This window comes from Taudactylus pleione, unplaced genomic scaffold (genome assembly GCF_031769625.1).
Source record: "Taudactylus pleione unplaced genomic scaffold, aTauple2 ptg000632l, whole genome shotgun sequence".
NCBI classification, from domain to species: domain Eukaryota; kingdom Metazoa; phylum Chordata; class Amphibia; order Anura; family Myobatrachidae; genus Taudactylus; species Taudactylus pleione.
The window spans coordinates 216,055-360,233 of NW_028285034.1; the positions used below are offsets into that span (position 1 = coordinate 216,055).

The 144,179-nt window shown below is 49.2% G+C and overlaps 1 protein-coding gene across 1 annotated transcript; it reads right to left on the reverse strand.

The window, feature by feature from the left end:
- Positions 1–55,043: 55,043 nt before the first annotated feature.
- On the reverse strand, positions 55,044–87,748 carry ETNK1 (ethanolamine kinase 1). The gene is made up of 8 exons (XM_088454767.1): positions 87,128–87,748; positions 68,048–68,307; positions 66,994–67,134; positions 66,760–66,902; positions 61,303–61,386; positions 61,067–61,227; positions 57,790–57,863; positions 55,044–57,060 (listed from the first exon to the last, which is right to left on the reverse strand). The coding sequence occupies exons 1-8, from the start codon at positions 87,272–87,274 to the stop codon at positions 56,988–56,990; spliced, it is 1,083 nt and encodes a 360-aa protein (XP_088310893.1). The 5' UTR covers positions 87,275–87,748; the 3' UTR covers positions 55,044–56,987.
- Positions 87,749–144,179: the final 56,431 nt, after the last annotated feature.

Sequence of the window (144,179 nt, forward strand, 5' to 3'; positions counted from 1 at the left end):
CACAGGAGGATTACCTCTCACTAGAAGCCGGCATGGAGTGAAGGGCTGGCTGTAACTTATGCGATGCAGGATTCAATCAAAGGCATTTCCTGCATGGAGTCTTTCCTAATTACTGCTAGTTTACACCTGAGCTGTGCACACAGACAAGACATGATTAATTAGTGTGCAGCTGAATTCAGCACACAGACAGCTAAAGCTGTACACAGACAAGACAGGAATCCGGCTGCCTGCAATAGCCGGAACATGGATCAGGACAAGATGCAGTGTCCCAGTGACAACTATAGCTGGGACCTGCCACCAAGATGATCCGCTGTCTCGGATCCTAACCTATTAATAGCGTACAGAAAAGAGATCAGCATTTGGGTTGTATTTTTTAGGAGCTAAAGGGACATTAGTGAAATGCGTGAGTGCACAGGTCAGTCATGAGTCTGTTTTTGAAGGTCTCTAGAGTGGAGGCTTCTTGTACTGTGCAGGGAAGCGAGTTCCAGAGAGTCGGAGCCAATAAAGCTAAAAGCTATACCCCCAAATTAAGTAGGGGAGATTCTGGGTACTGTTAATAGTTCTTCATCTGCAGATAGAAGTGAGGGGGCAGTAAGGAATCAGAATCTGCATCAGGTACCTTGGGCCCTGGTTATGTCGGGCTATAAGAATTATAAAATATATTCTCCACCTTACAGGCATCCAGTTGGGGGAGTAGAGTAAGAGTGTAATGTGGCTGGAACTGGGCTGGTTAGGTAACAACCCGGATGCCACATTGTGTTCCAGCGGCAGGTGGTGCGATGCTGTTGCTGGGAGACCCAGGTAGAGGACACTGCAGTAGTACAAGCACAATGAGACAGATGCATGTATGAGTGTAGGCAGATCTGATGAAGGAACTAAGGGCTTGATGCCACTGGCTATGTTCCTCAGATGGAAGAATGAGCACCTGACCGTGGCTGACACTTTGGGCCTGATTCTGGGTGGGACACAAATGGAATGCAGATGGATTTTGCGGCTTTCAGCAAACTGCGTATGCGGCAAAGAAAGAAATCGGCAGCTATACAGTATATGCACTAGATCAGGCATACACACATGGATGGAGATCTACCATCGATGGACCACATCCGTTATGCTTAAGTGTCAGCCAACAATCCAGGACGCCACCTGGGTTCTGCATATGGCCAGTGTATTGCAGCTCTGAACCTCCCAGTATAAGCCCAGCGGTAGTCATATCCTGTGATGGTGAGCTCCTATCACCAGGGCCTCTGCTTATCAGGACTGGCATCATGCGCTCCCGGAGCTCAGCTAGACAGCCGTGTAAGATTGGTGGTGGGTTCTCCGTTCCCGGAGCTCAGCTAGACAGCCGTGTAAGATTGGTGGTGGGTTCTCCGTTCCCGGAGCAGGTACAGATGTGCAACCAGTGGTGTAAATACAATTTATATGCAGGGAACACCGCGCCTGATTTTGCATGTAGTGCACAAACGCTGCGCAGCTTTATTTTACAACACAACCCCCCCCCCCTTCCCCCTACTCCCTAAAATTGTCAGATTTGAAGGATCCAGTCAATCAGTGAATGGGTGACTACTTATAGGCTAACACAGGGCCTTAGCGGGGCGATAACGCACCCTGGGCCAGCCCCGTCCCTGCACATGTGACTTCATGATGTCACAATGATGGGCGGTGCCACCAGGACCAGGAAGCAGGGGCTCCGGGTGCATTCTGGCTCTGCGCTAGGCTCAGGGGCTCCGGGTGCATTCTGGCTCTGCGCTAGGCTCAGGGGCGCAGGGTGTTGTTTTAGGCACCCCGCAAGCCAGATACAGGGAGGCAGCAACAATCACACACCCCTAGTTATGGGCCAGGGGTTACAGGCAGATAAGAAGCATAAGACGCGCTGAGCCCGATTAAGAGGTGAGAGCAAAAGCAAGAGGAAGAACATTTGCACCTTGACAAAACCATGTTGCACTGCAGGTGGAGCAGACATAAAGACATACTCGCCAACTCTCCCTCATTGTCAGGCAGTCTCCCTGACACAGCAGCAATCTCCCCGTCTCCCTGACACAGCAGCAATCTCCCCGTCTCCCTGACACAGCAGCAATCTCCCCGTCTCCCTGACACAGCAGCAATCTCCCCGTCTCCCTGACACAGCAGCAATCTCCCCGTCTCCCTGACACAGCAGCAATCTCCCTAACTCCTTGAAGAAACCAATAATCTCCCTGAATGCACCTTACCCCCTTTATGTAGCTGTTATATATATATAAAAACAGAGATATATACATTAAAATGGGATAATTAGTATAATGTCACAGCATTGGGTATAAGGCACAATGATCCCTATGGCTACATGTATTATCTGATAAGTATCACTGTGTTTTCATCAACAAATAGATCTTACTAACTGCTTTGGGGCTCATTTACATTTGGATGTAAGTCAGTGTATGACACGCCCCCCTGATGTAGCAGTACACGCCTATCACATGTATGACATGCCTCTCAGATGTAGCAGTACACACCTATCACACGTATGATAAGTCTCTCAGATGTAGCAGTACATGCCTATCACATGTATGACACGCCTCTCAGATGTAGCAGTACACGCCTATCACATGTATGACACGCCTCCCAGATGTAGCAGTACCAGGGTTGCCTACCCTCCCGATTCCGGCGGGAGCCTCCCGATAAATTGGTGCAGCTACCGCCCCCCTCCCCCCCCCCCCGGAAAGGCAGGCAAGCCTCCCGCCTGCCGCCGATCCCCCGTCCCCCCCGCCAGTACCTGTTAATCCCCCGCAGCGGGGGGGCCGCTGACGCGATTCGCGTCATTTAGGCCCTGCCCCCTGCTTCACAATGCCTGTTTTTTCGGCATTATGTAGCGAGGGCTACACCCCCTGTCACACCCGCAAACTGCCTTCAGTCCACCCGGCCACGCCCCCTTTTGCCGGCCACGCCCCCTGTTCTGCCGATATGGCTGCTCCCTCCGGAAAGGAGCAACCAGATAGTCGGCAAGTATGAGCAGTACACACCTATCACACGTATGATAAGTCTCTCAGATGTAGCAGTACATGCCTATCACATGTATGACACGCCTCTCAGATGTAGCAGTACACACCAATCACATGTATGAAACGCCTCTCAGATGTAGCAGTACATGCCTATCACATGTATGACACGCCTCTCAGATGTAGCAGTACACACCAATCACATGTATGAAACGCCTCTCAGATGTAGCAGTACATGCCTATCACATGTATGATACGCCTTTCAGATGTAGCAGTACACACCTATCACATGTATGACACGCCTCTCAGATGTAGCAGTACATGCCTATCACATGTATGATACGCCTTTAAGAAGTAGCAGTACACACCTATCACATGTATGAAACGCCTCTCAGATGTAGCAGTACATGCCTATCACATGTATGATACGCCTTTCAGATGTAGCAGTACACACCTATCACATGTATGACACGCCTCTCAGATGTAGCAGTACATGCCTATCACATGTATGACACGCCTCTCAGATGTAGCAGTACACGCCTATCACATGTATGACACGCCTCTCAGATGTATCAGTACACGCCCACTTTACAGCATCGCTCATAGGTGCTGCTTTCACAATCTCCCTGACATGCTATTTCAAAAGTAAGCAAGTATGCACAAAGGGGCTGATTCTAGGTCAGACAGTTTTCTGTGCACAGGCGCAAACAGCAAGATTTTCCATACAGCGCACGCGCAGACACGAGATTATACATTGTTAGCGCATTTCTGTCCTATTCTGAGCCGTATGGAACTCGAGCGGATCAGTTTTCCTGTGACATTCTGGACAGCAACTGGGTGGCAACATTGAGAGCGCACGGTACCGTCCTCATGGGAGTGTATTAAGGGGAAGGGAAGCCTCAGACAGATCTGCTGCACTTGACATGGGGATGGTGCAGATACTGATGATGAAAGATCTCCTGCACCTGGCATGGGGCTGGTGCACATGCAGATACTAATGATTAAAGATCTCCTGCACCTGGCATGGGGCTGGTACTGGTGCAGATACTGATGATGACGGATCTCCTGCACCTGGCATGGGGCTGGTGCAGATACTGATGGTGACGGATCTCCTGCACCTGGCATGGGTCTGGTACTGGTGCAGATACTGGTGATGACGGATCTCCTGCACCTAGCATGGGGCTGGTGCACGTGCAGATACTGATGATGACGGATCTCCTGCACCTGGCATGGGGCTGGTGCACGTGCAGATACTGATGGTGACGGATCTCCTGCACCTAGCATGGGGCTGGTGCACGTGCAGATACTGGTGGTGACGGATCTCCTGCACCTGGCATGGGGCTGGTGCACATGCAGATACTGATGATGACGGATCTCCTGCACCTGGCATGGGTCTGGTGCACGTGCAGATACTGATGATGACGGATCTCCTGCACCTGGCATGGGGCTGGTACTGGTGCAGATACTGATGGTGACAGATCTCCTGCACCTGGCATGGGGCTGGTGCACATGCAGATACTGGTGGTGACAGATCTCTTGCACCTGGCATGGGGCTGGTGCACGTGCAGATACTGATGATGATGGATCTCCTGCACTTGGCATGGGGCTGGTGCACGTGCAGATACTGATGGTGACGGATCTCCTGCACCTGGCATGGGTCTGGTACTGGTGCAGATACTGATGATGACGGATCTCCTGCACCTGGCATGGGGCTGGTGTACATGCAGATACTGATGATGATGGATCTCCTGCACCTGGCATGGGGCTGGTGTACATGCAGATACTGATGATGACGGATCTCCTACACCTGGCATGGGGCTGGTGCACTTGCAGATACTGATGACAGATCTCCTGCACCTGGCATGGGGCTGGTGTACGTGCAGATACTGATGGTGACGGATCTCCTGCACTTGGCATGGGGCTGGTGTACATGCAGATACTGATGATGACGGATCTCCTGCACCTGGCATGGGGCTGGTGCACTTGCAGATACTGATGACAGATCTCCTGCACCTGGCATGGGGCTGGTGTACGTGCAGATACTGATGGTGACGGATCTCCTGCACTTGGCATGGGGCTGGTGCACTTGCAGATACTGATGACAGATCTCCTGCACCTGGCATGGGGCTGGTGTAAGTGCTGATACTGATGATGATGGATCTCCTGCACCTAGCATGGGGCTGGTGTAAGTGCTGATACATATGATGACGGATCTCCTGCACCTGGCATGGGGCTGGTGTAAGTGCTGATACATATGATGACGGATCTCCTGCACCTAGCATGGGGCTGGTGTAAGTGCTGATACTGATGATGATGGATCTCCTGCACCTGGCATGGGGCTGGTGTAAGTGCTGATACTGATGATGACGGATCTCCTGCACCTGGCATGGGGTTGGTGCACATGCAGATACTGATGGTGACAGATCTCCTGCACCTGGCATGGGGCCGGTGTACATGCAGATACTGATGATGACGATCTCCTGCACCTGGCATGGGGCTGGTGCACGTGCAGATACTAATGATGACAGATCTCCTGCACCTGGCATGGGGCTGGTGCACGTGCAGATACTGATGGTGACGGATCTCCTGCACCTGGCATGGGGCTTGTGTAAGTGCTGATACATATGATGACGGATCTCCTGCACCTGGCATGGGGCTGGTGTAAGTGCTGATACATATGATGACGGATCTCCTACACCTGGCATGGGGCTGGTGCACGTGCAGATACTGATGATGACGGATCTCCTGCACCAGGCATGGGTCTGGTACTGGTGCAGATACTGATGATGACGGATCTCCTGCACCTGGCATAGGGCTGGTGCACGTGCAGATACTGATGGTGACAGATCTCCTGCACCTGGCATGGGGCTGGTGCACATGCAGATAATGGTGGTGACAGATCTCCTGCACCTGGCATGGGGCTGGTGCACATGCAGATACTGATGGTGACGGATCTCCTGCACCTGGCATGGGGCTGGTGTACATGCAGATACTGATGATGACGGATCTCCTGCACCTAGCATGGGGGTGGTGCACATGCAGATACTGATGGTGACGGATCTCCTGCACCTAGCATGGGGCTGGTGCATGTGCTGATACTGATGGTGACGGATCTCCTGCACCAGGCATGGGGCTGGGGCATGTGCAGATACTGGTGGTGATGGATCTCCAGCACCTAGCATGGGGCTGGTGCACGTGCAGATACTGGTGGTGATGGATGCTGTGGCCACCTTATAATCAGCGCGTGGTGCAGCTTCCCGCACACAGATATGCAGACCCCGCATTAGCTGAATGAATACTCGCATTACATTACAAATCAGGTTCCGTGGGTGTCAGCAGCTACAGCCACAGTATCTGCATCTCAGAATCAGCCCCAGAATGTGCAGAGAGTTTTACACGTAAAGGTTATCTGTCCAACCATCCAACTAGTTGATTGGTTGGAATGAAAATCTGGTAATGTATGGGAGTGACTGACAATCAGCAATTTGCACCCAAATGCCGGAAAATGGACAAAAACTGTTGTATGAACAAATTGTTTAGATCAAACATTTAACAAACTTGTCTGACGCCATTTTCATCTGTTTTCTGGGATTTAGGAGCAAATTGCTGATCATCAGTTACTCCCATACGTTACCAGATTTTCATTCCAACCAATCAGCTAGTTGGATGGTTGGACAGAAAATCTTTACATGTGTATGCACTATGCAGCTTTAGATTTGGGAGGGGCATGTCCTAGCTGAAATATAAATTGCAGCATATAAATTGCAGCTGTTTAACATTTACCCTGCATTCAAACATAATAAATGTATTTGCCCACTTGTATTGCAGCATAGTTTGTCCAAGAGCAAAGTTACTTGTTTTATTGCACTTAAATCAGGATCAGACCCAACGTTCCTGCGACTTTTCTGCACAATTTAATTAACAAAAACCTTTCTCTTCCCGCTGCCGGCAAGTGTCCAGCGCTCGCTGCCTATTCCTCCTATAGGATGAGGGTTATCTCCAATGCTGACAATCAAGTGGCATCATAAAGTGGAATGTTAATAAGCAGGACTAACGATTAATGGAGCTCATTAAGAAAGCAGTTGTAGTGGAATTAATTAGCTGTTGGCTGTGACTCTTGTTAGCAGTTCCGCCACATTAATATCATGTAATTATAGCTTTGGATGAGTCAGATGACTGAGCTCCGTTCCCCACTTCACAACTTCCACTAACAAAGTTTCGGGGCCCCCGGGATAGCACGCAGCGCTCCCCATTATTCACACTCTTCCTGCTATTTATTGTGACCAACAGCGCGCAATGCCTTTACCTACTGCGCCCAAGAAGGGCTATCCGGAAATGTTGATTATTTACAGTCTCTTTTGTAGATATGGGATGTGCGCCGAACCATTTTTGCTGGATTTGGATTAGGTTCTGATTCATCGTCCGGATTTGGATTTGCCAAACCTGCTGTGACTGGCTTTGGATTTAGATTGTTTTACAAAAATGTACAAAAAAAAGCTAAAATCACATATTTTGGGCTTTTTTTGTTCCTAGAGTATTATTAACCCCAATAACATTAATTTCCTGTCATTTACAGTCAATTTAGACCACCTCAAAGCTCACAATATTGTTTTCACCATTATTGGCCAAAGGCTGTAGTGAGCTGGCTGGTTACTAAGCGACAGACACCACAGTTTAAAGCACATCTATGAAACATTGCCACTCACTACTGAGTCACAGTACTTGTATGTTATGGACACACAGAGGGCTAAGGCCCAAGGAGTCACAGTGCTTGTATACACAGAGGGCTAAGGCCCGAGGAGTCACAGTGCTTGTATACACAGAGGGCTAAGGCCCAAGGAGTCACAGTGCTTGTATACACAGAGGGCTATGGCCCAATGAGTCACAGTGCTTGTATACGCAGAGGGTTATGGCCCAAGTAGTCATGGTGCTTGTATACACAGAGGGCTAAGGCCCAAGGAGTCACAGTGCTTATACACACAGAGGGCCAGAGCTGGCTCCAGGGGTCGGGGCACCCTGTGCCAGCTCTTCACAGTGCGCCCCAACATCGCCGAAAATGGGGGCGTGGTCTAATTACCATAGGCCATGCCCCCTATGTGGCGTTATTTGGAGGCGTGCCCGCATAGCACGACTCCAAATAACATCAGGCTGGCTGGGGGGAGCCTCACTAGCTGGGCTTCCCCCAGTCCTTCTCCCATCACTGAATGGATGCCGCATGCATGCACGCAGCATCCATTCAGACTCCGGTGTCTGGCACTGCCACACTGCTGCAGCGGTGGAGGTCCCCAACCTCCTGATTTGACCACCCGTGGTCCACTTTGGCCCACGGGTGGAACAGCGGGACAGTACTGTCCCGCTGAAATCGGGATGTTGGGGAGGGGTGCGCCCTCTATGGGTGGTGCCCCTGTTCGACTGCACTGGTCAAACACCCCTAGAGCCGGCCCTGCAGAGGGCTATTGCTCAATTGAGTCACAGTGCCTGTATACACAGTGGGGTACAGCACCAAAATAATAAGGTTTTTTTAAAAAACTTTTAACTTTCTTAAAAGTTTTTTTACTTTTTAAAAAATGTTTTTGTACACACAGCCACTTGTTTAATCAGCAGAGTATAGCGCAGCATACATCAGTGTGCAGTGTGCCCCCTATACACAGTTACTTTGCCAGCACAGCCACTTGTGATGGTGCCTACCCACTATGCAATGTGCTCACGATGCGATATCCTGAGCAATTTCCCTTGAACTCTCCCCGGCAGCTCCACCGCACTCCAGGACACGATGTGCAGCAAAACTGAAAGATGTGTCCCAAGATCTATCGTGCACGATCTAAAGATTTGTCGATCTTTAGATTGTGCAGAATAGCAGGCAGATGCTTGCACGGATCAGGGATATCCGTGATGCATGCATCTGTCTGTAAAAAAATAAACACAGATGCACGGACGGGATCAATGAGACCCGTCCGTGCTGCTATGCTTAAAAAATTAAAATCGGTGCAAAAAATTTTAAAAAAAATGGCGTGACCCCTCCCCCAAAAAAGCGACAAGCCCCGGGCTTTAGGGACCATGTGCTAGTTGTGCAAAATACGGTTGACAAACAATGTAGGGATCCCCCGTACTTAAGCACAAACAGCACCGGGCCAGTCAGAACAAGCCCTGGTTGCCAAAATACAGGGCACAAATGACGTAGGGGTCCCCCTGTACTTTGAGCAACTAGCACTGGGCTCTGATCCGGTCCTGGAAATAAAAGGGGAAAAATGCGTAGGGCCCCCCTGTATTATCCAGAACCAGCACCAGACTTTTTCTAGCGGGGGCTAATGCCACAGCCAGGGGAGCCCTTTTACCAGGCCCCCCAGCCGAAACATTACCCTGACCGCTAGTCAGCCCAGGCCAGGGAGACAGGTCAGCCCCCGCCTCTCTCAGCCAATGAACAGCTCCCTCCATTGAAGTAAATGTTGGGAACTGCAGAATAAACTTTTGTAACCCTGCGGCCCTCCACTGACTTCAATGGAGGGAGCTGTTCATTGGCTGAGAGAGGCGGGGGCTGACCTCTGTCAGCCAATGAACACTCAGATACGGCTCTACAAAGGCAGAAGCCACATCTGAGCTCTTCATTCGGGAGGTAACAACCATCGTGGTTGTTGCCTGTGCGTGGATCACGTTTCTCTTTTTTAGTTTTACCAAGACCATAGATACCTACAGGGAGAAGGGGACCAGTCCAGGTAATGTAGGTGAGTATGTGTGAGTGTGTATGTATGTATGTATGTATGTATGTATTAAAACTTTACTATCACGGTGTGTGTGTGTGTGTATTGTGTTTATTTAATTTTAAACATTTCTTTACAGGTGAACTACAGGTACCAGTGGGCCCTTAATGCCCTGCATGCTGGTACTTGTGTACTTGTGTTTCTCCAAGTACCAGCATGTGGGGGAGGCTTGCTGGGACCTGCAGTTCTACTGTAAAGACAATGTTTATACTCTTATTTTACACTACACTTGCACTATCAACCCGCAACCCACCTCCCAGGGTGGCGGGGATAGCCCCGGGCTATCAGCCAAGGCCAGGGGTGCCCTGGAGAGGGGGATCCCTTTAGTTGGGGGGGGAAGGTCCCCAGGGATCCCCGGCCTGAGATTACTAGCGGTCAGGGTTAATGCTTCGGCTGGGGGCCTGGTGAAAGGGCTCCCCTGGCTGTGGCATTAGCCCCCCACTAGAAAATGTCTGGTGCTGGTTCTGGAGGGACCCTACACATTTTTTCCCCCTGTATTTCCAGAACCAGGACTGGATCAGAGCCCAGCCCCGATTTGCTCAAAGTACAGGGGACCCCTACATCATTTGTCCCCCGTATTTTGGCAACCAGGGCTGGTTCTGACTAGCCCAGTGCTGGTTGTGCTTAAGTACGGGGGATCCCTACATCGTTTGCCTCCCGTATTTTGTACAACCAGCACTGGGTGATAGATGTTTGTTGAGATATAATGCATTAAAGAGGAGCAGAATCGGATGAGGTGTGTAACCCATTATGGTCAGCATATAATAAAGATTCTTTAAACTCCAACCATGGAAACCAAGTGGCAGAAAAATCCGTAAGTTTACCCCTAGAAAAGGATATATGATATCTTCCATATCGATGTAGTAGTCGATCCTCTTAAACCAATCTTTTATGGAGGGCAGGGAGGTAGATCTCCATAACTCAGGAATGACAGCCTTAGCTGCAATATTTAAATATACAAAACAAGAACGGTCTTACAATTTTGCACTATAGGTTGTTCCAGCAGTTTCAAAATGTCAGAAACTCCAGATGTTTTCAGCAATATGGTCCATACATGAAAATAAACATGAAAGGAGAAACAGTAGTGTGATATCGTTTAGACACAAAAAAAGGTTTACACCCCTCATGTCCGTTTAAATAGAATATGGCGAGGAAGTCCACATCAGAAAAATCTTTAAGGTGTCCAACTCCCATCAAGAGCACCCAGAGTGTAATAGGTATGTCACTCAATAGGTGTGCTTACATGTATAAGTATGGTACATGCATGTAACGGTTTCTTTATGACCTCATCCCCACAGGGATCCTTAGACCGTTATATAATATAGCCAGAAATCCAAAGAAAAGGGGAGCGATCCAAAAAACTTAGCTAGTTCAATGAAAGTTTATTAAAAACAAAATGAGGCAAGAAAACATGCATACCTTATATGAACAACATGCAATCCACTGCAGAAGATGTAACCCGGGTATACCAATATGGGATGCCGTCGGTCTAAATGTCGACTGTCGGCATCCCGACTGTCTAATCCCGACAAGTGTCTAATGATCGGCATTGACGCTTGTCATTAGACCTACGACGGGAGCCCGACACCCGGCTTACCATCAAAGGTAAGCAGGGCATGGACAGCCGCGGGGGGTGGTTAGGTTAGGGTCTCCCAGGGGGATTTAGGATTAGGAAACCCCCCGGGAGGTTAGGGTTAGGCTAAAGGAAGGGGAGGTTAGGGTTAGGCACCCCCGGGGGAGGTTAGAGTTAGGCTGCGGGGAAGGGGGGTTAGGTTTAGGCACTTAGAGGGGGGTTAGGGTTAGGCACTTGGGGGGGAGGTTAGGGTTAGGCACTCCTGAGGGTGGGTTAGGGTTGGGGGTTTAGGTCAGTAAATAGAAAAAATACCTGTCAGGATCTTCAGTGCCGGGTTTCCGCTGTCGGGATTTGAACCATGCGGCTGGCGGTAAATCATACTAATTCCTATCAATACAATAGGTATGCAGTACTCATGGATAAAAGACACTATCGACACGCTTCGACGCACTGCGGCGTCTTTTTCAAGATGAGTGTCTAAAATAAAACTAAAATACAAATACATATAAATAAATAAGGAATATATGTTTCCATTAAAAATAACAATAAATCAATCAAAAAATACCTTTGTACTCACCACAAATGAAAACACGTTTTTACACGGTCGCCATATTGTGATGGTGGAATAAAGTTTGTTCAATGTTGACATCAATTACCATCATGCATTGCGGCTATTTATGAGCTCTCCGGTTGCTTAGCAATCCTGTTCAAGGTGGAGCAGCTAATATCACCTGGCTATTGTCATAATTCTTATTAGTACATGAGTCCACGTGACCCTTAATATCGTCACATGACATCCAATGGTCCGCACGCATCACCGGGAGCTGCTGTGTATACACACGGCGGATGTCTAAGGCTTCATTACGAAGTACCTCCACTTCCCAGGGTACAGCACGGTATATGACCGCGTCATACTCCCAACATGCCTTATCAGTTGCAAAGCAACCTCATACACGTACACGAAAGGTTAGAGATTTTAAAGGTGACCCCATATAATAGTCCTTAAAATTAATACGGATCAGTCTATATCTATATCAATATACTGTAACACGGGGTATTAAAATTAGGACTCCAGACAGGCAGGTGCTTGGTAAAGCAGTGGCTTTTTATTAGTAGCAAACACTGCACCTTAGCACACGTGAGGTTAGGCCTGGACACATACAGGCACATAACATAAAATAAACCAACAAACATAAAAGTCTCCGCACTCCATGTGCTAATCAGTCAGCAGTGTCTTACAGCCACAATTTGGGCATGTTCTCCCTGCACAGCCCATGGACCCTGGCACTACAACACTGTGGACCTCATTCAGAGTCGGTCGAAGCGGCTTCACGGGAAAAGGGGCCGGATATGCAAATGATTCCCTCACAAGTTGCGTCCCTAAGTTCGGATCAGTAGCTGACTGACCAAGGGGAGGAAGACAAAAAAATACGCCCCCTTCTCGTACGCTTTACACGTCATCTCCGGCCATATAAGGATTAATCGAGACCATCGGGAACCATTGGAACTGGTCGTAGAGCTTAAGGTTGACCATACCCTCTCTTAAGCACTACGATCATGTCAGTGTAAAAACCTCCCATGTCACATGTACCATGACGCTACTTTGTTAATTATGCACTCCCATAAAACGCTGTTCGCATAATTAGGCACGCCTGCGATCGGATCTCCACTCCCCCATTTTCAAGCACCTTCCCCTGTTACCACCCACAAACGCCTCATTCTGTCACTCAAACTACCGACCTGACTGTGTTCAAGGAGAGAGAAATTTCTGATCGTAGCGGCTAGTTTGCGCACGCGCATTGCGATCTTTACGCATGCGCAGTATAGCGAACATCGGTGGCGTACAACCGTGCGGCCGCTTTGACCGACTCTGAATGAGGTCCTGTATCCCTATTTCCTGGCTGCTACTCAGCATCAGGGCCACAAGCATCAGGTGTGTGAAAGTTTAAAAACCCGTCCTGTGCTCCAGTGATTATTCCAGCTGGGTCTGTGTAAGTGAAAACCTGGAATTCCACCCTTCTACTGCTAATGCAGAATGCACAGGTTTCACTCCAGTCTCCCTTGGAGGGAGCTGATTCACCAGAATGTGGGTAATTCAGGTGACAGACCACCCCTCTCACCACACTTCCCCCCCTTTCACTTTTCCAAGCTTGGGGAAGTGCACATTTTGTTTTTCTCAAACTTCCAAGACAATGCATCGGTATTTCTATGTTGAGCTCCCGGCCGATGCTGTGCGACAAACTTGTACTCCTGGATGGTCAAGAACAAGAGCATCACTCTGGGGTTAACTACTTTGTTGAGATGCATCCACCTCAGAGGTGCGTGATCCTTGACCAAGACAAATTCTCTTCCCAGAAGATAATACTTCAGGGCTTCTACTGCCCATTTTATCGCCAAGCATTCTAGCTAAACTATGGCGTATCTTGTCTCTCGTGATAACAGCTTTCTACTTAAGTAGAGGATCCGCTTTTCTTTGCCCGCAATGGACTGTGACAAAACAGCTCCTAAGCCTGTTGTGGAGGCCTCTGAAGTGCAGCGCTTGTAGAACCATTCTGGAACACAGAGCTGTCCTCATATCTTCCCAGGCTGCTTCAACTGTTTTGGTCCAGAGAACCTTTTCTGGTTGAGCCTTCTTAAGGGTCTCAGTCAGGGGTAAAGCTCTGGATGCAACATTTGAAATGCAATGGCAGCAATAGCCTAGCAGCCCAAGAAAAGTTCTCATTTGTTTCTTGGTGGAGGGTTTGGCCAGGACTGAATCACCTCCACTTTCTGCAGTTGGGGTTTCACTTGCCCATTGCCAATCACATACCCGAGGTAATTGGCCTCTGAAAGTCCAATGGCACACTTGGCTGGATTAGCCATAAACCCATGTTGTCATAAGCTGTCTAGCACATTCTGGACTTTAGACAAGTGTTCTTCCCAATTTTCTGTGTAGATGACAATTTAGTCTAGATAGGCTACAGTGTACCCCTGGTGTGGCCTCAGCAGGCGATCCATGGCAAGCTGAAATGTCGCTGGTGCCCCATGAAGGCCAAAAGGGAGCATTTTATATTGAAACAGGCCATCAGGGATCGAGAAGGCAGTGTTCTCCTTGGGAGTCTCACTTAGGGGAATTTTCCAGTATCCCTTTGTGAGGTCCAGGGTCGTAAGATACCGGCTACTCACCAAATTTTCCACTAATTTGTCCACCCGTGGTAGCGGGTATGCATCAAATCTGGAAACCTGATTCAGCTGCCTAAAGTCGTTGGCTCCTGATGGCATGGGGACCAATAAAATAGGACTTGACAAATTACTGCTGGACTCATCAAAGACCCCAAGTTGGAGCATCTCTTTCACCTTTTGCTGGACTTCCTGCTGCCATGCCTCAGGGATGTGATACAGTCGCTGCTTTACAACCACTCCTTCAGGTGTATTTATTTTATGCTCTACTAAGACAGTGTGCACTAGCAGTGAAGAAAACACATCCTGATTTTTGCGAACTTAGGCTTCCACTTCTTTTCACTCTTTTGTTGACAAGAAGTTCACCAGCAGAACTTCTTTAGTGTAAAGTGAACCAGAGCGGCCCCCAGGAACCTGAGGGGTGGCGGTTTCCAGCACATCCATGGCAACATCTGTATTGGGTATGACATCTCTCTTTATCTCATGGTAACCAAGCAAAGTGTTGCAGATTTCTTTCCTCAGACATTAATTGCACAGAGGTTCCCTCTCCAAAGAGGACTGGCCGTGTTTTTCCACTCTTCTCCCTTTTCGGAGGTAGGGCCTTGGAGACTTTACATTGGTGTTGTCTCTGTGGTTCCTTTAACAGTTCAATAAATCCTGGGAAATTGCGTCCCAATATGATTAGATAGGGGAGCTTAGGACAAACCGCGATGACCACGTCATAAGCGTGCCCCTTTATTGTGAGTTTTACTCGCACCCAGGAAAAGTTTTCTGTGGATCGATGAATGCAGAGTTACTTCAACTAACCCTGTCACCTTTTCCACTGGCCTGGGCAGGACAGCCTCTGAGATCAGGGTTAGCTCACTCCCTGAGTCTATAATAGCTGGGAGTTCTCGGCCATTCAGTAACACAGTTTCCCACATTAATGGGGGTCTGGAATCCAGGGATACCATCATACAAAAAGCCCATACTAGCAACCCCACACTCCATAGGCTCTGTTTTCCTGGGACAGTCCCGCTTACATGACCAGGCTCTCTGCACTCATAGCAAATGACCCTGGCATTTCCAGCGGTGTTTCCTTGAGGAGGGGTGACAGTCGGGGTCACAGGCCAATGGGGTGCCATCTTAATGGGTCACTCATTCCCTGGTGGCATTTTTGTCATATTTCTTGTGGTCTCATACCGCTCCGACACTGTAACTAATTCCTCTAGATTTTGAGGATCAGCGTATATTATTATTATTATTATTCTCCATTATTTATATGGCGCCACAAGGGTTCCAAAGCGCCTTACATAGTACACAAAGTACAGAAACAGTTGAACAGAACAAGAAAACAGTGACATACAGTACTAGACATTGCAAGACAAGTACATGGTATATAAACATTGCTGCAACAGTAGCAGGATGGCAAAAGTCACGGGTTAGGTGTTGTAAGGAGTAGATAACAATATAAGTAAAGGAAAGAAAAACACATGAGGGACAAGGGCCCTGCTCGTGATAGCTTACATACTAAAGGGGGGAGCAGACAGACAGGGGTGACACAGAAGGGGTAGACAGTGAGAATGGGACAGAGGGTCAGGATGACAGATGGGTGGATTCCTATTTTACAGTATGTGAGGAAGTCATTTGGAGTAACATTTACGCCATTGACATTGTTTGTCCCAGCGCTGCATATTCCGCCCTAGGGTTCTTATACACTGGTCAACAACCACCGTACAATCTGAGCGGCAGTGCAGGCTTCTGGCTGGAACCAACTCCACCCCTGTCTGGCAAGTTCTGCACCTGCTTCTGAATAGGGACCCCTGGTAATAGGGCCCATTCGTGGAAGCACTACGCAGTGAGACCTGACCTGGCCAGAATGGCACTTCTGACTAGGTCATATTTCCCCGCATAAGCAGAGGACAAATCAGCATAGGCTTTCTTAGCCTCACCAGTGATATAGGGAAAGTCTATCAGTCCAAGTGTCTGCTGGCCACTTTAAACGCTGTGCAACCCTCTCAAATATCAGCAAATACGCCTCTGGGTCATCTGAGGCAGACATTTTATTCAGATGCCCAGCACTTGTTGTGCCCATTGACTGGGTCACTAACTGTAACATTTGTTCCTCTGTCTTTTGGTGAGAGGCCAACAAATTTACTATAGTGCAAAAAACTTCATCCATTTTTATAGTGGGAGCGGTATGTACATGTGTAGGTGCTTTTAGATAACAAGCCAGTTTACACAAATAAATATATCTCTTTTTTTCAGCAATGCAGGGGTTAAACAGAACACAGAAAAAATGGCTTTTTCTCTTCCAGCACTGAAGTGCTTAATATGTGTCTTGCTCCTATTCAGTCAACAGGTGAACTTAACTAGACAGCATTCTAGCTGGTGAAGATACTAATCTGCATTTGTTATATCTCAAGCACCTTAGTAAAAATAAAAGCAAAGTAACTTTTTTTTCTCAGTACACATAATCAGCTTTTGCACAATGCATAGCAAGTTACAGTGTCTTTAATATAACTGCGTTTTTTCTGGTTCGCCAGCCATACTCACATATACCAAATGTTTTCCTTGTCAGTTCCTTTACTATGCCATAGGCATCCAGCGATTGCACTGTGACACAGCAGTGCAGAGGTCCCTGTACAAGCCACCACATGTAACACAGGGTTTTGAAATGAGGATTCCAGACAGGCAGGTATTTTTCCGCCCATGTGTTCTACCAGCCCGATGACCACTTCCACCTATGCGTTCCAACAGTCCAGCACTTCCAGCTGTACATGTATTCCACACTCTGCAAAGGGAGTTGGAGATGTGGATGTGAAATCTGAGCAAAATAACATACCACATAGATGAAAAGATGTATCGATATAAGGATATTCCAGAAATGTAAATAGGAATGCGGCTGGAGACAAATACCGGTATGATAGTCCAAGTCAATCCCCGAACTTAAACAGAGGACACAAGCGGAACATGGTTTGTATCTGGCTTTTTATCAGTTAAGGATGGAATGCATGTATGAAATGGTTTTTATGGAATTGTATAAACTATATGGAGTTTTAAATGTGTCCACTATGATTTTATTGATGTATATATACATATTTACAATATAGGAGCAATTTATATATCATTACTGAATGGATAGGTGTAATTGGTTATAAGTGGTATAAGAAGCAGTTCCTGTGTGATCCAAACCACATCCTGAGGAAGGACTATACTGTATGTCTGAAACGCGTCGATGGTGGTGGATATGACTACATTTCTCCTTTTTAATGGAAGTTAAAGAGTTTTTATCCATCTAAAATGCACCTTGCTATTTAAACATCAGGCAGGCGTTGGATCCTCACTTCCCGGGTATGTGAGGGCATACTCCAGTGCAATAATAGTGGGTATATAATACTTATAGCTTTTATTCTGGACCTTTTTTATTGTATGGACTATTGTTGATGACCTTATGTGAAATTAAAACATTTTTACAACACAGATGAGAGGAACTGGATGTCTCCTTGAATTCGAGGACTTTTGGTGTGAGATTGAATACTGAAAGTAACCTTTCTGTGAATGAAACAAGGTGGATAATTGGTGAGTACCTCACCATTAAGTGGGTGGTGAAGGGAAGAAGCCAGGTGGAGTTAATCCAAAGAGGGAGGTCGTTAAAGAAACCTTTCAGGGAACATCATATACTTACCTGTGGTGAGTCCTGTCAGTATTATTGGGAAGAGCCCAGGGAAGAATAAACTGTTGGACAATATTGCAGTGAAACTCCAAGGAAAAAAAAAGTGTAGACATATAGTTATCAACTGGACAGCGCTTATGGACTATTCTCAATTTTCTTCTAGGCTTAGTGTATAAGGTTTGGTGTACAGTACCTTTTGAATAGAACTAAGCTGCAGTCCTAGGGCGCAGGGTGCAACCATATATATTTCTTGTGTATAAGGTATTTTTGGTGAAGCAGTGGCTTTTTAATAGCAAACACTGCACATTAGCATATGTGAGTTTAGGCCTGCACGCATACAGGCACATAACATAAAATAAACAAACATAAAAGTCTACGCACTCCTTGTGGTAATCAGTCAGCAGTGTCTTGCAGCCACAATTTGGGCATGTTCTCCCAGCACAGCCCTTGGACCCTGGCACTACCACAATGTGTCCCTACATCCTGGCTGCTACTCAGCATCAGGGCAACGAACATCAGGTGTGTGAGAGTATTAAACCCGTCCTGTGCTCCAGTGATTATTGCAGCTGGGTCTGTGTAATATGACAACCTGGAATTCCACACCTCCACCGCTAATGCAGAACACACAGGTTTCACTCCAGCCTCTCTTGGAGGGAGCGGATTCCACCAGAATGTGGGCAATTCAGGTGAGAGACCATCATTCTCACCACAATACATACCTTCCATCTTGTACATAGTAACAGCAATGAATAAAGGCACTTGGTCAAACCATACTGACATTAATAAAATCACAATAAAATCAATACATCATACTAGTTTATAAAAACCACCTAATCTCAAAGTCACAGTGTAAACCAACAGGTTTAAGTGTATGCTAATCATATATGTATCACATTTCCGTTCTGGCGAGTCTAAGGTCTCTTTTCCTCATACGCCAGTTATCTTTCACCCATGCAATACCGCAAAGTTTTTTAACCCCTTAATAGAACTATCGTGTAAATCCTTAAAATGTAAAGAAAACAGATGGTTCTCACAGCCTTTGATGATGTTACGTACATGCTCCGCCCATCTAATTTTACCTGACGTTTGGTCTTACCACTGTATATTAGGTCACATGTACATATAATAGCATATATTACATAGCTGGCTTGACATGTAATAAATTCCCTAATTTCAACCTCTGCCCATTGATGACAAGTTCAGTCATTTTGGACTGTGGAGTTTTGCATGATTTACACATCTTACAGTCCCCATACTTAAAAAAAAACCCCTTGTTTCTTGGCAGAAAACGTCTTCCATCCATAGGAAGTGCACTAGACATTATTTTTGAACTTGGGTGCCTTTCTATACATGATGGTGGGTTTTGTGGGTAATATCTTATTTAGTATATCATCCTTAAGAAGGATACCCCAATTCTTTTTGATAATACCCTCAATATACTTGTATCTTTTATTCGGTCGAATTCAATTCAATGCGCTGTTTGCCTGGTCGGGAAGCATGTAAGTCTGAGAATGCCGGTTCTCTCGACTTAACCTGGGTGTTCAGGCTTGGTAACTGGCATTCTCAAACGAAAGTGCCGGCAAACAGCTGCGCGCCCGGCTATTTTGTCGAATTTCTCACATCCCCAGGGGGGTGCGAGAAGAAAGCCTTTAGCCGCCCAAACAGCACAGTGTATTGAATAGCTGCGGGAGCTCCCTTCCGCGGATATTCAACATCGCACTGAATTGAATTCGGCCCATTGAACTGTGTATTATTCTGGCGTTTGATTGTGGAGTTATCAAATAATATAGATGGGTGTGATGCGCTGGTTTAAAAAACCAAAAAACAATATAATTATTCACAAACTGATAATATAAATAGACCGTCAAACATTTAAAATATGACTATATAGAGAATAATATATGTAATCCAGTGCTTTAGTCTGATCAAGCTCTATATAGAGCCTCCAAAGTCTTTACTTGGATGGAAGACTCAGAAGGTATATCCAATTGCAAGCATGTAAGGATAGTAGATGGTTAGATGTTTCTCTATGGACGCTTTGCCAGCATATAAACCCCAATGTATAGTTTCAACCTTTAGTGTGAAATATATTGTAGAAAGTCTTCCACTTATGTTGTCAAAAGTTCAGGTACAGTATATAGAACACTGTGGATTGAGTACTGGAAATTATACTCACAGATGGGAGTCTAGTAGAAATGTGCTCTCAACCGCTCGTCAGTGGCAGTGCAGGCGGACCTCTGGACTCGTCTGAGTAGTCTGATATAGTCCGGTGCGGTCACTCGCACAGCGCTGGGCACTGCGATGGTGGTCAGGCTGCCGATGTCTCTAACAGAGCGGCACTGTGTAGTCAGTGTCAGCTGGTCTCCGTCTCCATCTTGGGCAATGCCGGGACAGAAGCACAGGTGGATCTGGGAGCGGGGTGAGCTGTAACGTTATAGCTAGATCAGAATCTCCTTTCCTTTACGCGTTTCTCCGGGAATAACAACCACGATTTCTTCAGAAGGCAAATGTCTCACTTTCATGGTAGCTTATTTAAATAGCCTTAATTGCCTGCTAATTAGTGTAGATTTTCAACAATAGGTTCAACATGATTCAGTGAGATTAAGTAGCACTGCTCTACAATTAGTATCTACAAAGAGTTTTTTGATATACAGTATATACACAAATTACATTAATAATAGTAAAAATAAAAATAAGTAGTCCTTGTGTTACTCAGTTCGCTACAATCACATGCAATACTAACAATATTTTTATTGTTTTTAAATTTTCTTTCACATATCAAGAAATGTTATTTAAAACCACAAAGGTCATTTATCTCATTTATTTATAAAGTAATAAACAGAAGGGAAAACATATTTATAGACGAACTAGAATATAAAGAAATAAAAATAAAAAGATGAGAAGATGAAAAAGAAAGAAAAGAACTTATAAACAAGAAACATTTTAAGTTACAAATATTGAATATACTATATCAGGTGCACATATTCTAAGGACATAGGGTGTGAAACCAAATTTCAGATGATACATTATTATATATCTGGAATTTTGAAAAGAGACCACTGAGAATATATAATCATTTAAATGATTTAAAATGATATAACCTAAGATTTAATTATCTAGTATATGATCCTATACAGAGAATCATAACTGAAGCTGGATAATAGCATATTATTCTAATGATGTCAAACCGAACGACCGAATACGAAGTTATGAATAATATTACCCAGAAATACATGTGATAACACAAGATATGTACAGTCAGGTCCATAAATATTGGGACATTGACAGAAGTTTCAGATTTTGGCCTCTAGTCACCACCACAATGGCTCTGAAATGAAACAAACAAGATGTGCTTTACCTGCAGACTTTCAGATTTCATTTGAGGGTAATTACATCCAAATCAGGTGAACGGTGTAGGAATTACAACGGTTTCTATATGTGCCTCCCACTTTTTAAGGGGCCAAAAGTAATGGAACAAACTAAACAATCCTAAATCTAACTTTCACTTTTTAATACTTTGTTGCAAATCCTTTGCAGGCAATTACAGCCTGAAGTCTGGAACGCATAGACATCACCAGATGCTGGGTTTCATCCCTGGTGATGCTCTGCCAGGCCTCTACTGCAAATGTCTTCAGTTCCTGCTTGTTCTTGGGGCATTTTCCCTTCACTTTTGTCTTCATCAAGTGAAATGCATGCTCAATCGGATTCAGGTCAGGGGATTGACTTGGCCATTGCATAACATTCCACTTTTTAGCCTTAAAAAACTCTTTGGTTGCTTTTGCAGTATGCTACGGGTCATTGTCCATCTGCACTGTGAAGCGCCGTCCAATGAGTTCTGAAGCATTTGACTGAATATGAGCATATAATATTGCCCGAAACACTTCAGAATTCATTCTGCAGCTTTTGTCAGCAGTCACATCATCAATAAATACAAGGGAACCAGTTCCATTGGCAGCCATACATGCCCACGCCATGACACTACCACCACCATGCTTCACCGATGAGGTAGTATGTTTTGGATCATGAGCAGTTCCTTTCCTTCTCCATACTCTTCTCTTCCCATCACTCTGGTACAAGTTGATCTTTGTCTCATCTGTCCATAGGATGTTGTTCCAGAACTGTAATGGCTTTTTTAGATGTTGTTTGGCAAACTCTAATCTGGTCTTCCTGTTTTTGTGGCTCACCAATGGTTTACATCTTGCGGTGAACCCTCTATATTCACTCTTGTGAAGTCTTCTCTTGATTGTTGACTTTGACACATATACACCTACCTCCTAGAGAGTGTTCTTGATTTGGCCAACTGTTGTGAAGGGGTTTTTCTTCACCAGGGAAATAATTCTTCTGTCATCCACCACAGTTGTTTTCCGTGGTCTTCCGGGTCTTTTGGTGTTGCTGAGCTCTCCGGTGCGTTCTTTCTTTTTAAGAATGTTCCAAACAGATGATTTGGCCACACCTAATGTTTTTGCTATCTCTCTGATGAGTTTGTTTTCATTTTTCAGCCTAATGATGGCTTCACTGATAGTGACAGCTCTTTGGATCTCATATTGAGAGTCTACAGCAACTGATTCCAAATGCAAATGTCACACCTAGAATCAACTCCAGACCTTTTACCTGCTTAATTGATAATGAAATAACGAGGGAATAGCCCACACCTGTCCATGAAGTAGCTTTTGAGTTGATAGTCCCATTACTTTTGGCCCCTTAAAAAGTGGGAGGCACATATAGAAACCGTTGTAATTCCTACACCGTTCACCTGATTTGGATGTAATTACTCTCAAATTAAATCTGAAAGTCTGCAGGTAAAGCACATCTTGTTTGTTTCATTTCAGAGCCATTGTGGTGGTGAATAGAGGCCAAAATATGAAAATTCTGTCAATGTCCCAATATTTATGGACCTGACTGTATATTAGGGATGTGCAGGCTCGGATAGGTTCGGGTTTGCACGTGGAGTTCAGATTTTTCCCTCCAAAAAAACGGAACTCAGAAAGAGGCAAAACGTCATCTTGCATGGATGAACATCATCATTCCTGGACTTTTGTCCAGGAATGATGATGTTCGTCCATGCAAGATGACGTTTTGCCTCTTTCTGAGTTCCGTTTTTTTGGAGGGAAAAATCCGAACTCCACGTGCAAACCCGAACCTATCCGAGCCTGCACATCCCTACTGTATATATAAATACACATGTACAGTTGTATACATACATATACACATCTACATACACAAATACATATACACATTGATTAGATGTTAATTCCCCTATATTCTAAAGAGATTTATCGTAGGTGATGTATGTGCATACTTCGATAGTGTAATGGGATGACTACTCCTGTCAGATATATACACACTAACCTCCTGATATTTCCATCTGGACAAAAAATAAATAAATAAAGGACAACAAGGGAGTCAATGGGCCCATGTATGTATTCAAAATACAAAGCCTAATAAAAATCTAATTCGATCGGTTCATTAAGTCCTTCTGGAAGCAGTGTGTGAAGTGAATGAATCCAAAAGGCTTCTCGCATACAAAGCCTTTTGTAACGATCCCCCAAAAACCGTGTTTTCAATTTTCTAATAGTCCGGCCTACATATTGTCTTTTACAGTGTAGTCCGACTCACAGGTTACATATGTATTTATTTCAAAGCAAAATCCAGTGGTGGTCCTATCTACCATTTCAACTTCTTCCATATCTCTTTGCAATCTAGATGGACTATATCCTTTCGTAATAAAATTATTCACCATTTATTCTGCCTGTTTTTTATATGTGGAATCCCTGGAACAATTCTGCCTTAATCTCAATAGTTCTCCCTTAGGGACAGTATTAAGCCAGAGTGGAAGATGGTTGTTTTTTTTTATCAATTTACAGTATGTATTGCAATCTGTGGGTTTAATAAAATTACTGGTTTCTATCTGTCCATCTACTATTTCAATCTGCAGATCAAGGAAATGTACAGATGTTTTGCTTATCGAGAAAGTCAGAAATATATTCAAGGGATTGTTGTTGAAATATATCCAAAAGTCCTTAAGGCTCTCTTCATCACCCTGCCGCACAAACAGAATATCATCTATATACCGCCACCACTGCACCAGGTTTGTGTTCCAGCAATGCCCTGACCAGACATGAGACTCCTCCCACCTGGACATAAAGAGATTGGCATAGCTGGACGCAAACCTGGTGCCCATGGCGGTACCGACAAGCTGCTTATAAAAATTGCCATCAAAATTAAAGTAATTGTTTTGCAATACAAACTTTATACCTTCAATTAGAAAATTACAAAACATCCCATCCATATTTTCATGTTCTAATGGAATCTTGATGGCTTCAATGCCACGGGTATGGGAAATTATTGTGTATAACGATGATGTCTGCAGTGACAATAAATAAATTTTCTTCCCATTCTACTCTCATTAATTTATTAAGAATGTCCTTTGTATCTCTTAGGTGCAATCTTTAGTGACCAGAGGCTGTAGGTGATGGTCGATATAAACTGAAAGGTTAGAAGTGATGGAATTTGTCCCTGCCACTATTGGCCTACCTGGTGGATCACTGGTACTCTTATGTATCTATGGTAATAGATATAATACAGGAACTGAAACATTTGCATATATCAGAGATTCAGATACATCGGTACTTATGGTCCCCAATTCTTTATAGTGGTTAATCAGTGTTTGATAAGATTTACAAATATTTGTAGATGGATTACTTATTAATTTTAAATAAGTTGTTCCATCTTTTAAGTGTTGCATACCCTCTTTAACATAAGCATCCTAACCCAATATAACTATATAGCCCCTCTTATCAGCTGGTCTAATTATAATATTGGTATTCACTTTAAAAGATTCGCACTCTTTCTTATTTAAATTATTTTTACGGTTAGGAGCACTATTTTTCATTTTCTCAAAATCGCCAAGTACGCTCTTGTAGAAAGTGTCTACAAAATACCCTCGGCTGTGGGTGGGGTAGAATATAGATTTTTTTCTTAAATGTTTTGTTATTATCTATTGCTTCAGGCTCAGAAAGTACACCAAAAATTATTTTTAAAGAAAGTTTATGAATGAATGTCTGAAGGTCAACATATAAATCAAAATGATTAACATCATTAGTGGGGGAAAATTTCAGACCTTTCTTAAGCACATACAAATGTGCTTAAATTAAAGATTGTAACGCCTCCATCATCAATCCCATACACACCATCTGACTGTATTTTATACATATTATTAATAGGGGTTATGGGTACCGTGCTGTTTCTACCTTGACGCTGTTTTCTTTTTCCTGCTCTAGATCCTCTTTTATGGTTTTAGTTTCTTTTGTTTTTTTTTCCAAGCGTGGAATTTACTTTATCTCTGATGGTTTTCAGTGGTACTTTCTTTGGAACTTCCCCATTCCTAAAAAATCATCCCCATGTATATAATTAGATTCCTCTGTCCTCAAGGTATCAAATCTACTTCAGGTCTTAAAGGGTGGTATATATCTATGTGGATTAGGTGAACCCAATTTTTAATCTCCCTCAGAAGATCGTTGTTTGTAGTTCACATTCCTCATATGTTGATTAGCCCATCTCTGCCTGTGGGACCACTGGTCAGAATTGGATCCTCTGTATACGGGAGTGTGTCCTACATGAGATTGATGTGCAATCCGATAGGGATCCTTAATTTTACAAAATGGATTTCTTTTTATGCCAAAATTCCCATATTGGTTTCCTATATTGCGTGGAGGGAAGGAATCATACTTATTTTTAGAATGTGAATGGGTAAGGTTCTCTTTGTGCTGTTCTCTATTGTCTATTTCCTGTTGATCTTTTTTGGTGATTTAGGATAAACATCTTATCCCTACTGAATTTCATTTTTGCAATAAGTTCCCTTTAGTTTTTCTTAATTTTATGGAAGGTGCAGGTTTCTAGTCATTTATAATCCTCCATATCTGTAAAGGCACTGATAAGTAATTCATACTGCGATATTTGTTCCTATAGATTTTTCATCTATTTTTTTTCTCTCATGCAAAATGAGGTCAATCCATGAGAAAGAACAGTTATTTACCGTAAGATCCCATTTGTTTTTAAAGGTTTCAGAAACATTACTAAAGGAGGCTTTTTTATTTTCATGTACTGACCATAATACTGAAAACTCTTATGTATAAGTATAAGTAGGTGACTTATTTTACGGTCTTTGTTGCTGCTTTTGGAGTGCGGCGCCAGGGGTTAGAATATTTTTTGTATATCTGCATTAGTGAAATGCCTTAATAGAGATTTCTTATATGAAGCTGTAGAAGTTGATGTAATGTTCATTAGCCGGAACCAAGGGTCTCTAGGGACTTCTCCTCAAAGGATTAATTCAGAGCACTCAAAAACATTCAACCAAAAAGAAGCTAGGGAGGGGCACTCCCACCATATATGGAGAAGACTACCGGGGGGGCAGAGTTACGTCTCCAGAATTTTTTTGTAACCAATCACAGGGTATCTATACCAACGGGAGAACACTTTGTATAGAGTTTCAAGTGTGGCCGTACGTGATGAGCTGGTAAAAGTGTTGTTGTAAACAATCTCCCAATCAATATCTTGTACTTTATCACGGAGTTCTTTCTCCCACACTTTGGTGAATGAAGGGGTTAGGATTAAACAAATATTCAATAATTAAAGAATATAATTTGGATATAGTGTGAAGAGGAGTTTGGGAAGCAGAACATATAGATTCATATAAGGAGGGGGTCCTAGTGAGGTCAGAGAGTGTACACGAGGACATAATGAAATGTTGTGTTTGGAGGTACTTCCAAATTCAGACTGGGGAAAGTCTCAGGATACTTGAAGCTCTGCAAAAGGGCGCACCCCTGACGAGCACACCAACCAACCTAGCCGCAAAAGACCCGTAGCCAACCAAATTTTAAATAAAGATACATGGAGACCAGGTACAAGGTCAGGATTACTAAAAAAAAGATGTGAGGGGGGGAAACAATAGATGAGATACGATGGAGTTGTCTTGATTTCTTCCAACATGGTAAAGTGGGAGTAACAGTGGGGTGGTGTACTTTTGGGAGCCTGGGAAGCCAAGGGACGATTTCTATAGCATGAGCCAGACCATGCTCGAGTCCACTCCAGAACACGATTAAGCATTAAAGCATGATAATAGCCAGTGATGTGTGGAAGCTGTAAACCACCATCATGTTTGCGACAGAGAAGGATATAATGTTTAAAGCGTGGTGCGGGAGCATTCCAAACAAACCTGCGGATGAGGCGATGAATTTCTGAGTACCAGGATGGAGGAATATTGATAGGGAACATTTTGCGTTAAATATTAAAGTTTGGATAGAGAATTAATTTTCACCACATTAATTCTGCCAATCCAGGATAAACGTTTGGTGCGTCACTTGTTGTAATCAGTGCGAATGGATTGTAATAAAAGCATAAAATTATTTGAAAACAAAGGAAAAGGACTGTTTCAGGATATCAACTAAGGATGGAGGAGCGGTCAAGCTCATGGCTACAGATTTGGAGTGGTTCATTTTAAAACTTGAGAGCGTGCTAAACCTCTGGAATTCCAGTAATAGGTTTGGGAGGGAAATAATCAGATTAGAGATCAGGGCAAGTAAATCATCGGCGAATAGGGCCAGCTTATGTTCCTGACTGCCAAATCGGATACCGGAGATGTTCGCATTGAGTCGAACAGCCGTCGCCAGGGCCTCCATAGAAAGGACACACAGAAGAAGAGAGAGTGGACGTCCCTGCCTTGTGCCATTGCATATATCAAATGATTCAGAGAGGGACCCATTAACCTGGATTCTCGCTGAGGGAGCATCATATAAGGCCAGTAGCCTATGAAGCCAGGTAGACCCCAAACCTAACGTAAAAGGCCCGACATAAACTCCCAAATGTCCCTGTCGAAGGCCTTCTCTGCATCAGTTTACAAAATAATAGAAATGTTGGATTTGCAGCCATGTTATCATGTCAGCACTAGGGGGAGCTCTAACACCCCATTTCTGCACCACTGACTTTCAATGTGTTACTTTCAGTATTTTGGAAATAAGAATGATTTATATTACCAACATGTATATAATGATAAACTGCTTGGCTGCAGGATACTGTACATGCTGTCATTTATATGGTAACATTATGTAAAGGTACAACAATCAACGTCTCATTCTACCTCTCACACAGTTTCACACAGTTTATGTAAAGAGTGGTACACACCTTAATTCACCTCGTTCATACACACTGAACAGCCATCATCTATCCGGCAGCCGCGGGTCCCGCTGGCAGGGAGGTGGGGCTGCCGCTGTGTGTATATGGGCGATTGGCTGGTCGCCCGTACACTATTGCCGATGGACAGATATGTTTGCAGACAATGTGATAGATCTGTGAATGACGCGGTTCACAGACATATATCCAGTACACACTGGCCGACGCCCATCAGATATATTGGCCGATCAATTGATCGCCCAATATATCTGCCAGTGTACCCAGCATTAGACATTATACACACTTACCAACACCACCACTGGCCAAAAAGTGCCAGACCTTCACATCGTGTCAAGAAAGGAAACCATCCAATCAAGGGAAGTTTTATTTATATCCTACTTTTTCTTCCTTCTTAACAACGTCATAATATATAACGGGAAAAGGGCCTACATTTCTAGTCATTTTCTATTGTGATGACTATAAGGAGCTCAGCTACATAAGGTAATCAGAGGAGTGACACGATCACAGAGTACTTCCTCCTACAGTCACTATGAGGAGCTCAGCTGCATAAGGTAATGAGGGGAGTGACATGATCACAGAGTACTTCCTCCTACAGTCACTATGAGGAGCTCAGCTACATAAGGTAATCAGAGGAGTGACACAATCACAGAGCACTTCCTCCTACAGTCACTGTGAGGTGCTCAGCTTCATAAGGTAATGAGGGGAGTGACACGATCACAGAGTACTTCCTCCTACAGTCACTATGAGGAGCTCAGCTCATAAGGTAATGAGGGGAGTGACATAATCACAGAGTACTTCCTCCTACAGTCACTATGAGGAGCTCAGCTACATAAGGTAATGAGGGGAGTGACATGATCACAGAGTACTTCCTCCTACAGTCACTATGAGGAGCTCAGCTGCATAAGGTAATGAGGGGAGTGACATGATCACAGAGTACTTCCTCCTACAGTCACTATGAGGAGCTCAGTTACATAAGGTAATGAGGGGAGTGACATGATCACAGAGTACTTCCTCCTACAGTCACTATGAGGAGCTCAGCTACATAAGGTAATCAGAGGAGTGACACGATCACAGAGCACTTCCTCCTACAGTCACTGTGAGGTGCTCAGCTTCATAAGGTAATGAGGGGAGTGACACGATCACAGAGTACTTCCTCCTACAGTCACTATGAGGAGCTCAGCTCATAAGGTAATGAGGGGAGTGACATGATCACAGAGTACTTCCTCCTACAGTCACTATGAGGAGCTCAGCTACATAAGGTAATGAGGGGAGTGACATGATCACAGAGTACTTCCTCCTACAGTCACTATGAGGAGCTCAGCTACATAAGGTAATCAGAGGAGTGACACGATCACAGAGTACTTCCTCCTACAGTCACTATGAGGAGCTCAGCTACATTAGGTAATGAGGGAGTGACACGATCACAGAGTACTTCCTCCTACAGTCACTATGAGGAGCTCAGCTACATAAGGTAATGAGGGGAGTGACACGATCACAGAGTACTTCCTCCTACAGTCACTATGAGGAGCTCAGCTACAAAAGGTAATCAGAGGAGTGATACGATCACAGAGTACTTCCTCCTACAGTCACTATGAGGAGCTCAGCTACATCAGGTAATCAGAGTGACACGATCACAGAGCACTTCCTCCTACAGTCACTGTGAGGTGCTCAGCTTCATAAGGTAATGAGGGGAGTGACACGATCACAGAGTACTTCCTCCTACAGTCACTATGAGGAGCTCAGCTCATAAGGTAATGAGGGGAGTGACATGATCACAGAGTACTTCCTCCTACAGTCACTATGAGGAGCTCAGCTACATAAGGTAATGAGGGGAGTGACATGATCACAGAGTACTTCCTCCTACAGTCACTATGAGGAGCTCAGCTACATAAGGTAATCAGAGGAGTGACACGATCACAGAGTACTTCCTCCTACAGTCACTATGAGGAGCTCAGCTACATTAGGTAATGAGGGAGTGACACGATCACAGAGTACTTCCTCCTACAGTCACTATGAGGAGCTCAGCTACATAAGGTAATGAGGGGAGTGACACGATCACAGAGTACTTCCTCCTACAGTCACTATGAGGAGCTCAGCTACATAAGGTAATCAGAGGAGTGATACGATCACAGAGTACTTCCTCCTACAGTCACTATGAGGAGCTCAGCTACATCAGGTAATCAGAGTGACACGATCACAGAGCACTTCCTCCTACAGTCACTGTGAGGTGCTCAGCTTCATAAGGTAATGAGGGGAGTGACACGATCACAGAGTACTTCCTCCTACAGTCACTATGAGGAGCTCAGCTACATAAGGTAATGAGGGGAGTGACACGATCACAGAGCACTTCCTCCTACAGTCACTGTGAGGTGCTCAGCTTCATAAGGTAATGAGGGGAGTGACACGATCACAGAGTACTTCCTCCTACAGTCACTATGAGGAGCTCAGCTACATAAGGTAATGAGGGGAGTGACACGATCACAGAGTACTTCCTCCTACAGTCACTATGAGGAGCACAGCTGCATAAGGTAAACAGGGGAGTGACATGATCACAGAGTACATCCTCCTACAGTCACTATGAGGAGCTCAGCTACATAAGGCAATGAGGGGAGTGACACGATCACAGACTACTTCCTCCTACAGTCACTATGAGCTCAGCTATATAAGGTAATGAGGGGAGTGACACGATCATAGAGTACTTGTTCCTACAGTCACTATGAGGAGCTCAGCTACATAAGGTAATGAGGGGAGAGACATGATCACAGAGCACTTCCTCCTACAGTCACTATGAGGAGCTCAGCTATATAAGGTAATGAGGGGAGTGACACGATCACAGAGTACTTCCTCCTACAGTCACTATGAGGAGCTCAGCTACATAAGGTAATGAGGGGAGTGACATGATCACAGAGTACTTCCTCCTACAGTCACTATGAGGAGCTCAGCTATATAAGGTAATGAGGGGAGTGACACGATCACAGAGTACTTCCTCCTACAGTCACTATGAGGAGCTCAGCCAGACACATAAGGTAATGAGGGGAGTGATATGATCACAGAGTACTTACTCCTACAGTTACTATGAGGAGCTCAGCTACAAAAGGTAATCAGGGGAGTGACACGATCACAGAGTACTTCCTCCTACAGTCACTATGAGGAGCTCAGCTACATAAGGTAATGAGGGGAGTGACATGATCACAGAGTACTTCCTCCTACAGTCACTATGAGGAGCTCAGCTACATAAGGTAATGAGGGGAGTGACACGATCACAGAGAACTTCCTCCTACAGTCACTATGAGGAGCTCAGCTACATAAGGTAATGAGGGGAGTGACATGATCACAGAGTACTTCCTCCTACAGTCACTATGAGCTCAGATAGATAAGGTCACGAGGGGAGTGACATGTTCACAGAGTACTTCCTCCTACAGTCAGTATGAGCTCAGCTACATAAGGTAATGAGGGGAGTGACACGATCAAAGAGTACTTCCTCCTACAGTCACTATGAGGAGCTCAGCTACATAAGGTAATGAGGGGAGTGACACGATCACAGAGTACTTCCTCCTACAGTCACAATGAGGAGATCAGATACATAAGGCAATGAGGGGAGTGACATGATCACAGAGCACTTCCTCCTACAGTCACTATGAGGAGCTCAGCTCATAAGGTAATGAGGGGAGTGACATGATCACTGAGTACTTCCTCCTGCAGTCACTATGAGGAGCTCAGCTACATAAGGTAATGAGGAGAGTGACACGATGATATACTTCCTCCTACAGTCACTATGAGGAGCTCAGCTACATAAAGTAAAGAGGGGAGTGACACGATCACAGAGTACTTCCTCATTCAGTTACTATGAGGAACTCAGATACATAAGGCAATGAGGGAAGTGACATGATCACAGAGTACTTCCTCCTAAATTCACTATGAGGAGCTCAGCCACATAAGGTAATGAGGGGAGTGACAAGATCACAGAGTACTTCCTGCTACAGTCACTATGAGGAGCTCAGATACATAAGGCAATGAGGGAAGTGTCATGATCACAGAGTACTTCCTCCTACAGTCACTATGAGGAGCTCAGCCACATAAAGTAATGAGGGAGTGACACAATCAAAGAGTACTTCCTCCAACAGTCACTATGAGGAGCTCAGCTACATAAGGTAATGAGGGGAGTGACAAGATCACAGAGTACTTCGGCATACATTCACTATGAGGAGCTCAGCTACATAAGGTAATGAGGGGAGTGACACAATCACAGAGTAGTTCCTCCTACAGTCACTATGAGGAGCTCAGCTACATAAGGTAATGAGGGGAGTGACACGATCACAGAGTACTTCCTCCAACAGTCACTATGAGGAGCTCAGCTACATAAAGTAATGAGGGGAGTGACACGATCACAGAGCACTTCCTCCTACAGTCACTATGAGTAGCTCACCGACATAAGGTAATAAGGGGAGTGACACGATCACAGAGTACTTCCTCCTACATTTACTATGAGTAGCTCAGCTACATAAAGAAATGAGGGGAGTGACATGATGACAGAGCACTTCCTCCTTCAGTCACTATGAGGAGCTCAGCTACATAAAGTAAGGAGGGAAGTGACACGATCAGAGTACTTCCTCCTACAGTCACTGTGAGGAGCTCAGCTACATAAGGTAATGAGGGGAGTGACATGATCACAGAGAACTTCCTCCTACAGTCACTATGAGGAGCTCAGCCACATAAGGTAATGAGTGGAGTGACACGATCACAGAGTACTTCCTCCTACAGTCTCTATGAGGAGCTCAGATACATAAGGTAATGAGGGGAGTGACATGATCACAGAGTACTTCCTCCTACAGTCACTATGAGGAGTTCAGCTACATAAGGTAATGAGGGAGTGACACAATCACAGAGTACATCCTCCTACAGTCACTATGAGATCAGCTACATAAGGTAATGAGGAGAGTGACATGATCACAGAGAACTTCCTCCTACAGTCACTATGAGGAGCTCAGCTACATAAGGTAATGAGGGGAGTGACACGATCACAGAGTACTTCCTCCTACAATCACTATGAGGAGCTCAGCTACATAAGGTAATGAGGGGAGTGACACGATCACAGAGTACTTCCTCCTACAGTCACTATGAGGAGCTCAGCTACATAAGGTAATGAGGGGAGTGACACGATCACAGAGTACTTCCTCCTACAGTCACTATGAGGAGCTCAGCTACATAAGGTAATGAGGGGAGTGACACGATCACAGAGTACTTCCTCCTACTGTCACTATGAGGAGCTCAGCTACATAAGGTAATGAGGGGAGTGACATGATCACAGATTACTTCCTCCTACAGTCACTAAGAGGAGCTCAAATACATAAAGTAATGAGGGGAGTGACATGATCACAGAGTATTTCCCCCTACAGTCACTATGAGGAGCTCAGCCACATACGGTAATGAGGGGATTGACAAGATGATATACAACCTTCTACAGTCACGATGAGAAGCTCAGCTACATAAAGTAATTAGGGGAGTGACATGATCACAGAGTACTTCCTCCTACTGTCACTATGAGGAGCTCAGCTGCATAAGGTAATGAGGGGAGTGACATGTTCACAGACTAATTCCTCCTACAGTCACTATGAGGAGCTCAGCTACATAAGGTAAAGAGGGAAGTGACATGATCACAGAGTACTTCCTCCTACAGTCACTAGAGGAGCTCAGCTACATAAGGTAATGAGGGGAGTGACACGATCACAGAGTATTTCCTCCTACAGTCACTATGAGGAGCTCAGCTACATAAAGTAATGAAGGAGTGACACAATCAAAGATTGCTTCCTCCAACAGTCACTATGAGGAGCTCAGAGACATAAGGTAATAAGGAGAGTGATACGATCACAGAGTACTTCCACCTACAATCACTATGAGGAGCACAGCTACATAGGGTAATGAGGGAAGTGACATGATCACAGAGTAATTCCTCCTACATTCACTATGAGGAGCTCAGATACATAAGGTAATGAGGGGAGTGACACAATCACAGAGTACTTCCTTCTACAGTCACTATGAGGAGCTCAGCTGCATAACGTAATGAGGGGAGTGACACGATCACAGAGAACTTCCTTCTACAGTCACTATGAGGAGATCAGATACATAAGGTAATGAGGGGAGTGACACGATCACAGAGTACTTCCTTCTACAGTCACTATGAGGAGCTCAGATACATAAGGTTACGAGGGGAGTGACACGATCACAGAGTACTTCCTCCTACAGTCACTATGAGGAGCTCAGCTGCATAAGGTAATGAGGGGAGTGACACGATCACAGAGTATTTCCTCCTACAGTCACTATGAGGAGCTCAGCTACATAAGGTAATGAGGGGATTGACACAATCACTCAGTACTTCCTCCCACTGTCACTATGAGGAGCTCAGCTACATAAGGTAATGAGGGGAGTGCAGTAGCGTAACTTCATCCCAGGTGTCCGGAGGCAAGATAAATGTTGGTGCCCCCCCCAAACTAAAATGTACCACCCCCCAGCACCTGTGCCAGCCCCAGATGCCGCAGCCCCCCTTATGCAGTTCCATTTATATAATGCCCCCAGTAGCGGTCCCCCTATGCAGTGCCCGCCTATGTAGTGCTCCCCAGTAGTGGTCCCCCTATGCAGGACCTCCAGTAGTGAGCCCCCGGTAGTTGCCCCCAGTAGTGAGCCCCCTGTAGTTGCCCCCAGTAGTGAGCCCCCGGTAGTTGCCCCCAGTAGTGATCCTCCAGTAGTTGCCTCCAGTAGTGAGACCTCTGTAGTTGCCCCCAGTAGTGAGACCCCTGTAGTGAGACCCCTGTAGTTGCCCCCTGTAGTGAGCCCCCAGAATTGAGGCCTCTGTAGTTGCCCCAGTAGTGAGCACCCTGTAGTTGCCCCCAGTAGTGAGCCCCTGTAGTTGACCCCTGTAATGAGGCCCCTGTACTTGCCCCCAGTAGTGAGCCACTGTAGTTGCCTCCAGTAGTTACCCCCAGTAGTGAGGCCCCTGTAGTTGCCCCCAGTAGTGAGCCTCCAGTAGTTGCCCCCAGTAGTGAGCCTCCAGTAGTTGCCCCCAGTAGTTGCCCCCTGTAGTGAGCCCCCAGCATTGAGGCCCCTGTAGTTGCCCCACTAGTGAGCACCCTGCAGTTGCCCCCAGAAGTGAGCCCCTGTAGTTGACCCCTGTAATGAGGCCCCTGTAGTTGACCCCAGTAGTGAGCACCCTGTAGTTGCCCCCAGTAGTGAGCCCCTGTAGTTGCCTCCAGTAGTGAGGCCCCAGTAGTTGCCCCCAGTAGTGATTGCCCCCACCGCACGCGCACACACACAAAAAAAAAACTAACACTAACCTTTATCCCCGCTCAAGTGCTGCTGCCGTCCATCCCCGGCGTCCGCTCCACGGCACTATGGGAGTGACGCCATTACGTCACTTCCATAGTGCACTGCGGGACCCGGAAGACGGAGCTCACTCCTGAGACCCCAGTAGTGAGACCCCTGTAGTGAGACCCCTGTAGTTGCCCCCTGTAGTGAGCCCCCAGCATTGAGGCCCCTGTAGTTGCCCCAGTAGTGAGCACCCTATAGTTGCCCCCAGTAGTGAGCCCCTGTAGTTGACTCCTGTAATGAGGCCCCTGTACTTGCCCCCAGTAGTGAGCCCCTGTAGTTGCCTCCAGTAGTTACACCCAGTAGTGAGGCCCCTGTAGTTGCCCCCAGTAGTGAGCCTCCAGTAGTTGCCCCCAGTAGTGAAACCCCTGTAGTTGCCCCCAGTAGTGAGACCCATGTAGTTGCCCCCTGTAGTGAGCCCCCAGCATTGAGGCCCCTGTAGTTGACCCCAGTAGTGAGCACCCTGTAGTTGCCCCCAGTAGTGATTGCCCCCACCGCACGCGCACACAAAAAAAAAAAAAACTAACACTTACCTTTATCCCTGCTCAAGTGCTGCTGCCGTCCATCCCTGGCGTCCGCTCCACGGCACTATGGGAGTGACGTCATTACGTCACTTCCATAGTGCACTGCGGGACCCGGAAGACGGAGCTTACTCCTGAGCTCCGTCCCCGGCGTCCGCTCCTCGGCACTATGGAAATGACGTTATGACGTCACTCCCATAATACACTGCGGGACCCGGAAGACGGAAGGAGCTCCATATTCCGGCTGCCGCCGTTAGTTTGAATATAGGCCGGGCGCCCGGTGGTAACACACTCAGCAGGCGCCAGGCAAATGGAGGGTACAGGGGGTGCGACCGCACCACTTGCACCCTCCGTAGTTACGCCAATGGAGGAGGAGCGCTGATCAGCGGCGCTCCCTCTCCATGCAGCTCCAGGGAACAATGGAGCCAGGTGCCCCCTTCAGGGAGGACGCCCGGCGGCAAATGACTCCATTGTCTCTGGGAGTTCCGCCACTTGGGTAGTGAAACGATCACAGATTACTTCCTCCCACAGTCACTATGAGGAGCTCAGCTACATAAGGAAATGAGGGGAGTGACATGATCACAGAGTACTTCCGCCTACAGTCACTATGAGGAGCTCAGCTACATAAGGTAATGAGGGGAGTGACACGATCACAGAGTACTTCCTCCTACAGTCACTATGAGGAGCTCAGTTACATAAGGTAATGAGGGGAGTGACAAGATCACAGAGTACTTCCTCCTACAGTCACTATGAGGAGCTCAGCTACATAAGGTAATGAGGGGAGTGACACGGTCACAGAGTACTTCCTCCTACAGTCACTATGAGGAGCTCAGCTACATAAGGTAATGAGGGGAGTGACACGATCACAGAGTACATCCTCCTACAGTCACTATGAGGAGCTCAGCTACATAAGGTAATGAGGGGAGTGACATAATCACAGAGTACTTCCTCCTACAGTCACTATGAGGAGCTCAGCTACATTAGGTAATGAGGGAGTGACACAATCACAGAGTACTTCCTCCTACAGTCACTATGAGCTCAGCTACATAAGGTAATGAGGTTAGTGACATGATCACAGAGTACTTCCTCCTACAGTCACGATGAGGAGCTCAGCTACATAAGGTAATCAGAGGAGTGACATGATCACAGAGTACTTCCTCCTACAGTCACTATGAGGAGCTCAGCTACATAAGGTAATGAGGGGAGTGACACGATCACAGAGTACTTCCTCCTACAGTCACTATGAGGAGCTCAGCTACATAAGGTAATGAGGGAGTGACACAATCACAGAGTACTTCCTCCTACAGTCACTATGAGCTCAGCTCCATAAGGTAATGAGGGGAGTGACATAATCACAGATTACTTCCTCCTACTGTCACTATGAGGAGCTCAGCTACATAAAGTAAAGAGCGGAGTGACATGATCACAGAGTACTTCCTCCTACAGTCACTATGAGGAGCTCAGCCATATAAGGTAATGAGGGGAGTGACACGATGATATACTTCCTCCTACAGTCACTATGAGGAGCTCAGCTATATAAGGTAAAGAGGGAAGTGACATGATCACAGAGTACTTCCTCCTACAGTCACTATGAGGAGCTCAGATACATAAGGCAATGAGGGGAGTGACACGATCACAGAGTACTTCCTCCTACAGTCACTATGAGGAGCTCAGCTACATAACGTAATGAGGGGAGTGACACGATCACAGAGTACTTCCTCCTACAGTCACTATGAGGAGCTCAGCTACATAAAGTAATGAGGGAAGTGACATGATCACAGAGTACTTCCTCCTACATTCACTATGAGGAGCTCAGATACATAAGGTAATGAGGGGAGTGACACGATCACAGAGAACTTCCTTCTACAGTCACTATGAGGAGATCAGATACATAAGGTAATGAGGGGAGTGACACGATCACAGAGTACTTCCTCCTACAGTCACTATGAGGAGCTCAGATACATAAGGTTACGAGGGGAGTGACATGATCACAGAGTACTTCCTTCTACAGTCACTATGAGGAGCTCAGCTGCATAAGGTAATGAGGGGAGTGACACGATCACAGAGTATTTCCTCCTACAGTCACTATGAGGAGCTCAGCTACATAAGGTAATGAGGGGATTGACACAATCACAGAGTACTTCCTCCCACAGTCACTATGAGGAGCTCAGCTACATAAGGTAATGAGGGGAGTGACATGATCACAGAGTACTTCCTCCTACATTCACTATGAGGAGCTCAGCTACATAAAGTAATGAGGGGAGTGACACGATCACAGAGTACTTCCTCCTACAGTCACTATGAGGAGCTCAGTTACATAAGGTAATGAGGGGAGTGACAAGTTCACAGAGTACTTCCTCCTACAGTCACTATGAGGAGCTCAGCTACATAAGGTAATGAGGGGAGTGACATGATCACAGAGTACTTCCTCCTACAGTCACTATGAGGAGCTCAGCTACATAAGGTAATGAGGGGAGTGACACGATCACAGAGTATTTCCTCCTACAGTCACTATGAGGAGCTCAGCTACATAAGGTAATGAGGGGAGTGACACGATCACAGAGTACATCCTCCTACAGTCACTATGAGGAGCTCAGCTACATAAGGTAATGAGGGGAGTGACATGATCACAGAGTACTTCCTCCTACAGTCACTATGAGGAGCTCAGCTACATTAGGTAATGAGGGAGTGACACAATCACAGAGTACTTCCTCCTACAGTCACTATGAGCTCAGCTACATAAGGTAATGAGGTTAGTGACATGATCACAGAGTACTTCCTCCTACAGTCACTATGAGGAGCTCAGCTACATAAGGTAATCAGAGGAGTGACATGATCACAGAGTACTTCCTCCTACAGTCACTATGAGGAGCTCAGCTACATAAGGTAATGAGGGGAGTGACACGATCACAGAGTACTTCCTCCTACTGTCTCTATGAGGAGCTCAGCTACATAAGGTAATGAGGGAGTGACACAATCACAGAGTACTTCCTCCTACAGTCACTATGAGCTCAGCTCCATAAGGTAATGAGGGGAGTGACATAATCACAGATTACTTCCTCCTACTGTCACTATGAGGAGCTCAGCTACATAAAGTAAAGAGCGGAGTGACATGATCACAGAGTACTTCCTCCTACAGTCACTATGAGGAGCTCAGCCATATAAGGTAATGAGGGGAGTGACACGATGATATACTTCCTCCTACAGTCACTATGAGGAGCTCAGCTACATAAGGTAAAGAGGGAAGTGACATGATCACAGAGTACTTCCTCCTACAGTCACTATGAGGAGCTCAGATACATAAGGCAATGAGGGGAGTGACACGATCACAGAGTACTTCCTCCTACAGTCACTATGAGGAGCTCAGCTACATAACGTAATGAGGGGAGTGACACGATCACAGAGTACTTCCTCCTACAGTCACTATGAGGAGCTCAGCTACATAAAGTAATGAGGGAAGTGACATGATCACAGAGTACTTCCTCCTACATTCACTATGAGGAGCTCAGATACATAAGGTAATGAGGGGAGTGACACGATCACAGAGAACTTCCTTCTACAGTCACTATGAGGAGATCAGATACATATGGTAATGAGGGGAGTGACACGATCACAGAGTACTTCCTCCTACAGTCACTATGAGGAGCTCAGATACATAAGGTTACGAGGGGAGTGACACGATCACAGAGTACTTCCTTCTACAGTCACTATGAGGAGCTCAGCTACATAAGGTAATGAGGGGATTGACACAATCACAGAGTACTTCCTCCCACAGTCACTATGAGCTCAGCTACATAAGGTAATGAGGGGAGTGCAGTAGCGTAACTTCATCCCAGGTGCCTGGAGGCAAGATAAATGTTGGTGCCCCCCCCCCCAGACAAAAATGTACCACCCCCCAGCACCTGTACCAGCCCCAGCTGCCGCCGCCCCCTTATGCAGTTCCTTTTATATAATGCCCCGAGTAGCGGTCCCCCTATGCAGTGCCCGCCTATGTAATGCTCCCCAGTAATGGTCCCCCTATGCAGTACCTCCAGTAGTGAGCCCCCGGTAGTTGCCCCCAGTAGTGAGCCCCCAGTAGTGAGCCTCCAGTAGTGAGACCCCTGTAGTTGCCCCCAGTAGTGAGCCCCTGTAGTTGACCCCAGTAATGAGGCCCCTGTAGTTTCCCCCAGTAGTGAGCACCCTGTAGTTGCCCCCAGTAGTCAGCACCCTGTAGTTGCCCCCAGTAGTGAGGGCCCTGTAGTTGCCCCCAGTAGTGATTGCCCCCACCGCGCGCGCACACAAATAAAAAAAACATTTACCTTTATCCCCGCTCCAGTGCTGCTGCCGTCCATCCCCGGCGTCTGCTCCACGGCACTATGGGAGTGACGTCATTACGTCACTTCCATAGTGCACTGCGGGCCCTGGAAGACGGTGCTCACTCCTGAGCTCCATCCCCGGCGTCTGCTCCTCGGCACTATGGCAGTGACGTTATGACGTCACTCCCATAATACACTGCGGGACCCGGAAGACAGAGGGAGCTCGTCCTCCGGCTGCCGCCGTTGGTTGCACCCTCCGTAGTTACGCCAATGGAGGTGGAGCGCTGATCAGCGGCGCTCCCTCTCCATGCAGCTCCCGGGAACAATGGAGCCAGGTGCCCCCTTCAGGGAGGACGCCCGGCGGCAAATGACTCCATTGTCTCTGGTAGTTCCGCCACTGGGGTAGTGACACGATCACAGAGTACTTCCTCCCACAGTCACTATGAGGAGCTCAGCTACATAAGGTAACGAGGGGAGTGACATGATCACAGAGTACTTCCTCCTACAGTCACTATGAGGAGCTCAGCCACATAAGGTAATGAGGGGAGTGACACGATCGGAGTAGTTCCTCCTACAGTCACTGTGAGGAGCTCAGCTACATAAGGTAATGAGGGGAGTGACACGATCACAGAGTACTTCCTCCTACAGTCACTATGAGGAGCTCAGCTACATAAAGTAATGAGGGGAGTGACATGATCACAGAGTACTTCCTCCTACAGTCACTATGAGGAGCTCAGCTACATAAGGTAATGAGGAGAGTGACACGATGATAGAGTACTTCCTCCTACAGTCACTATGAGGTGCTCAGCTACATAAGGTAATGAGGGGAGGGACATGATCACAGAGTACTTCCTCCTACAGTCACTATGAGGAGCTCAGCCACATAAGGCAATGAGGGGAGTGACACGATCATAGAGTACTTCCTCCTTCAGTCACTATGAGCTCAGCTACATAAGGTAATGAGGGGAGTGACACGATCACAGAGTACTTCTCCCTTCAGTCACTAAGAGGAGCTCAGCTACATAAGGTAATGAGGGGAGTGACATGATCACAGAGTACTTCCTCCTACAGTCACTATGAGGAGCTCAGATACATAAGGTAATGAGGGGAGTGACATGATCACAGAGTACTTCCTCCTACAGTCATTATGAGGAGCTCAGCTACATAAGGTAATGAGGGGAGTGACACGATCACAAAGTACTTCCTCCTACAGTCACTATGAGCTCAGTGTATATGGGGGTACTGTATGGATGGGATGGGTATATGGGTGTGCTGTATGGAAGGGACGTGTAATTGGGGGTACTGTATGGAAGGGATGGGTATATGGGGGTGCTGTATGGATGGTAAGGGTATATGGGGGAGTTGTATGGATGGGACTGGGTATATGGGGGTGCTGTATGGATGGGACTGGGTATATTGGGGTGCTTTATGGATAGAACAGGTATATGGGGGTTCTGTATGGATGGGATTGGGTATATTGAGGTGCTCTATGGATAGGACAGGTATATGGGGTGCTATATGGATGGGATGGCTATATATATATATATATGGGTGCTGTATAGATGGGACTGGGTATATGGGGGTGCTATATGGATGGGGTGGATATATGGGCGTTATGTATGGATGGGACAGTTATATTGGGTGCCAAATGGATGGGACAGGTATATGGGGGTGCTATATGGATGGGATGTATATATGGGGGTGCTATATGGAAGGGATGGATATATGGGGGTGCTATATGTATGGGACGGATATATTGGGGTGCTGTTGGATGGGGGTGCTATATGGATGGGATGGATATATGGGGGTGCTGTATGGATGGGATGGATATATGGGGGTGATGTATGGATGGGACAGGTATATGGGGGTGCTGTATGGATGGGACGGATATATGGGGGTGCTGTATGGATGGGACAGGTATATGGGGGTGCTATATGGATGGGACAGGTATATGGGGGTGCTGTATGGATCAGTCATGTAAAAGCTATTAAGAGCTCCAAATATTTTTCTATGGGACAGTAACAGATATCTATAATGTAAACCATATTGATGTGCCTGTTTTTATTGTGCAAACTGATTACCCCCTTTTTACATGTACCACAGGTTATTACATAAAAGTGTATCACACACGTTTTAACAATTGGCTAGCAGTACAATCGGGAGCACGCATAGCCGCGTTAAACAAAAATTGGGTGCGGATATGAGACCTGCGCACCTTTAGCACCGAGACCTTACATGACGGAACAGAAGTTTCAGCACCAAGAGAGTTGGAGGTGCTGCCGGACGCAGAGGAGGGTGTTATGTTTTATACGCACTTACAAACACCCATCGTGAAACAAAATGTTGCAATATACAGGGCGTCACCATTCATGAGGTGTCTCTGGCTGAGTAACACTTCTATGCAGTCAGCAGAAGGAACAGCTATACTAACCCCCCAATGAACCCCGAGTATTATACACCCCATAATAAGCCCATATAGTGGCGCAGATACTTGGTATTTCCCATTGCTGGTCTACCATACAATTCCCCGTGCTATTTGGGGCGACCCTTACAATATATAGCCACTATTATACTAATATATTGCAAGTCTGTGGGGCCTATTTACCAAGTGCATATTCAAAACCCCTCGCTTGTTTTGCATTAAATATTATTGCCCTTTTAAATCTGGCAGGCAAAAATATACATAAATCAAGGGTTCTGAAAATCCACTGTTTAGTAAATATGCTCCTGTGTTACCAAAATGAGCGTATACATGTGCAAGGGGTCACGGTCATAGCCCCCAGGATATACCACGTGGAAGAAGTAGGAGAGGCCACATTAGAACTTTTGAGGTCGAACTGCAAACCCCTTCCTTCAAAGATGGTGGTTAAGGCTTAGGGTGGGCACGGTTCCCCAATACCCTGCGAGTGGCATGGGGTGTTATTATCTACAAGGGTGGGATAGAGCAGCTGAGGAACAGAAGAGGTTATGAGTACAACTCTAGATCCTTACACCATTCCCAGCGGCCTGGAAGGCGAGACGCTACCGTAGGGAGAATGCAGGGTTACACATCATCTAAGGCTGGGGTGTCCAACCTTTCACCTTCCCTGGGCCACATTAGAAGATGGAAATTTGGTTTGGGCCGCACATAAAATAAAATAACAGTAACGATACCTGATCATCCAAAAAAACCATAGAAAACATAGTTAACATATTAAACTTACTTGAGAGTTCGGATGCCATGCCAGTGCCTCCTCCAGTATATATGCCATGCCAGTGCCCCCTCCAGTATATATGCCATGCCAGTGCCCCTCCAGTATATATGCCATGCCAGTGCCCCCTCCAGTATATATGCCATGCCAGTGCCCCGGCTCCTGTACCAAGCTCTCTCACCCATCCCCCACCCCCTGCATCAAGCTGAGTCCCCCACCCCCCCGGCTCCTGTACCAAGCTACCCCAACACCCCACAAATCCCCTGCATCAAGCTGAGTACCCCCAGTCAAACACCCCCACACAGCTACTGTACCAAGCTCTGCTTACCAGGCAGAAATCACCCAACGGAGCCGCGGCCACCACAGAGTACTGCTACGCCACTGTGACCGCCCAGCAGGCGCAATTACGCTGGCGGCACAGTGAGTGAAGGAGAGCGTGGGGGGCGTGGTCTGGGGGCGCCGGGACTACAGTGAGCAATCCCGGAACAGCAGGACATATCGTGAATGTCCCGCTGAATCCGGGACACTTGAGAGGTATGCGGGCCGCATTACGAGCTGACCTGGGCCGCGGGTTGGACAAGCCTGATCTAAGGGGAGTCGGGGCTCTGTTTGTACATAAGGGAAGGTAGAAACGCAGGTAGGTAATGATTTAGGAACGGGAGTTTTGTGCCTTAGGCGCATATAAATATTATATTCACAGCTAACAGCGACCTGTAGAAATGTGGTGGAGAGATGTGGAAAGAAGAGATTTTATCATCTGCCAGATTGCTGACAGGGGCTTTGCCTTCCTAGGCTTTAATGAAGCTGAATTTGCAGCACTAACCTGTCTAATTTACATCTATTCCTGGCTCCAAATTAAACATTGAAGCCTATTAAAGAAAAGCCCCCTTCTGCAACTGTGCTGAAATTGAAATCACTTCTCACTCCCCGCCCCCCTCCCCTAATGTACGTCACACTTATTTTCTATAAACAAACACTTACCTGCACCTGACACACACCACACACATTCCTGCACAGGGCTTAGGCACCACAATCCTATAAGGCAGAGGTGTAACATACAAATAACAAAGGATCTAGCGCTGACAAATAGTATCATTTATCAGGTAAGAACGCACTTTGGGCGCAGTGACTCAGATTCCAGCCAGACTGGTTTTTGGAGAAAATCAGAGATCTCCCCACAATCCCTCACTGGCTGCAGCAATCCAGGTGGAATTGGAGATGTGTTTTAGTCTGAGTACACACTGGAGTGAAGGTATTCGCTCCAACATCGGAACAAAATGCTCGTGAATGGTTATTGTGCGTCCTCACTGGATGACTTTAATGAACGACAGGACTATCACCGTTCCGTCATTCATTAATGCACTGGCCGCTAGCAAGTTCACTAGGTTTGATGTGCAGCACATCAAAACTGGCGACTGCAGGAGCACGTCATCGGCGGTACACACTGAGCGATGTAGTCTATATATCTTTACGAAACAGCATATTGTTCCGACATCGCTCCAGTGTGTACCCAGTTTAAGATCAGGGCTTCTCAACTTCAGTCTTCAAGTACCCCCAAGCAGGTCATGTTTTCTGTGTGTCTTTAATCATGCACAGGTGAGTTAATCTATTTTGCTGAGTCAGTAACTATCCCATCTGCTTCAACATATAGAGATGTTGAAAATATGACCAGTTGTGGGTACTTGAGGAGCGCTGGAATATCTGGAAATTGGACATGGGCAGACCAAGCATAGAGGCAGCGAGCAGAGGGCACAGGGAGGTTTGGCATGGTGTCTGGGACTGCCCAACATTGATGAATACTGTGAACCATAAGTGACCAGTCTCCAGTCTTACACTGGAAGTCATTATCACCTCCCAGCAAGAAGACGATGGGTGTACAAATGGCGTCCACCACCAAGGTACTGCAGGAATCAGTGCTCCAGTGAGCTGTGTGACACTGGTGGGATCATATGAAGTCAACGGGGTGATTCAATTGCTTTTCGGGCAGCGATAATTAATGAGTGCCAATTATTCTTTTTTATATGGCACCCATTAATGACCGTGCGAAAAAGCACCAGGTTTAGATGCACAAAGCAGATAAATCCATCGAAACTAAAGGGCGCGATGCGGGTATATATGGAAGACCCGAGGCATCCTGGGAGCTGAAGCTTTAACTGTTTGGTGTCTGGATCTCTCCAACCAGAATATCCCCACGGTATCCCTGTAGAATTTGATGGCAGATAAGAACCACTTGGCCCATCTAGTGTGCCCCATTTTTAAACATATTGTTACCTCAACCCTTATTGATCCTTACTTCTTCTGAAGGATATCCTTATGTCTATCCCATGTGTGTTTAAATTTATCTACTGTCTTAGCCTCTACCACCTCTGATGGGAGGCTATTCCACCTGTCCACTACCCTTTCTGTGATCTAATTTTTCCTCAAATTTCCCCTGAACCTACCACCCTCCAGTTTTAGAACATGTCCTCTTGTTCTAATATTTCTCTTTCTTTGAAGAATGTCTCCTTCCTTTACCATGTTAAAACCCTTTATATATTTGAACGTTTCTATCATGTCCCCCTTTCCCTTCTCTGCTCCAGACTATACATAATAAGATCTTTTAGTCTTTCCTGGTACGTTTTGTGGTGTAGACTTTGCACCATTTTAGTTGCCCTTCTTTGTACAGTCTCTAATGTATTAATATCCTTCTGGAGATATGGCCTCCAGAACTGAACACAGTATTGGAGATGAGGACGTCCCAATGACCTATACAGTGGTATTATCACTTTTCTTTCTGCTACTGATTCCTCTCCCTATGCACCAAGCATCTGACCTGCCTTCCTCATTGCTTTGTTACAATGTTTGCTTTGCCTTTAGGTCACCTGAAATAGTGACTCCTAGATCCCTTTCCTCTTCAGTAGTTTCTAGTATAGTGCCATTAATACTATATTTAGCCTTTGAATTTTTGAGGCCTAAGTGCATGATCTTGCAGTTTTTGGCATTAAACTGTAGTTGCCACGTTCTTGCCCATTCCTCTAGTCTACCTAGATCATCAATCATTTGTGTTACCCCTCCTGGTGTGTCTACCCTGTTGCATACCTTTGTGTCATCTGCAGAAAGCCATAGTTTCCCTTCAATACCATTTGCCAGGTCACAAATAAAGATATTAACAAGCACTGGTCCCAGTACAGATCCGAGGTACTCCACTGGTAACATTTCCCTCCTGAGACTGCTCTCCATTTACTACAACTCTTTGTTTCCTATCCTGCAGCCATGATCTTATCCATTCAACTATCTTTGTATCTAATCCCAGCTTTCCAACTTATTTAACAGCCTGCAATGTGGAACAATGTCAAAAACAAGAGATATGGTAAGAATTTGTCATCTGTTTCTACGAGGTCCATAGGATCTACAGGGTTGACCTTGGGGTATAGCTGGATCTGGATCCACGGGCACCACGCAGTTAAAGCTGTTGCTGCTCCCAGGATGCACTTGGGTCCATCCTCCACTACACCCCGCCCCCGAGCCACAGGCACCTCAGTTAGTAAGTAGCCAAGGGCAGAGGAGGAAAAAACAGAGAGACGGAAGACTGGAACACACAAGAACCAACTTCACAGAAAGAGAGACAGAAAACCGGAGACCAGCCACACAGCCCATATGAAACCAGGTGCATCAGGGCGGGCACCCTGTAGACCCTATGGACCTCATAGAAACAGAGATAACAAAGGTAAGTTCTTACCATATCTCTTGTTTTCTACTTCAGGTTCCATAAGGGGTTGACCTTGGGGATGTCCCAAAGCAGTACAACTAAGGGCAGGGACGCTCCTGCGCTGAAAGGAGAATCCAGCGCCTGAAGGATGGATCCTGAGAAGCGAAAGTGTCAAAGAAAGAGAACATTAGAAAAGTCTGTATGGAAGAGCAGGTGGCCGCCTTACACAGCTGAACAGCCGAGGTGCCACGGCCAGCAGCCCACGAGGGAGCCACAGACCGAGTGGAATGAGCCTTAACAGAGGCCGGAACAGGTAAACCCTCCTGTGAATAAGCCTCACAAATAACCAAACGAAGCCAACGGGCCAGTTTGTTTGGTTTCACAAGAGGGGTTGTCCTGCCAACAAAGAGGACGAACAAAGAATCAGACTTCCACATGGAACTAGTCCAGTCCACATAAACTTTGAGAGCACGGACAACATCTAAGGAAGCCTCACCAGCCGAGAGATCAGGTGACTGAAATGCAGGCACAACTATTTCCTGAATAATGTGAAACTTAGAGACCACCTTAGGAAGAAAACCCGGACGGGTGCGAAGCACTGCCCTGTCCTGGTGAAAAATCAGAAAAGGAGAACGGCAAGAAAGCGTGCCTAATTCTGACACTCTTCTGGCCGAAGCAATTGCCAGGAGAAAAACACACAGTCTTAACTGTCATCCACTTGAATTCCACCGACTCAAGAGGTTCAAATGGAGGACCCTGCAGGGGCCGACGCACCACTGCCAAATCCCAAGGAGCCACTGGTGGAACAAAGGGAGGCTAAATCCTGAGAACACGCTGGAAAAAGGTACGGACATCAGGCAGAGTAGCGATCCTATGCTGGAACCACACAGAAAGTGCAGACACATGAATTTTCAAAGAAGCGAGGCGTAAGCCTAGGTCCAACCCAGAATGAAGGAACGCCAAAATCCTAGACACACGAAATGCTTGAGGATCATAGTTTCAAACATACAGTTTAAAATAGTTTCAAACCTTTAAAAATACATATGCCACACTCTGTTGTAAATCCTGGCGGAAGCAGGCTTGCGCGCCTGTAGCATTGTGCTGATGACTGAGCTGGAAAAACCCTGGGACCTTAAGACGGATGTGTCAAGAGCCACGCCATCAAAGACAGATGACCCAAATCTGGGTAAAGGCAGGGCCCCTGAGACAACAGGTCCCGACGTTGAGGCAGAAGAAACTGAACGTCGATGGATAGGCCCCAAAGATCGGAGTACCAGGGACGCCTGGACCAAGCCGGAGCCACCAGCAGAAGCGTGCCGCTGTCCTGTTTGAATTTCCAAAGGACCCAAGGCAGCAGGGATATCGGAGGGAATAGATACGTCAGTTGAAATGTCCATTTCACTTGACAGCGCATCCACCAGGCTTGCGCCGGCGCCTCTTATCCTGGACCTGTACACAGGCAGTTTGCGATTGTGACGGGAGGCCATGAGGTCCACCTCCAGCAGTCCCCACCTGTCCACAAGTAGTTGAAATAACTATGGGTGAAGGGACCATTCCGCGGGAAGCACGTTGTGACGTCTGAGGAAGTCCGCTTCCCAGTTGAGAAAATCCTGGAATGAAGACTGCCGAGATGGGCGGAAGGTGGCACCTCCGACATTGCTGCTCAATTGCGAGTTCCCCCTTGACGGTTGAAGTACGCCACCGTGGTGGCATTTAACGTGCACTGCCCTTCCTTGAAGAGCGTGACGGGACAACTGGAAGGCCCTGTACACGGCCCAACATTCCAAAATATTGATGGGAAGAACAGCTCCCAACCCCGAAGACCGGCATCTGTCACGAGCAGAACCCAGTCCAGGATCCAAAAGGGGCGACCCTTTGTGAGAGGAGATGTCTGAAGCCACCAAGCCAGCGACAGGCACACCTCCGGAGACAACACCAGCATCTGAGTCCTGATCCGGTGTGGTAACCCATTCCATTTGGATAGAATCAGCCCCTGCAGGGGCCTGGAATGAAACTGTGCCTACTCCACCATGTCGAATGTCGACACCATGGACCCCAGAACTCATTGCTGAGTGAACCGACACCTGGGAACTCTTCAGACAACTGTTCATTCATAGTTGTAGGGAGGAAACCTTTTCTGAAGTCAGAAAGATCCTTTGCTGACGAGAGTCCAGAAGGGCTCCCAAATGAACCATCCTCTGTGACGGAATGAGGGAGGACTTCTTCCAGTTTATCAGCCACCCGTGCGCTTGCAGACAAGCGATCGTCAGGTGCAGATGTTGCAAAAGTACCTCTGGAGAGCCTGCCAGCAATAGGTCGTCCAGATACAGCAGAAGCCGTATACCCTGGCTGCGAAGATGGGCAGCCATAACTTTGGTGAACACCCTTGGAGCCGTGGAAAGACCAAAAGAGCAGAGCCTGAAACTAGAAGTGAAGCTGGCGTATAGCAAACCTCAGATACCGCTGGTGTTATAGGAACATGGAGGTAGGCATCCTGAATGTCCAGGAAGACCATATAATCCCCCGGTTCCATAGCCAGAATGATGGAACTCAAAGTTTCCATCCTGAAAGTGGGCACTCTGAGGAACTTGTTCAACGATTTCAGGTTGAGAATAGGCCGATGAGACCCATTGGGTTTCGGAACCAGAAATAGAGAATAGAGTAGTAACCGGTCCCGCATTGAGAAAGCTGAACGAGAAAAACAGTCCCTGCTTTCAGCAAAGACTCCTTCCTGAATCTGCAAGGCGTTGGTCTTGTCCTGAGAAAGACTCGTGCAGCCAAACTGTTGGGGGTGGGGGGGGGGTGGGTCTGTGACGGAAGGATAGGGCGTACCCCTGAGAGACCACTTCTCGTGCCCAAGCATCTGTGGTGATATTGCACCAGCACAGGGTGTATTTGAAGAAGTCAGCCCCCCACTCTGGGATCCCCCAGAGAGAGGCCTGTCCCATTAGGCTGAAGGCTTATCTTCTGGCTTGGGCGTCTAGTGCTCCAGGCCTGCTTCTTTGGTTTAGGGGCAGCCTTGGTTGACTACTGCCTCGGGAAGGACTGACCCTTGGACTTAGCCTTTCGGACTCAGGGTGAGGTCCTAGCCTTAGAAGGCGCAGCTGCTGATGGCAGAAACGCCAACTTAGACTTTGCCAAGGTATCAACAATTTTGTCCAGGTCAGAACAAACTCTCCCCTATAAAGGGTAAGGCCTCCAGGCCTTTCCTGGAATCCGCATACGCTCTGCAAGAACAAAGCCACAAAGACCGGCGAGCAGAGACCGCTGCCGTCGAAACCCTGGAAGTCAGAAGACTGGCATCCAAAGACACTTCTCCAATATAGGAAGCGGCATCCCTCAACTGTCCAACTAAAGCTATCAACCTCCGGAGCTTCCTCAGGAAAAGTATCTTCCAGTACATTGGCGCAGCTCTCACTGGCTTTAGCCACCCAAGAGTTGGCCATGGACGGACGGGCCACCGCCCCAGAGAGAGGGAGTAAATGGATTTTAAACAAGTCTCCACTTTCCTGCATGTGGGATCCTTTAGGGATGAAATGGAAGGCATAGGCAAGGTGGCACTCTTAATTAAGCGAGTAACGCGATAATCCACCGCAGGCTGGGTTTCCCACTTTTTGCAATGACCTGCAGGAAACGGATAACTAGATGCTAAACGTTTCTGCGGCTGGAACCTGTTACTAGGCGACTGCCAGGCCTCCGCCATATGATCAGGCAGCTGGTCAGAGAGGAAAAACAGCTGAAGTCACTTTTGCCTGTTTAAAATTTGGATACTTGGACTTAGGGGCCGGGGCATCATCCTCTATATCAAGAATGGACCGCACCGCCCGCATATTAATGGAAGATTTCGTCTCCACTTCCCGGGCAGGGGAATCCGAATCAGAGTCCTCAGGCAATTCCCCCTCATCCGAGGAGGCCTCAGAGTCTGATAACCACGCAGACTGGGATGACATAACAGGGCGTTTTGACGCCTTGTGAGGCTCGTCACTACGCAACATGGTTTGAAAAGCTGAATATAAGGCCGCCAAACTCTGGACTGAACTGGAGAACACATCCACCCAATGTGGTTGACCCTTTAAGGGAATGACGGACTGCTGCGTCATTGGAGGAGACTGAACATACATAGGGAACCCCGCATATGGATGAACAGTCTGAGGCCCAGGGGGGTTACTGCAATAATTGCGGTATACCTGGAGAAAGGGGGGGGGGGTGGCTGTTTGGGGTAACCCCCTATGGGGAAGAGAAGTGGGGACCACCAGAAGGTCCGCGATGGAAGCCAGCACCTGAGAAAATACCACCCAAGGGGGATCCTGTCCTGAAGATGGGGGGTTAGAGGGACCAGGTAACTGACGGCACCTTACACACAGCCAATCCCGTGATAAATCCTCCATATTTACCACTGCAGCGCATCGACTGCAGGAGAGCAGAGTGGGAGCCGTAGAGCGCCAACTTCCTCATCAGACATGATAAAATATATATACCCAAATATATATAGCAACACAACAGGGAAGCTCAAAATGTACTCTTGGCGCAACCACAAGTATGCAATACACAAGGCCACAAATATGGCACCGTGTAGCACACAACTGTATGTGACCGACCTCACAAATACATGAATTTATATAAGTGAGATCCAAGAAAAGCCCTTCCCACACACACCTGCCAGGGTTGGAGAAGGAAAGGGATAGGTATAGACTTACAGTAAGGAGATATAAAGCACAGTCAGCACTAGTAAAAGTCACATACAATGCAGAAAATACTCACTGCACTTTGTCACAACAATCACCCGCCCAGATCCAGTGTCTGGGAGGGCTATAGCGCTGTGTACACTGTCCTAGCAGGGGATAGGTACACAGGAGGACCGACTGCACACTGCCGGCGAGATCTGCGCTGCCACCAGAGAAAAGATGGCCGCCAGAGACCTCAGAGGAGGAGTGGCTGCAGGAGGAAGCAGCTCAGCGTCGCCAGACCTAAGCGGAAAGGCGAGCTGAACTGAGCCGCCGCTAAACAGGGAAGGCTGCCTCCACTGGCTAGCGATTAACCCCAGGGACACTGGCTCCCGCATAAAATCCTGGTGCTCTAGTGGTCCCACGGGGTATGCCTCCAGAGAGGGGGAGCCCGCCGCCACTGCTAGCGCCTCCAGTCCATCCCCAGAGACCGGAGGCATGCGACTGCATTTGTACACGCGGGTCACCGCAAGCAGTGACCCGCAGCTTACCTTGTCCCCGGCGCTCTGGCAGCAGTCATTGGAGAGCCCGTGCTAGTACAGATTCTGGAGTCCCGCCGCGATCCCCAGATCTGTACTGGCGTCGCGGTGCCAGTGGGGTGTAGGAGCGGGAGCTTGGACGTCCAATGGACAGTCTGATGCTGCCGCTCTGAAGAGTTACTAAAAAAGAAAGTAATAAACTCTTAAAAAAAAATAATAATAATAAAAAAAAGGCTATGGGGCCCCCTGAGCTAAGGTGACCCGACTCCAGCCGGGCACCAACTAAAAACTGAGGTGCCTGGGGCTGGGGTAGGGTATAGAGGAGGATGGTCCCAGTGCATCCTGGGAGCAGCAAGATTTAACTGCGTGGTGCCCGTGGATCCAGATATACCCCAAGGTCAACCCTGTGGACCCCATATGGAACCTGAAGTAGAAAGCCTTACGAAAGTCTAAAGAATTAGGAGACTAAAATGTATTCACCCAAGTCATGGATTTATTTAACATGATTCTTTAATCAACTAATTGAATTTCATAATATTACTGATAAATACAGCAATAAACCCTTTCACCCCTGATGTAATTGGAAAGTTATTACCTAAATATTGTGGAAGGAGAGTGGTGGATTTTTTGGCGGTTGTGACTGTGTATCCTGGATTTCGATTACTTCTTATAAGCATTGGGGCCCACATCCCTATCCCCTTGCCATATCATTCGGAGGTCCTAGGGCCCTCCCCATGTCAATATTTATGGTATTAACCTTTCCTATTTATATATTTATCCAGTGATCATTTGGTTCCGTCTGATTAGGGTAATTTTGTCACTTTTATACTGTTGATTTGTATTGTGTCTTTTATTCCCCTTTTCAAGGGTACTTTTAGGTTATTAAAATGTTATATCTTCTCTTTTTAGAGGGTATTTCTGCATATCAATAAGTTGCCTATATTTAGATCATTATAGTTGCTCTCTTATGGATAATAAATACATGGGATAAATATCCACTCACCTTCCACAATCTCCATTGATACTGGTCCTTTTGGTGAACGGACGGACCCCAGTGGTTTTAGGCTAGATACACCAATAACCTTCACCCCTAGGAGCGCCATATCAGAAACCTTCCCACATATTACTCGAAGATTATTACCCAAATATGTCCCAATATCACTGTCACCCCTCTGTAGCAGGCTCCCATGTCAGGAGCTTCTCTAACAGAGCAGAACCAGAGTGACTAACAGTTTGGCAGACTTGCCTTTAATAAATTCTCTAAGGGGACTGCTCGATTCCAACCACACACCGGGCCAGTGATCTCACAGGAGCCTCGGCTTACGCACCTGTATCAGAACAGTAGAACTGAGGACTGCTCGATTCCAACCATACACCGGGCCAGTGATCTCACAGGAGCCTCGGCTTACGCACCTGTATCAGAACCTATCAGGACAGTAGAACTGAGGACTGCTCTATTCCAACCATACACACGGCCAGTGATCTCACAGGAGCCTCGGCTTACGCACCTGTATCAGATCCTATCAGGACAGTAGAACTGAAGACTGCTCGATTCCAACCATACACAGGGCCAGTGATCTCACAGAAGCCTCGGCTTACGCACCTGTATCAGATCCTATCAGGACAGTAGAACTGAGGACTGCTCGATTCCAACCATACACCGGGCCAATGATCTCACAGGAGCCTCGGATTACGCACCTGTATCAGATCCTATCAGGACAGTAGAACTGAGGACTGCTCTATTCCAACCATACACCGGGCCAATGATCTCACAGGAGCCTCGGCTTACGCACCTGTATCAGATCCTATCAGGACAGTAGAACTGAGGACTGCTCTATTCCAACCACACACCGGGCCAGTGATCTCACAGGAGCCTCGGCTTACGCACCTGTATCAGATCCTATCAGGACAGTAGAACTGAGGACTGCTCTATTCCAACCATACACCGGGCCAATGATCTCACAGGAGCCTCGGCTTACGCACCTGTATCAGATCCTATCAGGACAGTAGAACTGAGGACTGCTCTATTCCAACCACACACCGGGCCAGTGATCTCACAGGAGCCTCGGCTTACGCACCTGTATTAGATCCTATCAGGACAGTAGAACATCAGGCAGCTAGGGCTTGGTAGGATTCTGTATAGGAGACATATTGCCACCTTAATTACCACAATGTCACTTTGTAACAAAGTCACATTGTGGTAAGTAAGGTGGCAATATGTCTCCTATACAGAAGGTTTAACTATTTTAATACAGGTTTATTTTCTTCTCTCTTTTATAATTTAACATTAAAAACTGTTGATAATATCCTTATGGTACACAAACAGATTTAATATTCTTAATTATTGCATAGACCGGACCGGCTAGCACCGTCTTTTTCTAGATTTGGAGATGACTAGAAGATTGCGGTCTCCTGCGACAGCCACTGACATTACGGCAATATAGAGGAACAATATAACAGAAACAGCGCTAGGACCAGTGATAATAGTAAAAAAGTACTAAACATCATTTAATGATGGCGACCCTATGCGCATCGCGGACAAAGATGAGGAACAAGAGACCACGCCAGGCCGGGAGAGTTAAAGTTCTCTCTTTATTGGGGGGGAACAGTCAGAAATGTACAGGTGTAGAGATTTCACAGTTTTCTGCGCCATTCTCCTGACCGCTACGAGCGTCGGACGAATGGTGCCGCCACTTACTGTCATAGGGAGAATAGAAAGTAAAGTGCTTTCATCTATTAATTTACATTATACAGTGATTCAAACTGACTTTATTTAGCTTTTGGTTGAGATGCGGTTCCGGCTGTAAGTGCTGACAATAAAACAGACCCCCCCCCCCCCCACACGCGTTACAGATCAGCCACGGAGAGAAAATCGCGCAAGAACCAGGTCTCCGGGAGACTCCGCAACAAATAATTCACTCTAATTTACAAATGTCATTTACACTGGCTGTGTATGTACAATATGCTACATGTGGGCCCTGCATTGTACACCACACCCCCACCCCAAAATGTCTTATTTACATCTTCATTGAAATACAGATGACAAGAGAAGGCAACAAACCCACCTAAAAGTAAACAGTCTTTCCCACCTGACTATGTAGAGGAGCGCAGCCGATTATCCACATGGCTTCCTCACCACGCATCGCGCCGATACATGAACGCTCATTACATTAACACCATAGAGTTACAAACATGTAAAAAACAGTTCATATAAAAGGTCCGTCAGGAAAACATTTGGCCCAGTGCGATCCCGCCTATTAAACCAGCATTCTCTGCTCTCCCACCTAGCAGACTTTAGAACATACACACGCGTTTCGCAAACCCTATCCAGAGGCAAAGCCAGGTCTTCTCCTGGCATCACCAGTGGTGAATCGGTGTCAGTGCAATCGTCAGACATACACACAATTGAGTGAAGGGCTGTAGGATAAAACATGGGTATTTTTGGTCTAGTCTGTGCACTGGATCAGCACCAACATCTGCTCCCTAGCTGGAAGGAGAAACCCAGCAATACACACACAGTTGTCAGATACCCCATCGGGTAACAAGCGCACACTCTCAGAGCAATCAAGAGACTTTTACTAGGATCCCTGCAGGTATATTACATATATACATTTCAAGGCAAATATCTCGCCGCTCACCTGGTGCCTGCCGTAGTCATCGTACAGGCTGCAATAGGACGAGCGGCTGTAAATCACTTGAGGAAACAAAAATAAAAAATAGGACTCTTGAATGAGAGTTTAAGGTACATTTGAAAAAAGGTGCTATTCACAGGCTGACCACGTCCACGCTTCCGCCTCCAACGAGCGTCCCGAATGTGCTGTAACTCGGCAGCCGGGGCTGCGCTACGCGTAAAGCGCCTTGAGGTTGCCTGTGCGAAATGGACTACTCACAGATATAATGAGGTATGGAATACTTCCAGTTACTACGAGAAGAGGTACCATCGTTCCCACAGAGATTCACATTTTACATCGTGTAGTGACCACGGGGGGCTCCCACAGCCCCAAATACACAATCCAGGAAGTGAAATGAACAGGAGGAGAACGCACATTGCACACGACAGATAACTGCTCTACCAATGTCAATGTTCAGTGAAATAAGAATAATAAAAAAAAAACGAAAACGAAAAACCACCACATGAATATGTTCTGATCTTTGTTACAAGTGAATGGTGACTTAAAAAAAAAAAAAAAACACACTGGAAGTAAAGCTATAAATAAATACACTTAAAATATTAAATTAGAAAACATAGAGCCTCTTGCAATTTGCATACAAGTTAGTTTCAGATTAAAGACCATCTAAAAAAAAAGCATTAAGATAACCAAAATAACGCGCTCTAGAACTTCAGACGATGGCGTGGTCCCGGGGAAGGTCCAGTCATATAACATTTGATGTGTAGTTTGCAGCGTTGAGTGGCGCCTCCTCTGCCTATTCAGGGAGAGCGAGCGCCATTACTTCCGGCTTTATTTTAAAGTACTGGTTGAGACGTACGACAGCGTACCTGCGGGAGATAACACGGGATAAAGAATCAGAGACGTGGGACAAACTTCCAAATCAATAACCCGAGGTTTTATTCAGGGCGATTCACTGCGTTGCGGCAGAGCTTGAGAGGTCTCAGGGAACAGCGTCCGACACTGGTGCAACTGGACACGCGGAATAATTCATATAATACGGGAAACCCGCTAATCCTCTGCATACAGCGCAGGAGGAGCAGCTTTTACTTGATGCACGGCTGACAATTTAGGGTGAACGAAATAACTTACAGCGCCAGAACGGCACGCTATATCACACTTATGCTGTATGAATAATATTAGGGACATTATTTCTCATACTAGTGATCCCCTCGACTAGCTTATTCCAAAATAGTATATTTACTAAGCAACATGCGATGGACACCCATATTCTCCCACGCCACGCCAGTGGCCACTGAATCTTGTACAGAAGGAGAGACGTTCACGGATCCCACACAACACAAGGTGCGGAATTAACCTCTAATGTTTGGAGAAGCTGCAGCCAGAATTTAAAGAGGCACAAAATTCGGCATTCGGCCCCCTGTATAGACGTGACCCTATGTGCAATAACCCCCCCCTTCCTTGTTTCACGAATGGCAAAGGCTGTTTAACCACTAACACCAATCACAAAGAGCATTCAGATGGCAGAGAGAGGATAATGACATTTAGCAGGAGATGTGGTGTAACACCGCACTCACTTCACAAGCATCAGTACTTACCCCAAAAAATCAAAGTCAATTTTGGAATATTTTGCTTGGATCAATGCCCAGAGTCCCCAAAAGAAGTGAGAAGCCTGCGGGGGAGAACCGTCAGAGATAGAATGATATATGTGTAACATATAGAGAGAGATAGACAGAAGATTAAATATACAGAGCATGGGATAGATTAGGGTGAAGTATTATGTGGTTACACAAATGATAAGTAAAACTAGGAAATGGATAAAGTTACAGCTGATCTCGGGGGTTTGGCGTCTGCAAGTCAGAAAACGGAGAACTAGGTAAACACACCACACCTACACTAATCCGAGCAAACACAAGTACAATACGTGGCATGTACAGTACAGTTTCTGCATTGCTAGAATATGAGCTATTGTACAACGGCAATAATAATAATAATACTGTGTCCAGGTAACTACAAAGGGTGGTGGAGAAAATATGGATAGGGGCCAATGAAGGATACAGTACAAGGAAGCTCTCAGGTGCAAAACTGTGTTCTTGTCACAGCACATGTCAGGAATACTAGCAGACTAGGACTATACAGTCAGATTGGGGGTAGTGCAGCCCCCCGTAGTGACTGCAGTACCAGCACTCCTAGCCTGGTCTGGTTACAGCGTGAGGTCCCCTGGTAACAGCACATGGCAGGATACTAGCAGACTAGGACTATACAGGCAGATTGGGGGTAATGCAGCCCCCCGTAGTGACTGCAGTACCAGCACTCCTCGCCTGGTCTGGTTACAGCGTGAGGTCCCCCGGTCACAGCACATGGCAGGATACTAGCAGACTAGGACTATACAGGCAGATTGGGGGTAATGCAGCCCCCCGTAGTGACTGCAGTACCAGCACTCCTAGCCTGGTCTGGTTACAGCGTGTGGTCCCCCGGTCACAGCACATGGCAGGATACTAGCAGACTAGGACTATACAGGCAGATTGGGGGTAATGCAGCCCCCCGTAGTGACTGCAGTACCAGCACTCTAGCCTGGTCTGGTCACAGCGTGAGGTCCCCCGGTCACAGCACATGGCAGGAATACTAGCAGACTAGGACTATACAGGCAGATTGGGGGTAGTACAGCCCCCCGTTGTGACTGCAGTACCAGCACTCCTAGCCTGGTCTGGTTACAGCGTGTGGTCCCCCGGTCACAGCACATGGCAGGAATACTAGCAGACTAGGACTATACAGGCAGATTGGGGGTAATACAGCCCCCCGTAGTGACTGCAGTACCAGCACTCCTCGCCTGGTCTGGTTACAGCGTGAGGTCCCCCGGTCACAGCACATGGCAGGAATACTAGCAGACTAGGACTATACAGGCAGAGTGGGGGTAATACAGCCCCCTGTAGTGACTGCAGTACCAGCACTCCTAGCCTGGTCTGGTTACAGCGTGAGGTCCCCCGGTCACAGCACATGGCAGGAATACTAGCAGACTAGGACTATACAGGCAGAGTGGGGGTAATACAGCCCCCCGTAGAGATTGCAGTACCAGCACTCCTAGCCTGGTCTGGTTACAGCGTGGGGTCCCCTGGTAACAGCACATGGCAGGATACTAGCAGACTAGGACTATACAGGCAGATTGGGGGTAATGCAGCCCCCCGTAGTGACTGCAGTACCAGCACTCCTAGCCTGGTCTGGTTACAGCGTGAGGTCCCCCGGTCACAGCACATGGCAGGAATACTAGCAGACTAGGACTATACAGGCAGAGTGGGGGTAATACAGCCCCCCGTAGTGACTGCAGTACCAGCACTCCTAGCCTGGTCTGGTTACAGCGTGAGGTCCCCCGGTCACAGCACATTGCAGGAATACTAGCAGACTAGGACTATACAGGCAGAGTGGGGGTAATACAGCCCCCTGTAGTGACTGCAGTACCAGCACTCCTAGCCTGGTCTGGTTACAGCGTGAGGTCCCCCGTTCACAGCACATTGCAGGAATACTAGCAGACTAGGACTATACAGGCAGATTGGGGGTAATACAGCCCCCTGTAGTGACTGCAGTACCAGCACTCCTAGCCTGGTCTGGTTACAGCGTGAGGTCCCCCGGTCACAGCACATTGCAGGAATACTAGCAGACTAGGACTATACAGGCAGATTGGGGGTAATGCAGCCCCCCGTAGTGACTGCAGTACCAGCACTCCTCGCCTGGTCTGGTTACAGCGTGAGGTCCCCCGGTCACAGCACATTGCAGGAATACTAGCAGACTAGGACTATACAGGCAGATTGGGGGGTAATGCACTGGTCGTTTCCGACATCAATCATCGCCCAAAAATGCCGGTCAATCTGCCGATAACGACAGATTGATCATGTTTGGGGATGAGGGAGGGTGCCTGCACTGAACGTATAATCGTACAGTGTAGGCCCTGCAGGCGATGGGGAACGACGGTACAGTTAGAATGTTGTAATCATACGGTCGTTACCCCATCGCCTAGTGGATGTGCGCCTTTAATTTATGAATCACTGATCCTTAAGATGAACCTCCGGTCAAAATGAACGTGTTCAAAAGCAGCAGTGGCGAAACGCGCCCGTCATCGACAGTGTCAGCAATGCACAGAGAATGCATTCAGTGTCCGACATTAAGGTCAGGGAAAATCCAGGGTCTGATTTGCCCAAACACAAGCCTTACAAAACATGGCGGCTCCTTGCGATTTGGCTCAGTAAACAGGAACACGGTACAATCTATTAGTGCAGATTCAGGCATTTACATTCAACAAAGACGACGGAGCAGCAGTGATTCATAGGGATCTCTAATCCCTAAACTGCTTATTCTGCACAGAATCACAATAGGCCTCTTCACCACGTCTAATGGGGCCTATTCATTAGCAGGTAAAATGAACGACTGAACGATATATCGTTTATTATATCTGCTGATGGATAGGCCCTGAACGATGACAGATGCGCACTCCCGCAACCGATAAATCGCATCCATCGTCTCTCCAACATGTTGGTCAATTACCGCATATAGCTGTACGATATTAGCAATATCGTGCAGTTTATATGCGGTAAACAACGTAAGATATTAGCAACAGCTACAGAGAACAAAAACCGCTCCCTGAATGACGTCATGCGATATCGTACATCGTTTGCCAAAATCTATCACGTACATGACCGATATCGTTCAGCACAGCACGGAATTTTTAAGGGACATCTTATGTCTTTCATCGCTCAGAAATACATCTGCTAATGGATAACAGGCCCCTTAAACACTTCCCGGTAAGAGTCCTTCCTATACTGAATGCGTTTGCGCCCTTACATTCTATCACATAAATACCGTTAGAGGGCACATTGCACTCACCAGAGCAAACTGATTAACCTGCACGTAAAGACGCTCCACCTCCTTCTCCGAGACGTCTGCTGTGAACCCCTTATATTCTTTGTAAGCCTCCAGATACGCCCGTAACCACTGTACCTGCAGAGCCCTCCCGGGATACAGGCTGTAATCCACCTCATTCACACCTGGGGGAGAAACGGGACGCGTTACTGAGGTCCACAGTCCACCTACGGAGAAACTCAAAGACGAGACCTTCCTACCTGCAAACTCATTGAAGTGATTGCCGATATCGTACGCCTGGTAATTGTAGCCAGAATACTCGTAGTCAATGAACTGTACATCACCTGTACAATGAGAAGAGGATGATCAGTGCTAAGGGTGGACACTATTATATCACACAACGTGTTCCCCATAACACATCGGGGGTTAAGCTGCGAGTGTTACAGGATTGGGTTACGTAATTAAAGCTAAAAACTTCAGCGCATTTTGCTTTTTTACCTTTATGATTAAACAAAAGAAAACACACGTGCGTTAATATACTACAACGACCATTATGGCCCACCCGGGACTGGACACTGTACAGATAAGTGCGGCTTTGCTTGTGTCTCATGTAAAGAGGAGTAAAATAAATAATAATAAAGATTAATAAAACAGACGTCATCTTCCCTAGGACCTGCCGGGTCGGTCACTAACATGACCAATAATCTGAGGACAGCTTCTCTATAGGGAATATTTACTCTACAACTTAAGCTCCCATCAACCCTTCCGCTATGCAGCGATTTAAACGACAAAGGGCCAGATTCAATTAGAGGTGAAAAGTGCAGTTTGGGGATAAGTTTCCGCGGATTCACACTTTCCGCCTGGTTTCAAAGTATCTCCATATTCAATTCCAGGACGATTTCGCCTAAGCGCAAACTCAATGCATTGTAATAGGCGGAAAAGTATCTCATATGAATATCAGGTGAAAAAAAAAAGTACAAAATAGTTATTTTGTGGGTGCAAACGTGGGGAAACGACTCAGAACCCTTGGGACAGCGGCACCCCAAAAAGAAAGAAAAAAAAATTACCTCAGAAAAACACCAAAAAGTACTTTTGTTTTGGGGGCGAAAAAGTTAAAACTAGCGAAAGACTTCTTGGGTTATTTTCACCAAAAAACACAGCTTTCTGCCGTTCTTCACCACAAGACGCTAATAAGAAGCAATTTAAAGTACTCAAGAACCCCAAACACTTTTATGAGCGCTATTAGTACGGGATCGGTATGAAATACCGCCGGCCGCATGGTTCGATTCCCAGCAGCGCCTGATGCAGAGTTCCCGGCAGCGGAAGCCCGACAGCGCTGGAATCCCGATCGTCCTAAGGTAAGTATCTTCTAACCCAACACCCTAACCTCCCCCCGTGCCTAACCCTAACCTCCCCCCCAAGTGCCTAACCCTAACCTCCCCCCCTGAGCCTAACCCTAACCTCCCCCCCTGAGCCTAACCCTAACCTCCCCCCCCAAGTGCCTAACCTCCCCCCCAAGTGCCTAACCCTAACCTCCCCCCCAAGTGCCTAACCTCCCCCCAAAGTGCCTAACCTCCCCCCCAAGTGCCTAACCCTAACCTCCCCCCCAAGTGCCTAACCCTAACCTCCCCCCCAAGTGCCTAACCCTAACCTCCCCCCCAAGTGCCTAACCCTAACCTCCCCCCCAAGTGCCTAACCCTAACCTCCCCCCCAAGTGCCTAACCCTAACCTCCCCCCCAAGTGCCTAACCCTAACCTCCCCCCCAAGTGCCTAACCCTAACCTCCCCCCCAAGTGCCTAACCCTAACCTCCCCCCCAAGTGCCTAACCCTAACCTCCCCCCCAAGTGCCTAACCCTAACCTCCCCCCCAAGTGCCTAACCCTAACCTCCCCCACTGTGCCTAACCCTAACCTCCCCCCCTGTGCCTAACCCTAACCTCCCCCCCTGTGCCTAACCCTAACCTCCCCCCCTGTGCCTAACCCTAACCTCCCCCCCTGTTCCTAACCCTAACCTCCCCCCCCTTCTCCGCTGCCTAAACCTAAGTCCCCCCCAGGTGGGTGCCTAACCCTAACCCTTCCGGGGGGTGGGTGCCTAAACCCTAAGTCCCCCCCGGGTGCCCTAAACCTAACCCCCCGCGGCTGTCCGCTCACGGCACCCGGCACCCCTTCGATCAGGATGCCGGGCGCCGGTCTCCCGGCGTCGAGGAAATGTTAGGCGTCTACATCTAGACGCCGGGCACTTCTTCCCTCGCCGGGATATGACAGTCGGGAAGCCGGCTGCCCGATTGTATACCATAAGTACACATCTACATTGATTCTCTATGTTACTGCATCTTTTTTTAGGGTACAGACTGATTTCCCCATTTCTGACAGTACTGTTCCACATTCGCCGTTTTCGTCTGTGTAGGAATTGAATAGGGAAGCACGCGTAAAGTTTCCGTCTCTTAAACAGGCGAAGAGGCGGAAAGTCGGACAGGCGAAACTGATCAGACTTTTCGCCTCTAATTGAATACGGGCCAAAGCATGTAATGTACTCGTAAGGTCTTTCATTGCATTCCCCACTTGTTCACACTGCCCCAGGGCGCCAAACGCTTGCCTAATGCTGCAAATTGCCCTGTTGTAGATCAGTAAGTCTACTATTGGGAGAATTATAGAACCTAATGTTGTGCCTATAATTATGTATGTACTATTCTCCTGGGTAATACATGTTCTGGGAACAGGACCCTGAAAGACCTTGACGACAATGTGAAAACTTCATATATGTCTATGAAAAAAAAAATTAAGACAAAATGTAAAAGAAAATTAAAAAAAGAATAAAAAGGGACACGGAACACGAGCACAAGTGTCCTGGGGGCCAGCGTTGGTGCCTCTGCGCCCTACAATGACACAGAAAGCACCAACACTACAATGGTCTCCCTGCACTGCAATACGCTGACCTGCATATAACGTAGGGTCACATTATATAGATTTCTGCACGGCTCAGTAAATATTATACATTATAAATAAAGTTTGTGCAGTTACAGACAATAAAAAAAAAATAAATAAAACAAAAACAAAACAAAAACAAAAACAAAACAAAAACAAAAAAAAAGGAAAAAAAAACAGATCTAAAAAGATACTGATGAGGCCGTTACCAGGATGCGTTCACTCCTATGCGGGAGGCGCAAGTGAACATGTGATCGACAAACCGCCAGTCAGTGCGTTTAAGAAGCAGGGAGAGCGCCGCCACAGGGCAGCGGCAAACCTAATCTGCGGCAGATGAAGAGAATTTGGCACTCACATTTTACAACACACAAACTTTAATGGTTAAAAGTTCTGAACGTTACTCTTCTTCCCAACAGTTTAAAAGTGGAATTTGAATTTTTTTGCACAAAACCTGCGCCAATTAGCCCGATTGTAGCTTTCACGTGACGGTACCAAGCCATATAATACAGCGTACATCATGTAACTGCTGTCATAGACAGAGGATCATCTCACAATCTGCCCCCCCCACCCCAATAACTAGTGCCAGGAGTACTGAGCAATGTGAGGATTAGCAGGTGCAGCCCTTTACAATATACCCTGCAGCCTAATGACAGCATTTACCAGAGAGGCTCCAAAGACCGGTCTCTGTATCATAGTGAAACGGAAGATTTGCTGCGCGAGTCCGTTGTTTTATAGTCAGAGCATTCGTCCATCTAAACTAAAGTCCCAACAGAACTACAAAGTTAGTGACGGAACCTTCCGCAGCGGATAAAGTAACACGGCGGACCTGATACAAGACGTGTAATGTAATCTGCTAGGAGGCTATGAGAGTGTAAGCTCTGCTGGTACTTACTATACAACAAGCTGGGAATAGCAGGTTTTACCACTTTAGGTATTTTATTGCATCAGGTAAAGCTACAAAGCTGCCCATGACCAGGACACGCGGTATCTACAGATTAATGCAGGTCATATGTTTGGGGTGTTGCACATAGTGTGTCAGTAGCTATAATCTAAAGATAATCTGCAAATCATTTTATTTGAGCAAACGGCACAACGGCTGGTAGTAACCGGCACAACGGCTGGTAGTAACCGGCACAACGGCTGGTAGTAACCGGCACAACGGCTGGTAGTAACCGGCACAACGGCTGGTAGTAACCGGCACAACGGCTGGTAGTAACCGGCACAACGGCTGGCACAACATGAACCTAAATATTTCCTTTGCGCAGGTTATTGGAGAAGAATTCCACTTTAAAACTGAAGAAAATTCCACCCAGACCCAGGAACTGGCCGAATACACTGTACGGAAACATGTTATACATATAATAACACTGCAAACGTAATCGGATGTCAGAAGCCATCTGCGCATATAACATCATTAACCCCAAATCTCTCTCCTCTACATGCGTCTGGCCCTTATATGTAACGGTTACGGTGCGCTAAACACGAGCCACAATGACGTATGGTACAGGAGAGTGAACGCAGATTACATACAGGGTGCAGTGACCGCAGACATGTCCCAACCAGCAAGGATCTGACAGATTCCATCACACTACTGAGATCACTAGGCACGGAGCTTCTGTACAGAGCTGGGGGTGTCTAGCAGTGTCGCCCAGGCTAATCTATAAGCTCTGATCAGAGAATCAGACAGAACCTTGCTCGGTCTCTACATTAAAATCGGTGTCATGAAGCCGATGGACTCCCTTACGGCCGTCACAAGAAGACATATTAGAGTGCAGCCTTGGACCTAGACAGTGGAGACAGCCATCTTGTGGGCGGGACGGCCGTGAGAAGGCAGCCTATCGATTCATTAGGCACTAGTGGCATGAGGCACCGTGTGCCTCATGCCGTCAATGAGGACCCCAGCACCTAGTGATCAGATAAGTCAAACTCCGCCCATAAAGTGGCTGCACCACTGTGTGTAGGGAACAGGGTTATATTAAGGGCTCGTTCACACCTACAGTATATTGCTCTCTTGTGCATTTTTCGCAATATAAAAAGCGCAACAACAAAACAAACAGAAAAAGTCAGCGACCCCGATCGTGCGTTATTATGTATAAGGTTGCACAACCTATTCCTCAGGACAATACCATGCATCAGTGACAGCACATGCAACATACATTAAGACTCAATGGGGGGAGGGGAATTTGTTTAGGACACCCCCCCAGCTGGCGTCTATACGATTCGGCGCACGACAGAGCAATTAAATTGTTGCTCCATTCAGACGCCTAAAGCTGGGGGACAGACGTACAGACACATTTCTCCTCACAGCCTCCTGAGGTGCGTAAAGAAATATGTGCAAATTCGGATGTTTTGGGCACCCAAACAGCTTTTTGGGGGGCCCCTGACCACTTCTTTAGAAGGGTTTATCAACTTTGCGTGGCTGAGCCCGATGCTTTTAGGCTTGGTAAATACTAATAGGCGTCCGAACGGAGAAACAATTGAATTGCTCCCGATCAGTAAAACAGGCTATAAAGCTTTCCTCCCAGCATGTGTGAACGAGCCCTAAAGGGAGGAACGTTAATGATAGTTTATAGGAAGAGGACAGAACACAGGAATTATATCGCTGTCAATTATAGAACCATCCCAAGTAACAGATGAAACAACCACATACAATTCCCAATGTGAGGTTTTCCCTACTTACCAAAGGAAATGAACAGTAAGAAAGCGGCAGGGGGCACATTTATAGGGTACTGTATGTTACGGCATGGAGCAGGAGGGAACAAGGAAAAGGTACTTACTGGTAGTGGACACCTACCTTTGCTTTCATTATAGATGATATTCTTACACAGCAGGTCATTGTGACACAGTACGACCGGCGAGGCCAGGCTGGACAAGATGCTCTTCATCCATGCCATCTCCTGCTCCAGGACCTGAGGGCTCGGGACGTCACGTACAAACCTGATGTAGAGACACAAACGGACCTCAGCGCTGTGGTACAGACGCGGCATCTTCCCTCTCACTACGCGGAATAAAAAGGGACGCGCCTTACCGGTCATGGGTGGGCTGGTCCGGGAACTCTCTGGGAATTAGGGAGAAGTACTTCTTCATTTTATACCACAGATTGGATTTGGGGATCCAGCCGTTGTGAGCGTGTATGGCGTGGATCTTGGCAAGTTGCCTCGCTATCAGTCTGGGCATAAAAAGCATATTTAACAATTATGTTGAGTTTATGTAGCCATAGAAGCATAGAAGTTACTGCCCATCCTGCCCGCCATTTCCTGAGTACATTCTGTTTCTGGTTCCCGTTTTATTTTCTATCTACGTCTAAAATAGAAAGCGGTCAATCGGTAACCTAACCCTGCCTGGATTCCGATGTCGGCATTCCAACCGCCCAGATCCAGAGTGTCGGCATCTCGTACCCAACCCGTCTAAAATAGCTGTCGGTTTGACCCATGCATTCCCATCTGAGCCCCCACCACAACTGGTACTCAGCCCTGGACACCTGTGGTCCCCAAGACATTAACTGGCGGCTGATACATGGAACTACTAATAGGGCCATCAATATTCATCTGCAACATTCACACTATGACATACACACAATTATTATACACAGGCAGCTGTATTGTGTCACACAGTTTCCTAACACTACTGAAAGCCGGGGCACCCTGCAGCCAAAAGTGCAGCAGATAATCCCATAGCTAATGTTCTACTTAATACTAATCAACGTATACCCGCGTAATAATACTATCACCCGCGCTATAATACTATCACCGGCGCTATAATACTATCACCCTAAAGTGAAGCATTACAGAGCACCAAAATCTTCTTAGTACTCATTTGTCTGTGTAAGCACTGGATGAATTACGTGACAGGATTAATGCTGTCACCTTCAGGAGGGAGCTAAACACAGACGGGAGGAGGGAGCACTATAGGTCACACAGGCATCCTATGCAGCTCTATAGGGTTACGTGCACTGCATGTGCGGAGCAGATTACACGCATGTAACACGGTTATACACAGAGCACATGACTGCGTCCTCAGCATCTGGAACTGCACTAGACAGAGATGTATGCACAGGAAGACTTGGCCCCTTGGACACGTACATGAATATGGTAGGGTTACAAACGTGTTCTGGGTCCAGGGCTGCTCCTTGCATGAACTCATAGCACAGGCCGTTGTTGAAGGTACAGTACAGTTTGGGGGCACAGCCGTGGGCCTGGAGCACCCGGAAGCTCTTCAGCTCCTCATCGCGATCAACAAGCAGCTCAGTCTTATTGCCGTAGACTCGGACCAGCACCACATCATCCATCGCGTCACCAACGTAGCAGCCAATCAGTTTATTAGTTATTCCATCCGTAAACATCTGAAAAACAAAGTGGACTTTAACATCCAAGTACTGAAAAGTAGAAACAGCCGTGGCCAAAAGTTCTGAGAGTGACACAAGTATTGGTATCACAAGGTTTCAATTACTACATCCGTCATTACTGGGGGTGGGGTACCAGAATTATTACTCCCGTCACTGTAACATACAGAGGATATCAGAATTATTCCTCCCGTCACTGTAACACAACATACAGGCAGTATTACAATTATTACTCCCGTCACAGTAACATAACATACAGGCAGTATTACAATTATTACTCCCGTCACTGTAACACAACATACAGGCAGTATTACAATTTTTACTCCCGTCACAGTAACATACAGAGGGTATCAGAAGTATTACTCCCGTCACTGTAACACAACATACAGGCAGTATTAGAATTATTCCTCCCGTCACTGTAACACAACATACAGGCAGTATTACAATTATTCCTCCCGTCACTGTAACACAACATACAGGCAGTATTACAATTATTCCTCCCGTCACTGTAACACAACATACAGGCAGTATTAGAATTATTCCTCCCGTCACTGTAACACAACATACAGGCAGTATTACAATTATTCCTCCCGTCACTGTAACACAACATACAGGCAGTATTACAATTATTCCTCCCGTCACTGTAACACAACATACAGGCAGTATTACAATTATTCCTCCCGTCACTGTAACACAACATACAGGCAGTATTACAATTATTCCTCCCGTCACTGTAACACAACATACAGGCAGTATTACAATTATTCCTCCCGTCACTGTAACACAACATACAGGCAGTATAAGAATTATTCCTCCCGTCACTGTAACACAACATACAGGCAGTATTACAATTATTCCTCCAGTCACTGTAACACAACATACAGGCAGTATTAGAATATATTACTCCCGTCACTGTAACACAACATACAGGCAGTATTACAATTATTCCTCCCGTCACTGTAACACAACATACAGGCAGTATTACAATTATTCCTCCCGTCACTGTAACACAACATACAGGCAGTATTACAATTATTACTCCGTCACTGTAACACAACATACAGGCAGTATTACAATTATTCCTCCCGTCACTGTAACACAACATACAGGCAGTATTACAATTATTACTCCAGTCACTGTAACACAACATACAGGCAGTATTACAATTATTCCTCCCGTCACTAATACAACATACAGGCAGTATTACAATTATTCCTCCCGTCACTGTAACACAACATACAGGCAGTATTACAATTATTCCTCCCGTCACTGTAACACAACACACAGGCAGTATTACAATTATTCCTCCCGTCACTGTAACACAACACACAGGCAGTATTACAATTATTCCTCCCGTCACTGTAACACAACATACAGGCAGTATTACAATTATTCCTCCCGTCACTGTACCACAACATACAGGCAATATTACAATTATTCCTCCCATCACTGTAACACAACATACAGGCAGTATTACAATTATTCCTCCCGTCACTGTAACATAACATACAGGCAGTATTACAATTATTCCTCCCGTCACTGTAACACAACATACAGGCAGTATTACAATTATTCCTCCCGTCACTGTAACACAACATACAGGCAGTATTAGAATTATTACACCCGTCACTGTAACACAACATACAGGCAGTATTACAATTATTACTCCAGTCACTGTAACACAACATACAGGCAGTATTACAATTATTCCTCCCGTCACTGTAACACAACATACAGGCAGTAATACAATTATTCCTCCCGTCACTGTAACACAACATACAGGCAGTATTACAATTATTACTCCCGTCACTAACACAACATACAGGCAGTATTAGATGTATTACTCCAGTCACTGTAACACAACATACAGGCAGTATTAGATGTATTACTCCCGTCACTGTAACACAACATACAGGCAGTATTACAATTATTCCTCCAGTCACTGTAACACAACATACAGGCAGTATTACAATTATTACTCCCGTCACTAACACAACATACAGGCAGTATTACAATTATTCCTCCAGTCACTGTAACACAACATACAGGCAGTATTACAATTATTACTCCCGTCACTAACACAACATACAGGCAGTATTAGATGTATTACTCCAGTCACTGTAACACAACATACAGGCAGTATTACAATTATTCCTCCCATCACTGTAACACAACATACAGGCAGTATTACAATTATTCCTCCCGTCACTGTAACACAACATACAGGCAGTATTACAATTATTACTCCGTCACTGTAACACAACATACAGGCAGTAATACAATTATTCCTCCCGTCACTGTAACACAACATACAGGCAGTATTACAATTATTCCTCCCGTCACTGTAACACAACATACAGGCAGTATTACAATTATTCCTCCCGTCACTGTAACACAACATACAGGCAGTATTACAATTATTCCTCCCGTCACTGTAACACAACATACAGGCAGTATTACAATTATTCCTCCCGTCACTGTAACACAACATACAGGCAGTATTACAATTATTCCTCCCGTCACTGTAACACAACATACAGGCAGTATTACAATTATTCCTCCCGTCACTGTAACACAACATACAATGGGCCTGAGTTACTGTTCCCTGAATACCCAGGTAACATTCCTCACAGCACGGTGTAAGGATCCTTACATAAGACTTATGGGTTAGTGAGGGCTCGGTGTCTTTGTTCACTAAATATTTGCAGTGTAAACACAACAGTTCCGGATGTAAGAAGCCCTCACTATGAGCCACCCCATCAGATCCCAGCACACATGTACAGTAAGTGTAGGCCATATATACGTTACTGTACATACCTACAGTACACAGTCACACAGGACACAATGCAGGCAGTCCCCACCCTGACAATACATAACCATGGGGCAGGGCAGGACTCACCTGCAATAGACCATGGGTGGGGGGGGGAATTAAATTCCGCACAGCGCACCACCTGATATCACCGCAATGTGGAAGGTTAGGCTAGCGGTCACGGAATGCCTTCACCAGACTGTTCCGCGGGCACTTTGTAGCCATCGCACTAAAATGAGTCGCCCCCATCGAGTCTGATGATAAACCCCACCACAATCTGACATTGAGCGCTAATTATTCCTCACCCACCACCAGTATTTCATGCCTCTGTGGTGACTTATCCAAAACAATTCTTTGTGCAGAACTAAAAGGTCATCACTACAGGCAGATACGGCAGCGACACTACAATGCTGAGGCCCAAAGAATGGGCGGAATTAGTATTTTATTTATAAGGCACCACGAGGCTTCCATAGGGTCATACAGGGGATACAATGGGAGAAAAGGGCAGAGACTGCGGAGATCGGAGAAGGGATGGAAAGTTACCCTGAGTTTAGGGGCCTGAGGCTGGGGGTGAGAAGCTAATGAAGTGATGGAGGGGATGCCTATACACGGGAGTACCGCCAGTTCTGTGTACGAGCTCCCAGCATCTCCCTACAAGTGAGACACAGCACAGCATACTGCAAGGAGAAAGCCTGGGTAACTGGTCAGCGTGGGGGCACACCATTGTGACATGCAGGAATGCGAAGGGGAACATCACCCCCCCACCCCCACCCCAGGAATGTGCACACGCCTACCATCAGCGAGAGGCTCATTCTAAATCCCCAGCTCACATTCCTGGTACAGCCACCATGAGCCAACATAAGGAAGCCTCAAACTTACAGACAGGCGGCAGCTTACATGGGAGAATGTGCCCAAATAGTGCTCTGTGCCAACACTGCTGGGCACGGGGGCCGCTACATGAACACAGGGGTACTCGGGTCTGTAACACTGTACTTACTGCTTAGCAAGCAGCTGGGAAAGGAGATCATTATAGATACACATGTAACAAGATGGGAGATATGCTAAACTATCCTTCCCTTTATCAACAACCACAGTATCACCGCGTCCTGGGGGCCACCTGGTAACAAAATACAGTATACAGCTAACGGAACAGAGAACACATAGTTATAGTATGTAATATATTACACTACAACACCACAGCCACCATACTAACATTACATAGCGAGTCACCAGGTAATAAATACAATAATCCCAGTGCGTATGGGCACGAAAAGTGTCATAATTAATTGGCGCCCAAAACAACTGTATTACTCTGTCGTGCGCCTATTGTCGCCACCCAAATTAACACTTGAATGGCCCCCACTGTGCCCTAAACTGTAACACTATGCATTAACAAGCTGCACAGCCGATCCCTCACCTGCTGGTGGCGCACTACCTGTACAACAGATCGTGCATTCTGATTACCAAACAAATCACTGGGGTCACTGCACCAGGTGGCACTGACAGCAGGCTCATGTTACACTACAAGAGACAGCAGAAACATACCAAGTTCCCAGTCACCACGGTCAGCAACAGGAAGAGCCTGAAACACTGGAATGCACCTTTCACTAAACAGCATGTTCAGAGCCAGGAAATTGGCCTCAGTGATCTCTGACACGTATCCTCAGAGCAGTTAATGGATAAATGTTGCAGGAACAGGTTCTAGGTAATATGTAATAAAGTGACCTGGAGATCGCCGAGGTTCCCCCAGGACAGTAATAAGGCATGCACCCACGCCGAGGTTCCCCCAGGACAGTAATAAGGCATGCACCCACGCCGAGGTTCCCCCAGGACAGTAATAAGGCATGCACCCACGCCGAGTTTCCCCCAGGACTGTAATAAGGCATGCACCCACGCCGAGGTTTCCCCAGGACAGTAATAAGCCATGCACCCACGCCAAGGTTTCCCCAGGACAGTAATAAGGCATGCACCCACGCCGAGGTTCCCCCAGGACAGTAATAAGGCATGCACCCACTGGCTTCAACTCCTTTATGGACGAAAACTGCTCTGAGCCACATCAGCCAGTCTGTGATTCGCGCTAATCTATTGCACGCTGGAAAGTAAGTGACTGGTTGATGGGAGTTACTGCTAATGTTCACCTAAAAGCAGTTATCGTAGTTTGTGAACGGACATGGATCCATATTACACCCCTCGCCACGGCCAGAGAGAAACGGGTCAGATTCTGGGATCTCTCACACGTGGTGTTTACAGGCCAACACAATCTGTGCCACCAGCTACGATAAATGAGAGAGAAGAATGGAGACCTGAGATGTGAGGGGATACGTTCAGTCACCCGACAAAAGGGATTCAGTCAGGGAGAATGCCGACACCAGAATACCTACCGCCGGCATCCTGAAGGTAAGGGGGTGGGTTAGGGGTTAGGCACTAGGGTGAGTGTTAGGGTTAGGTACTAAGGGGGTGGGTTAGGTTTAGGTACTGGGGAAGGAGCATAAGGTAGAGAGTTAAGATACCGACTGACAGATGTCGGTATCCAAACCCTGTCAGGAACCCGGCGTCTATATTTTGACCGCCAGGTTCCCGTGCGCTGGCATCCCGTACCCATCCTGATGTGAGATATCAAACACTCACAATTCTAGAACACAAGAGATTAGATATTAGAATTCTGGAGCCCTGGTATAGGCAGAAAGTGTCAATAGCTACAGAAGATAGTTGTACAGTGGCCAAATTCATGTCCTTAATCTGTAATAAATCAAATACACATGCATCTTTATCCATCCTGTCATTATGGGGTGATGCCGTCTCTAATTAGCCACTACGCCTGCGTGGGAACCTTGTTTAAAGGCTCCAGAGTATAAATCTCATGACTCGGATATGGTTACTGGGCACTTCCATTAGTTACAGATCATTATTTGTTTAGTGTGTAGGAAACAATTGGATCGGTCATCTCTAGCTGATGTGTGTTTGTTCTCTAACCTACTAAGTGTACGTCATACAAGCTGTACCTGGCCTCTACCTACCCATCCCCTCTCACATCAATTACTACAGCACCATAACATAAAGCGTTCTTACCGCAGGGCCGTTCAGCCTCACAGCAACTCCGAAAGCCGTATTATAAAGAAGGTCGCGTTCTACAATGGTTAGTGCTTAATATCTCATCAAGGGGCCTGGCACAAGCAACATCACCCACTAGACCACCGTAAACCGGCTGCAGGCACAGGCAAAACCACAGATTCGGCTGCAGCTGCAGGCAAAGCCACCCACTCTACTGTCGCCCCAGGCATAACAACCTACCCAGGCTGCCACCGCAGGCTAAACCACCCGTCCCGGCCCCCACCGCAGGCTATACCACCCGCCCCTGGCTATACCACCCGCCCCTGGCTATACCACCCGCCTTTGTCGCAGACAAAACCAGCTACATGAATGTACCCTAAGTATTTTATTGCCAACCTTCAATGACTATTAATCCGTGAAACGCTTGTGTGTGAAGATTTTGTTTTGAACGAGCTGAGAACTGAAGCATTTAGCAGTTTACCAGGAAAACCCTCAGTATGTTGGGGAAGTGGATGTCTGGAGGTAAGAAACGTCAGGCTTTTGGGTAAGAATTGTATAATACATATAGATTAAAAGGAGAAGTGAATATTTTGGACTCGAAACTAAAACTAAAATAAAAAATATGGCATTAGGGGAACAATCAAATAGAGAAACGTAAGTGGAATGGAAACCACCACTTAGTGGCAGAAATGACATCACCAGGGAATCATTAAGCAGATAACACTGGTAATATATCCTGCCACAGGATGTAGTTTGGAAGCCGATGGTCTAAACCTGACAACCGGCTTCCAGACGTTCTAATCTCGGCGTGATACTAATGACAGGCGTCTAAATCTAGACGCCTGTCATTAAGCAGATGCCGGAATACCGACACCTAGCATCCCGTTCGAAGTGACACCAAGCGCGGACAGGCGCGGTGGGGGTTAGGTTTAGGGCTTCCGGGGGAGGGGACCTAGGGTTAGGCACCCCCCCAGGAGGTTAGGGTTAGGCACCCTCCCAGGGTACTTAGGTTTAGGCGGCGGGGAAGGGGGGATTAGGGTTAGGCACCCCTAAGGGAGGGTTAGGGGGGGGGGGGGAACTAGGATAGCGATACTTACCTTAGGGACGATAAGGATTTTCACCCTTGCCGGGCTGCCGCTGTCGGGATTTGAAACACCGGACATGCGTCCGGCGGTAACACCTACTACACCCCCTGCCACCAGTGGTAAATAGTGTCACTGACATACACACTATAAACACCTGGGAGTACACAGACTGTAATGTCAGTAACACAGGAAGCAGATAACACTGGTAATATATCCTGTCACCAGTGCTAATACTGTCACTGACATACACACTATATACACCTGGGGGTACACAGACTGTAATGTCAGTAACACAGGAAGCAGATAACACTGGTAATATATCCTGTCACCAGTGCTAATAGTGTCACTGACATACACACTATATACACCTGGGGGTACACAGACTGTAATGTCAGTAACACAGGAAGCAGATAACACTGGTAATATATCCTGTCACCAGTGCTAATAGTGTCACTGACATACACACTATATACACCAGGGGGTACACAGACTGTAATGTCAGTAACACAGGAAGCAGATAACACTGGTAATATATCCTGTCACCAGTGCTAATACTGTCACTGACATACACACTATATACACCTGGGGGTACACAGACTGTAATGTCAGTAACACAGGAAGCAGATAACACTGGTAAAATATCCTGTCACCAGTGCTAATACTGTCACTGACATACACACTATATACACCTGGGGGTACACAGACTGTAATGTCAGTAACACAGGAAGCAGATAACACTGGTAATATATCCTGTCACCAGTGCTAATAGTGTCACTGACATACACACTATATACACCTGGGGGTACACAGACTGTAATGTCAGTAACACAGGAAGCAGATAACACTGGTAATATATCCTGTCACCAGTGCTAATAGTGTCACTGACATACACACTATATACACCAGGGGGTACACAGACTGTAATGTCAGTAACACAGGAAGCAGATAACACTGGTAATATATCCTGTCACCAGTGCTAATACTGTCACTGACATACACACTATATACACCTGGGGGTACACAGACTGTAATGTCAGTAACACAGGAAGCAGATAACACTGGTAAAATATCCTGTCACCAGTGCTAATACTGTCACTGACATACACACTATATACACCTGGGGGTACACAGACTGTAATGTCAGTAACACAGGAAGCAGATAACACTGGTAATATATCCTGTCACCAGTGCTAATAGTGTCACTGACATACACACTATATACACCAGGGGGTACACAGACTGTAATGTCAGTAACACAGGAAGCAGATAACACTGGTAATATATCCTGTCACCAGTGCTAATACTGTCACTGACATACACACTATATACACCTGGGAGTACACAGACTGTAATGTCAGTAACACAGGAAGCAGATAACACTGGTAATATATCCTGTCACCAGTGCTAATAGTGTCACTGACATACACACTATATACACCTGGGGGTACACAGACTGTAATGTCAGTAACACAGGAAGCAGATAACACTGGTAATATATCCTGTCACCAGTGCTAATAGTGTCACTGACATACACACTATATACACCTGGGGGTACACAGACTGTAATGTCAGTAACACAGGAAGCAGATAACACTGGTAATATATCCTGTCACCAGTGCTAATAGTGTCACTGACATACACACTATATACACCTGGGGGTACACAGACTGTAATGTCAGTAACACAGGAAGCAGATAACACTGGTAATATATCCTGTCACCAGTGCTAATACTGTCACTGACATACACACTATATACACCTGGGGGTACACAGACTGTAATGTCAGTAACACAGGAAGCAGATAACACTGGTAATATATCCTGTCACCAGTACTAATACTGTCACTGACATACACACTATATACACCTGGGGGTACACAGACTGTAATGTCAGTAACACAGGAAGCAGATAACACTGGTAATATATCCTGTCACCAGTACTAATACTGTCACTGACATACACACTATATACACCTGGGGGTACACAGACTGTAATGTCAGTAACACAGGAAGCAGATAACACTGGTAATATATCCTGTCACCAGTACTAATACTGTCACTGACATACACACTATATACACCTGGGGGTACACAGACTGTAATGTCAGTAACACAGGAAGCAGATAACACTGGTAATATATCCTGTCACCAGTGCTAATACTGTCACTGACATACACACTATATACACCTGGGGGTACACAGACTGTAATGTCAGTAACACAGGAAGCAGATAACACTGGTAATATATCCTGTCACCAGTGCTAATAGTGTCACTGACATACACACTATATACACCTGGGAGTACACAGACTGTAATGTCAGTAACACAGGAAGCAGATAACACTGGTAATATATCCTGTCACCAGTGCTAATACTGTCACTGACATACACACTATATACACCTGGGGGTACACAGACTGTAATGTCAGTAACACAGGAAGCAGATAACACTGGTAATATATCCTGTCACCAGTGCTAATACTGTCACTGACATACACACTATATACACCTGGGGGTACACAGACTGTAATGTCAGTAACACAGGAAGCAGATAACACTGGTAATATATCCTGTCACCAGTGCTAATACTGTCACTGACATACACACTATATACACCTGGGGGTACACAGACTGTAATGTCAGTAACACAGGAAGCAGATAACACTGGTAATATATCCTGTCACCAGTGCTAATAGTGTCACTGACATACACACTATATACACCTGGGGGTACACAGACTGTAATGTCAGTAACACAGGAAGCAGATAACACTGGTAATGTATCCTGTCACCAGTACTAATACTGTCACTGACATACACACTATATACACCTGGGGGTACACAGACTGTAATGTCAGTAACACAGGAAGCAGATAACACTGGTAATATATCCTGTCACCAGTACTAATACTGTCACTGACATACACACTATATACACCTGGGGGTACACAGACTGTAATGTCAGTAACACAGGAAGCAGATAACACTGGTAATATATCCTGTCACCAGTGCTAATACTGTCACTGACATACACACTATATACACCTGGGGGTACACAGACTGTAATGTCAGTAACACAGGAAGCAGATAACACTGGTAATATATCCTGTCACCAGTGCTAATACTGTCACTGACATACACACTATATACACCTGGGGGTACACAGACTGTAATGTCAGTAACACAGGAAGCAGATAACACAGGTAATATATCCTGTCACCAGTGCTAATACTGTCACTGACATACACACTATATACACCAGGGGGTACACAGACTGTAATGTCAGTAACACAGGAAGCAGATAACACTGGTAATATATCCTGTCACCAGTGCTAATACTGTCACTGACATACACACTATATACACCTGGGGGTACACAGACTGTAATGTCAGTAACACAGGAAGCAGATAACACTGGTAATATATCCTGTCACCAGTACTAATACTGTCACTGACATACACACTATATACACCTGGGGGTACACAGACTGTAATGTCAGTAACACAGGAAGCAGATAACACTGGTAATATATCCTGTCACCAGTGCTAATACTGTCACTGACATACACACTATATACACCTGGGGGTACACAGACTGTAATGTCAGTAACACAGGAAGCAGATAACACTGGTAATATATCCTGTCACCAGTGCTAATACTGTCACTGACATACACACTATATACACCTGGGGGTACACAGACTGTAATGTCAGTAACACAGGAAGCAGATAACACTGGTAATATATCCTGTCACCAGTGCTAATAGTGTCACTGACATACACACTATATACACCTGGGGGTACACAGACTGTAATGTCAGTAACACAGGAAGCAGATAACACTGGTAATATATCCTGTCACCAGTGCTAATAGTGTCACTGACATACACACTATATACACCTGGGGGTACACAGACTGTAATGTCAGTAACACAGGAAGCAGATAACACTGGTAATATATCCTGTCACCAGTGCTAATAGTGTCACTGACATACACACTATATACACCAGGGGGTACACAGACTGTAATGTCAGTAACACAGGAAGCAGATAACACTGGTAATATATCCTGTCACCAGTGCTAATACTGTCACTGACATACACACTATATACACCTGGGGGTACACAGACTGTAATGTCAGTAACACAGGAAGCAGATAACACTGGTAATATATCCTGTCACCAGTGCTAATACTGTCACTGACATACACACTATATACACCTGGGGGTACACAGACTGTAATGTCAGTAACACAGGAAGCAGATAACACTGGTAATATATCCTGTCACCAGTGCTAATAGTGTCACTGACATACACACTATATACACCTGGGGGTACACAGACTGTAATGTCAGTAACACAGGAAGCAGATAACACTGGTAATATATCCTGTCACCAGTGCTAATACTGTCACTGACATACACACTATATACACCTGGGGGTACACAGACTGTAATGTCAGTAACACAGGAAGCAGATAACACTGGTAATATATCCTGTCACCAGTGCTAATACTGTCACTGACATACACACTATATACACCTGGGGGTACACAGACTGTAATGTCAGTAACACAGGAAGCAGATAACACTGGTAATATATCCTGTCACCAGTGCTAATACTGTCACTGACATACACACTATATACACCTGGGGGTACACAGACTGTAATGTCAGTAACACAGGAAGCAGATAACACTGGTAATATATCCTGTCACCAGTGCTAATACGGTCACTGACATACACACTATATACACCTGGGGGTACACAGACTGTAATGTCAGTAACACAGGAAGCAGATAACACTGGTAATATATCCTGTCACCAGTGCTAATACTGTCACTGACATACACACTATATACACCTGGGGGTACACAGACTGTAATGTCAGTAACACAGGAAGCAGATAACACTGGTAATATATCCTGTCACCAGTGCTAATACTGTCACTGACATACACACTATATACACCTGGGAGTACACAGACTGTAATGTCAGTAACACAGGAAGCAGATAACACTGGTAATATATCCTGTCACCAGTGCTAATACTGTCACTGACATACACACTATATACACCTGGGGGTACACAGACTGTAATGTCAGTAACACAGGAAGCAGATAACACAGGTAATATATCCTGTCACCAGTGCTAATACTGTCACTGACATACACACTATATACACCTGGGGGTACACAGACTGTAATGTCAGTAACACAGGAAGCAGATAACACTGGTAATATATCCTGTCACCAGTGCTAATACGGTCACTGACATACACACTATATACACCTGGGGGTACACAGACTGTAATGTCAGTAACACAGGAAGCAGATAACACTGGTAATATATCCTGTCACCAGTGCTAATACTGTCACTGACATACACACTATATACACCTGGGGGTACACAGACTGTAATGTCAGTAACACAGGAAGCAGATAACACTGGTAATATATCCTGTCACCAGTGCTAATACTGTCACTGACATACACACTATATACACCTGGGGGTACACAGACTGTAATGTCAGTAACACAGGAAGCAGATAACACTGGTAATATATCCTGTCACCAGTGCTAATACTGTCACTGACATACACACTATATACAGGAGGTTTCTAAATAATTGCCAGCTGATTAAGGAGGCAATTTAATTCAGTGTGATGTTGAATAGCTCCGCTATTGAAGTGACTGCGTTGTTAAGTCAGACTAGAACCACTTAAGTCAGAGAACACCGGTTACCGCGCCTAAAGGCCCCCATACACGGGGCGATTTTTCACACGATCTGGCCATTTTCGACTGATCTTAACGACCAATCCTGTGTAAAATAGGGTTTCCATAGACGATTCCAAGGCGATGCGCGTTCCCGGCGTCGTAGATCGACATCGTAGATCAGACGGAAAAACCATTTGATCTACGATCCGTCATGCTGTAAATAGGTTAACGAAGCATCTTGTAAGACGCATCATATACCATTTACAGCATGCGGCGATGCATCGGACGAAATTTGAAAACGTAACGAGGTCCCGTGTATGGGGGCCATTAAGCTTGGTATTTAGTCATGGTAACTGGCATTCTCCGACTAAAGTGCCGGCAGCGGGGCTGTTAGCACCGCGCTAAGCCGGAAAACGGCATTGTGGCCGGCACTTAAGTCTGATTTCTGCGTGCGTCTCGGGAGGGTGTGAGCAGAAATCCTGTAGTCGCACTAAACAGCGGGGGCAATTGAATGGCTCCGGGATCTCCTTCCCAGGACTATTCAGCAACTCGCTGAAATGAATCGCCCCCTAAGAGAACACACGTGAAGCGTAGGAGAAAGGAACTGGCTACGACTTGCACCTGTTCATTTACCCCACGCCCTCTTACCACTTTATAAAGGTGATTCACGTATTCACATTGCTGATGGGGAGGACCTGTGCGGTGCCTGCACTGAGCTACACGTTACATGAAACCTATGGGGAAGTTTATTCCTGTAACTTGGAGAAATTATTTAAATACAAATGTATATTAATATTCATACATGGATTGAACCTCCGATGGGGAGGGGATGGGATTAAGTTATTAGCGGTGCAGTTACTGGTGTCACACTTCAAATCCTGCATTCCAGGAATCGGTGATTACAGCACAATGCAAAACAGAACATGAGGGGTTTGGGGTGACCCCCGCACTGGCACATGTAATAAATCCATACACTGGGGATTATTGTACACTTATTCTGTATACTGACATTCAGTGCTCATTGTTCAGGTCCATGAAAACACAGAATAGACCAGAATGTACACAGCAGAGGCTGCAGCAAGGATTGCATTTGCAGAGCGATGAGTCAGTCCTGAGGCCAAGGAAGGTGACAGAGGGGAAATGAATGGAGAGAAGCAGCGCACGGCACAGCCCAAAGCACGCTGCACCCTCCGGATCACCCACAGACACTGTATCCCGATAGAGCTCAGAGCCATCACTTACACCCCATGCTCTGGATTTGTGACACGTGTCCCCATCTACAGGCCCAGAGGCAGTCTCTGCCAGACAGGACGGACAGCGCCAGCTCTCGCTTCATTCAAGGCCTGCAAACCGTGCTCAGCCCAGGCTGCGAGACGATGAAAGGTGAATACTTCTAGGAGGAACCTTCACTGTCAGGTGTGGTCTGCACAGGACGTATAGGCTCCTGGTGGTACCAGACACATGCAGGCCCTGGCACCCCATCACGCAGGCCCTGGCACCCCATCATGTATGAGGTCTCAGAAAAAGCACACGTTACACGGAGCTTACCGACACCAGTCTGGCAGCTTCTCCTCATGCCCACTATCACCATGTAACAAGAGACTTTCTGGAGACCAGGGGGAACCTCATGTTTTACAGGGGAGATGAGACCCCCGCACACGTCACTGAGAGGCCTTTGTGTAGCCCCTAACCACAGAGATTGCTTGATAAGGGCCACAAAAGACCCTTGTTGTAAGACGTAGGGGCAACCTCTAGAAGCACCGCTATAAGGACTGTGGTGTCCTACAGGCAGGTAACACTGTGTAGTCTTCAGCTTACTATCAGAATATAGGGGGGCATTCCCCTTCCCTCCCCCATACTCACACCCCCCTGTATGCTGCCATTGCCTAGCTTCTTTTTGAATTCTGTTTTGGTACTCAATGAAAAGATGACATACAGCTGTGTCCTCATACATACATCCCTTCTAGCTGTGCCATGCCAGGGCGTGACTCGGTAGTGCCAACGTCTTTCCGTGCAACTTTTTCCCTTGAAACGCGTCTTATTCGCAATGCGATGTGAATAGGACGCACAGGCAGTTTCTCTTGATTAAAAAGATATGCGGCATGCCTATATTCTATGTGCGACTGCACGCAAACCGCTATGTTACAGTGTCACAGCCGATGACACCAACGTATCATGTCACAGGCAGACACACCCCCCCACACACAATATAGACATGCTGTATATTATAACCACAGGCCGCCTGTGCGTCAAATTCACATCACTGTGTATTAATCATTTGAAGGGTAAAAGCCGCACGAAAAGATGCTCTGCGCTAGAGTCACACGGCGCTCACACGTTATGTGTAACGCGACTTGTACCACAGGGAGATTAGATGTACGTGGACACAACTGTAAATTAAGAAATATTGGAGACATTGGCAGCAGATATTTATACAGGTTACTATTCTCCTTGCCAGTCACAGGACACAACTTGTCATCAGAGGGTAAACATGACGGACTGCGCAGGTGGCGCTGGTTATAAGGGTCCCTATGGAGACATTGGGGGGAATTCAACGCGATTTGAATAGCGCCAGGAGGGAGCTATTCAATTCAGTGTGCTGTAATGTCGGAGAATGCCTGTTTAGTGTTCCCTCTAGCTCCGGTGGGAAGCAGGGCGCCGGAGCTAGAAATGCATGCCCGTGCGCGCGCCAAAGGGGGCGTGGTCATCGGGAAAGGGGGCGTGTCTATAAGATGCGTCCCCTTTTCGTCACTCTTGGGGGCGTGCCAGGCACTTACGGACACGCCGGGCAGCCCCCAAGCCCTGCAGACAGGGAGAAGAGATGCCGGGCGGTGACCGGGTCTCCGCATGTTTCTCCACCCGCGGGACACTGCGTCCCGCGGGTGAGAGCGGCTCCCGCAGGCTGTGAGGGCAGGGCGCTTTTTGCCCTCCTCCTGGAGGGCAGGGTGCTTTTTGCCCTCCAGAAGGAGGGCAGGGCGCTGCGCCCCGCTAAAACAGCCTAGCGGGAACGCTACCTGTTCTCGCGACTTAACAAGTGTGTTAAGGCGCGAGAACCGGCATTCTCTGACTAAAGTGCCGGTCGCGTGGCTGTTAGCGCCGCGCTAAGCAGTGAAACAGCTGCACGCCCGGCACTTTTGTCAGATTTCTCCACGCATCCCCAGGGGGGTGCGAGAAGAAATCCTTTGCCCGCCCAAACAGCGCGGTGTATTGAATAGCTTCGGGAGCTCCCAGACGCGGCTATTCACCAACGCACTGAATGGAATTCCCCCCATTGTGTAGCCTCATAGTAGCATATGGGTGACAGAACATGGAAATGTTCTTTTATATGTCAAATGGAGCCACTATAAAGGGACTAAGTATTTGCCTTGAATGTGATAGTGGCCATTATCAGTCCTCCCGTTCCCTATTCTCCTCAGACTGGGGAAAGTTAATGAAGATAGGAGCTATGGAGATACTAAAGGCCCATGTAACGTGTATTGTATGAGCAGGAGGGGCAAATTGTACACAGAAAATAACATGTATAACCCTATAGAATATTAAAGTACAAAACTGGGCAGAGATACAACTCACATCCCTCCTCACACACACTGCAAATAAGGGCCTAAGCCGCAGTAACGCCCTGCAAACAATAACTCTCACCGGCTTACGTTCCCACGGGTGCGTGCAGTGTTAGTAAACACGCCGTAGAGCTGTGCGCCAATATGTCACATCAAAGCGCGTCACAGGGCAACGCTACACCGAGAGCAAACTCGTGTGGAGACTAGTTACCCCCCCCCCAATACCAGTCTTCTCCCAACAATGGCAACCACTCGCAATACCCGAGGCCTCCATCCTGCAGCACACGACAATCCCCATACACAACCTGTCCCCCCCCACCCCACATACATAGCCCCATACACAACCTTCCCCACCCCACTCACATACATAGCCCCATACACAACCTGTCCCCCCCATCCCACTCACATACATAGCCCCATACACAACCTGTCCCCCCCATCCCACTCACATACATAGCCCCATACACAACCTGTCCCCCCCATCCAACTCACATACATAGCCCCATACACAACCTGTCCCCCCCATCCCACTCACATACATAGCCCCATACACAACCTGTCCCCCCCATCCCACTCACATACATAGCCCCATACACAACCTGTCCCCCCATCCCACTCACATACATAGCCCCATACACAACCTGTACCCCCCACCCCACTCACATAGCCCCATACACAACCTGTACCCCCCACCCCACTCACATTGCCCCATACACAACCTGTCCCCCCCACCCCACTCACATACATAGCCCCATACACAACCTGTCCCCCCTCCACCCCACATACATAGCCCCATACACAACCTGTCCCCCCCACCCCACTCACATACATAGCCCCATACACAACCTGTCCCCCCTCCACCCCACATACATAGCCCCATACACAACCTGTCCCCCCTCCACCCCACATACATAGCCCCATACACAACCTGTCCCCCCTCCACCCCACATACATAGCCCCATACACCTGTCCCCCCTCCACCCCACATACATAGCCCCATACACCTGTCCCCCCCACGCCACTCACATACATAGCCCCATATACAACCTGTACCCCCCACCCCACTCACATACATAGCCCCATACACAACCTGTACCCCCCACCCCACTCACATACATAGCCCCATACACAACCTGTCCCCCCTCCACCCCACATACATAGCCCCATACACAACCTGTCCCCCCTCCACCCCACATACATAGCCCCATACACAACCTTCCCCACCCCACTCACATACATAGCCCCATACACAACCTGTCCCCCCCATCCCACTCACATACATAGCCCCATACACAACCTGTCCCCCCCATCCCACTCACATACATAGCCCCATACACAACCTGTCCCCCCCATCCAACTCACATACATAGCCCCATACACAACCTGTCCCCCCCATCCCACTCACATACATAGCCCCATACACAACCTGTCCCCCCCATCCCACTCACATACATAGCCCCATACACAACCTGTCCCCCCATCCCACTCACATACATAGCCCCATACACAACCTGTACCCCCCACCCCACTCACATAGCCCCATACACAACCTGTACCCCCCACCCCACTCACATTGCCCCATACACAACCTGTCCCCCCCACCCCACTCACATACATAGCCCCATACACAACCTGTCCCCCCTCCACCCCACATACATAGCCCCATACACAACCTGTCCCCCCCACCCCACTCACATACATAGCCCCATACACAACCTGTCCCCCCTCCACCCCACATACATAGCCCCATACACCTGTCCCCCCTCCACCCCACATACATAGCCCCATACACAACCTGTCCCCCCTCCACCCCACATACATAGCCCCATACACCTGTCCCCCCTCCACCCCACATACATAGCCCCATACACCTGTCCCCCCCACGCCACTCACATACATAGCCCCATATACAACCTGTACCCCCCACCCCACTCACATACATAGCCCCATACACAACCTGTACCCCCCACCCCACTCACATACATAGCCCCATACACAACCTGTCCCCCCTCCACCCCACATACATAGCCCCATACACAACCTGTCCCCCCTCCACCCCACATACATAGCCCCATACACCTGTCCCCCCTCCACCCCACATACATAGCCCCATACACCTGTCCCCCCCACGCCACTCACATACATAGCCCCATATACAACCTGTACCCCCCACCCCACTCACATACATAGCCCCATACACAACCTGTACCCCCCACCCCACTCACATACATAGCCCCATACACAACCTGTACCCCCCACCCCACTCACATACATAGCCCCATGCACCTGTCCCCCCCCACGACACTCACATACATAGCCCCATACACCTGTCCCCCCCACCCCACATACATAACCCCATACACCTGTCCCCCCTCCACCCCACATACATAGCCCCATACACCTGTCCCCCCCACGCCACTCACATACATAGCCCCATATACAACCTGTACCCCCCACCCCACTCACATACATAGCCCCATACACAACCTGTACCCCCCACCCACATACATAGCCCCATACACCTGTCCCCCCCACCCCACATACATAACCCCATACAAAACTTGGCCCCCCATCCACATATATAACCCCCCGTGACCCCGCACCTGGGTGGTGACCTCCTCTGTCTTCCAGTCGGGCCGGAGCTCCCGCAGCAGCCGTATAGCGCCCTCCTGGTAGCCGCTCTCCAGCACGGTCAGCTCCACACGGGGCACCTCGGGGGAGCCGGGCGGGACGTGGATGTAGTTCGCCATGGCGGGGAGCGCGGAGCTGGGGCTCAGACACCCGCGGAGCAGGGACCACAGCAGCGCCCGGCCGGAGGTACTGCTCACCGCGCCCGTCCTCCTCTCACTGCCGGGGGTCTGCGGGCACACTATAGGGCACAGGGCGGGTGGTGGTGGGCACAGTAGAGGCCGGGTGCCGGGCACGGTAACTGCTGGGGTGTGGGCACAGGGCAGGCGGCTGTGGCAGTGTGAACAGCGCTATGTAATAACCAGGGCGGGTGTCGGGCACGGTAGCGGGCTGTGGCGGTGTGGGCACAGGGCGGGTGTCGGGCACGGTAGCGGGCTGTGGCAGTGTGGGCACAGGGCGGGTGTCGGGCACGGTATGTAGTAACCAGGGCTCTGTCTCTGTCTCTGTCTCTCTCTCCTCAGTCACTGATGGAAAATTCCACCATCCGGCGGCCCCGCCCACTCCCCGGCTGACACTCATCTGTCGCCTGATCCCGTACGTCACCGCCGGGGGCGGGACCTCTGACGTGACACTGCGGCGGGCACGTGACCTGTCTCCCGGCAGCCGCCGCGAAAGCGCCGTCTACAGCTCCTAATACTACCGTAACTCCTGCCACACTGCGCCGCGCCGTATATCACCTACTAGCCGCGCCGTATATCACCTACTAGCCGTATATCACCTACTAGCCGTATATCACCTACTAGCTGTATATCACCTACTAGCCGTGCCGTATATCACCTACTAGCTGTGCCGTATATCACCTACTAGCCGTATATCACCTACTAGCCGTGCCGTATATCACCTACTAGCCGTATATCACCTACTAGCCGTATATCACCTACTAGCTGTATATCACCTACTAGCTGTATATCACCTACTAGCCGTGCCGTATATCACCTACTAGCCGTATATCACCTACTAGCCGTATATCACCTACTAGCCACGCCGTATATCACCTACTAGCCGTATATCACCTACTAGCCACGCCGTATATCACCTACTAGCCGTATATCACCTACTAGCCGTATATCACCCACTAGCTGCGCCGTATATCACCTACTAGCTGTATATCACCTACTAGCCGTATATCACCTACTAGCCGTATATCACCTACTAGCTGTATATCACCTACTAGCCGTATATCACCTACTAGCCGTATATCACCTACTAGCTGTATATCACCTACTAGCCGTATATCACCTACTAGCCGTATATCACCTACTAGCTGTATATCACCTACTAGCCGTATATCACCTACTAGCTGTATATCACCTACTAGCCACGCCGTATATCACCTACTAGCTGCGCCGTATATCACCTACTAGCTGTATATCACCTACTAGCTGTATATCACCTACTAGCCGTATATCACCTACTAGCTGTATATCACCTACTAGCCGCGCCGTATATCACCTACTAGCCGTGCCGTATATCACCTACTAGCCGTATATCACCTACTAGCCGTATATCACCTACTAGCCACGCCGTATATCACCTACTAGCCGCGCCGTATATCACCTACTAGCTGTATATCACCTACTAGCCGTATATCACCTACTAGCTGTATATCACCTACTAGCCGTATATCACCTACTAGCTGTATATCACCTACTAGCCACGCCGTATATCACCTACTAGCTGCGCCGTATATCACCTACTAGCTGTATATCACCTACTAGCCGCGCCATTTATCACCTACTAGCCGTATATCACCTACTAGCTGTATATCACCTACTAGCCGTATATCACCTACTAGCCACGCCGTATATCACCTACTAGCCGCGCCGTATATCACCTACTAGCCGTATATCACCTACTAGCCGTATATCACCTACTAGCTGTATATCACCTACTAGCCACGCCGTATATCACCTACTAGCCGTGCCGTATATCACCTACTAGCCGTATATCACCTACTAGCCGTATATCACCTACTAGCCGTATATCACCTACTAGCCACGCCGTATATCACCTACTAGCCGCGCCGTATATCACCTACTAGCTGTATATCACCTACTAGCCGTATATCACCTACTAGCTGTATATCACCTACTAGCCGTATATCACCTACTAGCTGTATATCACCTACTAGCCACGCCGTATATCACCTACTAGCTGCGCCGTATATCACCTACTAGCTGTATATCACCTACTAGCCGCGCCATTTATCACCTACTAGCCGTATATCACCTACTAGCTGCGCCGTATATCACCTACTAGCCGTATATCACCTACTAGCCGTATATCACCTACTAGCCGTATATCACCTACTAGCCGTGCCGTATATCACCTACTAGCTGTATATCACCTACTAGCCGTATATCACCTACTAGCTGTATATCACCTACTAGCCGTATATCACCTACTAGCTGTATATCACCTACTAGCCGTATATCACCTACTAGCTGTATATCACCTACTAGCCGCGCCATTTATCACCTACTAGCCGTATATCACCTACTAGCTGCGCCGTATATCACCTACTAGCCGTATATCACCTACTAGCCGTATATCACCTACTAGCCGTATATCACCTACTAGCCGTGCCGTATATCACCTACTAGCTGTATATCACCTACTAGCCGTATATCACCTACTAGCTGTATATCACCTACTAGCCGTATATCACCTACTAGCTGTATATCACCTACTAGCCGTATATCACCTACTAGCTGTATATCACCTACTAGCCGTATATCACCTACTAGCTGTATATCACCTACTAGCCACGCCGTATATCACCTACTAGCCGCGCCGTATATCACCTACTAGCTGTATATCACCTACTAGCCGTATATCACCTACTAGCTGTATATCACCTACTAGCCGTATATCACCTACTAGCTGTATATCACCTACTAGCCACGCCGTATATCACCTACTAGCTGCGCCGTATATCACCTACTAGCTGTATATCACCTACTAGCCGCGCCATTTATCACCTACTAGCCGTATATCACCTACTAGCTGCGCCGTATATCACCTACTAGCTGTATATCACCTACTAGCCGCGCCATTTATCACCTACTAGCCGTATATCACCTACTAGCCGTATATCACCTACTAGCTGCGCCGTATATCACCTACTAGCTGTATATCACCTACTAGCCGCGCCATTTATCACCTACTAGCCGTATATCACCTACTAGCTGCGCCGTATATCACCTACTAGCTGTATATCACCTACTAGCCGCGCCATTTATCACCTACTAGCCGTATATCACCTACTAGCCGTATATCACCTACTAGCTGTATATCACCTACTAGCCACGCCGTATATCACCTACTAGCTGCGCCGTATATCACCTACTAGCTGTATATCACCTACTAGCCGCGCCATTTATCACCTACTAGCCGTATATCACCTACTAGCCGTATATCACCTACTAGCTGTATATCACCTACTAGCCACGCCGTATATCACCTACTAGCCGCGCCATTTATCACCTACTAGCCATATATCACCTACTAGCTGCGCCGTTTATCACCTACTAGCCGCGCCGTATATCAACTACTAGCCGTATATCACCAACTAGCCGCGCCGTTTATCACCTACTAGCCGTATATCACCTACTAGCCGCGCCTTATATCACCTACTAGCTGTATATCACCTACTAGCCGCGCTGTATATCACCTACTAGCCGTATATCACCTATTAGCCGCCGTATATCACCTACTAGCCGTATATCACCTACTAGCCACGCCATTTATCACCTACTAGCCGTTTATCACCTACTAGCCGCGCCGTATATCAACTACTAGCCGTATATCACCAACTAGCCGCGCCGTTTATCACCTACTAGCCGTATATCACCTACTAGCCGCACCTTATATCACCTACTAGCTGTATATCACCTACTAGCCGCGCTGTATATCACCTACTAGCCGTATATCACCTATTAGCCGCCGTATATCACCTACTAGCCGTATATCACCTACTAGCCGTATATCACCTACTAGCCGCGCCGTATATCACCTACTAGCTGTATATCACCTACTAGCCACGCCGTATATCACCTACTAGCCGTATATCACCTACTAGCTGCGCCGTATATCACCTACTAGCTGTATATCACCTACTAGCCACGCCATATATCACCTACTAGCCGCGCCATTTATCACCTACTAGCTGTATATCACCTACTAGCTGCGCCGTATAAAAACCTACTAGCCGTATATCACCTACTAGCCGCGCCTTATATCACCTACTAGCTGTATATCACCTACTAGCCACGCCGTATATCACCTACTAGCCGCGCCATTTATCACCTACTAGCCATATATCACCTACTAGCTGCGCCGTATATCACCTACTAGCCACGCCATTTATCACCTACTAGCCGTTTATCACCTACTAGCCGCGCCGTATATCAACTACTAGCCGTATATCACCAACTAGCCGCGCCGTTTATCACCTACTAGCCGTATATCACCTACTAGCCGCGCCTTATATCACCTACTAGCTGTATATCACCTACTAGCCGTGCTGTATATCACCTACTAGCCGTATATCACCTATTAGCCGCCGTATATCACCTACTAGCCGTATATCACCTACTAGCCGCGCCGTTTATCACCTACTAGCCGTATATCACCTACTAGCCACGCCTTATATCACCTACTAGCTGTATATCACCTTCTAGCCGTGCCGAATATCACCTACTAGCCGCGCCGTATATCACCTACTAGCTGTATATCACCTACTAGCCACGCCGTATATCACCTACTAGCCGTATATCACCTACTAGCCGTATATCACCCACTAGCCGCGCCTTATATCACCTACTAGCCGTATATCACCTACTAGCCACGCCGTATATCACCTACTAGCCGTATATCACCTACTAGCCGTATATCACCCACTAGCTGCGCCGTATATCACCTACTAGCCATATATCACCTACTAGCCGCACCTTATATCACCTACTAGCTGTATATCACCTACTAGCCACGCCGTATATCACCTACTAGCCGCGCCATATATCACCTACTAGCTGCGCCGTATATCACCTACTAGCCGCGCCGTATATCAACTACTAGCCGTATATCACCCACTAGCCGCGCCGTTTATCACCTACTAGCCGTATATCACCAACTAGCTGCGCCGTATATCACCTACTAGCTGTATATCACCTACTAGCCACGCCGTATATCACCTACTAGCCGCGCCATATATCACCTACTAGCTGCGCCGTATATCACCTACTAGCTGTATATCACCTACTAGCCACGCCATATATCACCTACTAGCCGCGCCATTTATCACCTACTAGCTGTATATCACCTACTAGCTGCGCCGTATATCACCTACTAGCCGTATATCACCTACTAGCCGCGCCTTATATCACCTACTAGCTGTATATCACCTACTAGCCACGCCGTATATCACCTACTAGCCGCGCCATTTATCACCTACTAGCCATATATCACCTACTAGCTGCGCCGTATATCACCTACTAGCCACGCCATTTATCACCTACTAGCCGTTTATCACCTACTAGCCGCGCCGTATATCAACTACTAGCCGTATATCACCAACTAGCCGCGCCGTTTATCACCTACTAGCCGTATATCACCTACTAGCCGCGCCTTATATCACCTACTAGCTGTATATCACCTACTAGCCGCGCTGTATATCACCTACTAGCCGTATATCACCTATTAGCCGCCGTATATCACCTACTAGCCGTATATCACCTACTAGCCGTATATCACCTACTAGCCGCGCCGTTTATCACCTACTAGCCGTATATCACCTACTAGCCACGCCTTATATCACCTACTAGCTGTATATCACCTTCTAGCCGTGCCGAATATCACCTACTAGCCGCGCCGTATATCACCTACTAGTTGTATATCACCTACTAGCCACGCCGTATATCACCTACTAGCCGTATATCACCTACTAGCCGTATATCACCCACTAGCCGCGCCTTATATCACCTACTAGCCGTATATCACCTACTAGCCACGCCGTATATCACCTACTAGCCATATATCACCTACTAGCCGTATATCACCCACTAGCTGCGCCGTATATCACCTACTAGCCGTATATCACCTACTAGCCGCACCTTATATCACCTACTAGCTGTATATCACCTACTAGCCACGCCGTATATCACCTACTAGCTGCGCCGTATATCACCTACTAGCTGCGCCGTATATCACCTACTAGCCGCGCCATTTATCACCTACTAGCCGTTTATCACCTACTAGCCGCGCCGTATATCAACTACTAGCCGTATATCACCCACTAGCCGCGCCGTTTATCACCTACTAGCCGTATATCACCAACTAGCCGCGCCGTTTATCACCTACTAGCCGTATATCACCAACTAGCCGCGCCGTTTATCACCTACTAGCCGTATATCACCAACTAGCCGCGCCGTTTATCACCTACTAGCCGTATATCACCTACTAGCCGCGCCGTTTATCACCTACTAGCCGTATATCACCTACTAGCCGCGCCTTATATCACCTACTAGCTGTATATCACCTTCTAGCCGTGCCGTATATCACTTACTAGCCACGCCGTATATCACCTACTAGCTGTATATCACCTACTAGCCACGCCGTATATCACCTACTAGCCGTATATCACCTACTAGCCGTATATCACCTACTAGCCGCGCCTTATATCACCTACTAGCTGTATATCACCTACTAGCCACGCCGTATATCACCTACTAGCCGCGCCATATATCACCTACTAGCTGCGCCGTATATCACCTACTAGCCGTATATCACCTACTAGCCGCGCCTTATATCACCTACTAGCTGTATATCACCTACTAGCCACGCCGTATATCACCTACTAGCCGCGCCATATATCACCTACTAGCTGCGCCGTATATCATCTACCAGCCGCGCCATTTATCACCTACTAGCCGTTTATCACCTACTAGCCGCGCCGTATATCAACTACTAGCCGTATATCACCCACTAGCCGCGCCGTTTATCACCTACTAGCCGTATATCAACAACTAGCCGCGCCGTTTATCACCTACTAGCCGTATATCACCAACTAGCCGCGCCGTTTATCACCTACTAGCCGTATATCACCAACTAGCCACGCCGTTTATCACCTACTAGCCGTATATCACCAACTAGCCGCGCAGTTTATCACCTACTAGCCGTATATCACCTACTAGCCGTATATCAACTACTAGCCGCGCCGTAGATCACCTACTAGCCGCGCCGTATATCACCTACTAGCTGTATATCACCTACTAGCCGTATATCACCTGCTAGCCGCGCCGTATATCACCTACTAGCCGTATATCACCCACTAGCCGCGCCGTTTATCACCTACTAGCCGTATATCACCTACTAGCTGTATATCACCTACTAGCCGCGCCTTATATCACCTACTAGCCGTATATCACCTACTAGCCGCGCCATATATCACCTACTAGCCACGCCGTATATCACCTACTAGCTGCGCCGTATATCACCTACTAGCCGCGCCATTTATCAACTACTAGCCGTATATCACCTACTAGCCACGTCGTATATCACCTACTAGCCATATATCACCTACTAGCCGCGCCGTATATCACCCACTAGCCGCGCCGTATATCACCTACTAGCCGCGCCGTATAATACCTACTAGCCGTGCCGTATATCACCTACTAGCCGTATATCACCTACTAGCTGTGTATCACCTACTAGCCGCGTTGTATATCACCTACTAGCCGCGCCGTATATCACCTAGCTGCGCCGTAAATCAACTTCTACCCGCGCCGTATATCACATAACCGCGCATCAAGAGTCCGGACTCGCCCCCAAACCGACCTGAAGCAAGCTGCTCCTGAAAAAGACTTCATCATAATAATCAGAGTCGGAAAGTATGATATATAGTTATATTTCTCCGGCGAGCGGCGCAGCGCAGAAGAGCAGCAACAATCACAGAAAGAATGGCTCAGCGTCCATTGTCCAGGTGATTTGCTCATACACAGGAGAGAAGTCCCCGGAAATAAGGCACAGGAACCAATTTCCCAGAGATGGACGCATGCACAGTACGCACCAAAGTCTACTGGTCTGTCAGAGAGGAGGGGACTAGGCGATATCTGCACACCGGCCCACTCATCTCCTAAACCATGCCTGCCCCACTGTGTGCCCTTTCCCTCTCCTCTATACTGTTGTACATGCAAGGGTGTAGCGAGGGTGGTTCCAGTGGAGCATGAGCTCTGGGCGCCAAAATGGACAGAGGTGCCATCCAGGCTTCCGGAATTCATAGGTCTTTGCACACTATGATGGCCGCCTGTTAGTTTTATCTCGGTTTGTTTGCTCTATGTCCTAAATAAGTTATGGATCTGAGATCCGTTTATACATTTCATGCTCCCTCAAGCTGCCCAGATGGTCTCCCCTCTGGCCCTCCCTCCTCTGTGGTCATCTTCTGTCACCTCCCCTCCGGCCCTCCTTCCTCTGTGATCATCTTCTGTAACCTCCCCTCCAGCCCACCCTCCTCTGTGATCATCTTCTGTCACCTCCCCTCCGGCCCTCCCTCCTCTGTGACCATCTTCTGTCACCTACCCTCTGGCCCTCCCTGCTCTGTGACCATCTTCTGTCACCTACCCTCCGGCCCTCCCTCCCCTGTGACCATCTTCTGTCACCTACCCTCCGGCCCTCCCTCCTCTGTGATCATCTTCTGTCACCTCCCCTCCGGCCCTCCCTCCTCTGTGATCATCTTCTGTCACCTCCCCTCCGGCCCTCCTTCCTCTGTGATCATCTTCTGTAACCTCCCCTCCGGCCCTCCCTCCTCTGTGACCATCTTCTGTCACCTCCCCTCCGACACTCCCTCCTCTGTGATCATCTTCTGTCACCTCCCCTCCGGCCCTCCCTCCTCTGTGACCATCTTCTGTCACCTCCCCTCCAGCCCTCCCTCCTCTGTGACCATCTTCTGTCACCTCCCCTCCGGCCCTCCCTCCTCTGTGACCATCTTCTGTCACCTACCCTCCGGCCCTCCCTACTCTGTGATCATCTTCTGTCACCTCCACTCCGGCCCTCCCTCCTCTGCGATCATCTTCTGTCACCTCCCCTCCGGCCCTCCCTCCTCTGCGATCATCTTCTGTCACCTCCCCTTTGGCCTTCCCTCCTCTGCGATCATCTTCTGTCACCTCCCCTCTGGCCCTCCCTCCTCTGTGATCATCTTCTGTCACCTCCACTCCGGCCCTCCCTACTCTGTGATCATCTTCTGTCACCTCCCCTCCGGCCCTCCCTCCTCTGTGATCATCTTCTGTCACCTCCCCTCCGGCCCTCCTTCCTCTGTGATCATCTTCTGTAACCTCCCCTCCGGCCCTCCCTCCTCTGTGACCATCTTCTGTCACCTCCCCTCCGACACTCCCTCCTCTGTGATCATCTTCTGTCACCTCCCCTCCGGCCCTCCCTCCTCTGTGACCATCTTCTGTCACCTCCCCTCCAGCCCTCCCTCCTCTGTGACCATCTTCTGTCACCTCCCCTCCGGCCCTCCCTCCTCTGTGACCATCTTCTGTCACCTACCCTCCGGCCCTCCCTACTCTGTGATCATCTTCTGTCACCTCCACTCCGGCCCTCCCTCCTCTGCGATCATCTTCTGTCACCTCCCCTCCGGCCCTCCCTCCTCTGCGATCATCTTCTGTCACCTCCCCTTTGGCCTTCCCTCCTCTGCGATCATCTTCTGTCACCTCCCCTCTGGCCCTCCCTCCTCTGTGATCATCTTCTGTCACCTCCACTCCGGCCCTCCCTACTCTGTGATCATCTTCTGTCACCTCCCCTCCGGCCCTCCCTCCTCTGTGATCATCTTCTGTCACCTCCCCTCCAGCCCTCCCTCCTCTGTGACCATCTTCTGTCACCTCCCCTCCGGCCCTCCCTCCTCTGTGACCATCTGTCACCTCCCCTCCGGCCCTCCCTCCTCTGTGACCATCTTCTGTCACCTCCCCTCCGGCCCTCCCTCCTCTGTGACCATCTTCTGTCACCTCCCCTCCGGCCCTCCCTCCTCTGTGACCATCTTCTGTCACCTCCCCTTCGGCCCTCCCTACTCTGTGATCATCTTCTGTCACCTCCCCTCCGGCCCTCCCTCCTCTGTGATCATCTTCTGTCACCTCCCCTCCGGCCCTCCCTCCTCTGTGATCATCTTCTGTCACCTCCCCTCCGGCCCTCCTTCCTCTGTGATCATCTTCTGTCACCTCCCCTCCGGCCCTCCCTCCTCTGTGATCATCTTCTGTCACCTCCCCTCCGGCCCTCCCTCCTCTGTGATCATCTTCTGTCACCTCCCCTCCGGCCCTCCCTCCTCTGTGATCATCTTCTGTCACCTCCCCTTTCCTGTCACATTGATTACATTCACTTCTCACCTCTTTAATTCCCTCCCCTCTACCCTGTGATTGGCTCTTTGCCACTGTCCAATCTTTTCTTGTTGGCTTCTATAATCACCCCTCTCTGATCAACTCTTTGCCTCTTCCCTCACCTTTCTTATTGGTTATTGTCACTGGCACTCTCTGATTGGCATTGCCCTTCCCCTCTCCTTTCTTATTGGCCTGTGTCACCTCCCCTCTCTGATCTGCACTTTCCTCTCCCCTCCCTCCTTCTCATTCTGTGCTTCAATGGACTTAAAAGTGACACATCTGAGGTAAAATCCTAAATTTCAATTATAAGGTATGAGTTTAAAAGAGTCACAGCTTTGCTATATAAAGTAATGAGGTGTTCCCAGGCATGGCCACACAGTGTTATTTGAAAGGTCTTTTAAAAAATATTAGTAGACCTGAGATTATAATAATGGTGGTAGACAGAACATGACATGGTTAGTAGTACTCACATGAATATAGGTGCAATGTATATTTGAGAAGTAGGAGCATAGCTGAGAAGGGAGCTTCCCATAGGTGTTTCCACACCAGTGACAGCTGCTCAGGGCAGTAAGTGCAGTAATAAGCTGGGCACCCTGTGACATTTAAATTAGGCACATGTATAAATCAATGAAGATCGATAAGATTGGTAAATATATCCCAGGAGCTGAGTCCGGAGCCAGCGTGCAGACTGAGTGAAGGTATGCCAGGACAAATGCAGGGAAGGTTAGGATAGTCAAAACAATGCAATGAAGTCTGGATGCCCAGGAGTGAATGCAGGGAGATACGCAGAGCAGGTCAGCATCAGAGGGAGGTAAGGACGCTATAACCACCAGGGAGGCTGAGCCCTCCCTGCAAATTTACCTTCACAGGTGCCAATCAGTGACCCCCCTAATCATGAATGGCACCTGAGTGTGATTACGCTGCAGCCATCCGGCTTAGAGCAGCGGAAGCAGGAAAGGGTGGCTGCACAGGCTGTATAGTAGAATTGGCTGTATAGTGGCACTGGGGACACAGGCTGTATAGTGGCACTAGAGCACAGGCTGTATAGTGGCACCAGCTGTATAATGGCACTAGGTGCACAGGCTGTATAGTGGCACTGGGTGCACAGGTTGTATAGCAGCACTGAAGCACAGGCTGTATAGTGGCACTGGGGCACAGGTTGTATAGCAGCACTGGAGCACAGGCTGTATAGTGGCACTGGGGCACAGGTTGTATAGTGGCACTGGGGCACAGGTTGTACAGTGGCACTGGAGCACAGGCTGTATAGTGGCACAGGCTGTATAATGGCACTAGGCATACAGGTTGTATAGTGGCACTGGAACACATGCTGTATAGTGGCACTGGCACTGGGTGCACAGGTTGTATAGTGACACCGGAGCACAGGCTGTATAATGGCACTAGGTGCACAGGTTGTATAGTAGCACTGGGGCACAGGTTGTATAGTGGCACTGGAGCACACGCTGTATAGTTGCACTGGGGCACAGGCTGTATAGTGGCACTGGAGCACAGGCTGTATAGTGGCACTAGGCGCACAGGCTGTATAGTGGCACTAGGCGCACAGGTTGTATAGTGGCACTGGAGACAGGCTGTATAGTGGCACCTGCTGTATAGTCGCATTGGTACACAGGTTGTATAGTGGCACTGGAGCACAGGTTGTATAGTGGCACTGGCTGTATAGTGGCACTGGGCGCACAGGTTGTATAGTGGCACTGGGCACATAGGTTGTATAGTGGCACTGGAGCTCAAGCTGTATAGTGGAATTGGCTGTATAGTGGCACTAGGGCACAGGTTGTATAGTGGCACTGGGCACACAGGTTGTATAGTGGAATTGGCTGTATAGTGGCACTGGAGCTCAGGCTGTATAGTGGAATTGGCTGCATAGTGGCACTGGGGCACAGGTTGTATAGTGGCACTGGCTGTATAGTGGCACCGCCTGTATAGTGGCACTGGGTGCACAGGTTGTATAGTGGCACTGGCTGTATAGTGGCACCGGCTGTATAGTGGCACTGGGTGCACAGGTTGTATAGTGGCACTGGGTGCACAGGTTGTATAGTGGCACTGGCTGTATAGTGGCACCGGCTGTATAGTGGCACTGGGTGCACAGGTTGTATAGTGGCACTGGGTGCACAGGTTGTATAGTGGCACTGGGTGCACAGGTTGTATAGTGGCACTGGGTGCACAGGTGGTATAGTGGCACTGGCTGTATAGTGTGTGAGGGTCTATAATAATTTGTAGAGTGTTTATTAAAGCATAAGGTTCATCAGTACTTAGAAACAAAAAATCATGAGATTGAACCAGCAGCTGATACAGAGGAACAGCTGACAACTGCCGAAATAGGACACTATGGCCCATATTCAATTTGAAGTGAAAAGTCAGAGGTCGGACTTTTCGCCAATATCACCGTTTTTGTAGGGGATAAAGTATTGGGCGCATGCCCGCTTATCCCCGTATTCAATTAGGAATCGGCGAAAACGGGACCTGGCGAAAAGGTAAGTATCGAAAAGTCCTGTCACTTTTGGGGAAGTCAGCCTGTCACCCCCCAAAAGATGGTCTGACATGGGGGATCACTATGGGTAACCCCGAATTGGCCTGCTAAAGTTAATTGGGGTTTTTAAATGGCTGCGGCAGGTGCATTAATGCGTCTTTAAAGAAGTGGTGAAGAATAGTATTTAGCTTAATTTTTTTGGAAAAATAACTAGTCCCATCAAATTTGGGGTACATGAAAATGGGTGCAAGCATATTTTTAAGTCCCTAAAGTGAAGTTTGAAAATTTTTCAAAAATCCACCTTCCGCAACCACCCCCATTCTAGAAAATACCTGCCGCATACTTAGGGACCCCCCCCTGAGTCTATTTCGCTAGTTTTTAAGTTTGTCCCCAAACTTTTTTGTTTCCACCCCCAAACCGAAACCACTTTTTTTGGGGTGTCCTATCCAACTTTTGACACATATTACTTTAAGGGGACATTCCAAAGGCTGTAGGGTATTTTTTTAAATTATACACCCCAAAACCCCAATTCTGCACTTTTTTACGCCACCTATGCAGTGGTGAAAACTTATCCCCTTTTTTTACAAAGACTTTTCGCACCTGCGAAAAGTCTTAGTAGTTGAATATGGGCATAAGTGAAAATAGCAAAAATGACGTAATCGGCGATAAATTATCGCCGATAACAGACTTTTTGCTCCTAATTTAATACAGCCCTATGTTTGGACTCCGTGAAGACAAGACAGAGTGAAGACCCTCTGACACATCTTATATGCTGTTAACCAGTTATATGTATAGTTTGCTGTGGCAAATGCTTGTAACACAGCAGTTTTCTTGAACTTTATAAAAGGCAGCTCAAAGAGGCGCTGAGTTAAATTCATCACAGTGTGTGCTGAGTTTACTTATCTCCACAGCCGGCTGGAAATATACAAGAGCAGAGTTTCTCATATTTTGGTCTAGTGGTAGGAAGCCTCGTCACCCCAACATTTCCTGGGGTTAAACGTCCGGGATCCCGAACTGCCTGTCCAGTACTGACCAATGACCACCAGGAAATTTGGAACCGCAGAAGCAAATTCCGATCGGTGAGTATTGAAAAACAAATGCGCATTCGCACTTTCAATACTCTCTTTTGCATTTCCTAGTTAGTATTGTGGGGTTCAGTATGGATGGGCTAATCAGGGATCTATGAATATATTGTATGACAAATCTGCGCTTTGAAAGTATAAGTTGTCTTGCCTTGAAGATGAGTGAAAGGAGTATGATTGTATGTGTGCTATGAAATGTATATAAAGGAACCAGATCTTTAAATAATCAAAGACTGCACTTCTCATCTGCTTAGAGGCTAGTCCTGTCTTTTGAGAGGTGTGACCCCTGGGTTGAGACATTCACTGATCTTCTCGCTCTCATAGTAGCTGTAAAAAGTGATACCTAGCGCCTAAACATGGGAAAAGTGCATAGGGGTGCAGAGAAAGGTGCCCATTGAGTTGGGATAGCGTCCTTCGCGTTTCCCTGATAGTAACCCTAGTGGCGCCTGAGGCCGGAGGGTTGTATATGTTATTCATTTGTGATCAACAAGGCTTAACCAGATCACCTCATTATCCATCACCTCCACACTTATCACCAATTACACCACCAGCTCCTCCACTGCCTTATGCAGGAGGAAATTTCAGCCTTATTCCCATACAAGGGTGGTCAGGCACCTTAATGCCTTGGATGGTTAATAAAAACACTCAGGACACGGGTGTGCAAGAAGCAAGCCACAGGCAATAATGATGAACCTTGTAGCTGTGAACAGATATACTTTCAGAAAGGGACAGGCCCACTCCCTGTTACAGCGTGCCGGTTTCTGGCACCCGCCTACCGGGTCCGACGGCGCTGGTCTGAGGAGGGGCAGCGGGGGGTGCATCACCGGCATCTCCTGCTAGTCTCTGTCTCTCCCTCAGTCTGATGCAGGCGGCCGCGGCTCCCCACGGGCGCACGTGCCGACCTGTGTTAAATTTAAAGGGCCATACACATGCCCTTAGGGATGTCACAGGAAGTGACTGGGGTAGCCCTGCCTATATAAGGAAGTCTGTGGGAAAGCTCCAGTGCCAGAGTATAGGCTCATTTACCATACTCCAGCATTCCTGTGTTATTCCATTACCTGTTTCTGACCTTGGCTTCGTTTGTGACTCTAAATTCGCCTGACCCTTGGTACTGCATCTGATATCTGGTTTTGACTTCGGCTAATCCCTGTGACCTGTTTACGCCTGCTCCCTGGTACCATCTAGTCTGTTTGGTTCTGACCCGGCCTGTTGACTAAGCAATACGTCTTCGCCGCTCCATCCAGAGTTTGCGAGCACCTGTATAAGGGAACCTATCCTGAGGGCCGTGACCTGTGTGTTGGGCGCAGCCAAGTCCATACCTTCTTGCGAGGGTCCCTGGTGAATACCGCCGGCAAATCAGACTCCGCGCCTCAGGCATAGGTCTAGCCAACTCCCTAAATACGGGCCGCATCCATAATCCGCCCGAGACGTGTGACACCCCCATACCAAAACACATCTGTAGAGGCTTATCCTGTAACTACACAGGAGATGTTTAAACCAGATCCCCAGAATGCAGCAGTTATGATAAGAGTAAGAACCCAAAATCAGTATAGACCCTGGATGGCAGCATAGATTAATGATATTGTAAATAAAGCCCCAGACACCAGAAAGAATCCATTGGCTCTCCACAGATATGTGGAGAGATTAGTAGCTATTTGGGGAGCTACTTGGGCAGATTTGGAGGAGATATGTAGGATGACAGTGGGAGCAGGCAGCCTGACAGAAATACTAGCTCTGCCAATAGGTGAAGCAGGAGTAGTGGGAGTCCCAGGTGCAGATAACAGAAAAACTCCTGAGTCAGGGACACTCTTTATTACTAGGCTAAGGAGGTGGTGTGAGCAGCAACAGCAGCGTATGCCTGCTGTGCCTGAAGGCAGGCAGAGAATGGGACAGTCAGTAAAGGATTATTATGATCAAACACACCAGTCACACTTAGATAGGGGATTCCAAGATAATAATCTTACCCATGAGTGGTTGCTTAGAACTGCTTTATTGGGAGTCTTACTTGAAAATTTGAGGGTGGAACTATATCAAAAGAGACCAGAAGCAGGTACTAAGACACTTCCAGCTGTACTGGATGTATTAAGAACTATAGAAGATCAACATGAAGAAAGGAAAGTAAAGTAAGAGAGAGAGGTCAGGTTCTGAGAGTGACAGTTCATCTGATGCAGGATAGTCCCTAGAAGGAACCAAAGCCTAGACAGATCAGAGATAATAGAAAAGTATCACCAGAAGAAGCAAAAAGGAGAGGGTTATTTTTCTTCTATCATAAAGCAGGTCACATGAAAATGGATTGTCAGAAATATAAGGAATGGGCAGAGAAAAGGGAGCAATTTGGAGTAGGGGTTCAAACAGCGCATAGCCCATAGGGAATAGGTCATCCAGTGTCAGGTCCCCCAAAATCCACTATTAATACCTCAGGTCCCAAGGGAATAATACAATTGACACTACCTGGGGGGGGGACAAATTGACTGTATAATAAACACTTGCGCAAGCGTACCATTTTAAGGGCAGAAGATGTTCCCAAAAAATATGTAACAAATAAGACAATTCCTGGAACAGGACTAACAGGACATACTGTATCCTTACATGTTATCCTTACATGTTAGTCAGCCCATAAAAGTTGCAGGGGGTTAGAAGAAATTAAAGTGCCTGTAGAATTCCTGACCTCCACATCCTGTCCAGTAAATTTATTGGGAGCAGATATTCTTAATGTATTACAAGCTACCATTGAGTACAGGGATGGTAATGTAATACTGAAAGAAAAAACAGGGCAGGATCTTCAATGTCAGCTAGCAGCAGCAATATATTTGCTGCAACACCAGACACAGATAGAAGCGATGGTCCCTGATTGGCTTACAGGGGTCCCTGAAAAATTATGGTCCAAGGGTAAAACAGATGTGGGATTACTGGATGTACAACCGGTTACACTCACCTTAAAACCAGGTGTAGTGCCAGTAATGATTAAACAATACCCACTGACCAGAGATCAGGAAAAGGCCATACAGCAGCAGATTGCTGCATATCAGAAAACAGGGGTTATAAGAGAATGCAGGTCCCCATGGAGCACCCCTTTATTTCTGGTGAAAAAGAAGTTGGGGGCAGATGGTAAACAGGAATACCGGATGATGCATGATCTAAGAGAGGTAAACAAATGGTTGGTGGTGGACGTACCTATAGTGCATAATCCACACATTTTGCTAAACCAAATACCAGCAACAGCAACTAATTTCACAGTAATAGACTTGGCTAATGCATTTTTTTCTGTACCTCTTACATCAGAGTGTCAGCTTTATTTAGCTTTTACAAGTATGGGCAAACAGTATTGCTGGACTAGATTACCCCAAGGAGGGGCAACCTCTCCATCTGCATTTACAGAGGCTAACTCCATCATGCTGCAAGGTGGAGACCACAGTTTGAGACCACCCAGTTGTTGTAGTACATGGATGATTTGCCCCTATGTGCAGATACAGAGGGATAGTGTCAAAGTGAAACCAAAGCATTACTTATTTTTCTGTGTATACAAAATTGCAGAGTGTCCAAAGAAAAATTGCAAACAGCTCAAGTACAAGTCACCTTTTTAGGACATTGTATTTCTCAAGGTACAAGACATTTGACACAAGATAGGATATCAGCTATACAGAAAGTGCCAGGGCCCACTACCACCAGGCAGCTCAGAGCATTTGTAGGATTAATAGGGTATTGCAGGGAATGGATTGCCAACACATCTCTCATAATGCAGCCCCTCTATGATGCATTGACAGATACAAAAGACAAAACAGTAACATTAACATCAGAACAGAAGGACATGCTCAAGTGCAGGAACATGGTGGTAAACAAAGGCCCCTGGCATATTATTCATTGCAGCTTAATAGTATGATCAAAGGAGCACCCTCTTGTATAAGAGCAGTAGCAGCTGCAGCTATGCTTAAAGACAAGGCAGCAGATTTAGTGCTGGACCACTCATTGATAATACAGGTTCCCCACTCAGTAACAGAAATACTTAACCAGGCCAGAACTAAGCATCTTTCTGCAGCCAGGTTAACCAAGTATGAGGTAGCACTACTAAGCCCTACCAATGTGACCATCAAGAGGTGCACAGTGTTGAATCCTGCTTCATTGCTTCCAACGCAGGATTCAAAAGAGGGGAATAGTGAGGGAGGCATACATACACCTGTTGACAACATACCAGGTAATGACAATAAGGAACACAACAGTGGGGATGATGTGGGGGACAATATACAGCAAATACAGTCAAATAAAAATACAAATCAACATTTTTCTTAACATGATTGTCTTGAACTTATGAAAATGGAAATGAAGGAACTAGAAAATGTGACAGATGCTCCCTTATCTTATCCAGACTGGGAATTGTTTGTAGATGGCTCTAGATATTATCATGATGGGTCCCCAAGAACAGTATGCAGTCACCACCTTAGATGAGGTATTGATTCAGCAACCACTCCCACCTTCCTGCTCAGCACAGGAAGCAGAGTTGAGGGCACTCCCTGCGGCATGTATAATGGCTGAAAATCAGACAGCAAACATTTACACTGACTCCAGGTACGCCTGGGGTGTGACCCATGATTTCGGGCTCATTATATCGTTCACAGCCTTACAGCTTCCAAGTAGAGTAGCCATTTTAAAGGTGCAAGCACACACCAAGAAGAAAACAGTTGAGGCCAAGGGGAATGCCAAAGCAGATGCTGCGGCTAAGCAAGCTGCCCTGTTACCTATCCCAGCCCTCTATGGTATAGAAAAAAACACAAAGAAAGACCCCTTGGACATACAGGCTTTACTCCAGTTTCAAAAACAAGCCACAGAAGGCAAAAAGAAAGACTGGGAAAAAGAGGGAGCCACCTGTGTTAATATGCATTGGGCTAAGGCCACCAGGTGCTGCCTCCCAAGGGCTCTATATCCCCTGATGACCCAGCTGGCCCACGGTCCAGTGCATAATTCAAAGGAGGCCATGGTTAACACGGTGCTCCAGCACTTGATAGCACCAGGCTTTAATGCAGCAGCTACAGCGTACGTAGCATCATGCCAGGTGTGTGGGAAACACAATCCAGGACAGACAGTAAAAGTACACCAAAGCCATTATACCCATTTCAGAGACTGCAGATAGACTATATTCAGTTGCCTGATGGGGACATATGAGTACGCCCTCGTCTGTACAGACCTCTTCTCTAATTGGCCAGAGGCTTGGCCTGTTGCCAAAGCCACTGCAAAAACAACAGCCAAGAAATTAATAAGTGAAGTAATTTGCAGATATGGGATACCAGAAACTACTGAGTTTGATAGAGGGTCACACTTTACAGGAGAAATTATGCAGCATATCATGAAGGATATGGGCATTGAACAAGCCTTTCACACCCCTTATAGGCCTCAGGCCAGTGGGCATGTAGAGAGACTAAATGGTACCCTCAAACTAAAGATACAAAAGATGATGGCACAGACAGGTGGACTGTCTGCCCATAGATTTATATTCAATAAGAACCACCCCCAGTAAGAAATATAAGTTGTCACCTTTATGAGATACTATTCTTAGGACCTCCTTAGACAGGGTGTTATTTCCCCCAACAGTTGCAGCACAATCATGCAGATTTGACAGACTATGTAGCTACTCTTTGTAATCAAGTGAATAACATCCATTCTTTAGTGTTCTCCTCCCTTCCAGACCCAGAAGCACTACCTGGTGTATATTCATTGGAGCCGGGCGATTGGGAATACACTAAGAGACACGCCAGAAAGTCTCTGGAGCCAAGATTTGATGGTCCATATCAGGTTCTGTTGACTACACCAACTTCAGTGAAAATTGGAGGAAAGAGCACGTGGATACACGCCTCACATTGCAAGAAGTTGATGGTCAGGATGAATCCTTTTTGTGTGATAATATTGCCTATACTTAGTCTAAGGGTATTGCACACACACCACGGGACAACAGGAGGACAAATAGAGTACTCTAGGGTAGTCTATGGTAACCAGACATACCAGTTACACAGATTTAATGTAACCTGGTCAGGAGGTTCGATATATGTAAAAAGTTTGGGACAAGATAATATAAGGCATCTCTATTGGGCACCGATGGAGCATGATAATACTATCATAAGTGGAATAAAAATTAAGTGTTGTACCTATAAGTTGATGGGCTATAAATGATTTATGAAATCATGGGCACAGGGTATTCAGTGTGTCCATAGAACGGACCCTGGTATACCCATAGGAACCCCAACAACTGTAGAAGGAGGTGTAGTGCTATTTTTCACTAATGCCATGCAATTACCAAATAATTCAGTAATGATGACGAGGATGTACATCCTAAATAACAAGTCCACTATAAGGAATGACTCACTAGTTAAAGTTCCCTCCACTTGTGTAAATGTGGGTACCCAAAGACAAACCACTATGTTAAGATTTAATATTTATTTTCCCCTAGATCCAAAATGCTATATCAGGCAGAAGAGAGAATGGTATGATACATTGCTAGGAGCATCAGGTACAGGTATAGAGTTACTTAATAGTGTAGATATAGAAACTTTAGCCAGCAAAATGAATAATGCAGGAGAAGATATGAGAAGATTAGTTACAATGCAAGCTACATGGATGCCTACAGTATTTACACCATTACAGGCCAGTATATCTTGGGATAATGAATATTTACAGGTGTTCAATAGCACATTGTTTAACACACTTTACCTGTCAACAAATGTTCCTAATCTGTTCAATTGGACTGAATGTTGTCTTAGAACTATGCATCAACATATGCAAAAGGGCAAAGCACAAACACAGTTAATGACAGGTAACAAGCAAGTATACAGAAGGATGTTTAATATATCTTCCTTGTTATGGATACAAATTCAGGGTAAGAAGTTGTTGTGTACTGACAACATTTGCATGGGTGAAGTTCATTTGTATAATGTCACACAGAAACAGGTTATGTGTAAGTACTTCATCTTACCAGTCCCATTGTAGACAACTACTGGAGGCACTCAGTTGTGGACTCCCCAGATAAAAGGTACACAGATAGACACCAGTAATAGGACACATGACATCCCTATGTATTGATACCGATGATGGATTAGTATGTCCTCAGCAAACACAAGGCCTGATTCAGAGCCGGACGCTTTGACAGAGCGCTCGCTCTGAATCAGGGCCGGCCCTCTGGTTTTTTAGAGCCTCCTGGCCGCTCGCATAGCTGTGGGTGACCACCCACAGCTATAGCGAGCGGCCAGGAAGATGGTCGCGATGGTCAAGACCATCGCGACCATCGGGCTTGCGACGAGACCCTTGTGGTAGGGTCTCGTTGCCGCAAACCCAACAGAGCCGAAAGCACTCCCACTGACATCACTTGTGATGTCATTGGGGCCGGCCCCAGATGGTAGGCGTTCCCATGAGAAGGCCTCCGTCTGGGCATCCACACCCCCGGCCCGCCCACCAAAGGGAGCGTGCTGTCACTCAACATCGACAGCATGCCCCCTTTGGTATGAGACCCAGAGCAACAGTTTGCCCATCGCTATCTGGGTCTCGCGCATGCGCACAACGGAGCCTGCTCTGTCATACGCATGTGCACTGGGCCACCATCGACCCGCTTGCGAGCGCATAGCACTCGCGAGCGGGTCTGAATCAGGCCCTCAGTTATATGAGCCTTGTAAGTTAGAACACCCAACCAGTGTATGCAACTGGGAATTGCATGATAAAGCCTCAGGTTGTATGCCTAGTCACATATAATATGAATACAACTTCCCTGTATAATTTACCAAATCCTTTTTCTAGATGCTTATTTAACGTTACACACCTCAGGTGGAAGAACACTACTAATGTGTTCTATGCGAAGAGACAAGAAGATGTACAGTTTGAATTTCAGGTGACTGAGATACCTCCCCATAACCTTACAGTTAATCTCCAAAGTATCATTAATGCCATTAATAATACAGAAAAACTTTCTCACCACTTACAGAAAGTAAACTATTCTGCCCATCATGCACAAATGCAGACAATTGTAGAAGCAGAGAAATTGGTGGAAGTAGCCACACAATTAAAAGACAATTTACAGCACCATTGGTGGGATGTGTTCACAGGTAACTCACCTTCTGTCAAAAGGATGTTTAGTGGTCTCATTCACTCAGTAATCGTTATAATCATTGTATTCATTTTGCTCATTTTGTGGAATTGCTATCTATCTTATAATTTTTGGAAAATGGTAAATAAAGCATCTGCATCGGTAGGGACTCTCTTTGTCACACATAAGAAGAGAGCCTCCGAGTGGGAAAAGTGTTTAGCGTGTGAAAGAATTACATTGATCACACCTGAGAAGAAATGTGTTTTCTGTAGTACTGATGTTGGAAGAAACCCCTCTTTCTAGGGAAAGATGTGCCGGGATTCTTGGTATTCTAGTAATTAATGATGCTTGCATCTACTTGCATATCATCATTAGGGTGACTAATTGAATTAATATAGGGCCTGATTCAGACCCACTCGCAAGCGGCTGTCCGCTCGCAAGTGGGTCGATGGTGTGCACTGAGCATGCGCACGACGGAGGGAGCTCCGTCGTGCGCATGCGCCAGACGCGACGAGCGAAGGAAAGTCCTTCGCTCGTTGTGTCTGATCAAAGGGGGCGTGCTGTCGATGTTGATTGACAGCACGCCCCCTTTGGTAGGCGTGCCGGGGGCGTGCCTCCCTGACGGGGGTGTTCCCACGGGAACGCCTCCCGTCAGAAGCCGGCCCACTGACATCACTAGTGATGTCAGTGGGAGTGATTTTGGCTCTGATAGAGCCAAAATCACTCCGGAGCTTGCGGTTGAAAACCTCAACCGCAGGCACCGGCTCGCAGTTTCGATGGTCGCGATGGTCAAGACCATCGCGGCCATCAAACTGCATGCTCGTATAGCCTGTGGGTGGTGACCCACAGCTATACGAGCGTCCAGGAGGACGCTCCATTTTCATGGAGGGCGGCCCTCATTCAGAGCGTGCGCTCTGCTCAGAGCGTACGGCTCTGAATGAGGGCCATAGTTACAATAGAAATGCCATAATTTGTAGAGTGTTTATTAAAGCATAAGGTTTATCAGTTCTTAGAAAAAAAGCTATTTTCCTTCATACAAAAATCATGAGATTGAACTAGCAGCTGATACAGAGGAACAGCTGACAACTGCCAAAATAGGACACTAAGGGCCTGATTCAGAGCCGGACGCTCTGACCAGAACGTTCGCTCTGAATCAGGGCCCTCCTACATGAAAATGGAGCAGCCTCTTGGACGCTCGCATAGCTGTGGGTGACCACCCACAGCTATAGTGAGCGTCCATGATGATGGTCGCGATAGTCAAGACCATCGCGACCATCGGGCTTGCGACGGAGACCCTACGGTAGGGTCTCGCTGCCACAAGCCCTGGAGTGATTTTGACTCTATCAGAGCCAAAATCACTCCCACTGACATCACTACTGATGTCAGTGGGGCCGGCTTCAGACGGTAGGCATTCCCATGGGAATGCCTCCATCTGGCAGCAATGCCCCCGGCACGCCCACCAAAGGGGGCGTGCTGTCAATCAACATCGACAGCACGCCCCCTTTGGTGCGAGACCCGGAGTGACGGCTACCCCGTCGCTAGCCGGGTCTCGCGCATGCGCACGACGGAGCTCCCTCCGTCGTGCGCATGCGCAGTAGGACACCATCGACCTGCTTGCGAGTGTCCTGCGCTCGCGAGCGGGTCTGAATCAGGCCCTAAGACCCTGATTCAGAGCCAGACGCTCTGACAGAGCGCTCGCTCTGAATCAGGGCCGTCCCTGCTCCTTTTTGGAGCGGCCTCCTGGCCGCTCGCATAGCTGTGGGTGATCCATCCACAGCTATAGTGAGCGGCCGAAATGATGGTCACGATGGTCAAGACCATCGCGACAATCGGGCTTGCGACGCGACCCTGCTGTAGGGTCTCGCTGCCACAAGCCCAGGAGTGCTTTTGGCTCTATCAGAGCCAAAAGCACTCTCACTGACATCACTAGTGATGTCAGTGGGGCCGGCCCCAGATGGTAGGCGTTCCCATGGGTATGCCTCCGTCTGGGTAGCCACGCACCCGGCACGCCCACCAAAGGGGGCGTGCTGTCAATCACCATCGACAGCACGCCCCCTTTGGTGCGAGACCCATAACGACTCGCGAGCAGGTCAGAATCAGGCCCTAAGTTTGGACTCTGTGAAGACAAGACAGAGTGAAGACCCTCTGACATATCCTATGTACTTGTTAACCAATTATATGTATAGTTTGCTGTTAACCATCTTTGGCAAATGCTTGTAACACAGCAGTACTCTTGAACTTATAAAAGGCAACTCAAAGAGGATGTACCTCAGAGCTGAGTTGAATTCGTCAGTGTGAGTTTTTCTTATCTCCCCAACTGGCTGGAAAAATACAAGAGCAGAGTTTCTCATACTTTGGTCTAGGGGCAGGAAGCCTTGTCACCCCAACAAATGGCACTGGGCACACAGGTTGTATAGTGGTACTGGAGCTCAGGCTGTGTAGTGGCACTAGGCACACAGGTTGTATAGTGGCACTGGAGCTCAGGCAGTATAGTGGAATTGGCTGTATAGTGGCACTGGGGCACAGGCTGTATAGTGGCACTAGGCACACAGGTTGTATAGTGGCACTGAGGCACAGGCTATATAGTGGCACAGGCTGTATAGTGGCACTGGGTGCACAGGCTGTATAGTGGCACTGGGTGCACAGGCTGTATAGTGGCACTGGGTGCACAGGTTGTATAGTGGCACTGTAGCACAGGTTGTATAGTGACACAGGCTGTATAATGACACTAGGCACACAGGTTGTATAGTGGCACTGGGGCACAGGCTGTATAGTGGCACTGGGGCACAGGCTGTTTAGTGGCACAGGTTGTATAATGGCACTAGGCGCACAGGTTGTAGAATGGCAGTAGGCGCACAGGTTGTATAGTGCCACTGGGGCACAGGTTATATAGTGGCACTGCGGCACAGGTTGTATAGTACCACTGGGGCACAGGTTATATAGTGGCACTGGGGCACAAGTTTTATAGTGGCACTAGTGCTCAGGTTGTATAGTGGCTCTGGGACACAGGTTGTATAGTGACCTGGGGCACAGGCTGTATAGTGGCACTAGGCGCACAGGTTGTATAGTGGCACTGGAGCACAGGCTGTATAGTGGCACTAGGTGCACAGGTTGTATAGTGGCACAGGGGCACAGGCTGTATAGTGACACTGGGCGCACAGGTTGTATAGTGGCACTGGGGCACAGCTTGTATAGAGGCACAGGCTGTATAGTGGCACTGGGCGCACAGGTTGTATAGGTGGCACTGGAGCACAGGCTGTATAGTGGCACAGGCTGTATAATGGCACTGGGGCACAGGCTGTATAGTGGCACTGAAGCACAGATTGTATAATGGCACTGGGGCAAAGGCTGTATAGTGGCACTGGAGCACAGGTTGTATAGTGGCACTGAGGCATAGGCTGTATAGTGGCACTGGAGCACAGGTTGTATAGTGGCACAGGGGCACAGGCTGTATAGTGGCACTGGGCGCACAGGTTGTATAGTGGCACTGGGGCATAGTTTGTATAGAGGCACAGGCTGTATAGTGGCACTGGGCGCACAGGTTGTATAGTGGCACTGGAGCACAGGCTGTATAGTGGCACAGGCTGTATAATGGCACTGGGGCACAGGCTGTATAGTGGCACTGAAGCACAGATTGTATAATGGCACGGGGCAAAGGCTGTATAGTGGCACTGGAGCACAGGTTGTATAGTGGCACTGGGGCATAGGCTGTATAGTGGCACTGGAGCACAGATTGTATAGTGGCACAGGCTGTATAGTGGCACTGGAGCACAGGTTGTATAGTGGCACTGGGGCACAGGCTGTATAGTGGCACTGGAGCACAGGTTGTATAGTGGCACTGGGGCACAGGTTGTATAGTGGCACTGGGGCATAGGCTGTATAGTGGCACTGGGGCACAGGCTGTATAGTGGCAATGGGGTACAGGTTGTATAGTGGAATTGGCTGCATAGTGGCACTGGGGCACAGGCTGTATAGTGGTACTCGAGCACAGGCTGTATAGTGGGACTGGAGGACAGGCTGTATAGTGGCACTGTGGTACAGGTTGTATAGTGGAATTGGCTGCATAGTGGCACTGGGGCACAGGTTGTGTAGTGGCACTGGGGTACAGGTCCATTGCTTTGTGTTGCTATAGTTTATTGGTCTATGAAATCACACTCCCTGTAGGAGTTGTTTCCATTTTACTTGTATTTCGTGTTAAATCACAATATATTTACTTTCCCTGGAAAGAGCTAATACACATCTTCCGCCTGGGGCAGAGGGTGGAGACAACGAGACCTGATACATCATATGATACGATGTGCAAACACAGCCCCTCTGCTCTGCCAGCCCCATGTGGGTATAATAATAGCACAAGTATACCCGTCTATGGGCCTGATTCAGAGATGTGCGCAAATCCGTCATACCCAATGGTTTCCGTACATCTCTGATGCGAGATCTGCGCATGTGCAGGTCCCGTTCTGCCAGATCACAAGCCGCAATGACTGAAATGCTGCGACCATTTGGGGGTGTGGGCGGGGCAGCGACGGCTACCATGTTCCTCTTAGACCGGTCCAAAGGCATTTTCTTTTCTTTCAATCACTCGTCACATCTTTTATTTCATAGACTACACTTAGCGCTAATGTTCACCAGAGCAAGGAATCTCTTCATGGACAATAAGCCAATACATACGGCATAGCAGTGACTGGTTCCAGCATCATCCTCTCATCATGGTTACTTCCATGGCGCATATTTCTTTGTTGTTCATGAAGTTATGCAGTTCAGCGGTAGTGACGCCGCGGTATACTCGCATTGGGCCCGATACTGAGCCTGTTTCCATTTTTCGCTCTGCAAAAGCTCCGTGGCTATATAATGCAGAGCCGTAAACATTACACTTGATCCGCTAGCGACTAAAAAAGGAAAAACTGGGCTGTGAGGGAGAGTTATGATGTAGGTAATGGTCAGTGAGGGCGCGTCAACGGAATGGTCAGTGAGGGCGCGTCAACGGAAGTGCAGTCCATGCAGAGTCGAGTGAAAGTGCAAATACACCCGTTTCCAGGTGTAGGATGGTGCAAGCACCCTGATGATTACCATCAAACTAACGTACGGACAGAGGACGGCCGTCACACAGAGATGCGTAAAACTATGCATACAGGCGCATATACACGTGTATTGCTTGCTGCCTACGAGCGGAGCTTGGTTGTGAGTCTGTTTTCCCCAAGGTTTCCTAGTAAAGTGAGCAAATTATACCACTGCATGAGACTGAGGCGCTCATTCAGACCCGCTAGCTAGATATGCTCGCTCGCACCCAGTGTATGCAAATCCAGCGCACACCCAGCAAGGCAGGCGATCGCACGACAAGGCATAAGCACGCCCACTATGTCTTGGCGTGTGATCACTTTGAGTATGCAGACATCCACTAGCCTGTTATAAGACGCCCACTTGCGCACGTCATCTCCAGGAAGTGTATGAAACCATCGGTACATCGAGGACCATCGGATGCGACGATCGCAGAGCTTGAGGTTGACTATACCTTGCCGCAAGCACTGCAATCACTTCAGTGTGAAATACAACCAGGTGACGTGTACTATGACGCCGCCTATTAATTATTCACGCCTCTGAAACGGTGTTAAGACGCTCAGGCACGCCTGCGTTCGCACCTCCACTCCCCCGTTGGTAATGGCCCCTGTCACCACCCACAAATTACTTCTGCTGTCACTCACTCTGCTGGGCAGTCTATGCGCAGCGAGTGAACGCTTCCCGTTCTCTCGCACTGGTTCGCGCACATGCACTGCGATGCGTACACATGCGCAAAATACGAAAATCATCCAGCTACGAACGCATCCTAGCGAGCGGGTCTGAATCAGCTCCTGACTGCTGTGCAGCGCTCTCGTAGAGTCACAGTGGACGGCATTTTAGTTATACATAGCAAGTCAGTCAGATTGGTGAACATGCAATTACGCTGTTATCGGGTTGGGTGACCGTTCTAGGCTGAGGGGTGTATTTACTAAGCTGTGTTAGGAGATAATGTGAACGGTGATAAGGTACCAGCCAATCAGCTCCCAACTGCCATTTTTCAAACGCAGTCTGTGACATGACAGTTAGGAGCTGATTGGCTGGTACCTTATCACCGTTCATTTTATCTCCTAACACAGCTTTGTAAATACACCCCTGAATCTGGAGAGGGTCTGGGAAAAGACCTTTTAAAAATGTTATTTGGATTATAAACCTTAACATCACCACTTTCAGGGGGTGTGACCACAATCCAGTGTAAGCCGGTGAAGGCGATCTCGTGTAAAGCCTGTTTAACTACGACTGTCTTCAAATAAATCTTTTTGTTAATGCTGAAAGGTTTTCTAATAGTTTTTAATTTCTTTTTATGAATGTAAACTTTTTTGTTTTTTTTTGTTTTTCACAATAGTGTCCACTATGGGCCTGATTCAGCCAGGATCGCAACTGCAATTACGCACGCAATAGTCCGATTGTTGTGTTCTGCGCATGCGATCGGGACGGCGACCGCAGTGACTATGCAGACCTATCGCAGAGCGATTGACAGGAAGTGCCGTTTGTGGGAGGTGATGGCGGGGGTCGGCAAAATGCCGGCGTGCCAGTACGTTTGAACGCCGTTGCAGGGGCATGCTTAAATTATCCACTGCGATTCCGTACGCAGCTTGGCCTTTCACTGCGCGCGACGAGGTTAGTGCTTACTAAACATTACAGATGTATGTAAGGTAAGGTGGATGTCCTTATGTAGTGCCGCGATGGTATAGCGATCGCAGTGGATTAGCATATCCTTGCAGTGAGACGGCGTGTGTAATCGAAGCCGCGATCCTTACTGAATCAGGCCCCTATGATGGAAAGAGCGCTTACTCCTGTGCACATCTACAAAGAGTGTCCTGGCGAAGCGCTACATACATTAACTCTAACCGCTCCCAGCCAGTGGCGACAAAAATATTTTTGTTTTGCGCAGGCTGTAAGGGGGTTTTCTTTTGTATTACTGCGATAAAGTGGTGATAAAAATGTTACTTATCACCGGAGAAAGTGTTCAATCCAAACCAGCATGCTCCGTCTGCAGGGTGGGAGATGTAAGTCTCTGTATAATCGCTCTGTCTCGCAATAGACGCTGCTTTATAAACAGGACTGCGCTCTCCCCTCGTCATGTGGGCTTTCTCTTGCGTTCAGTTTGATTTCTGAGCTATTTTCGGCTGCAGTAAATGACGTTTCCATGGTTACTGTATCAGTTTTTGTCCGCTGATGATCACAACCGACTTAATAGCCAATTCTGGGAAACCGCCCAATGCTAGACCAGGATTTCGTTACCTAGGACTGGTCAGCTGAGCCCTGCAGAGATTTTGCAATGTTCCACTCAGCCTTCCGGTTATAGTCTAGTTAGCTACTGTATGTAATGTAAGCCCCAAAGTGAAATCTGAGCCTCCTGTACTAAATGTGCATTTCTTCCGCATTTAAAACCATTGCACATTAACCTTTTCATGGTCTCAGATCCAGATCATGTCTCGCAACCACAATGGTGCCTGGCAGTACAGGGTCACTCTGATTGGAAGGAGTACCCGCGAATTGCCCTTGGAAAACAGAACCAGGCTAACGGGATGATCACACGTCTTAGGGCCGGATTTAGAAATGGACGGATTTGCAGAACCGTATGCAAGCGCCTGTGCAATTCCGTCCATCTCCGATGCAAATACTGAAGGAGGTGTCAGATAGCTTCTGCATTTGTGACCCCAGCAATGTGACCAACGGCTGGGACGACCATCACAACCACCGCCACTGGTTGCTGCTTCGGTCAGGCTGCAGGAGCTGAAGCTTCCCGCAGCCTGACCGGGATGCTGGTCACTTAATAGGTCAGGAATCTGCATCCACCGATGCAGATTCTGGCCTCTTCCCTCCTGGAAATCGGGGAGGCGACACCCGCCCGTTTCCAGGAACGGTGGCCAGGCATGCTCCCGTTCCATCCCCCAAATGCTGTTGCATGTCAATCCTGCTGCGACTTGAAGGGGGGAGGGGGGTGGTTTGCGAGCAAGATCACAGAACAAGTGCAGAACGGGTCTTGCACAGATGCAGACCCCTCAACATCGTAGATGTACGTTAATCCAAATCCTTAGTTCAAAGGCTTCATTTATGGAGCATTTATGAGGAGCAGTGTAAGCCAGCGCATTGCAAACACAAATCGCGCTGTGTGAAGCACAATTACTGAAATTAGATAATAGGTTGGTGCGGGTGAATTTTTTTCAGGGGGTTCCTTGATTTGCAGGGCTGAGGGGTTACCCAACATATTTATCAGCCGATACACGATGGTGATCATAGTGCTGCATTGTACATTGACAGTATCATACATGCGTCACGCTAAGTTCATGCATAGATGCACCGGCCCTTCAGCACGGCGACCCGCAGCATCCATTGTAAAGGTTGGTCCTTACAGATCTCTGGGGCTGTGTACCTCCTCCAGGTAACTATGTACAGAAATAATCTCCTACCAATGATGTAAATGAAGATTGCTTAGTCCTGTTTATCAGCTGCTGAACTCTCGGCTGTTAGGTCGGTGAGCTTTATGACCGGAGCGCATTATAAACGCTTCACAGCTTCCTAAGCAACTTTTGTGTAGTTCCCTTTAATGGGCACAAGCGAGAGAAAGTGACGGACGAGCCTTTAGGGGCGTGGTGTGAGGGGTCCCGGGAAACCATGTGACCTGTGCACTCAGGTATGCAGGCCCTGATTATTAATGGGGCACTTGGGACCACAGCTCCAGGCCTCCACATTAAAATAGGCCCATCATCATAACAGAATGATGATGACCAGCCGCCCGCATGGTATACAGGCCCTGATTCAGAGCCGGACGCTCTGACCAGAGCGCTCGCTCTGAATCAGGGCCCACCACCATTAATATGGAGCGTCCTCCTGGACGCTCGTATAGCTGTGGGTCACCACCCACAGCATATACGAGCGTGCAAAATGATGGTCGCGATGGTCTTGACCATCGTGACCATCGGAACTGCGAGTGAAAGCCTGCGGTTGGGTTTCTCAACCGCAAGGCCAGGAGTGATTTTGGCTCTATCAGAGCCAAAATCACTCCCACTGACATCACTAGTGATGTCAGTGGGGCCGGCTTCAGACGGTAGGCGTTCCCTTGGGAACGCCTCCGTCTGGCAGGCACGCCCACCAAAGGGGGCGTGCTGTCAGTCACCATCGACAGCACGCCCCCTTTGATGAGACACTCCGAGCGAAGGAAAGTACTTCGCTCGTCGGGTCTCGCGCATGCGAACGACGGAGCTCCCTCCGTCGTGCGCATGCGCAGTGGGGAACATCGACCCACTTGCGAGCGTACTGCCACTCGCGAGTGGGTCTGAATGACCCCCACAGTCATGATGTGTTTAGCATGTCGACAATAGAAGATTGACATTGATGATGTGTACATGCCATACTTGCCGACAATCAGCTCCCTCCTTCCGGGAGGGAGCTGATTGTCGGCTAACAGCGGGGGGCGTGCCGGCCATTGATGTCACATTGGGGGTGGAGCTGGGGGCGGAGCCATGCAATCTCGTCATCATGGCCATGTCCCCTCTTCACAATGCCGTTATTTTCGGCATTGTGAAGCAGGGGGTGGGAACACGATGACGCGATTCAGCAGGGGAATCTAGTTTATTCTGGGGGGAGGTCAGGAGGGTTGCTGGCTGCCGGGAGGCTTGCCTGCCTTTCCGGGGGTTCCCGGCCAAATCGGGAGGGTAGGCAAGCCTGATACATGCTTAAAATATGGACATCATTTAAACACTGGTAAAATGTAAACCAGGTTGTTTTGCCTTTTAAATCTGCAGCCCATGTCACCGACATCGCGCTGCTGCACACGACTCACACCTTACGACGTGAATCCCTAGGAGCTACCCTAATAGAGCATTTGCACCATTTCTCCAAGGCTGCTTCATACAGAAGATCAGATTTCGGTGTAAAGAGACGAGCGGCTGCAGCACTTAGTAATATTACCTGTACGGGAGGGGACACTACATACAGACTCACCGGAAAGGGCAGGTGCAGGTGTTCTGCGGCTTGTCACATGAATAAGCTGAGGAGGGGACAGATGTGAAGTTTGCGTTTAGGTAAAGAGGATTTTGACGTAATAATTAACCCTCTCTGGTCCTTGAAGCACATCCACAATATTTTAAAGCTCAACTTTAAGTAAGATTTTTTTTTTCCGGAGCTTGGTAATTCCCACAGCGTCACATCCCCCATAGAAACCTATAAGGAGTGTAGTTGCTATCGGCAATATCTGCTATGGTTCCTCCATGATACACGTAGGGAAACTGATTATTTTCTGATATCCCCCGAAAACAGGAATATGCCGCAAATAGTTAATGATAAATGGGCCTGAAAACTACATGCACATCTAAGGCATACCTTCCAGGAGGGAGCTGCATGCCTGCAAACAGTGGGGGGCGTGGCCGTGCAATGGGTCCGTTTTGGGGGCGGGGGCGCACGTTCGCGTCATTGTGGCCCCGCCCCCTCCTTACAATGCCGAAAATAAAGGTATTGTGAAGCAGGGGGCGGAGCCACGATGACGAGATTCAGCGCCAATCGCGTCATCGCGCCCCCCGCTGTGGGGGTTTCTAGTAGCTAGTCGGGGGGGCTGGCAGCAGCCGGGAGGTCAGGAGTGGCAACCGATATCCGGCTAAATTGGGAGGGTAGGCAAGCCTGCTGCAGCCCCTAGAAGCCGGGTAGGTCTGGATGAAAGGCAGAGCAGAGGCTTCCACTCCAAGCTGCTCTCCACTAATCGCAGCCCTGACTGGCAGTCCCAGGGAGACGAGACTCCTTTCTCTGGGGCTGCCTGTTGTGTAGGTGACTGGCAGGTGGCGCTTCCAATGGAAAGCCCCTTCCAGTCACAGGGCTGCCAGTGCAGTCATGGACTACAAGTGGCTCACTGAGGTGTCGACATTTACTGGCGGGGGGGGGATGCTGCAGTTCACCTTGAGCGCGGCCCTAGCTGCTGATAGCGGTATCTGCACTCTACGAAACAGCGTTCTGGGTTCACTGAATACAGTCAGGAAGCCGACGGCCGAAATATCGATGCCTATCATTATCCCTACACCGGGAGCCCAACACTAGGCACACCGAATGAAGGTAAGCCGGGTAAACCGGGCGCGGAAAGCTGCAGGGGGAGGGTTAAGTTTTAGGGCTCCCGGGGGGACTTAGGGTTAGGCACCCCCCCCCCCCGGGATGGTTAGGCTAGGTGAAGGAAGGGGGGGGTTATGCACCCCCCCCCGAAAGACTTAGGTTTAGGCAGCGGGGACGGGGGGTTTAGGTTTGGGCACTTACGGGGGGGGTTATGGTTAGGCACCCCTAAGGGAGGGTTAGGGAGGGGGGGAGAAGATTAGGGTTAGGCAGTGTACTTACTGATCGGGATTTAGATGCCCGCCGGTCTTCTGCTGTCAGGATTTTCATCTATACCGATCCCGAATACGGCTGTTATCGCCCTGGCCTTAGATAGGCAATCACCTCTCCTGCACGGAGTTCTCTGTTCCCGACTTTACTCACTAATCTCTTACACAACAGAGTGAGATCTATTTCCAGGGCTGACACTCAGCGGCCTGATTGTGACTTGTGCAGCGGACGTCGCCAGTAGTGAGATAGCAGGTATCGTCTGGATCCTGCCGGGCACGTTTCCACGCAGCCGTCCGACCTGTGCTGCTTTACACGGTAACAATCGCGCTCGTGTCTGCGGTGTAAATACGCATCTCAGCGGGTCTGTGGGCTAATCGGAGCCGCGCACATGTGAGCCAGATCTCCATTTGCGGCTAAATAGGTGTAAGTGGGTGGATGCGGTATGGAAAAGTCATCATTCAGAATGCTGACGGCAAAATGTCTGTGTTCTGAATGTCAACAGTCTGCCGACAAGGATGTTAGGTCACAGGAAACATGTCGGCATGATCAAAATGTTGACTTGTCCGTGCTGATATTTGGCACGTCTACACCAGAATTTTGAAATACCATTTTCTGGGGTCCCCTCCTATCTACCTGGCAGCGCACCAAGCACACCTTGGGCACTAGTCTGTCACCGGGAAAATGGCGCGGGAGTCATTTTACCGGCAATTTCCCTCCTGCGCATGCGCAAAACGCCAGGAAAAAGGCGGTCGCGGACGTTTTCCAGGTGATTTGTACAGCTCTGCTACAGCAACGGGGGATCCGGAGAGAGGTAAGTATTGAATAAATTAGTGCAGAGTGTGTGGTGTGGGCCCCCCTGGACCCAGGGGCCTGTGTGCACCGCACACCCTGCACCCATTATAGATCCGCCCCTGACTAACACCATATATAACACTAATAACACCAATATATACTGTCGACATTATGACATTTTTGACCACGTCCACCTAACATGTATGTTGACATTCTGGTGTCAATAGTCTTAATGGACACCAACTGGGTAACATCAGGGCGTTGGCACATTGGATACGTGTGCCGAGGGCATGGAGATGGAATTGTGGACTTTTCAGAGACGAGCGTGCGCAGAGATCTGGCTGCTTTCAGACAGATCTTTTGAATGCGAAACAGGGCCTATTGCCAGTGATGTGCGGTCAGGTGAGGCGCTGCCTCCCCTATCTGCCTTTTCCGCACATCCCTGATCAAAACTCACCAAACTTCCAGCACTATATACTGCTGCACCTTTATATAATGCCCACATGTACCCTCAGGGTCATATATGTATCTGTAACTCTGATACCAGCCAGTGCCTCCCCAGCCATATACCTCACCGCACGTCACTGCCAGTGCCTCCCCAGCCATATACCTCACCGCACATCACTGCCAGTGCCTCCCCAGCCATTTACCTCACCGCACATCACTGCCAGTGCCTCCCCAAGCCATATACCTCACCGCACATCACTGCCAGTGCCTCCCCAGCCATTTACCTCACCGCACATCACTGCCAGTGCCTCCCCAGCCATATACCTCACCGCACGTCACTGCCAGTGCCTCCCCAGCCATATACCTCACCGCACATCACTGCCAGTGCCTCCCCAGCCATTTACCTCACCGCACATCACTGCCAGTGCCTCCCCAGCCATATACCTCACCGCACATCACTGCCAGTGCCTCCCCAGCCATATACCTCACCGCACGTCACTGCCAGTGCCTCCCCAGCCATATACCTCACCGCACATCACTGCCAGTGCCTCCCCAGCCATTTACCTCACCGCACATCACTGCCAGTGCCTCCCCAGCCATATACCTCACCGCACATCACTGCCAGTGCCTCCCCAGCCATTTACCTCACCGCAAATCACTGCCAGTGCCTCCCCAGCCATATACCTCACCGCACATCACTGCCAGCGCCTCCCCAGCCATATACCTCACCGCACATCACTGCCAGTGCCTCCCCAGCCATTTACCTCACCGCACATCACTGCCAGTGCCTCCCCAGCCATATACCTCACCGCACATCACTGCGTGTATAGTGTAATGTGTTACCTGCCCTGTATGAGATTCTGCTGTAAAAAAAATCAAAATAGCAACAGAAAGTGAGATAGTAACAAGTATATTATCAGAGAAGATTACAGAACACATTCTTGTTGTGTTTATGGAGCTGGAAAAATTCCTACATTATCAGACAATCTTATCACCGGCTATAAAGCGAGGAGAATGGGAGGGGAAAATAAAAGGCTGTCAGTGTCTTTCTAATCCAGTCAGAGGCCAGAAAAGCCGGGAGTTATTTACTAAGGTTACCTGCTGCTGTGAGGCCACTTTTTATTGATTGCTTTCCAAAGAAATAGTGATGAGTACTTTAGTCTGAATATAATTAAAGTGAACCACTTGCCTTTTCACAGCCAAGGCAGCCATATTGTGAGATGGAGTGCAGTTTACTAATACCTCTGTGCCTCGTGCCTCAATGATGTTCCCAGTTGGTTCAGTCTACTTAGATCAGCCACATGATACATACAATTAACCCTCACATTTAAATGTTACAGCTGCTCTCTGCCAATTATTTATTTATTACCAGTTATTTATATAGCGCACACATATTCTGCAGCGCTTTACAGAGAATATTTGGCCATTCACATCAGTCCCTGCCCCAGTGGAGCTTACACTCTATGTTCCCTATCACATGTACACACACATACACACTAGGGGTAATTTGTGTTGGGAGCCAATTAACCCACCAGTATATGTTTGGAGAGTGGGAGGAAACCCACGCAAGCACAGGGAGAATGTACACACAGGTAGGGACATAGTGGGAGTCGAACCCATCACCTCAGTGCTGTGAGGCAGTAACGCTACCATTACACCGTCTGTGCTGCCCACTTTCACTGACGTAAAATAACCCGGATTACTGCACATGGACGCCAGCAACCTGGGCTACTGCGCATGGACACCAGCAATATATTTATATCTGTATGTCAGTACACCAAAAACATTTTTCTTTGTCAAACTAGAGGTGCCAAGGCAAGCTACAACTTGTGGTTCTCATGTGCCAGCAGGCTTTGGCAAACAATTTTGGCAGCTTGATCACGCTGGGACCTGTAGTTCACCACAGAAAAACTGATTTCTTTTTGTACTACTACACATTTAATTATCCCAGTACCCACTGCGCCGGGTTACAGGGATGAGCCCTGGTACTATTGGTGCCAGGGCTGGTTTGTTTAAGTGGTTATTTTTAACAAACATATAAGTATTTATGCAGAAGTAGACAGACACTGCCCGCCTACTTCTGTGACATCACAAGTTGTAGAGAAGTTGGCTACTCTGATAAAAGAGTTGGTTGGGTGCATGGAGTCACTATAGACAAGTTGGATGAAGGTTGGTTGGGTGCATGGAGTCACTACAGGCAAGTTGGATGAAGGTTGGTTGGGTGCATGGAGTCACTATAGAGAAGTTAGTTGGATGAAGGTTGGTTGGGTGCATGGAGTCACTACAGGCAAGTTGGATGAAGGTTGGTTGGGTGCATGGAGTCACTACAGGCAAGTTGAATGAAGGTTGGTTGGGTGCATGGAGTCACTATAGAGAAGTTAATTGGATGAAGGTTGGTTGGGTGCATGGAGTCACTACAGGCAAGTTGGATGAAGGTTGGTTGGGTGCATGGAGTCACTATAGACAAGTTGGATGAAGGTTGGTTGGGTGCATGGAGTCATTACAGACAAGTTGGATGAAGGTTGGTTGGGTGCATGGAGTAACTACAGACACGTTGGATGAAGGTTGGTTGGGTGCATGGAGTCACTACAGGCAAGTTGGATGATGGTTGGTTGGGTGCATGGAGTCACTATAGACAAGTTGGATGAAGGTTGGTTGGGTGCATGGAGTCACTATAGAGAAGTTAGTTGGATGAAGGTTGGTTGGGTGCATGGAGTCACTACAGGCAAGTTGGATGAAGGTTGGTTGGGTGCATGGAGTAACTATAGACAAGTTGGATGAAGGTTGGTTGGGTGCATGGGGTCATTACAGACAAGTTGGATGAAGGTTGGTTGGGTGCATGGAGTCACTACAGACAAGTTGGATGAAAGTTGGTTGGGTGCATTGAGTAACTACAGACACGTTGGATGAAAGTTGGTTGGGTGCGTGGAGTCACTACAGACAAGTTGGATGAAAGTTGGTTGGGTGTATGGCCATCTTTACAATTTAGTCTATAGGGAAATAGGCATCTGATACACGCGCAGTGGCGTAACTATAGAGGGTGCAGGGGGTGGGCTTGCTATGGGGCCCGGCAGCTTAGGGGGCCCGCCAGCCCAGCAAGCGCCCCCCTTCCCCCTCTGTAGCATGGCCGGCCAAGTCGACGGCACCCGCATCACCTGACATGTGAGGCGCCTGCGCACCTGCTGGATCTAGCTAGATCCAGTTAGTAGCCGACACAGACGCTGGAGTGAAACTGGAGCACTTACAGCTATGAAGACTGGTAAGTACAGCACAGCATAAGGGGCATTACCTGGAGCTCAGCATATGGGGCATTACCAGAGGCACAGCAAAAGGGGCCTATTCCGGGGGCACAGCATATGGAGCATTACTGGGGGCATAATGGGCACTGTATAAGGGGCACTGCATAAGGGGCTTTAATACAGGGGGCATTGCATAAGGGGCTATAATACAGGGGGCACTGCATAAAGGGTACTACTACAGGGGGTATAGCATAATGAGCACAACTAAAGGGGGCACTGTATAGGTAGACCTATGGGGGCCCCGAGGAAATTTTGCTAATGGACCCCCAGGCATCCAGGCAGACGAGGTCCTGACTACCTTCTTGATCGTGTATTCCACTGCAGCCTTACGGTAATCCTTTGGTGAGTCTCTGACTATCTGACCACCCACCGCATACAGCTTACCGCTGACTTCGCTTACGGCAATCGGCAATTCCTCTGGCAGCGGCTCTACATAGCCAAGCACAAGCAGAGCCAGGACGGACAAACCGCGTGGATACGTTATACAGGTTTATTATCTCTACCGCCTACAAACTAAGCATTTGCATCATTGCGGTTACTACTCTCGCACTAGAGCGCCAGTAGTGAGGTTTTGTTCTCAGCAGAACTTACTACTAACACTCATTTGTGTTATTAATTGACAGTGGAAGTGCTGCTAATAACGCCACATGAATAGATTCATTGTATCTTGGGACTCTCGTTCATTTTAGATACATTAGTATCATAAATATCTCAAGTCATTTCAATGAAAAACGGCTATACTGCTATCTATCCATTTGTGATTGCAATCCATTTTCATTTCATTATTTTTATTTCTACATTTGCATTCTGATTTTATATTGTTACGATTTCATATGCTAATTATTGTTATATTCACTTATATGTAATACATTTTTAGAATTTATTATTAGCCTCCTGTTCTTAACAGATAGCAAACCTGGTCTATATTGTATAAATTATAGATCAAATTCACAGTGCTTAGCGCAGTATACTTGTGTTTTTTTGCATTACAGGGGGCACAGTATAAGAGGCATTACAGGGGGCACAGTATAAGAGGCATTACAGGGGGCACAGTATAAGAGGCACTGCATAAGGGGCTTTAATACAGGGGGCACAGTATAAGAGGCACTGCATAAGGGGCTATAATACAGGGAGCACAGCATTAGGGGCATTACAGGGGGAACAGTATAAGGGGCCCTGCACAAGGGGCTATAATACAGGGGGCACAGCATTAGGGGCATTACAGGGGGCACAGTATAAGGGGCACTGCATAAGGTGCTATAATACAGGGGGCACAGCATTAGGGGCATTACAGGGGGCACAGTATAAGGGGCCCTGCACAAGGGGCTATAATACAGGGGGCACTTCATAAGTGGCTATAATACAGGGGGCACTGCATAAGGGGCTATAATACAGGGGGCACAGTATAAGGGGCCCTGCACAAGGGGCTATAATACAGGGGGCACAGCATTAGGGGCATTACAGGGGGCACAGTATAAGGGGCCCTGCACAAGGGGCTATAATACAGGGGGCACAGCATTAGGGGCATTACAGGGGGCACAGTATAAGGGGCCGTGCACAAGGGGCTATAATACAGGGAGCACTTCATAAGGGGCTATAATACAGGAGGCACAGTATAAGGGGCTATAATACAGGGGGCACAGCATTAGGGGCATTACAGGGGGCACAGTATAAGGGGCCCTGCACAAGGGGCTATAATACAGGGGGCACAGCATTAGGGGCATTACAGGGGGCACAGTATAAGGGGCCGTGCACAAGGGGCTATAATACAGGGGGCACTTCATAAGGGGCTATAATACAGGAGGCACAGTATAAGGGGCTATAATACAGGGGGCACAGTATAAGGGGCTATAATACAGGGGGCACTTCATAAGGGGGTATAATACAGGGGGCACTGCGTAATGAGCACAACTACAGGGACACTGTATAGGTAGACCTATGGTGGCCCCGTGGAAAGTTTGCTAATGGGCCCCCATACCTCTGGTTACCTCAGATGTCTGTTCAGATTAGTTATTCACCATTTCCATTTGAATCACTGCAGGTAATAATATTCCTATTGGATTTTATATGCAGTGAAACGATTTATCATACACTTCTGAGAGAGGCTGCAATTATGCGCGAGACACAAAATGCGTAAAACACTTTGTATGGCCCCAATTTGCTTTTTCATCCTCCCTTACGGGCTGAATAACGCAGATGTCAGCATCACAGGAAGCGCTCGGTTAGAGGTTTAGGGGCCCATTTATCATTAAATATTTGCTGCTTATTCCCAAAAAACACCCGTTTTCGGGGGATAACCGCAAATATTTAGTATCACCCCCATGTATGAAGGAGGGATCGCAGCAGATACTGTATCTCCAATACCTGCTGAGACCCCTCCATCCCTCAGCGGCTTCTATGGGGGATGCGATGCTGCCAAATTTACCAACATCCGGAATGCGATACATTCTGGAGATTGGCCCCCACAGATAACGCCATCTGAAGATGGCGTTAGCCCAGTGGTTCACAAACTCAGGGCCTGATTCAGACCCGTCCGCAATCGCTGAGCGCTCGCAACCGGGTCGATGGTGGCCCACAGCGCATGCGCACGACGGAGCCGGCTCCGTCGTGCGCATGCGCAAGACCCGGCTAGCGACGGGCAATCCGTTGCTCCGGGTCTTGCGACAAAGGGGGTGAGCTGTCGATGTTGAGTGACAGCTCGCCCCGTTTGGTGGGCGGAGAAGGGCTGCCCAAATTGAGGCGTTCCCGAGGGAACGCTTGCCTTTTGGGGGTGGCCCCACTGACATCACGAATGATGTCAGTGGAGAGCTTCTGGCTCTGTTAGAGCCGAAAGCTCTCTGGGGCTTGCGATGAATGAGACCCTACCACAAGGGTCTCGTCGCAAGCCCGATGGTCTTGACCTCCCACAGCTATGCGAGCGGCCAGGAGGCCGCTCCAAAAAAAAAAAATTTCCTGATTCAGAGCGAGCGCTCTTTCAGAGCGTCCGGCTCTGAATCAGGCCCTCAGTCCTCAGGACCCCACACAGTTTATGTTTCCCAGGTCACTTAGCAGGAGCAGAGGTGTCTTCATTACACACTGACACATTTTAAAAGATCCACAGGTGGAGTTAATTATGTTACTTGTGATTCTGTGAGGAGACCATGAAAACATGAACTGTTTGGGGTCCTGAGGACAAAGGAGCTCATTCAGACCCGCTCGCAAGTTACGGACGCTCGCTGGCAAAAAGGGGCCAGATATTTAAATGAAGTGTTCGCACTGCGTAGAGTAAGGACGCCCACTGTGTGTTAGCGAGCTACGGCAAAGTGCGCTCGCAAGTGTATAAAGACGCCCCCTTTGCCACTCGCAACACACGTCATCTCCGGGAAATGTATGATTAATCGGGACCATCGAGAGCCATCAGAGCTGCTCGCAACCCTTGAGGTTGCCTTAGCCTGCCGCAAGCACAGCGATCAGTGTGGGCTGAAATACATGCAGGTGACGTGTACAGTGACGCTACTTTGCTAATTATGCACGCCCTTTAAACAGCATTTTGGAGGACTGACACACCTGCATCCGCAACACCACTCCCCCGTTTACAAGCACCTTCCCCTGTTACCACCCACAAACGGCGCTATCTGTCACTCAAAATAGCGACCAGGGGCGTATCTATAATGGGTGAAGGGTGTGCGGGAAACACGGGCCCTTGGGTCCAGGGGGGCCCCGCACCATACACCCTGCACCCATAATATTACTTACCTCTCCGAAGTCCCACGTCAGCGCGGGGGTCCAGCGCTGTAAAACAACTGAAAAATGGCCGCAGCGGGCATTTTCTCGTCGTTTGCGCATGCGCAGCACAGGGAAAATGGCCGCCGCGGCCATTTTCCCGGTGACCTGTGCGTACACTATAGACTCTGGGCACACTCTAGTGCCCAGAGTCTATAACTCCGGCGCTGGCCGCGCACAGCTCAGTGCGCTGCTGGCACCGGGCGGAGAGGAGGGGGCCCATGTTGGAGACTGCACACGGGCCCCCTCCTCTCTAGAAATGCTCCTGTAGTGACCTGATAGTGGCTAACGAGCATCCATAATCAGATCGCAATGAATGGATTGCGCACGCGCACTGCGAATTATACGCATGAGCAGACAAGCAAAAATCTCTCAGAGCGAGCGCAACTTAGCGACCGGGTCTGAATCAGGTCCAAAGTTTGAGAACCTGTGCGTTAGTTCATTATAGCCAAAGGTATACATATTGTAAAACATACCGGGAGAGGGTTCCATAGTAACCCTCCCCTGGCAATGGCGGGACTGCGCATGTGCTGTAGCCCCTACGGCACTCCGGAAACTTGGCTTTTGGAGCCCGTGTCCTTGCATGTGCCAGATGATACATCCCGGCACTATGATCGCATATTGCAATTGGCGGTAATGTAATGCCCAGATCGCATTGTAAATGCCATCATTAATAAATGGGGCCCTTCGTGTGGATATCTAGAAATACAGCCATGGTTCAATATCGTTAAATAGTAAAGAAAAAAATAAGTGTTTTTCCAGTATAAAGTAGAATTCTATCTAATATGGAAGAGAAAATAAAGAGTGACACAGCGGCCACCACACAACAATCAGCAGCTTCAGGGTTAATATTCCCAAACACCCAATCCCCAGGAGAGGCGGCTGCGTGCCTCAATATAGCTCTCTATTAATCTTTGTATCCTGAAGTTTTTTGAGCTGATAGTCGGTGTCATCTGTCTGGAGGACGCTGATTCCCAAGTGCAATTTAAGCACCTGCGCTGACTGTTCTGGGCCCCTCCGGAGATAGCACCTGCGCTGACTGTTCTGGGCCCCTCCCAGAGATAGCACCTGTGCTGACTGTTCTGGGCCCCTCCGGAGATAGCACCTGCGCTGACTGTTCTGGGCCCCTCCCAGAGATAGCACCTGCGCTGACTGTTCTGGGCCCCTCCCAGAGATAGCACCTGCGCTGACTGTTATGGGCCCCTCCGGAGATAGCACCTGCGCTGACTGTTATGGGCCCCTCCGGAGATAGCAGCTGCGCTGACTGTTCTGGGCCCCTCCCAGAGATAGCACCTGCGCTGACTGTTCTGGGCCCCTCCCAGAGATAGCACCTGCGCTGACTGTTATGGGCCCCTCCGGAGATAGCACCTGCGCTGACTGTTCTGGGCCCCTCCCAGAGATAGCACCTGCGCTGACTGTTCTGGGCCCCTCCCAGAGATAGCACCTGCGCTGACTGTTATGGGCCCCTCCGGAGATAGCACCTGCGCTGACTGTTCTGGGCCCCTCCCAGAGATAGCACCTGCGCTGACTGTTCTGGGCCCCTCCCAGAGATAGCACCTGCGCTGACTGTTATGGGCCCCTCCGGAGATAGCACCTGCGCTGACTGTTATGGGCCCCTCCGGAGATAGCAGCTGCGCTGACTGTTCTGGGCCCCTCCCAGAGATAGCACCTGCGCTGACTGTTATGGGCCCCTCCCAGAGATAGCACCTGCGCTGACTGTTATGGGCCCCTCCGGAGATAGCACCTGCGCTGACTGTTCTGGGCCCCTCCCAGAGATAGCACCTGCGCTGACTGTTCTGGGCCCCTCCCAGAGATAGCACCTGCGCTGACTGTTATGGGCCCCTCCGGAGATAGCACCTGCGCTGACTGTTCTGGGCCCCTCCCAGAGATAGCACCTGCGCTGACTGTTCTGGGCCCCTCCCAGATATAGCACCTGCGCTGACTGTTATGGGCCCCTCCGGAGATAGCACCTGCGCTGACTGATGGGCCCCTCCGGAGATAGCACCTGCGCTGACTGTTCTGGGCCCCTCCCAGAGATAGCACCTGCGCTGACTGTTCTGGGCCCCTCCGGAGATAGCACCTGCGCTGACTGTTCTGGGCCCCTCCCAGAGATAGCACCTGCGCTGACTGTTCTGGGCCCCTCCGGAGATAGCACCTGCGCTGACTGTTATGGGCCCCTCCGGAGATAGCACCTGCGCTGACTGTTATGGGCCCCTCCGGAGATAGCAGCTGCGCTGACTGTTCTGGGCCCCTCCCAGAGATAGCACCTGCGCTGACTGTTATGGGCCCCTCCGGAGATAGCACCTGAGCTGACTGTTCTGGGCCCCTCCCAGAGATAGCACCTGCGCTGACTGTTATGGGCCCCTCCCAGAGATAGCACCTGCGCTGACTGTTCTGGGCCCCTCCCAGAGATAGCACCTGCGCTGACTGTTATGGGCCCCTCCCAGAGATAGCACCTGCGCTGACTGTTCTGGGCCCCTCCCAGAGATAGCACCTGCGCTGACTGTTCTGGGCCCCTCCCAGAGATAGCACCTGCGCTGACTGTTATGGGCCCCTCCGGAGATAGCACCTGCGCTGACTGTTCTGGGCCCCTCCCAGAGATAGCACCTGCGCTGACTGTTCTGGGCCCCTCCCAGAGATAGCACCTGCGCTGACTGTTATGGGCCCCTCCGGAGATAGCACCTGCGCTGACTGTTATGGGCCCCTCCGGAGATAGCAGCTGCGCTGACTGTTCTGGGCCCCTCCCAGAGATAGCACCTGCGCTGACTGTTATGGGCCCCTCCGGAGATAGCACCTGCGCTGACTGTTCTGGGCCCCTCCCAGAGATAGCACCTGCGCTGACTGTTATGGGCCCCTCCCAGAGATAGCACCTGCGCTGACTGTTCTGGGCCCCTCCCAGAGATAGCACCTGCGCTGACTGTTATGGGCCCCTCCCAGAGATAGCACCTGCGCTGACTGTTATGGGCCCCTCCGGAGATAGCACCTGCACTGACTGTTCTGGGCCCCTCCCAGAGATAGCACCTGCGCTGACTGTTCTGGGCCCCTCCCAGAGATAGCACCTGCGCTGACTGTTCTGGGCCCCTCCGGAGATAGCACCTGCGCTGACTGTTATGGGCCCCTCCCAGAGATAGCACCTGCGCTGACTGTTCTGGGCCCCTCCCAGAGATAGCACCTGCGCTGACTGTTCTGGGCCCCTCCGGAGATAGCACCTGCGCTGACTGTTATGGGCCCCTCCGGAGATAGCACCTGCGCTGACTGTTATGGGCCCCTCCGGAGATAGCACCTGCGCTGACTGTTCTGGGCCCCTCCCAGAGATAGCACCTGCGCTGACTGTTCTGGGCCCCTCCCAGAGATAGCACCTGCGCTGACTGTTATGGGCCCCTCCGGAGATAGCACCTGCGCTGACTGTTATGGGCCCCTCCCAGAGATAGCACCTGCGCTGACTGTTCTGGGCCCCTCCGGAGATAGCACCTGCGCTGACTGTTCTGGGCCCCTCCCAGAGATAGCACCTGCGCTGACTGTTATGGGCCCCTCCGGAGATAGCACCTGCGCTGACTGTTCTGGGCCCCTCCCAGAGATAGCACATGCGCTGACTGATGGGCCCCTCCGGAGATAGCACCTGCGCTGACTGTTCTGGGCCCCTCCGGAGATAGCACCTGCGCTGACTGTTCTGGGCCCCTCCCAGAGATAGCACCTGCGCTGACTGTTATGGGCCCCTCCGGAGATAGCACCTGCGCTGACTGTTATGGGCCCCTCCGGAGATAGCAGCTGCGCTGACTGTTCTGGGCCCCTCCCAGAGATAGCACCTGCGCTGACTGTTATGGGCCCCTCCGGAGATAGCACCTGCGCTGACTGTTATGGGCCCCTCCGGAGATAGCACCTGCGCTGACTGTTATGGGCCCCTCCGGAGATAGCACCTGCGCTGACTGTTATGGGCCCCTCCGGAGATAGCACCTGCGCTGACTGTTATGGGCCCCTCCGGAGATAGCACCTGCGCTGACTGTTATGGGCCCCTCCCAGAGATAGCACCTGCGCTGACTGTTCTGGGCCCCTCCCAGAGATAGCACCTGCGCTGACTGTTCTGGGCCCCTCCCAGAGATAGCACCTGCGCTGACTGTTATGGGCCCCTCCGGAGATAGCACCTGCGCTGACTGTTATGGGCCCCTCCCAGAGATAGCACCTGCGCTGACTGTTCTGGGCCCCTCCGGAGATAGCACCTGCGCTGACTGTTCTGGGCACCTCCCAGAGATAGCACCTGCGCTGACTGTTATGGGCCCCTCCGGAGATAGCACCTGCGCTGACTGATGGGCCCCTCCGGAGATAGCACCTGCGCTGACTGTTCTGGGCCCCTCCGGAGATAGCACCTGCGCTGACTGTTCTGGGCCTCTCCAAGAGATAGCACCTGCGCTGACTGTTGTGGGCCCCTCCGGAGATAGCACCTGCGCTGACTGTTATGGGCCCCTCCGGAGATAGCACCTGCGCTGACTGTTCTGGGCCCCTCCGGAGATAGCAGCTGCGCTGACTGTTCTGGGCCCCTCCCAGAGATAGCACCTGCGCTGACTGTTCTGGGCCCCTCCGGAGATAGCACCTGCGCTGACTGTTCTGGGCCCCTCCCAGAGATAGCACCTGCGCTGACTGTACTGGGCCCCTCCCAGAGATAGCACCTGCGCTGACTGTTATGGGCCCCTCCGGAGATAGCACCTGCGCTGACTGTTATGGGCCCCTCCGGAGATAGCAGCTGCGCTGACTGTTCTGGGCCCCTCCCAGAGATAGCACCTGCGCTGACTGTTATGGGCCCCTCCGGAGATAGCACCTGAGCTGACTGTTCTGGGCCCCTCCCAGAGATAGCACCTGCGCTGACTGTTATGGGCCCCTCCCAGAGATAGCACCTGCGCTGACTGTTCTGGGCCCCTCCCAGAGATAGCACCTGCGCTGACTGTTATGGGCCCCTCCCAGAGAAAGCACCTGCGCTGACTGTTCTGGGCCCCTCCCAGAGATAGCACCTGCGCTGACTGTTCTGGGCCCCTCCCAGAGATAGCACCTGCGCTGACTGTTATGGGCCCCTCCGGAGATAGCACCTGCGCTGACTGTTCTGGGCCCCTCCCAGAGATAGCACCTGCGCTGACTGTTCTGGGCCCCTCCCAGAGATAGCACCTGCGCTGACTGTTATGGGCCCCTCCGGAGATAGCACCTGCGCTGACTGTTATGGGCCCCTCCGGAGATAGCAGCTGCGCTGACTGTTCTGGGCCCCTCCCAGAGATAGCACCTGCGCTGAATGTTATGGGCCCCTCCGGAGATAGCACCTGAGCTGACTGTTCTGGGCCCCTCCCAGAGATAGCACCTGCGCTGACTGTTATGGGCCCCTCCCAGAGATAGCACCTGCGCTTACTGTTCTGGGCCCCTCCCAGAGATAGCACCTGCGCTGACTGTTATGGGCCCCTCCCAGAGATAGCACCTGCGCTGACTGTTATGGGCCCCTCCGGAGATAGCACCTGCGCTGACTGTTCTGGGCCCCTCCCAGAGATAGCACCTGCGCTGACTGTTCTGGGCCCCTCCCAGAGATAGCACCTGCGCTGACTGTTCTGGGCCCCTCCGGAGATAGCACCTGCGCTGACTGTTATGGGCCCCTCCCAGAGATAGCACCTGCGCTGACTGTTCTGGGCCCCTCCCAGAGATAGCACCTGCGCTGACTGTTCTGGGCCCCTCCGGAGATAGCACCTGCGCTGACTGTTATGGGCCCCTCCGGAGATAGCACCTGCGCTGACTGTTATGGGCCCCTCCGGAGATAGCACCTGCGCTGACTGTTCTGGGCCCCTCCCAGAGATAGCACCTGCGCTGACTGTTCTGGGCCCCTCCCAGAGATAGCACCTGCGCTGACTGTTATGGGCCCCTCCGGAGATAGCACCTGCGCTGACTGTTATGGGCCCCTCCCAGAGATAGCACCTGCGCTGACTGTTCTGGGCCCCTCCGGAGATAGCACCTGCGCTGACTGTTCTGGGCCCCTCCCAGAGATAGCACCTGCGCTGACTGTTATGGGCCCCTCCGGAGATAGCACCTGCGCTGACTGTTCTGGGCCCCTCCCAGAGATAGCACCTGCGCTGACTGTTATGGGCCCCTCCGGAGATAGCACCTGCGCTGACTGATGGGCCCCTCCGGAGATAGCACCTGCGCTGACTGTTCTGGGCCCCTCCGGAGATAGCACCTGCGCTGACTGTTCTGGGCCCCTCCCAGAGATAGCACCTGCGCTGACTGTTATGGGCCCCTCCGGAGATAGCACCTGCGCTGACTGTTATGGGCCCCTCCGGAGATAGCAGCTGCGCTGACTGTTCTGGGCCCCTCCCAGAGATAGCACCTGCGCTGACTGTTATGGGCCCCTCCGGAGATAGCACCTGCGCTGACTGTTATGGGCCCCTCCGGAGATAGCACCTGCGCTGACTGTTATGGGCCCCTCCGGAGATAGCACCTGCGCTGACTGTTATGGGCCCCTCCGGAGATAGCACCTGCGCTGACTGTTCTGGGCCCCTCCGGAGATAGCACCTGCGCTGACTGTTCTGGGCCCCTCCGGAGATAGCACCTGCGCTGACTGTTATGGGCCCCTCCGGAGATAGCGTCTGCGCTGACTGTTATGGGCCCCTCCCAGAGATAGCACCTGCGCTGACTGTTCTGGGCCCCTCCGGAGATAGCACCTGCGCTGACTGTTATGGGCCCCTCCGGAGATAGCACCTGCGCTGACTGTTATGGGCCCCTCCGGAGATAGCGTCTGCGCTGACTGTTATGGGCCCCTCCCAGAGATAGCACCTGCGCTGACTGTTCTGGGCCCCTCCGGAGATAGCACCTGCGCTGACTGTTATGGGCCCCTCCGGAGATAGCACCTGCGCTGACTGTTCTGGGCCCCTCCCAGAGATAGCACCTGCGCTGACTGTTCTGGGCCCCTCCCAGAGATAGCACCTGCGCTGACTGTTCTGGGCCCCTCCCAGAGATAGCACCTGAGCTGACTGTTATGGGCCCCTCCGGAGATAGCACCTGCGCTGACTGTTATGGGCCCCTCCGGAGATAGCAACTGCGCTGACTGTTCTGGGCCCCTCCCAGAGATAGCACCTGCGCTGACTGTTATGGGCCCCTCCGGAGATAGCACCTGAGCTGACTGTTCTGGGCCCCTCCCAGAGATAGCACCTGCGCTGACTGTTATGGGCCCCTCCGGAGATAGCACCTGCGCTGACTGTTATGGGCCCCTCCGGAGATAGCAGCTGCGCTGACTGTTCTGGGCCCCTCCCAGAGATAGCACCTGCGCTGACTGTTATGGGCCCCTCCGGAGATAGCACCTGCGCTGACTGTTATGGGCCCCTCCGGAGATAGCAGCTGCGCTGACTGTTCTGGGCCCCTCCCAGAGATAGCACCTGCGCTGACTGTTATGGGCCCCTCCGGAGATAGCACCTGCGCTGACTGTTATGGGCCCCTCCCAGAGATAGCACCTGCGCTGACTGTTCTGGGCCCCTCCCAGAGATAGCACCTGCGCTGACTGTTCTGGGCCCCTCCGGAGATAGCACCTGCGCTGACTGTTATGGGCCCCTCCGGAGATAGCAGCTGCGCTGACTGTTATGGGCCCCTCCCAGAGATAGCACCTGCGCTGACTGTTCTGGGCCCCTCCGGAGATAGCACCTGCGCTGACTGTTATGGGCCCCTCCGGAGATAGCACCTGCGCTGACTGTTATGGGCCCCTCCCAGAGATAGCACCTGCGCTGACTGTTCTGGGCCCCTCCCAGAGATAGCACCTGCGCTGACTGTTATGGGCCCCTCCGGAGATAGCACCTGCGCTGACTGTTATGGGCCCCTCCCAGAGATAGCACCTGCGCTGACTGTTCTGGGCCCCTCCGGAGATAGCACCTGCGCTGACTGTTCTGGGCCCCTCCCAGAGATAGCACCTGCGCTGACTGTTATGGGCCCCTCCGGAGATAGCACCTGCGCTGACTGTTCTGGGCCCCTCCCAGAGATAGCACCTGCGCTGACTGTTATGGGCCCCTCCGGAGATAGCACCTGCGCTGACTGATGGGCCCCTCCGGAGATAGCACCTGCGCTGACTGTTCTGGGCCCCTCCGGAGATAGCACCTGCGCTGACTGTTCTGGGCCCCTCCCAGAGATAGCACCTGCGCTGACTGTTATGGGCCCCTCCGGAGATAGCACCTGCGCTGACTGTTATGGGCCCCTCCGGAGATAGCAGCTGCGCTGACTGTTCTGGGCCCCTCCCAGAGATAGCACCTGCGCTGACTGTTCTGGGCCCCTCCCAGAGATAGCACCTGCGCTGACTGTTCTGGGCCCCTCCGGAGATAGCACCTGCGCTGACTGTTATGGGCCCCTCCGGAGATAGCACCTGCGCTGACTGTTATGGGCCCCTCCGGAGATAGCACCTGCGCTGACTGTTCTGGGCCCCTCCCAGAGATAGCACCTGCGCTGACTGTTCTGGGCCCCTCCCAGAGATAGCACCTGCGCTGACTGTTATGGGCCCCTCCGGAGATAGCACCTGCGCTGACTGTTATGGGCCCCTCCCAGAGATAGCACCTGCGCTGACTGTTCTGGGCCCCTCCGGAGATAGCACCTGCGCTGACTGTTCTGGGCCCCTCCCAGAGATAGCACCTGCGCTGACTGTTATGGGCCCCTCCGGAGATAGCACCTGCGCTGACTGTTCTGGGCCCCTCCCAGAGATAGCACCTGCGCTGACTGTTATGGGCCCCTCCGGAGATAGCACCTGCGCTGACTGATGGGCCCCTCCGGAGATAGCACCTGCGCTGACTGTTCTGGGCCCCTCCGGAGATAGCACCTGCGCTGACTGTTCTGGGCCCCTCCCAGAGATAGCACTTGCGCTGACTGTTATGGGCCCCTCCGGAGATAGCACCTGCGCTGACTGTTATGGGCCCCTCCGGAGATAGCAGCTGCGCTGACTGTTCTGGGCCCCTCCCAGAGATAGCACCTGCGCTGACTGTTATGGGCCCCTCCGGAGATAGCACCTGCGCTGACTGTTATGGGCCCCTCCGGAGATAGCACCTGCGCTGACTGTTATGGGCCCCTCCAGAGATAGCACCTGCGCTGACTGTTATGGGCCCCTCCGGAGATAGCACCTGCGCTGACTGTTATGGGCCCCTCCGGAGATAGCACCTGCGCTGACTGTTCTGGGCCCCTCCCAGAGATAGCACCTGCGCTGACTGTTCTGGGCCCCTCCCAGAGATAGCACCTGCGCTGACAGTTATGGGCCCCTCCGGAGATAGCACCTGCGCTGACTGTTATGGGCCCCTCCCAGAGATAGCACCTGCGCTGACTGTTCTGGGCCCCTCCGGAGATAGCACCTGCGCTGACTGTTCTGGGCCCCTCCCAGAGATAGCACCTGCGCTGACTGTTATGGGCCCCTCCGGAGATAGCACCTGCGCTGACTGATGGGCCCCTCCGGAGATAGCACCTGCGCTGACTGTTCTGGGCCCCTCCGGAGATAGCACCTGCGCTGACTGTTCTGGGCCCCTCCCAGAGATAGCACCTGCGCTGACTGTTATGGGCCACTCCGGAGATAGCACCTGCGCTGACTGTTATGGGCCCCTCCGGAGATAGCACCTGCGCTGACTGTTATGGGCCCCTCCGGAGATAGCAGCTGCGCTGACTGTTCTGGGCCCCTCCCAGAGATAGCACCTGCGCTGACTGTTCTGGGCCCCTCCGGAGATAGCACCTGCGCTGACTGTTCTGGGCCCCTCCCAGAGATAGCACCTGCGCTGACTGTTCTGGGCCCCTCCCAGAGATAGCACCTGCGCTGACTGTTATGGGCCCCTCCGGAGATAGCACCTGCGCTGACTGTTATGGGCCCCCTCCGGAGATAGCAGCTGCGCTGACTGTTCTGGGCCCCTCCCAGAGATAGCACCTGCGCTGACTGTTAAGGGCCCCTCCGGAGATAGCACCTGAGCTGACTGTTCTGGGCCCCTCCCAGATATAGCACCTGCGCTGACTGTTATGGGCCCCTCCCAGAGATAGCGCTGCGCTGACTGTTCTGGGCCCCTCCCAGAGATAGCACCTGCGCTGACTGTTATGGGCCCCTCCCAGAGATAGCACCTGCGCTGACTGTTCTGGGCCCCTCCCAGAGATAGCACCTGCGCTGACTGTTCTGGGCCCCTCCCAGAGATAGCAGCTGCGCTGACTGTTATGGGCCCCTCCGGAGATAGCACCTGCGCTGACTGTTCTGGGCCCCTCCCAGAGATAGCACCTGCGCTGACTGTTCTGGGCCCCTCCCAGAGATAGCACCTGCGCTGACTGTTATGGGCCCCTCCGGAGATTGCACCTGCGCTGACTGTTATGGGCCCCTCCGGAGATAGCAGCTGCGCTGACTGTTCTGGGCCCCTCCCAGAGATAGCACCTGCGCTGAATGTTATGGGCCCCTCCGGAGATAGCACCTGAGCTGACTGTTCTGGGCCCCTCCCAGAGATAGCACCTGCGCTGACTGTTATGGGCCCCTCCCAGAGATAGCACCTGCGCTGAATGTTCTGGGCCCCTCCCAGAGATAGCACCTGCGCTGACTGTTATGGGCCCCTCCCAGAGATAGCACCTGCGCTGACTGTTATGGGCCCCTCCGGAGATAGCACCTGCGCTGACTGTTCTGGGCCCCTCCCAGAGATAGCACCTGCGCTGACTGTTCTGGGCCCCTCCCAGAGATAGCACCTGCGCTGACTGTTCTGGGCCCCTCCGGAGATAGCACCTGCGCTGACTGTTATGGGCCCCTCCCAGAGATAGCACCTGCGCTGACTGTTCTGGGCCCCTCCCAGAGATAGCACCTGCGCTGACTGTTCTGGGTCCCTCCCAGAGATAGCACCTGCGCTGACTGTTATGGGCCCCTCCGGAGATAGCACCTGCGCTGACTGTTATGGGCCCCTCCCAGAGATAGCACCTGCGCTGACTGTTCTGGGCCCCTCCGGAGATAGCACCTGCGCTGACTATTCTGGGCCCCTCCCAGAGATAGCACCTGCGCTGACTGTTATGGGCCCCTCCGGAGATAGCACCTGCGCTGACTGTTCTGGGCCCCTCCCAGAGATAGCACCTGCGCTGACTGTTATGGGCCCCTCCGGAGATAGCACCTGCGCTGACTGATGGGCCCCTCCGGAGATAGCACCTGCGCTGACTGTTCTGGGCCCCTCCGGAGATAGCACCTGCGCTGACTGTTCTGGGCCCCTCCCAGAGATAGCACCTGCGCTGACTGTTATGGGCCCCTCCGGAGATAGCACCTGCGCTGACTGTTATGGGCCCCTCCGGAGATAGCAGCTGCGCTGACTGTTCTGGGCCCCTCCCAGAGATAGCACCTGCGCTGACTGTTATGGGCCCCTCCGGAGATAGCACCTGCGCTGACTGTTCTGGGCCCCTCCGGAGATAGCACCTGCGCTGACTGTTATGGGCCCCCTCCGGAGATAGCACCTGCGCTGACTGTTATGGGCCCTTCCGGAGATAGCACCTGCGCTGACTGTTATGGGCCCCTCCGGAGATAGCACCTGCGCTGACTGTTCTGGGCCCCTCCGGAGATAGCACCTGCGCTGACTGTTATGGGCCCCTCCGGAGATAGCGTCTGCGCTGACTGTTATGGGCCCCTCCCAGAGATAGCACCTGCGCTGACTGTTCTGGGCCCCTCCGGAGATAGCACCTGCGCTGACTGTTATGGGCCCCTCCGGAGATAGCACCTGCGCTGACTGTTATGGGCCCCTCCGGAGATAGCACCTGCGCTGACTGTTATGGGCCCCTCCGGAGATAGCGTCTGCGCTGACTGTTATGGGCCCCTCCCAGAGATAGCACCTGCGCTGACTGTTCTGGGCCCCTCCGGAGATAGCACCTGCGCTGACTGTTATGGGCCCCTCCGGAGATAGCACCTGCGCTGACTGTTCTGGGCCCCTCCCAGAGATAGCACCTGCGCTGACTGTTCTGGGCCCCTCCCAGAGATAGCACCTGCGCTGACTGTTCTGGGCCCCTCCCAGAGATAGCACCTGAGCTGACTGTTATGGGCCCCTCCGGAGATAGCACCTGCGCTGACTGTTATGGGCCCCTCCGGAGATAGCAGCTGCGCTGACTGTTCTGGGCCCCTCCCAGAGATAGCACCTGCGCTGACTGTTATGGGCCCCTCCCAGAGATAGCACCTGCGCTGACTGTTCTGGGCCCCTCCCAGAGATAGCACCTGCGCTGACTGTTATGGGCCCCTCCGGAGATAGCACCTGCGCTGACTGTTATGGGCCCCTCCGGAGATAGCAGCTGCGCTGACTGTTCTGGGCCCCTCCCAGAGATAGCACCTGCGCTGACTGTTATGGGCCCCTCCGGAGATAGCACCTGAGCTGACTGTTCTGGGCCCCTCCCAGAGATAGCACCTGCGCTGACTGTTATGGGCCCCTCCCAGACATAGCACCTGCGCTGACTGTTCTGGGCCCCTCCCAGAGATAGCACCTGCGCTGACTGTTATGGGCCCCTCCCAGAGATAGCACCTGCGCTGACTGTTCTGGGCCCCTCCCAGAGATAGCACCTGCGCTGACTGTTCTGGGCCCCTCCCAGAGATAGCACCTGCGCTGACTGTTATGGGCCCCTCCGGAGATAGCACCTGCGCTGACTGTTCTGGGCCCCTCCCAGAGATAGCACCTGCGCTGACTGTTCTGGGCCCCTCCCAGAGATAGCACCTGCGCTGACTGTTATGGGCCCCTCCGGAGATAGCACCTGCGCTGACTGTTATGGGCCCCTCCGGAGATAGCAGCTGCGCTGACTGTTCTGGGCCCCTCCCAGAGATAGCACCTGCGCTGACTGTTATGGGCCCCTCCGGAGATAGCACCTGCGCTGACTGTTCTGGGCCCCTCCCAGAGATAGCACCTGCGCTGACTGTTATGGGCCCCTCCCAGAGATAGCACCTGCGCTGACTGTTCTGGGCCCCTCCCAGAGATAGCACCTGCGCTGACTGTTATGGGCCCCTCCGGAGATAGCACCTGCGCTGACTGTTCTGGGCCCCTCCCAGAGATAGCACCTGCGCTGACTGTTATGGGCCCCTCCGGAGATAGCACCTGCGCTGACTGTTCTGGGCCCCTCCCAGAGATAGCACCTGCGCTGACTGTTATGGGCCCCTCCGGAGATAGCACCTGCGCTGACTGATGGGCCCCTCCGGAGATAGCACCTGCGCTGACTGTTCTGGGCCCCTCCGGAGATAGCACCTGCGCTGACTGTTCTGGGCCCCTCCCAGAGATAGCACCTGCGCTGACTGTTATGGGCCCCTCCGGAGATAGCACCTGCGCTGACTGTTATGGGCCCCTCCGGAGATAGCAGCTGCGCTGACTGTTCTGGGCCCCTCCCAGAGATAGCACCTGCGCTGACTGTTATGGGCCCCTCCGGAGATAGCACCTGCGCTGACTGTTATGGGCCCCTCCGGAGATAGCACCTGCGCTGACTGTTATGGGCCCCTCCGGAGATAGCACCTGCGCTGACTGTTATGGGCCCCTCCGGAGATAGCACCTGCGCTGACTGTTATGGGCCCCTCCGGAGATAGCACCTGCGCTGACTGTTCTGGGCCCCTTCCAGAGATAGCACCTGCGCTGACTGTTCTGGGCCCCTCCCAGAGATAGCACCTGCGCTGACTGTTATGGGCCCCTCCGGAGATAGCACCTGCGCTGACTGTTATGGGCCCCTCCCAGAGATAGCACCTGCGCTGACTGTTCTGGGCCCCTCCGGAGATAGCACCTGCGCTGACTGTTCTGGGCCCCTCCCAGAGATAGCACCTGCGCTGACTGTTATGGGCCCCTCCGGAGATAGCACCTGCGCTGACTGATGGGCCCCTCCGGAGATAGCACCTACGCTGACTGTTCTGGGCCCCTCCGGAGATAGCACCTGCGCTGACTGTTCTGGGCCCCTCCCAGAGATAGCACCTGCGCTGACTGTTATGGGCCCCTCCGGAGATAGCACCTGCGCTGACTGTTATGGGCCCCTCCGGAGATAGCAGCTGCGCTGACTGTTCTGGGCCCCTCCCAGAGATAGCACCTGCGCTGACTGTTCTGGGCCCCTCCGGAGATAGCACCTGCGCTGACTGTTCTGGGCCCCTCCCAGAGATAGCACCTGCGCTGACTGTTCTGGGCCCCTCCCAGAGATAGCACCTGCGCTGACTGTTATGGGCCCCTCCGGAGATAGCACCTGCGCTGACTGTTATGGGCCCCTCCGGAGATAGCAGCTGCGCTGACTGTTCTGGGCCCCTCCCAGAGATAGCACCTGCGCTGACTGTTATGGGCCCCTCCGGAGATAGCACCTGAGCTGACTGTTCTGGGCCCCTCCCAGAGATAGCACCTGCGCTGACTGTTATGGGCCCCTCCCAGAGATAGCACCTGCGCTGACTGTTCTGGGCCCCTCCCAGAGATAGCACCTGCGCTGACTGTTATGGGCCCCTCCCAGAGATAGCACCTGCGCTGACTGTTCTGGGCCCCTCCCAGAGATAGCACCTGCGCTGACTGTTCTGGGCCCCTCCCAGAGATAGCACCTGCGCTGACTGTTATGGGCCCCTCCGGAGATAGCACCTGCGCTGACTGTTCTGGGCCCCTCCCAGAGATAGCACCTGCGCTGACTGTTCTGGGCCCCTCCCAGAGATAGCACCTGCGCTGACTGTTATGGGCCCCTCCGGAGATAGCACCTGCGCTGACTGTTATGGGCCCCTCCGGAGATAGCAGCTGCGCTGACTGTTCTGGGCCCCTCCCAGAGATAGCACCTGCGCTGAATGTTATGGGCCCCTCCGGAGATAGCACCTGAGCTGACTGTTCTGGGCCCCTCCCAGAGATAGCACCTGCGCTGACTGTTATGGGCCCCTCCCAGAGATAGCACCTGCGCTGACTGTTCTGGGCCCCTCCCAGAGATAGCACCTGCGCTGACTGTTATGGGCCCCTCCCAGAGATAGCACCTGCGCTGACTGTTATGGGCCCCTCCGGAGATAGCACCTGCGCTGACTGTTCTGGGCCCCTCCCAGAGATAGCACCTGCGCTGACTGTTCTGGGCCCCTCCCAGAGATAGCACCTGCGCTGACTGTTCTGGGCCCCTCCGGAGATAGCACCTGCGCTGACTGTTATGGGTCCCTCCCAGAGATAGCACCTGCGCTGACTGTTCTGGGCCCCTCCCAGAGATAGCACCTGCGCTGACTGTTCTGGGCCCCTCCGGAGATAGCACCTGCGCTGACTGTTATGGGCCCCTCCGGAGATAGCACCTGCGCTGACTGTTATGGGCCCCTCCGGAGATAGCACCTGCGCTGACTGTTCTGGGCCCCTCCCAGAGATAGCACCTGCGCTGACTGTTCTGGGCC

Excerpts from the sequence above, each read along its gene's own strand:
- ETNK1 (XM_088454767.1), bottom strand. The coding sequence starts at position 87,274 with ATGGCGAACTACATCCACGTCCCGCCCGGCTCCCCCGAGGTGCCCCGT. Across the intron at positions 67,135-68,047 it reads TGTAACCCTACCATATTCAT|ACTGATAGCGAGGCAACTTG; the intron begins GTACGTGTCCAA and ends TTTTATGCCCAG. Across the intron at positions 66,903-66,993 it reads GACCAGCCCACCCATGACCG|GTTTGTACGTGACGTCCCGA; the intron begins GTAAGGCGCGTC and ends TCTCTACATCAG.